At 47.6% G+C, this 143,577-nt stretch overlaps 1 protein-coding gene and 1 long non-coding RNA gene across 2 annotated transcripts; both read left to right on the forward strand.

Annotated features, from left to right (window-relative positions):
* Positions 1-14,227: 14,227 nt before the first annotated feature.
* PDGFA (platelet derived growth factor subunit A) lies at positions 14,228-106,506 on the forward strand (the record flags this gene model as incomplete). Its single annotated transcript, XM_082490755.1, has 7 exons — positions 14,228-14,290; positions 15,458-15,554; positions 22,957-23,061; positions 25,203-25,390; positions 33,042-33,168; positions 41,089-41,262; positions 106,128-106,506. The coding sequence occupies 6 exons, from the start codon at positions 14,228-14,230 to the stop codon at positions 41,220-41,222; spliced, it is 714 nt and encodes a 237-aa protein (XP_082346881.1). The 3' UTR covers positions 41,223-41,262; positions 106,128-106,506.
* Positions 93,579-97,261, forward strand: LOC309677781. Its single transcript, XR_014269712.1, has 3 exons — positions 93,579-93,666; positions 96,874-97,041; positions 97,146-97,261. It is a non-coding gene; the product is annotated as an uncharacterized lncRNA (long non-coding RNA).
* Positions 106,507-143,577: the final 37,071 nt, after the last annotated feature.

Raw genomic sequence — 143,577 nt, forward strand, 5'->3', positions numbered from 1 at the left:
AGTTTTCAGGGAAAGTCGTGAGCTTCTCCCCTGCGACAACCGAAATATTTCATTTCCCCACAGCCACCAGCTGTCCCCTGCGCCGAAGCACACCGCGAGATGCAAACGTGAAAGGTCATTTTCTTCCAAAGTGCTCATGAAAAGCTCTGCACAGTCTCCTGCAGCCCTTCTTGTGACCCTGTGCTACCCGGGACCCCCCCAAACCCCTCCGGGCAGTCTCCAGGCCGGTACAGCGCTCGCAGCGCTCCAGCTCCCGCGGGCGGCACGCAGATTTCCACAGGGCGCCACTGGGGGGGTGTTAACTGGGGGAGGGTTATCCGCAGCTGGATTCCACACAGCGACGTGCAAAATTAGGTTGTTAAAGGGAAGAAAAGCAGAAATATAAACTGATGAGAACTCTCCTTACGTTGCTGCCAAATATGATCCTTTGGCATTAGCAGATTAACCTAAAAAAAAAAAAATACATCCTGGCCTCTGGTTTTTAATCCATTTCGTGTCCCAGCCGTCGCTACGGGTGAGGCTGTCGGCAGAGCCGGACGCGTACCTGCAGCGGTAGGACTGGTGCGTGTCCTTAGCAGGGGACGTGTCCCTCACGCGGCGCCCCGAAAACACACCGCCGCCTTTCCAGAGAGCAGAGCGTGATGGGGACAGGGCGCTGCGATGGGGACGGGTGAGCCTGAGCTCTGCCTCCAGCCCAAGCAGCAGGTGGGGAAAGCGAAACGGTCGGCACGAGGCCGGAGGCTGCTGCGGTGCGGCCGTCAGCGGGGACCGAGGGCGACGCGGTGGGCTTCAGCCCCAGCGCAGCCGCCCCAGCACGTGCCGGAGCATCTCGGCAGAGCCCCGGGCGAGCCCTGTCTGTCCGCCCTCCAAACACACCCTCCCAAAAACCGCCTCGCAACTACCTCCGGGAGCCAAAATGCCTCATTTTGCCAACAGAAAAACTGTTACACACCAAACCTCCGTTCCCAGGAGGGTGTGATTAAAGGAATGTGTTTTGGCCAAAGGGGGGATATGGATTGAATCCGCGCGTTCGCAGCCAGCGGCGCGGTCTGCCGGGTGCCGCGCAGGTGAGCGGAGGGCTGTCTGCGCAACGGGGTTCGCCCGGAGCGGCTGCTAAACTCATTTTTTAATGCAGCATTTTCGATTATTTCCTATTCACTCGATACACCACCAAAATAGATCCAGTTCTCCCCTGTTTTAGCCTCTGCTAAAACCCTCAGACCACATCTTCTCCTATAACAAAAAGTATGTGGAATTGGCTAAAAAAGAAACATTCCTGTTCTCACAACACTTTGAAAAAAAAATAAAAATCCACTCCTTTCCTAAAGAAAAAAATAGCACTTATAAGACTTTATAAAACTGCTTCTGTCCAGAAGGCTCCTGCGTCAGATCGGCTTCGGCCCTTTAACCCTTGCTGTGCCAAGCCTCGCTGGAAATTATTAATCGTCCCAAAATAGCCGCTGAAAATAGAGGCGAAAGGGGAGGCTTGATAACAGCGATGCATATGACATAATTAATTTTGGTCTTGCTGCAAGCCTTTCAGAAAATCTGTAAGAACTCGGGGCAGGACGAGGGAAGGATAAAGCCGTAGGGATGCAGAAGAAAGCCGAGCGGGAGAGCTCAGGCTGCGGGGGGGGACGAGCGCGGGGGGACGAGCGCGGGACGCCTTCGCTGCGCTCGGGGAGGAACTGCGCGAGGGCGAGCGGGGGGGGGGGACGGGACGTCAGGCAACGAGCTGAACTTGCAAATGTTTTTGGCATGAAATCACGAGGGCAAATGCAAAGCTATCCGCCCACCAGCACATGTGTGGAGCTGCCACTCCACAGGGCCAACCCTATATATATATATCTATAAGGCAGCGACTGAGACCGCGAGGGGCTTTCATGGCCTCGTCGCCGCGGAGGAGAAGACCTGTGGGTCGCACCGCCCCGCGCGGGGGCTCAGCGGGAGACGCAGCGCTGAGTAACGGCAGATGCTGCAAGGGCCGTGTGGCTCTTGGGATGAAAGCTGGATAAAAGCAGGTTTTTGCAGCGGTGTGGTGACCCCGGGCAGGCACCCGGCCCCTCGCGAGCCGGGACGAGCCCCGCGGGGGGGGACAGCTTGTGGGTGCTGGGTGCCTGGCCGTGGGGGGACCCCGTCGGCACAGCGCCAGCGGGAGCCGTGCCGACCACCAGCCTCTGCGCCTCCGCTGCGGGGGAGCGTTGGGAAAACCGCACCCGAGCGGAGCTGTCGGGAGAGAGAAGGGCAGTTTGTTGTGAAGGGTTGGTTTTTTTTTTTTTTTTTCTTCTTCGTAGATTTTTTTTTTTTTTTTTTTTCAAGCTGCATTTCTTTGAGAGGCTTTGTGGACAGTGTGGGCAGAGCCAAGTGGAAGGAATTTAAAGGGAGAAGCCAGTTCAGGGTCACAGCCCGATAGGCGAATATAAACCAAACAATCGCCGATGGTACAAAGCAGATGCCCGGAGCTGCCGTGGGGCCGTCGACACGTGGTGTGGGACCAGCGATGGGGGAGCAGGCGCTGGCTTGGCCCCGTGCACCCAACGGGGCCGGGGGCAGTGGGGGGCGTGGGGAGCGTGGGCAGCCGAAAGAAGGATGAAGGCAGGAGAGGGGCAGGCGCGGGGCGGCGAGGCAGGGCAGAGACCCACACAGCGAGCCGGGCTCGGCTGTTTTGGTGTCGGCCCCGAAGCCGGGGAGGGAGTTTCTGGGCGGCGTTCCAGCGGGGGCAAGGGGAACCCGGCAGAGAGCAGCTGAGCGAACGCGGGCTGAGGAGGGGACAACACTCGAGCCAAGAAGTCTCGCAAGGAAAAACAGTCGTCTGCTCTGCTGCCTTCGCATCCAGTACGGACTTCGCCAGCGAGGGGGCTGATGCCCCGTCAGGGTATTACGGTTTAGCAAACGAAAGCTGGAAGGCCGGATTGCTTTTCTCCTGCCCCGTGTGTAATGACCTCAGTGCCGTGTCTTAGTCACCTCTTCTCTGGCACCCGCTTCTTTCTAACTGGTGCACAGCTAGGTTGGAAAATAACCACCACCAGGAAGGAAGGCGATGCCACGAGAAATTGCAGCTTAGCTTAGGATGGCTTTTGGCTCCCGTGCGCAGGGCCAGATTCTGTTCTCACACTGGTTTTATCCTCGGGACACTGCAGACACAAATTTCTTACTTGCTTCTTGCTCTTTCTACTGATGCTTTGGCGAAGCGTCCCTCCCTTCCGAGGAGTCTTCCCTTAAGTCCACGTGGCATCAAGGTCAGACCTCAAGCACTGCAGGGGTATGGCCTCCGTGAGACTTTGCCACAAAGCTATTTTAAAAGCAGCTCAAAAGGTAATTTGGGAGGGAAGGAAATGTCTTTCCCACGGAAGCCGGCCAGGTGGGCAGTGCTGCAATTGGAATCTCCCTTGCCACCGACCATGCATGAGCGCTGCTGGAGCCGCCGTGGCCACGTTCCCCTTGTGCCGCAGGTGACATTTCACTCTGGTGTGAGACCACCACACACCTCTTCAGGCCTCCCCGCCAAAGCAGGTGGTGTTTTATGGGGGGGAAGTTTTTCTGGCATGACCATACGTACACTAGAAATTGGACTGAGACCACAAAGTTGACTGTGGATCAGAGCTGCATTTTGAAGCAGTGATGTAGACGTTAAAGACTCCACCGCTGATTCCCAGTCTCTTGAGCCATCTGGCTCCCTATCACCGTTTTATCTTTCTCAAGCGCTGCGAATGCTGAGGCCCTGTTCTGGTGTAATGGCGTTTCAAATTAAATCGACAGCCAATTTGCATTACGCAACCATGAAGCAAAGAAGCACAAGACGCAACGCAGAAAGTCCCTCCCAGCAAAAGGTTTCTGATGACATTTATGGGAGTCGGTGGCTCAGGGGCTTCAGGGGAAATTCCAGATGGAGGGGAAAGTAGAAAGAGTGATACAGCAAACCCCTACGGAGGGTGGGACCAGGGGCACATGGTGAACCACCAGAGAAGATGTGGTTATGAGCTCAGACGGACGGCCCAGGGCAAGTCAGCGGAGATGTGTGCAAAGCCAGTGGGCAGCTCACAATGCGATGCTGAGATGGGGATGAGATGGGAAGGGTGTGGTGAGGCAAACTCCAAAAGGCTAAATGCTTGCTTAACGCCGGGAAAAGAAGCAGGTCCATCCTAATGACGTCAAGAGAACACTCCACGCTCTGGGTTAGTCATGCTCTTAAGTGCCGGGCTGAATCTGGGCTGTGCTTGACCCTGCCTCTCCATCCCTCGGAAAGCCAGGGCTGAGTAAGACCACACATCACACCGCACACCTCCGGGGGGAAGTGATTAAGCCATGAATAAGAGCTCCACCAGCTGTTGTGCTTTGTGTGTGTGCAGACGCCGTGGAAGTACTGCAGAACACTAAACCTTAGGCCAAGAGAGCCCGGGACCAAAGGTGAGACCTCCATGAAGGACCACGACAACAAGTACAAGACTAAAAGCACAAGCGATGGAAACGGGACGCCATGCTAGCGTGGATGCTTGGATTTGGCATCTTCGTTTTAAACAAAAGAGGATGGAAGAGTGTTTTTCAAATCCTTCTCATTACATAATGCCCCCAACCCCCATTCCAGCGGGAGCTGAACGTGCACATCCCTTCGATGCCCTTGGGAATTTCTGCCTAACTTCAGTATCAGCCCCGCAAACACAGGTGGGGTTTTTTGGTAGGAATCTATGATAGCTGGCTTCAGATTCCGCCCTTCCTTGTTTCTGAACAGCTTCTGTGCCTGGCCACAGAATATTTCTATAGTCGTTGATAATTACAATAGAAGACTAATCCCCAAAGGCTGCTGCCACTGACTTCTGTCAAAGCAGCATCTAAGGGCACACGTTTTCCCCAGAGGCTTCGGGCTTGGCCACCGGGCCACCGGTGTTGTCGGCATTCAGAGTAGAAGTGGACCAGGCACTCAAACAGCATCAGTCCCCGATCCGGCCTTTTCCGCTTCCACTAAGAGCACCCAGAGTTGAAACGGTGGTGTCCCCAACCAGCAGCGCTCCCCCGGACTCCAGACGGACAGCGGCCGGAGCAGCACCCCATCGCCCCCGGGCTGTGGGGCTGCGTTGCAGCAGCGGGGGCTGCCTGGCTGCAGCTGCCATCTTCTCCGGCACCCCCAGAAACTGAAGGGAGACAGGAAAGCTCGGGCAAAAGATGGGGAAAACAAAGAGACGGTGGCGATCTGGAAACCACAAACTGGGGAAAGAATGGGCAGGAACAAGGAAAAAATGCAGCGAGAAGAGGAAAGCGAGAAAAAGTCATCGCGGAGGAACAGGAGTAATAAGCCCTGTGGTACAAACAGAAGCAGTTTAACGTTTGTACGCGCTGCGGCTGGGCTGTTGCCCACAGTATTTAACTTCACAAACTAACCCAGCCATTATGCACCGAGCGATCGTTAATGCAGCAGATGCAGCCAGACATACGTAGGAGTGTGTTAATATAAGGGCTGATGTAGAAAACACCTGCTGGTTTGGCAGAGCGTCTCGGGAAGGATACATGCGGCTCATGTGATGGTGCAGTATTTACAAAGGTATCTGTTGCTTTCTCATCACACCATGTGTAATTCCCATTCGCCTTAACGGGCGCTTCACACAATGACGGTACAGCAGAGAGACCAGACTGAAGCGAAACGGCGCTGGTCCCATTTACACTAGCGGAGAAGCTGACGTCTTAAATCTTCTTCTTCTTCTTCTTCTTCTTCTTTTTTTTTTTTCCATCTGAAATATCTAGGACATGGAGAGGAATTCTCTCTACAATACCTAGGCTCCAAGGCCGCCTTGTTTACAGTGACTTAAGCTTTTATAAGCCTGAAGGAATCGTGCTGATGCCACGAAGCTACACAGGGAAGAGACGCTTTTTGGAAGATTATAACAATGTGGCCCACCTTGTCCTCATCCCCAGTGCCACACCACTGAGAGGGATGTGTGTCACCACTGAAGCCTTGGAAGGGCTGACACACTCTCCCCACACAAGATGCTCTTCCAGACGGCAGACTGGGCTGGTATGGGGCATTTTGGCTGCAGTATGGGGCCGGGCTGCTTCCAGGAGCATCCCAGGGGCGGAAGGATCTGGCTCCCATGTGGAGGGCGCGCAGTGGTTTGCGATGTCACCCCACAGCTGCCTGTCTGGGCTCTCTGGGGCAGGGAGCAGAGGCCACCGCACGGAGGGATGTCTGGACCTCGGCTCTCCCAGCTCGGGGCCCGGGGGATGCCCAGAGACAGCGGCCGGAGAACTGCAGCGGCTGCAGCATGGGCACCCACGCCTCTGCCATGATCCGGGGGGGGCACCTCTGGCACAGGGGCAAAGCACGACGGAGGGAACACCCCGGACTGTCCCAGCGAAGCTAATTAGAGCTCATTTGCTAGCACCCCTTGGCAAACGGGTTTCTTCTCTGCTTCCCTGTTGCTCCATGGGATTTCTTTCCCAGGGTTTGCCCGCTTTTGCCTCTCTCCTTGCTCAGCCGGAGCTCTGGCATCTCCCACCTCCCCGCAAGGTGCCTGGGGAGGAGGAAGGCTACGGCACGGGTCGCCACAGCAGTGGGGCAGGCGGGGGGCAGCCGGAGCCGTGCCCAGCCTGAGCAGTTAGCAGGGATGCAGGGAGAGCTGTTCCTCTATATCCTCTCTCTTGGCTTTCTTCTTGGCGTTTTAAGCCTTTTCTGCTCACCTTTCTCTTTCCAGATCTCCTTTTAGCCCAAAATAACCGCAGCAACCCGACCCGCTGCCTCGCGTTTCGTTCTCAGCCTCGCAGTCGCCACTTTATTTTGCCTTTTCCCAGTTTCATGAAAGAACGCAGTCGCATGAATAACAGGATTATTTATCATCCTCTCCCTCCCCTTCCAGGATGACTTGCTGTTTATGGAAAGCACTCCAGTGCAGGAGAGATCATGCTACAGTTAAACAGACAATGCTTAAAGGGCCATTGCCCGTCCTCTGCTTTACCGTTGTATTTCTGTATCCAGACTGACGGGTCCCACATCACAGATCACTGCTGACAGGTAAACAAATGCTACGTGCAATGGGATGGAGAAGATGGTCCTGCGCTTCACTTTTTGCAAGAACCAAGAAACTCACTTTTGGTGTAAAAGCAGGTACGTGTCCCCTTTGTAACCCAGCAGCATGTCATGGGCAAGAACATGCTCCTGGTGAACATGGGATGGTGGCTAGCAGGTGACAGGCCAAGCTAAGACGTCTGCGTGTGACACAGCCAAATGATGCCCCATCCCTGGAGGTGCTCAAGGCCCGGTTGGACGGGGCTGGGAGCAACCTGGGCTGGGGGGAGGTGTCCCTGCCCAGGGCAGGGGGGTGGAACTGGATGAGCTTTAAGGTCCCTTCCAACCTAAACCTTTCTGTTCTGTGATTCTACGTGACCGCTGCATGCTTCTAGGAGGTCTGTTGGACACGGAACGTAGCAGGACAATGCTCAAACGTGTCCTGAGGCAGTGGGTGGCTGAGAAAAAAAGGGCTTTGAAAATGGGTCCTCCACACTTCTTATCTGCAACTTGGCCACAGTCACATGGCAGGTTGACTACGCAGGTTCACCACGTCCTCTCTGCATTTCTGATTGCTGATGTGCCATGTGGTTATAGAGGATCTTTATCAGCTTTTAGTAAGAAATTGCATAAGCACAAAATATTGAGAATAAGCAGCTGGAAAGCACTGAATTCCCTGGGAATTTCTGCTGAGGAACAGATGCCAGAATGTGGGTTGCCTGCTCTGGTCTGGCCACCACCATTAGTGGGTCCGTGCGTAACAGCGTACCGTGAAAGGACGGAAGGGCTCAGAGAGGATTAGCTCTGGGGGACTTGGTGAGCGTGGGCTCCACAAAGACCTCAGAGATACTGCACTGCACGGGGGACTTCGTGCGTGGTCCTTTGAACTGCGTGCAACCACTGCGACCATGTGAGGAGCAGGCGGCTGTACTCCTAGATGTAAGAAAAGGAAAAGAAAAGTGTACAGAACTCTACACTGGACTTTCTGTTAAAAAAAAAGATGAAAAAAAAAAAGAAAAGCAAACCGATCCTTCTATTTGCTCTTCTCCTTCCCCTATATTAACTGGGTTTCTGTGACAAAAAGGGTCAGAAATTCAATTAGGAAACTTCACAGCCATTACAAACATCTGCAGTTCAAAATAAATTACCAATTCCACTACAGCAGCCTTCGTCTCTCCTTTGTCCTTCGGGTACTGCTGCATCCCACACTCTCTGGTGTGTGCAGAGCTGAAAACGTGCGTATCGTTCTCATGAGTTTTTATTGTAAGGGAGGGAATCTCACAGGACAAATGTGTAATGTTGTAAAAGCAACAAGGTTGCATGGATACAAGAAGACAAACGGGGCGGTTTGCACTTTGAGAGTACGAATTCTTCGGAAGAACAACTATCTCACTGCGTTTGGATGGGCCTTAATAAAACGGACTGCTCCAAGCTAGGCCTCTGCAGGCCTCCAGGCTGCAAACGAGGAAGAATAGTATCACCATTTTACGGTACTTTTAGCGTGGCGGAGTTACACCCTGGATGGCCTCCACAGAGCCACTGCGACTGGCTTTGATTTGAGCCAGAGGAGAAGAGCTTCACAGCCGTGGCGCTGAGGGGACACGGGCACGCCACGCAGGGGACCGCGGGGGCCGAGCCCCGAGCGCACCGCTGTCATTTACAGCGCCTATCGGCGTGCCTTAAGCTGGGCTGGTACTTTTACAGTTATTCAGCCGGATGAACTAAGCATGACTGACAAAACACAGCCCGTTTTTAACGGCTCGATCCACCGGGCAGAGGCTCTCCCGCGCTCGCAGCGGCTGCGCTGTCCCCCGGGGTGGGGAGCGGGGAGCAGCCTGGTACACCCACCAAAATAGCGGCCCGTGCTGGTATGCAAGTGCCCTGGGTCGATGCCTAAACATGGTATCTCGCTCGCCGGGCTGGCAGGGCTGCCAGTTCGTGCTCCAGCCCTGAAGGTGATCTGTGTGTCGCTCAGCGGTGGCTCCAGCCGCGGGGGAGGTCACGCAGCCCCCCGCTTTCGGCCGGGTGGCTGACCCCCGGGGGTAAGGGCAGCGGGGCAGGGGGGGAGAGAGGAGCACGTCAGCCAGAGCGTTACGAACCGTCCGCCTTTGCTACTAAGCCCAACCATTTCCCCAGGGAGAGTCGGGTCTAACCCCCACTGAAGCCGGAGGGGCAGTTTTGGGGGGGGGATGGGACGATGAGCTCCAGTGGGACCCTGCCCCATTCACAGGACACCTCCAGAAATATCGTGGCTTCAGTGTCACCCCGCGTAGGTGATGTGGGACATGGCTGCCCTCTGTGTTCAGGGGCAGGGACAGCATGAAACGCCTCCGAGCCCCTTCTCATCACCCCGCTGAGCTGAGACCTCGCAGCAGATTTGCATCTTATGACCAGTTAAGAAAATTATCAACCGTGCGAGCATCTGGAAAGCTGCACCAACAAAGGTTTCAAAGAAAACAAAGCTCAGCCAGAAGGACGGAGCCAGTGCAAGGATCCAAAAGGAAGAGCTGGAAAAGGAGGAAATCATGTTTGTAGGTGCACCAGCTGGAACAGTAACCGCCTTGCTTGTTCTTCTTGCAGCTTTCCTCGTTGCTCTTTGTGGGCCAGGTTTCAGGAATGGGAACGCTTTGCCTGCCATCAGCGCCTTCTGCATTTGGAACCCGTTGCCTGTGCTTCACCTGCACTGGCCTCAGCGTTCTGCCGGGCAGCGGAGGGGGAAGACGGCCTCCCCCCACCCTGAGCACGTGCCCCTCTGAAGCCACAAGCCAAAACCAGAGAGGAACCACCCAAAGCGGGTGAGCCTCCTGTCGAGCTTTCTGGATTTTATGTTCTGAACTTTTATCCTTCGCATGATACGGTGTGGCGCTGATGCTGAACGGCGCGGGTGCAAATCACTGTGAGCTGCCGTTCCAGAGCCAGGACGCTCTGGGCTCTTGGTCCTTTCTTAGCTGCGGTGGCAGGATGGATCCCGCAGAGCGGACTGAGCCGCGCTGGCCAGCCCCAAACCCCCGCCACAAGAAACGCAGGCCACCCTTCCAAAATAACCCTCTGCCCAAACTCATTCTGGTTTGTTAGGTTTAACGTGATTATCAAAGAAGCAAAATCCCCACTAAAATCAAGTCTGAGAAAGCCTCAGACAGGTCTCCCGAGACTCCTTCAGATGGAATGGGATCGCAATGGAACGATTCCTCGTGCAACTTTAAGGCTTGTCGGGAGGGCCAAGCGAGCGTGGACGTTTCAATGCCCGAAGCAGTCGCAGCGGGTTGCGGGTAGGGTTGTGACACCAGCCCAGTGCCCTGCATGGCGTCAGCCCCCTCCCGAGCACCACCGTGCCTGCCGTGCTGCCCGTCCCCACGCCGCGCGTCACCCCGCGCACTGCAGCCTTGGCATGCTCCTCGCAAACCTGAGCTGGTCCTGCTGCGCGGCTTGACCCGTGTTTCCTACAGCTGAGCCGGCACAGACTGGGACGAGCTCTGCGGCGGGCGCTGGAAGCCCCGTTTGGGGCATTCTGGCTTCTCGGGGCAACCTGACTTCACGTGCCACCGCCTGCGGGAACCACTGGTGCCACCGATGGAGTTCCGTTTTGCATCAAGGAGCTTCTGCATCCCTCCCTCAGGCCAAGTGCCGTGCAAACCCCGGGGATCCCCCCTCTCAACCCGCCATAGGATAATTCTATTACAATTCCTGACATTTGAGGGACTTCTTTAAATTAGACAAGCAAGATCTCACTCCCTGCTCTCCCATAAATAAAAAAGTGCAAACCCTAATTTCCTGGCGCTCTGCTCTTCTTACTGATTTTCTTTTAAACCTATAAATACCTCCCTGCCACTCTCACCGCACGTGTGGCTTGTGGGTCTTACATAAAAGACGATCTCGCGTGTTTGGTGCACACACGTTTAATAGACTTGGCGGCCGGAGGAAGGTGCCATGCCGAAGTAAGGATGCGCTTCGTGATGTTTTTCACACAGCGGTATCTTTGCACGCTTGTAAGGACTTACACGGCACAAATGCATTTTTAGATCAAACAATAGACAAGGAGACGGCGTGTTTCGGAAGCAGACAGACAACCCAAGTATAAAGTTGTTTGCAGGATCTGTGTGAATTTTATTTACGTTCCCTGGTCCTTGATCTCTTCTGGGATCTTACATATTTTGCGTTATTATCAAATATTTGCAATGATCCATATAAACAGTCTAATGTTAAAAGCTGCTCTGAGTGTAACTCGACCTAGAGGAAAGATGCTTATCTGAGCTCCACAGTGACAGATTTTACAAAGATGCTGATGCAGTACGTTTCTCATAAAATGAGGGAAATGTAAGAAAAATCAAAACTGCATAGATTTTTTTTTTAACCAATCGATAGAGTAGGAGTTCGCTCTATGTTGGCTTTTGCAGTGGAATACCACTTGAAAGAGCTACAAAGACCCAGCACTTCTGATCCCTCGGCCAACGAAGGAAGGAGAGGAGTAAATGCTCGGCGAGCCGGTACTGTCAGAATCTATTTCACTGTTTGGTAATTATTTTTTTTATTACTATGACAACACAGACCATCAGAATTGTTTCTTTAACCCCAGCAAATGATAAGTGCAGATGAGACTTTTTCTTTTTTTCAAACTGAGGTCATCACTTTTTACTTCTGCGGTGCCAACCCCCGGCTAAGGGAGCGATGGGCCCCGCTCGCCCCCCGCTTGCCCCTTGCTTGCCCCCTGCTTGCCCCGCCGCCCGCCAGCGCCGCCTGCCCGCATGGCTCTGCTGCACCGGGGCATAGCATCACTCGGGGGCTCTCGGGCGGCATCTGAGAATGGCTCCACACTGGCTCAGCATTTTCTGTCTTTTTTTTAAAAAAAAAAAAAAGGCAAAAACCCCAGCATTCTCTTTTTTTTTAAAGTGCTTCCAAATCTTTTACATCTCTTTTCCTTTTCTCTCTTTTCAACCCCCACCTTTCTTTTTCCCCCCTTGTGGTCCTGGAGACCACCCTGTAAGCCTCCATGACATCATGAGAGAGAATTAAACGTACTTGAAAGGCCACTTCTGTTTTGGTGGGAACTTCTATGCAATTGCAAAGTGCCCATTAAAGCACAGGTTGTTTCCTAGAAGCATGTCCAAGCCAGTAGCGTGCAAACCCCTTCAGGGCTTCTAGAAAGCATTCGCTTTTGAAATGCTGAAGGAAATTCAGAGATGAAAGGATAAGTCTCCCTGGCTGTGCATTTACAGTCTATTGTCTTCCATGAAGGATAGTATCACTCCTCACTTGTGTTATTGCAGTTAATCCACTTAAATGCTATTGGATTTTCAGATGAGCTGAATTCTTTGCATCTGCTATTAAGGCGCTTTGTTTAGACGAGAAAGGGCTGTTATTTAAATCACAATGAGTTCAGGGAGATGTCAGGGTGCAGCGGGCACCTTGTGCCGATGCGCGCCGGGGAGAAGGGGGCATTTTCCCGGGGGGGGGCGGACACAGGGACCCTCTGCCGCCCGGCTCCGGTACCGCCGCTGGGCGGGCGGGGGGGGACCAAGGGGGGACCGGGACCGGCTGCGGCGGAGCCCCGGGGCGCGGCGGCTCCGCGGCCGCGGAGGGGAGCCCCGCGCCCGCGCATGCCGCAGCCGGGTGCCGCAGGGCGCCCCGCCACCCCCAGCCGCTTCGTATTTATTTTATATATATATATATATAAAATTATTATTTTTGGGGGGTGTGTGTGCTTTTGTATTCCTTAAGGGGGGGCTTCTCTCCTTCGCAATAGCGAAGAAGCGGCGTTAAAAAGCCCTCCACCGCGCAACCCACCGCCCCTCCTCCAAGAGGCGACCCTCCCTCCCCCCCAAATAATAATAATAATAATAATAATAATAATAATAATAATAATAATAATAATAATAATAACAACAACAAGAAGCCTTAAAAAACACCCCACCCCACCCCTGCGCGGCGATGGCGATCTCCTCCGCCGGGTACAGAGGCGGGGGCACAAGGTGGATCGCGGCCGTGGCGCAGCGCTCCCCGCCCCGCTGCCGCAGAGGGCCGGGGCGCGGGGGGCTGCCCCGACCCCCTCCCCCCCCCCCGGCCCCCGGCCCCGGTGTGGGCAGAGCCCCCCCCCGGCCCCTCGGCTGGCGGCGCCCCCGCGGCGGGCGGGCGGCCGGTGGGCCCCGGTGGCGGCGCGGCGGGGGAGGGCCGGGGGAGGCGCGTGGCGGGGCGGGAGCGGTATATGCTGCTCCGCGCCGGGGCCGCGCTCAGACCGCTCCGGAGCCCGCCCGGCCGCCTCCCTCCGCCAGGAGTTGCAGTTCGTCTCCGGTCCCCTTGGGATTTAAACCTTCTTGCCTATCCATAGAGAGAGATATATCTTTTTATTATTTTTTTATTATTATTATTATTATTATTATTTTTCTCCTTCCTCCTCCTCCTTTTTCTCCCGTGCGGAGCGGCGGCGGAGCCGCGCCACGGGCAGCCCGCGAGACCCGGCAGTGCCGCTCCGATTCCGCACCCGCTCTGCTCTTATTCGTAATTAATTATTATTTTTAACCTCACCCTCAGCCGGGGGGGGAGGGGGGGGAGGGCGCGGGACCATCCTCCGCCAGAGAAACATTTCCATCCGTATCAATAAAGATTTTTATTTTTATTTTTATTTTTAATTTTTAACCCCCCCCCATCCCACTCCTCCCACCCCCACCCCCTTTTTTTTTTTTTTTTTTTTTTTTTTTTTTTTTTTGAGGCGGGGGGAGAGGGTGGCGGGGGCGGGGGGGGGCGCAGCCTGCCCAGCGCGCAGCCCCCGGTGCCGGCGCGGAGCGGGAGGCCGCGGCGGCGGCGGCGGCGGCGGGGGGAGGCGGTCCCCGGGCCCCAGCGCCGCCCGCCCGAGGGGGGCCAACCGCCCAGACAGGTGATGGGCGTTTCGGCTGCGCTCCGGATCGACTCCTTGGGTTTCACTTTGGTCTGATCTAAGCAAATATGCAGAAGTACCGGCTGGTCTAGTCCCGGCAGCCAAGAGGAGCGCGGCAGAGGAGCGGAGAGGAGCCGCGGCCGCGCTGCCGCAGCCCGGGCAACCGACGAGACAGCGGCCGCCCCCGGCCCCGCCGCCCCGAGGCCGCCCCCGACCCGACCCGCCCCGCCCGCGGAGGAGCCCCGCGCCGCCGCCGCCGTTCCCCCCGAGGGGATGGTCCTGACCCCCCGGGCGGCAGGAGCCGGCCCGCAGCTCCGCTCCCCCCGCCTCGCCCCCCCTCCGCCCGCGGAGAGCACCGGAGCGCGATGAGGACCTGGGCTTGCCTCCTGCTGATAGGTTTTGGCTACCTGTCCTTGGCCGCCTCCGAGGTAGGTGAGAGCGGCTTCCTGCCTTCCCGGTGCCCGGGGGTGGCGGGGGGGAGGGAAGGGGGCGGCGGGGGTCGCGGGGCGGGGGGGGATTTGCCCACCTGGGCTCGGCGGGCATCGCCGCGCCGGCCGCGCTCGCCCCGGGCCGGGCTAAGGGGGCAAGTTGCCATTTGGGGTGCGAAGGAGGGTGACCGTGCCTTCCGCGCCGGGGCTGCCGCCTGCCCTTAAAAATTATGTACACATATATATATACACACACATTATATATATATATTCACGCCCCGCGGGTGCAAACGGGCTGCGGCTGTTCGCCAGCGGAGCGGTGCGCGGAGCCCCGGGCAGCGGCCGCCCCCGCGGGCACCGTTAGTGCCGCGGGCAGAACTTGGTGGAATAACCCCCCTCTCCCCCCACCCCCCCCAAAAAAAAAAAACCCAAACCCGCCCCTCCCCGGTTTTTGAGGATCCCCCGGCTGAGGGCGGCGGGGGTCGGGCTGGAGCCCGCCCGCACACGGCTGCGCGGGGGCGGAGGGGGGGCGCGGAGCCGCCTCTTTGGGGTGGCTACAGGTGGCCCCGCTCGGGGCGAGCGCGGTGCTCGGCGCTGCACGGCGACTCCTAACTTTTGCCGGCACCGGCTCCGCTCGACAGCGGGAAGCCGCGACGTCGGCGCCGGTAGAGCGGCGGTGGCCCCGTGGGACGCGGTCCCGCCCGGGGGACCCCCGGGGGTGGGGTGGGGGGTGTTTCGCCCCCGCTCGGGCAAACTTCCCCCGCCGGCGGCCCCGTCCGGCGGGGCTCGGGGAGCGGAGGCGCGGCTGTAGCGGGCGGCGGCTCCGCCAGCCCCGGGGCCGCGGGGTGCTGCCCGCCCGGGCGAGCTCCGCGGGCGGTTCGGCGGGCGGCGCGCAGCCTCCGCGGGGGCAGCGCGGCGGCGGAGCGGGGCGGGGGGCGTGTGGTGTGCGTGTGAGTGCGGGTGGGTTTTTTTTGCCCTGTTTCGTCCAAACACGCCCGGCAAACCCCCTTTCCCCCCCCCCCCATTCCCCCTCGTTAACCCCAAACGCGCTGTCTCCGCGGTGGCGCGGCGGAGCGCTGCGCGGGGCTGCGCGGTGACCCGCGGTGTGTGTTGTGTGTCTGTGTGTGTGTCTGTGTGTGTGTGTGTGTGTGTTGTGTGTCTTTGAAGGAGGCCGAGATCCCGCAGGAGCTGATCGAGCGGCTGGCGCACAGCGAGATCCACAGCATCCGCGACCTGCAGCGCCTCCTGGAGATTGACTCCGTAGGTAAATTAGTCCCGTCCTCCTTCCTTCCGCGCCCACGGCCGCCGCCGCCCCGGGGGGGACGCACCGCGGGCGGCCGCGGCCCCGCGCCCCGCACGCCTCCCGCCGCTCCGGACCCCGCGGCGGCCGCTCCCCCCCCGTCCCCGACCCCCCCCCGTAGGGACCCGGCCGCCGCCGCCCCGGGCGGGGGAGCTTTTATTTCAAGGGGTCGACCCCAAATTTAAAACTCGGTGGGTTTTTTGTTTGCGGGGGGGGGGGGGTGGAGAGGGAGCCCGGTGGCCCCTCTGGATTTTTGAGCCCTCGCCGTGTCTCCGGGCGGAGAAGAATTTCTTTGAGGTTTGTTGTGGGTCTCGCATCGCTCTGTTATCTTTAAACTACTGTCCTAGAGGTATTTAAAATATTTGAAACAATATTTATGAATGAAGTAATGTCTCTTCGAGCGCTGGGCTTTATTAAAAGGAAAACAAACCCTCTGCACTGATTTTAAACAGGAACCTGCGTATGAAGCTTACCCTTAAAAATACACTTTTTTTTTTTTCCTCCCCAATAGTGCAGGGTTATTTTCTGCATCATTAAGCATGCAAATGGGTGTAGTGAGAACGTGCAGTTCAAACAGATCGTTGCAGCAGTAAATCGGATCGAGGAGCGCTCTATCGCTGGGTTTCTTATCGTTTGGTTTCACTTGATGCACTTTGTTCCTGGCAATTTCTTCCCTGAGTTGAGAGGGAATGAACCCGGCACCTTTGATGTGCCCAGGGGAAACCTGCATCTTTCTGCAGAGCAAACATGGAGAAAAATGAATGAGTTCTTGCTTGCGTTGGTACTGGGCCATCTCCTTCTAAACCATATGCTGTGTATTTTTGTTAAAGTCTGTGCCAGGTTCAGTCACCTTCATTCAGTGTTGCAGGATCCTTCTAGAGTTTTAACTCGCCGCTTTTTGCATGGTGGTGTGTTAACGAGCAGGAAGGCACTAGGAGCGTATTTTACAGACAGAGCTTTCAATTTTCCTGTGATTAGGGAGCGAACGGTTTCCCATTACACTGAAAATGGGAATATTTCTCTCTTGCACAATGCTTTACCATAGAGGCTAATTACTAATTACCAGATTTGTTGGCACCGGCTTAATATTTTTGGAGAGCAGCGCTTCATGGGGATTGCTGATGGCTGCAGTTGCAGAAGCTTTCACAACAGGGAGGGGATATGCAATACCTCTTTCCCCACCGAAGGCTCTTTGGGACCAGACAAGTGCACTGCTGCTGAAGTCTCTTTCCCGGCGCGCTCAGCGGAGGGCCGGGCTGCCGTCGCCGAAGGGCTGGATCTGAGCGCTGGCATTTTAAAATGCTGTGTGTTTCTTCGGCGTTTGAGTCAGTGTGCTGTAGCTACCAGAATACATTTTTTTTTTTTTTTCACATACTCCAGTGTAACAAGCACATGCTTCATTTTTAAATACCACTTACAAGGAGAGCAAAAGTTCACATGGCTCCATGGCAAGAGAGTCAAGCAGGCAAGTGGAGCAACGGTGGCAGCTGAATAAATTAGGAGATGTAGCAGAGGAGAGAAATTTATTTCAGAAAATAATTATTTACCTCGTGGCAAATATTAACCGGAGGATGCGTGACCAAAAATTGAAGAGGTCAGCCACAAGTTTCCCCTTTCATTTTGCTGTTTTCGTGCAATTTGTCGGTTTAGAAACCATTTAGAGAAGCAAGGCACATAAATATTTTACTATTTCAACATGAAATGGTAATGCCTTAAGACACCAACTCAATATTAAAAAATAAAAGCAAAATATCCAGCCTTTTACCCTGTTCTTGCTTGCGTGCTCCTTTTCCAAGCTACACAGACAGGATTGGGTCTTCACAGGGAGCAACCGGTTTTTACTACCCGCATTTACGTTTTCTGGGCACAGTCCTGCAGTCTTTACTGTCATGAGTAATTCTTACTAAGGGTTTATCAGAGTGACTAATCGAACATTGAAATTACCGTGTTTTCTTCAGTAAACAGGATCGGACCTGTTTACTATATTTAGTATTAGCTTGGATTAGCAAATCAAATGTTTTCTGGTTGTCAGGGGCAAGATGATAGTTCTGAAATGTATTTCCTTAGGGCTGTGATTGCGTTCAGGGAAGGGCTGGTTCGGTGGGGGCTTGTACAGTACGTATGGTCCTGTTTTATAGCATACACTGGTTTAAACTGAGGCTCGGAATAAAAACACGCCGGTGATTATTTTCTCCCTCATTTTAGCGCATGGTATTGCCAGTCCTTGTGCGTGTGAGTAGCCCTGTTTAAACTCGGTGGGTGGACGCGAGAATTGAGAGTGATCTTGTAGGTGAGGAGTTTGCAGGATCAGGCATGCGTACAGAAAATGTCTGATGTCCCTGAGTAACAAGGCAGAAATCTGTGCAGAACGAGGGAAGAACAGTCATTTTCTCTCCTGCAATGCAAAGCATATATTTTTAATTGGAAAAGTAAGTTTTGTAAGTCAGAGTGGGCAGGTTTTTCTTCTATTCTGACAGATTTGGTCTCTATATTGTAACGCAGAGATGACTGATAACCCCCTTCATAAAATTAGAAACCACACCCCCAGACCATCTGGCATATTACTTAAAGAAAAACACTACCCAACATGGAGCTTATCATTGTATTCAAAAACGAAAATCCAGGCCAGTTTGTCAGAGCCCAGTGCTGCGTGTCCGATTCGAAGAGAAACCCCTGGAAAGGCGACGGGAAGATTCCCAGAAAACGGGGTCTTGGATTAATTGGCTGTGATTGGGACCCGTAGTCAGCGGCGGAGTTTCGTTGGCGTGACGGGAGAGCAGAGTCTGACCCTATTTCAAACAGAAAGCGTGCGTGATCCCGGGAAGCCGGCAGCTGTAGCGTGCAGAGTGCAGTTTTACTACTAACAGACTAAATCACCGAAACGGGGGCATTTCCTCTGTTCCGCCTGTGAAGTTCTCTTCGGCTTAGCAGCGTGGTTTTTCTCCTCGCGCTTCACCTCTCCCATCTGTCCTGTGGGAGGTAGGGCTCATTTCATCACCTATTATGTTTGCCTCCCGCTGGGAACAGCTTTTCCCCCAGTCGTCTCCCTGCACGGGGAACCGCGGGGCTGAGGGCGCTTCTCCGCTCGGTGTGAGGGCAGCGGCCACAGGGTCACCTTAGGCCATGTGAATTTAACGGCCTGCCATTAAGAACTGGCAGAGCAGCTTTTGTTAAGTGGGGAAACGTTCTAAATTACCAGTAGGCTTGCATGGAAAAGTGTGAAGTTTGCTGCAGAGCTCAACCTATTGGAAAACCTTCTGTTGACTTTGTGGCTCTTGGCGTGGCGCGCCGGTTAAGGATGTTACGGTGCACCGCGTTGGCTTTCCCCGCACCCCTTAAACACGGCGTCGGCTGTGTGTGTCCCGCGTTTTCCCTGGGACGGACAGAGGCAGTACTCCTCCTCCTTTACAGCTGGTCGATCACATCTCGGTAAAGGGGAAAAAACCTAAACGAGACAGGGTCTTGCAGGCCGCTACTTATATTTCCTTTAATAGATCAAAGTTGGAAACTTAATGACATCTATCTCTCTCTGCAGTTGGATGTCAGAAGGGCATATTTTGCATCAGGCAGAAAGAAGATCAAACAAACAGATTGATGGTGCCTCGGGCCTTCTGGCTCTAGGACCCATTCGTAAGACAGACCATTTTGTGTTTTTGTACCTTACATTGAATTCCTGAAAAAGAGATAATGAGAATTCCCTTAGCTGCCGCTGTTGTTGGCACTGGGAGCCTTGGACCTATACGCTCTGGATGCACATCAAAGTGACATCTAGAGCGGTTTGTGTTAAGGCTGAGGGACCGTACCTCACATATAATTGTTTGGGAAGGAGATGGCAACGTGAAAGTATAAATTGATAAATATAACAGTAGTCTTAGGATGCTTTCCACATGCTTATTTAGGGAGAAGAGTAATCACATATTGGCAGAATGTCACAGGAGCTTTGTGATTTATACTTCATGACCCAGTGGAAAAGTGCCAATCTGACAAAAAAGAACAATTTCAGCTACACTAATGGATTGACCAAGGCTAATTGCAAGAGTTTTTCTACCCATCATTGATATGTTGTCAGTACATAAAGGATTACAGAGAAATTTCTTGATCGGCTGCCATGAAAACATTTTTTTATTATTAAAACGTTAAAAGAGAGCTGCATTAATCTGGCTCGGTGCAGCATCCTCCATCTTCGCTTAGTGACAAGCAGTGTTCCATTTCTAAACTAAGAACCACGCGTTCCTAAGCTTTCCGCTCTAAGCCTCGTTTTGTGAGGCACTAAGCACCCATAAACTCCCAATTCCTTTGCTGAGAGCTGAAACACCTTGTCCTGCAACTGCATGCTCCCAAGTCATAGGGGGGGGAAATTGATGCAAATTCTGACATGATTTGTTCAGGAGTCCTTTTGCCGGATGGTAGATTAGGTGTCGGGCTTCTTTAAAGTCAAACCGGAGAGTGCTGTTTGTAATTGCTGTAGCATTGTTGTGTTAGTGAAATTAAAGAAAGTCGTCTGGCCACACGTCCAGAGTCAAGTGTGGGTTTCAAAGCTGACTTTTGGATCTTTCAGTCCCGCTCGGGCAGGACTCCTGTTGACTTAAAGATTGCTTGAAGTGCAGTGATTATCCCATTGACTTCACTGGGAAACGGAATTCCTTCCAAATGCCTGCGGGGATGCGGGGGACACCAAGTGCCTTTAGCATTACAGTGTCTTCTGGCACCAGCCGTGTGCTCCATAATTCTGTTTATTAAAAAAAAAAACCCAACCCAGCATTGATGCTGTGTGGATAGAAATAATACAATTTGTGTTGCATAATGCATTGAGGTTTGACTGGAACTTGTTTTGCAGTCTGCTGTGCTAGCTGTGTAGATCTCTTATTTAACCCCCACAGCAAGACAGGAACTCAAGAAATGATATACATGCCTAAGATATGTAGCGAGACAGTGAGATACAGTATGAGCCAGAGGCCTTCCTCACCTTAGAAATCATCTTCTAAGCAACACATGCTCCTCGACATGTCATTTTGCTTTATAAACATGATGATAGAATATGGCTAATTGCAGCTGAGTTGAGCAGTTATATATAAGCACATGGCTTAACATATTGGTTAGCTGATCATACTATTCCTTTAGTCGTACCAGTTTCTTTAAACAAGACAGCACGAAGTCAGTCACGTTAGAAGGGAGCTATGCCAGCGTGCTGAATGTGGGATGAGGACCTGTGGCTCAGGCCCGCCGTACAGCTGGCACCATCCACGGTTTCTCTTTTCAGCAAGACGTCTGTGCCCACCAAGCAGTTCGGATTAGAGGCATTAGTTTTATCTTTAATCTTTTTTAAACACTTTGCGTGCGGACAGAGATGCTTCTTGCTCTGAGGCTGGCTTGGATCTTGCCCCGAGCGGAATTTGTGCTGCTTTCTTTTGAGTATCACTTTGTTGCCACAAATGGAGGGAGAGGTTGTGACGGCTGGAAGCTGCCCAAAAGGAGGTCCGTGCGAAGATGCTGGGTGGCTGGGCGTTGGGAAGCGGAAGAGGGCTGGAGGAAGGTCAGAACGGATCCTCGTTTTGCAGGACACCCTTTGGGGTCAGGTGGATGGCCGGGTGCCTTTGGAACGGGAGGCAGGAGACCTGGCTCCGCTCCCCGGCTCGGTCGCAGACTTCCTGTGGGGTCTCAGGAGAGCCGTTTTATTTACCCCACTGATGAGTTTTCTGGAGTATGGGGTACAATAAAAGCAGAAATAAAATCTGTTAGTCACTGCTGTGTTACATTACAGGATTGGGACTGCAAATAGGGCCCAGTATCACTAATTTCCAAAATTTCCCATCAAAATCAATGGGAAACAAGCACTCTACATAGGAAGCAGGAGCCAACTTATTGGGGTAAATTGAGCATCTAGTTTTCACACTGACTTACTTCAGACAAGGATCTGTTCAGCTGATTAGGAAAATAGACTGGACCAGTAGGTGATCCTGGCACTACCTCTGGGACCTCCCATGTCATCTTCTCTTAGCTACTTACGATAGCAATTTCCAAGGAGTGGCGATAGACCTTGAGGGACGGAGCCCTTTGTAAGGTGCTGAAGATACCACTGTCTTCATGTCTTACCAGGCTCTGCAGGTGATTTCACCAGCTGCGTGCTCACTAGGGCAGCATCTCTTGGAGGGAGGAGAAAAGGAGTTGGTTGGTTTGTAGAGTGGACCCTTATGATGTGCATTACTCACAAAGCTGAGAATAAAACAAGTTGCAGAGTCACAGTCAACTGTGGATGCAAAATGAACTGGAAGCAGGGAGCGAGGCAGTGCGGGAGACAGGAGTGTAGGGTGTCGGTAGCATGGAGGGAGGGTAATTGAGTACTGTGTAATGACCTTCTGCATTTTTTAGTGTACATCACAGTTTTCTTTGGAGCCGGCAGTGAAACCTTGAAACTCTCTGGTGATGCTACAGAGGGCACCTCCAAGCAGCAGAATGCTAAAAATCTTAGTTTTGGTGTACTGGAATCTGTAGGCAGCCCTCAGTTTGCTGACATCTTCCTGATCCCCTGGTTGCAGACTGTGCTTGTCGTTTTCAGAACCCCACTGCATGGGACACGACCTGGACTGCTTCACTTAACAAAACCAAATAGTTGGAGCAGTTATTTTGTTGTTTTTTATGATAAATGAAATGCCAAGTTTTCCATCTTTGCTTTTTCTCATGGCCCTTTAACCCATGTGGTAGGCTTATTTAGGGAACAAGACAAGCCTGGATGCGGTCCCAGAGTTTGCAGTAGCTTCAGATGCCCCTCCAAAGGTTAGGATACTTCACAGGGGATTTGTTCTGCAACAGAGAGGCTAAAAGGAAACCAACCCTTGCTTGTTGCTTTTTGCTTTTGATTCTGTCCTAGTACTGCCCTGAAAACCAAGCAAGAGCAAATTTACAGAGGCAGCATTGTTGCTGTTGGGTGTCTAATACCTTATTTTCTACCGTAGCCTCATGCCAGAACCTCAAAAAAACCTTGTAAGAAACATTTCACATGAAGTATTATTGTTCTTATTTCTACACCTTTGCAGTAAGAAAAGCTTTATTATGCCTTTCATATAGAAATGCAACTGTTTTGCTTTAGATATGGTTTTGTGTCACAGAGTGGGCACTGTTTCTGGGGGCTTTCAGTAAAATGGATATTGGAATTAAATTGTGCATGCTTGTACATGACATTCAACGTCTATGTCTTCCCTGCCATATGCCCTTGCAATTGCATTGATGGGAGTTACATTAGACTAATTGCAGCAGGATTTGGTCTTGTGCATATGTACAGCACAGATTTATATGTATGGAACAGCGCTGTAGCGACATTCATGGCGAATAACATAGCTGAGGTTTAATATTGTCTTTCCTGTTTTAGGATATGATGATGTTTCAGAAACAAACTTGAGATCCTATAGTGTTCATTCTGCTAAACATGTGCAAGAGAATCGTCCTGTGCCCATTCGCAGAAAAAGAAGCATTGGTAAGAAACAAGCTATTTGTACTTGGGGAGTAAAAACAGAGAGGGTGCTTTTGGTCAGCCAAGCGGGACATTTCACTGAAAAAATGTGACACGCACAAAGGAAAAAGGCCATTTCTAGTTTCTGCCTTTCTTTCTGCACAAAACTGGCCATTGCCTGAGAAGCCGTCTTCTGGAGGATGTCCATAGGAGACAGACAAGCACAAATTCTTTACATTCACTTTCCTGTTGCAGCATGTTAGAAAGCTAGACCTCGGTTAGAAAATGCTGTGATATTCAATGTATAATTCATAGTGTGGGGAACAACTACAGCAGTGTGCTTTAAAAAACATCAACAGTTGGTAGAGTTTTCAGTACAGAAGCTCCACAAAAGGAAACAGCTTGACTCTTTATTCAAAAGAAAAAAACAGTTTATCTGAAAAATTAAAAGCCATTGACGGAAACGCTGGGACACTGATTTGCATCATTGCGTAGGGCACCAGGCATGTTTACAGGGGATTTTTTTCTTATTAAACAATAATGATGGTGATCCAACAAAGCCCAAATACAAATGTAAAGAGATGTTAATCAATTTTAGAATAGAATTTGTATGCAGTGCTTGTTCATCTGGTTAGATCTGAGTGTTTTACCCTTCCATTTGGCTGTGGAAAACGTTCATGATCTTATCTATTGTAGGTAATTCAGAGTCGGGATATTTGTACTTTAAGCTGCGGTGGCACACGGTAGATAGCACAGCGTGCTGTCAGCATGGATTTGCAGTGTGAATTGGCAAGCGCGCTCGTCACATTGAATGCCTCTAGAGAACAGCGGTTCTGAAACAGTCTGCTACGCTTGGCACCTTACTCTGCAAGGTGTTGAATGCCTCCCCGTAAAAGTCAGTGGGAACTGGATATGCTCAATAACTTGTAGGCGTTGCCAGCTATCCTGCAGTATTGGAGCCGCTACTTTTCTTGAGTTCGTGGCACTGGGGATTGAGAAGAAGAATTTTCACTCTATTTAGCTGACTGGAATGCATCTCGTTCAACACTAAGCCTAGATTTTCATGTTACAGGCAGAGGCCGGCCTGAACTTCTTGTGCTTCAGAAGTAACTGAAGAAGTGCAGGCAGTATTTCGGTTCCCTGACACATTTCACCCAAAGCTATCATTGCTTTCACTGTAAGGCAAAAAAATCCAAGCTCCCTCGGGACAACTTGCCATCAAACAAGTTGTCCCTGCAATTGCTATTATGTTCTGCACTGTTTTGAATTATCAGCTTGACTTCTTAGGCAGTCCCTAGGTTGAGAACGATACACGGTTTGGATTTTCATGGCAGCATCCTGCAGCAGTACAGAGCTACTCTTTATGATCCTCACGTGGCTGAAACTGCTGTCTACGAGCTCACCGTACCTGAGCCCAGCAGGGTATTGGTTTAGCCGCAGGTTTTTCAGCCATGCCACTCTTGTGGTTTTGCCTCATTCAAGAAATAACAAATTAAATAAAACCCAGCATGTTCAAAGCTTTGATAACTTAATTCAAAAAAAATGGCAGTTGCCCTTTGGGATGGCAGATGGACCAGACTCCCTGATGCGGGGATGTTAAGGTTTTGTAAGCAGAAACCCAAGACTCAGAAGTTTCAAGCTGGCACAGGTTGTTCCCCAGCTCAGCCAATTTGGGTGTGATATAAATGCCCTCAGTGCAACTTCTGTGGTGGTATTTGCCAGGTATGGCATGTTTGTGTGATCATATGTGTCTGCAATGATGGCTCCGATATTGTAGAATAACAAACAGCTGCTGTTCCACAGTGGCAAAGAGGCTGTGTTGGAGGATCATCTAATCTGGAGAAGCCCCTGGCTTGCTGTCACTTCTGAAGAGCCAGGGTTGTCTTCTCTAACGGTGTGTGCTCTGGGCGATGTTGGGAGCCAGGCCATTGTAAACCCTAGCTGGGCTTTTGGGGGTGAGTCAGGCCTCTCTAGGCTAGCGCACACAGCTTAGTGGTGTGCAAAAAGTACTCGGCACCGACTTGGCAGTAGGCAATGGGAACTGAGAACATCTTCTCAACCTGCCAGCTAAGGGTGCCGCTCATAGATCGGTGTTGTACAGCATCTGGGTGCTCTGAGGTGAGAGCAGCTGCTCACCTGGAGGTGTGAATCTCTTGTGTTCGCAGAGGAAGCCATCCCGGCTGTCTGCAAAACACGGACGGTTATATACGAGATACCTCGGAGTCAGATTGATCCCACCTCTGCCAACTTCCTGATATGGCCACCCTGCGTGGAGGTGAAACGTTGCACGGGCTGTTGCAACACCAGCAGCGTGAAATGCCAGCCATCGCGGATACATCACAGAAGTGTCAAGGTGAGCAAGTGGTGGCTGCAGAGCCCCAAGAGCGTCCCCTAAAGTCTGAAAACTCCAGGTATTCTTGTGGCTGTTCTGTGTCACCCAGATCTTTATTATCTGTCCTCACAGCCACAGGGTTGGATGCAGTGCTCCTCTTGGTTTTGAGCGAGCAGATGGCCCTTTCAAGTTCCATGATCATTGGAAAATCTTGGGCTTGGATTTGATTTTCACAGGATTCCCTTTAGGTTTTTCTTCTTTTGTAATGAAAATAAAGTTGATTGTGTCTTTCCCATGATCTCTCATAGTACAGATCTTAAAGTTAAGAAGATAAAATGACTCAAGGGGCATTGGACTTAAAAAAATAAATAAATCACAGTATGGAATGCTGTTTTCTTAATTGAATATTATGCAGCCTAAATTGGGCTTTTATATTTGACAACATAACACTTTTGATCTGAAGAAATGTGTTTCAAATTATCTTACCCCAGGGACAGAAGACTCAACGGCTTCATGCTGTATTTACTCATTAGACAAAATCCCTGTTGCAATTTTCCAGTAAATATTACGTGAAATATTTCTTATGTTCATTCGGCTTCACTGTGTTCTAATTTTTATCAGTATTTAAACAAGTAACGTTGATTTACATCTGCATGTGGGAGATTAGACTTACACTTAGCATTTATATTGTTAAGACTGTGAGTTCTTGTTGGCCCTGAGTATTTTAAGAGCAGAATTTAAAAAAAACCCAACAGGTTCTTGAACGTAAAATTGCCCAGCGCAGCACGCTGATGGCTGTACTTGCAATGGGTTGGTTATTAGGAAAGGTACTGTTAACCCCTGTAGCGCTGTACGTTCTGAACTCAAAACATGGCCTCTAAGCCAGTTCATTGTTTTTCATATACACGGGCACGCATCTGAGCAGGATTTCTTTTTCTTTTACATTTCTGAACATTTGAAAAATGTTTTAATACCCAAATAAGATGGAGAAACATCTGAACAGACTTCCTTAGTCTTTCAAAAAAAACCCCAATTACACTGCACACTTGCTTGCTGCCCTTCCTTTGGGGGATACATTTTGCAGAAACAACTAAAACGAGGAAAAAATTTGGACCAGTAATTAATTTGCAGGCTGAGAACAAACTGGGGCAGTTGAAGCACTACAGTTCCAAGCCATTCAGAGTAGGAGCTAAACAGCAAAGGGCCTCAGGGTTATCGTATCTAGTGCTGTTGCCTTTGGGTTTGATACAGCTTCCAGTTAATTTTGTGTTGCAAGTAGTATGTACAAAGCAGCTGGAGATGCCCAGCAAACAGTTGAGCTGTGTATTGTGAACTTGCTGTTGGTACTTGTGTGTGACATTGCAACCCCACGCTTGTTTCCTACCCCTGCAGTGATGGGGAAGACTAGAGAGAGGCAGGTTTGGCTGCCGAAGTCCCCTGCCACTGGGGACACCGAGGGTTCCCTAGAAGCTGCAGACTCCGCGACTGGCAGCAGCTTTGCAGGATGTCATTGCCGAGGCTGCTTCCCCAGTGCACCGCCGCATTAGAGAAATCTTACTTTCTCATTCAGTCCGCTGATATGGTTTTAGTGCTTTTAGATTTGCATTCATTTTAATGGGGTGCAAGCTAAAAGTAGGCTTAGCTGAGCAGCTGCTTTTTGTGGCTGTGTAAATATATTGCCACCAGCAATATCAATATACGTCAGCCAGCTTTGGAGTACTTTTTTTTTTTTTTCCAAGCTCCAAGACTGCTTCAAACAGTCATTAAGTAGAAGGGAAAAGGGAAAAAAAAGGACAAGAGGTCAAGCAGGAACAGGATGTTCATTGTAAAGGTTGTAGGCTGACCCCACTGTCACACCAGAAATCTCTGAACAGAATCCATATTTATGCCCTCCAGAGTCAGATCCTCTTGTAGCTTTGATATAATTGATGGGTTTATGAGCCTTTTGCCAGTCCTACGTTCAGAGCTGAATGTCTGCTCATGCCATTAAGTAGCTGGCCCAGAGCGAGGGTCGCTGGAAAGGTAGGGGGAGCGGTTTTGGAGAGGTTTCTCCGCTGTTCCTGCAGTGCGGTTGGAAAGCTGTCTTGTGTTTTCCCCTGATGTCAGACTGCATAAAAGCCCTCTTTTGATTAAACATTGAAAAGGCTTTCCCCGCTTCCTCTTCATTGACAAGGTAGTGAGATCATAGCTGGCCTATTCACACTAGAAAAATGTTCACCCAGAAAGGTCAGCAAGTGGGTTTGCATCATCCAACAGGCGAAAGCAAAGGGTGTTTTCTTTGTCTTACTGAGGGCCACTGTAGTCAAGGTTAAGAGACGGCCGTGGCAGTGTGGGAGGAGCAGCGGAGATGCTTGTATTGGGGCATTCCTTTCTTGGGAACACGATTCAAAGGCTGTAGGGTTCGGGGATGTCCCTACTTTGCCTTCACGGTGCCTTGGTCAGTGAAGTTCCGTTAATGGGCTTGTGGAGTTGGAGCTGTAGAGAGGCTCCACGCCAGGAGTGTTGGTGGAACAGCTTCCCTGAAACAGGTCCTCTAAGGTTTCCCCTTCATGGGGTAGATTAATAAAAAGTAGGTTTCCCCTGCACCGTAACAGAGTGAGCCCATGAGAGCACAGCCTCCTGGCCCTAAAGGAGTCTCTGTTCAGCAAGCTGTACCCGTATAGCACTGTGAAAATCGGACTGAAGTAAAGCAGCTGGTTGGGAGCTGCTCTTTGCTAGGAAGGAAAGAATGGCACTTCTCTCCTGATAGAGAAATGGTGAGTTAGGGACGTTGGTGTCAGTTACAGATATATTTCCTCTCCTGTCTGCGAAAGCATTTCAGTAACATCTGCAGATGCTGTTGCTTCTGCACAGCGAGATCAAGTATTTACCAAGTACTGGTCCATAATTTATACAGGGGGTTTCTGAACTGAGTCTTCCCAAGAGGTTTCTTGTAATGCTGAGCGTGATGTTCTTTATATTTTTGGTCACGGCAGCAAAAACCAGTTAATATTATAGAGTGAATCCTGCCTATACTGCTAATTTTGAATAGCCAAGCTGAGTATTATGGTTGTTTGCAGCAATGCTCATTTCCAAACTAAGAAACGAGCTAAATCACTCCATCTATCTCAGCTTTGCCTTCTGCTTGGCCTTGAGCCGGAGCCATTCCAGCTTTTGCCATTTCTGAATACTCAATGTTGAGGTGATTTGGGGAAATTTAACCTAGTATATTCTTACAGTGAATTAGTGTGAGGGAAAGATGCAGAGAGAAGGAGCCGGGAAGGAAGGAAGGAACGCAGGAGCAGCTCCTCAGCTCTCATCTGGTTGTTCAGAGAGATTTCGAAGAGAGATGGCAAAAAATGCAGGAATTAAAAACGAGTTGTTCAGCAGAGCCACCCAGCCTCTGAAGAGGTTGAAAAGGTCTCGCAGAACAAATTGCTTGTGTAGGTAAAATGGCTGTATGTAATGTTTGCAGGTTTAAGAACATTTTTCTTCAGTGACTGTTTCTATCATTAGGATAAACAGCACTTTGATTTTAGCTGTGGCGTAGCTGGAGATTACTGCCAGCGCGTGGTGGGACCTGCAGGCAGGACCAGCTGGCAGGTATCAAGGGCCGATTTAAGAAGGAGAGAAACAAGGGACGCCCTGATGCAGGTGAGGACAAAATGGAAAACCAGAGAGAGGTGCCCTCAGAACATGAGAGAAACCCTGCCAGGGTGAATCGCCTGACAGAGGGCAAGGCTTGGCCGCTCCCTTTTGCAGAGAGAGGATGTAGAGACGCCCCCCCCATCAGCCATTCCTCCCCCGGGGGGTGGCGGGTTTGCTGCAACACTCTCCAGTTCTGCCCGCGGACCCTTCCTCCGGCCCAGCCCTCGCTCAGGCGCCGCCAAACCGCCCTCGGAGGCGGCTCCCGCGGCTGAGCCTCCCTGCGCCCCCCCCCCCGGGCGCCTTCCCGGCGTGCCCCGCGGCCGCCTCAGCTTCCCGCCCCGCGGGGTCTGCGCTTCCCAGCGTGCCCCGCGGCCGGTAGGGGGCTTCCCGCCGCCCCGGGCCCCGACCGGGCCGCAGCCTCCGGCCCGGGGCCGTGAGAGGGCTTCCCGCCGCCCCGGCTCCCGACTGGGCCGCAGCCCCCCGGCCCGGGGCTGTGAGAGAGTTTCTGCCACCGCGGGCACCGTCAGGGCCACGCCCGGAGCTGTGACAGGGCCGCCTCTCTCTGTGCGCTGACAGGAGGGTGTACCCCATGGCCTGGCTTCCCCGCAGGGAAATGTCTCCTGGTCCCCCCCTCAATAACTGTGCACCGGGCTTTTCTGAGGTAGGCGTTTGCCAGAGGGGTGCCCTGTAAATGTCTTTATTGGGTATTTTATGATGGGCAGGTGTCAGGCTTGAGGTGGCCGGCCTCCCCGCCGGTCGCCATCCCGCCTGGCAGGGGAGGCCGGCAGAGCACGGCTGGGGCGGTGTGCCCCGGAAGGCACCGCGCCATCCTGCCTGCCTGTCCCGTTTCCCATCCCGTGTTGAGCTGTCGGCCACGTGAGTCGCGCTGTTGTGAGGAGTTTTCTGTGCTGGGACTTCTCGTGCAAGTTCCTGCCTGTGATAAATTTCGGCTTTCTGCTAGAGGTGTTTTGGCCGTTTCCCCCCCCCCCCCCCCCGCCCCATTACTCCCTGATTTCCTCTCTCCTGGAGAAGCTCTAGAAAAGGTGTTCCCGTGGTGTTTCCATTAGGCCACTTACTTTTATCAAGATTTTATTTTCATTTTCACTCGGCTACCGCACCATCTGCAGGGCAGTACTTAGAGTCTACAGTGATGCAAGTATGGTGCCACCATACATTTAACATTTAACTAAGCATTTAACTAAGCTAGTCAGTTATTTCACTGTCTTTCTCTTAGAGGGTTTTTATATAGTGATATTTTGTGGGTTTGGAAGATTTGAGATTGTCATGGGTTTTGGTTTTGTTGTGTTTGAGGCAAGTGAAAGAAGGTGATGTTGGTTTGTTGAGGACTGACCATCTCAGAGTATTTGGTAATGCAGTTAGGAGTAACTGCACAAGATAAACACCAGGAAAAAAAATACAAAGAAGAAAAAAGATGCTAGCATTAAGGCCAAATCCCACACTGTTAGCATAGCTATCCCTGTTCATGCCCACTGCAAATCTGACTAGCATTAACTGCAGACCCTGTGTGGCAGCAGGTGTTACCAGATGACAGGAGCACAGCAATTCATCTGGTTTGTGCTGCTTCAGTTCAGATGTTTGCAACATCTTACAGAACAGCATTCCTTTAAATTGTATAGCATGAAGTAGGGCAGTGTGGAATGTATGCTGGATTGTATTTTTAACTACAGTACAGTAAAAACTAACTTTAAATTGCTGCATAAACTCATTACGAAACTATTCTTCAAAGTATTTTTTTGTTTAGTTTTTTTTTTTTTTTAACTTGTTTAATACCAAATAACCACAGGAACTGCATATATCTTTCGGATTGGAAAACCAAGCAAAACGGGGACAGACTTAAAAAGCTTGATTACAGTTTATTTTTGTTGCGTGTAATTTTCAATAAGACTGGTTTATTCTAACAGCTGTAATAAGCACGGCAAGTTTGAAAGCTGTTTCATGATTGCTGGGTCTCTTTCTTTGTCTCTGATGATGGAGGTGTCTTAATTACTGTTTGTTTTTGTAAATTTTAAGGATTAGTCATCCTTTGATGCCATATGACTCAGTTGTACCATACATATCCAAATCTTTGTATTCAAAGGCTTTATGGAGTTGGGTTCTGATAGGAGATTTTGAAACCTACTGCTTCGATCCACAGTTAGTCTTTCAGCAAAAGCATACCTCTATGCCACGGTCAGTTCTTAACCTGTTTATATGGAGATCTGGCAGTTTGGGAAGATACATCTTAATGTGGACACTTTAACTATTGCATCTGTCTCTCTGCAACTTTTGTTTGCTGGGTAAATGAAAATTGTCTCCAGATCCTGTTGACAGAAGAGGTGGTGACTAAAATGTGGATCTGAACTCGCTCCATGAAAGCAATGGCAGATCTCCCAGTGACTTCAATAAGGACAGGATTTTGCTCTAGCTCGCTAGCTGCTGTTACTGTCATTCAGAGATCCTTGGTAGTTTGTGTCCACAGAGCCAGAAGAGTGTTTCTGGGAACTTGGAATGTGATGTTTTTTTCCAGCCACCACTCACTCTTATTTTGTGACACTGTTTTTCCACTTTTGGGAAGGCCAGGGAATGATTTTTATAGTGTGAATATTGATTTGGAGCATGAAATCCCCACCAAACACACAAGTAAACCATTACCAGGAGAGTCTAGTGTAATTGTGGTTGCTGTATTTGGTAGTAACTGCAGCTTTTGTTGGATCAGACTTGATGGCTTTGCCATGTAGCTTTTGTAGGGACAACCAGCCTCTCTTGTTCTTCTGCTTCCTCATCGATCTTATTTATAATGCATACCTGTACTACGTAGTAGTCTTGTTCGCTGGGTCAGCCACACTGCAGCCCCCTTTTGTGAAGTGGTAGATAAATCATTAGTAGGACTGAGAAGCTGTGATTTCATTTCAGTGATTTCCATTTCAAGCAAATTGTTATCACCTGTTCATGCAATGTTTAACATAATTGTAAACTGAACATTGGAGCCCTTACACACTGTCCACCACCCTTTTTGCCCACTTTAGGCCATATTGCCTTGCACAGCTACGACCATCATGCCCGTTACACTTAGTGCAAGTCTGTGCCCAGTATCCCACAGCCCATTTCAGCACCCAAGCCTGGCAGTGTTCCTGCCCCTCTGCACCATTCCTCCCTTCCCGGCTGCCAGTACCAAGTTGATCAGGATGTTCTCCTGTTCAGTATCTGCCCAGCCCGACGTCCTTCTCTTCTGCGTTGGTTTCCTTCACATGTGAGACCTGCATGTATCCAGAGCTGCTCCAGTTTCCTCCAACCTCGTCTTGCCCTCCAGACTTTCTTTTTTCTTTTTTTTTAAGGATGCCAGTGCTTTGGCCATAGTGGAGCAGTGTAGTTGGATGGACTGGAGAGAAATAGTGTACCTGCCAGCTATCCACCATAAAGCCAAAGGCTGGATCCAGTTTGTGAGTGGTAGTTCCCTTGGACCTAAAAACAGTGCGTGGGAACTCTTGTAAACAAGTCCTGGGTCATTGCAAGAAATGAGTAGGATTGAGACTGGTGTTCTAAGCTCATAGTTGGGTCCTGGTTCTGTAGAGTTGAGAACTTTAAGTTCAGAGGGCTCTGGAGACACCAATTTGTAAATTACAAAATGTATTACAAACCAACCTAATGCCTTCACTGTTAGCCTTCAGCTTAAGAACAGTGGTCAACAAGTACAGAAGATCGTGCTAAAAGTGGCAGTCTACAAGAACAACCACTCATTTGAATCTATAGATGTTTATTGTAATACATGTGAAAACTGGGTTTCTTAAAAGTTCAAACTAAGATGAATGGGAAATTGTTTTATCTCTTGGGGGAAAAGAAAATTATTTCAAACTGCTGAACTTGAATAAACAAATAGTCTGTGCAATAAATAGTTACATGATGCACAATTAAGATAAAAGATGATTAGTATGCTAACATTTTATATGGGTTTGGCTACATTAAAAAATAGAGGTATATAGTTACCTGTCTTCAGTTCTGAACTGTAACTATGTTAATGTGTCTCATTCCTCATTGTATTTTATAGGTGGCAAAAGTGGAATACGTTAGAAAAAAGCCAAAATTAAAAGAAGTTCTGGTGAGATTAGAAGAGCATATGGAATGCACCTGTACATCATCAAATACTAATTCAGATTATAGAGAAGAAGAAACTGGTATGTTTTCCTTTTATTTCTGCATTAATGCTGATTTCATACGGACCTTATTTTTATATTAGTGAAGAATGTAAAGCAAACTTTGCTTCCAGTGAACTCAGTAGAGGAGCTCCCAGCTACTTCTCTGTGTGTTGAAGATGCAAAATGAGGGGCAGTTTGTGCTGGATAAAGAGTTTGAATTTGAAGTTTGTGTGTATCAATTCTCATTAGGTTAGCCTTTAAATACACATAAATGCCAGATAGTATTGAGGTCTTGCTTAACTAAGTTAAAGGTTGTCATGTTGCAGTTTATTGGTGAACTCCATTGCCTAATTTCTTTAGACTTTGTGGAGGTAGGGCTAAGGCTGAGATTTACGTCACCTTGGGGAAAATATTAATGAAATGAATGTAAAGCACTTAGGAATAAGTTCAATATTCAGGAGTAAGGAATTTTGAAACAACATTGCCTGTTTCTGTTGTTTTCTTACTTACGTATAGTCAAGAATTTATTGTCATTTGTCATGTTAAACCTAAGTTTGCCTTATCAAGACAACATTTAAGTTACCATGGGGAAAGATTTATGGGGAAAAATACTTACTTGCTTTCAATCTGACTTTCATAAACCCACCTAAAATTGTTCGGTCACATCCTCTTACTAGGGTGCAATCAATGCAGAACTTGACACGTATTCAGGAAAGCCGCTACAGTAGAAAGTACACCTCCCTCTCTCCTGACTTTGCTTGAAGGCAGCCTCAAAAGTTTGCTTTCACCTCTGCTGGGAATTTATGGGTGCAGTAGACCCAGCCCCAAAACTAGAGGCAGTGAAGAGCAGGTAAATACAGGGAGGAAAGCTGCTCAAATGTGATGGATTTCGTAGGTGGCTGGGTAAAGAAGGGTTATCTATATGTACTATCTCCATCCAGCATGGACACATAAATCTGGTCTAAGCAAATGTAAACTTCAGTTGCTGTGTACAGAGCAGAAGAATTAGAATTTGTGTAGAAGCAAAGTTAGGCCTCTGCTGTGATTTTATTGGATGTCAATTTATGTGAGCTGAGTGTTTTAGCCAAAACCAGGTTGAGTTATGAGTAGACAAAACCACATTTAAAGGGGTTATTTTTATGTGTGTATGGTTTGACATTTTTTCTATGTCTTCTATTTGGGACAAAAAATAATCATTAGATAAATTTCATTTTTCCAAAATGTCTTTAAATGCCAAAAAATAAGCAGTTAAGATTTTAAGATGAAAGCTTTTCTTCCTGGTATGTGTGAAAAATGGGGTAGAATTGTCATGAAAGAACATAGATTTCTATGATTTAATTACTGATAGGAACAAAACTTGCACCAGCAAGTGGATGGTGAGCTGAAAATAGCTTAACTACAGAGCTGAACGCAAATGTTGAATGCTGCATGGTAACAGTAATTATAGATGGATCTTGGAAATCACGTATGCAATGCCGACTTCGTTTATTATTTCTTTACTTTTGTATGATTACTTTGTAAACAGAATGTCAAATCAGATGTTTTAAAGTTATTACTTTAATGCAAAGGATAATGAGATTTCTTTGAAATGTAAACGGTTTGAATATTTATTAGTTCAGTGTTCAACAAAATGCGTTACCTTAGGGCTTTTTACCAGCCCTGCCCTTATGTTAACAGGAAGGCCTAGGGAATCAGGTAAAAAACGGAAACGAAAAAAGTTAAAACCAACATAAAACCTACTGGAACTATTTGATATTCAGGTAGGACCTATATGCTGAACATCCTAATAGCACAAGTACTGGAAAACTTAATCAAATATCATCACTTCAACTTAATCACTGTTCAAAATCTTGACACTTGCTACCTCAAGGCTGCAAAGAGATTAGATTTGATTGGCTTTGATAATTCTACCTGCTGGTATTTTTCCTCTAAGCTCCACATCACCATCAGCATCTTACATTCTCAAGCTACTTCCTTTTCTTGCCTTTTTTGGTTTTTTTTTTTTTTGGAGGGTGCTAATACTTCAGCTTCTGAAATCTCAAGTTCCATTGCCTCTGCTTTTGTTCATTATTATTGATTTCTGAGGTCAAAAGATCACATAATAATGCATGAATGAATTGCCAGGTTACAAATTACTGTGTTCCCAGTCATTGGCTATAAGACATTGAGTGTACATACAGCAAATACTATGATATGCATGACCATCAAATCCATGTTTTGGCATGAACTGGGATTGATTGTACATGCACCTGAGATGGTCTGATGATCTGCCTACCTGACAAGCAAGATGCTTAGAAATACCATGTTTTTGTGTTGCAGGGCCCTGTGTTACTTACACCAGAAAATTCAGCTCTTTTTTTTTTTTTTTTGGTTTGTTCAGTCTCAGTAGGATGATGACAGTCAGTCATCAAAATTCACGAGGTTTTCAGTGTAGTGAAAAACTCTAACACCCTCTCAATGCAAAAATGACTGAAATCCTTTGGCCAAGGTATTACCAATGTATAATGATGGCAATACACATTCCAAATCGAATATGGAATTTCCATTTCTTAATGACTTGAAATTATGTAAACTGCAGCACTTTCAATTGATTCTAGTATTTGGAGTGGGAATGATTTGGATTTTGCAGTGTATGTGCCTAACGCATGGATGATGGTGAATTTAATTTGAAGCACCTGTTTTTGCACATAAACTCCCAATGGCAGTTTTCGTTTATACTGATGTATCATTTCTAAAGATTGCTAAACTTGATATCCTGTTTCAGATTAACAGGTATTTATTGGGAGTAGTATGATAGAAGCAAAGATTTTCTAAAATTCAACTTTAAAAGTGAGCATGTAAACTCAATCAAAACAGCATTTAGAACTTCTTGTCCCAGGTTAGTGACTCTTCATGCAGAACAGTTTTTTTTTTTTTTTTTAAGTCATCTACTTAGAGGATCGGACCTTTGATTCTAATCATAGAGTTATTGTATCTTTTTTCTCTCCTGCAGATGTAAGGTGAAAATAAGCTAGAAAAAAAACTTCTCTCTGGGACATGGATGTACATGGTTTGTTACATTCCTGAACCTACTATGTATGGTGCTTATTGACTGTATACTTTATTTGTTCTCCTGTGTGAAAAAACTGGCTTAAAAGAACACTTAATGAGAACAAAGAGACAATGTACATTTGTTTAATGTGACATCAAAGCAAGTATTGTAGCACTCTGTGAAACAATAGGAAGCTTCCCTGTCCAAAAAAGAAAAAAAATGAAAGAAAGAAAAACAGAAAAGAAAAAAAGACAGTTGAATGAATGGAGGATACCAAAAGTACTCAAAAACATGACAAAAATCTAAGTGAATAGTGGATTTCTGTCAGAGCAGTCAACGGTGCTTTACGTCAAGAAATGTGCCTGCGTTCTTGATGAAGATGGATGGACACTGACGGACTTCAGGCACAAAAAAGCAGGAATGTATGAAATGATCAAATGCCACGCAAATACTATAGAACAATACATCCTTGCTTGGTGGTGTTTTAAAAGTCTATACAAAAAAACCTTCTGGGGAGCCTTAAGTGGATTTTTTTTTTTTTTTTTTACACCATAAAGTGATTATTAAGTTTTCTTTTTACTCTTTGCCTAGCTTTTTATTATCTCTTGGACTACATTTGCCAATAACACGTATAAAAGACTGGTATAACAATAAGCAGAACACAAAACATTATGGTATTTCTCCTAGTGAGATGCAAACTAATGAGATGTATTAAAATAAAAATGGTATACCTATGCATAATTTTCTAGACGTTTCTTGGTTTATGTTCCCCAACCTCCCCCGTAATTTAAAGCATTACATAAAAAGAGAAAAAAAGAGAGATGCGCGTAAACAAATCATAGGATATCCATGCAAAAATCTTTTTTTTTTTTTTCCTTTAAGACTTATGCCAGTTGCCTACTAGTGATATTGTGTTAGCAATTGTCATTCTTATCAGTATACGGATACTTTTATTTCACATGTTGGAGCTGTGTGAAATGTACAAATTCTTGTATCTGCATTGTACAATGTCATGGTGGCATGGGAACTACCTTGCTGCAAATATTTGAACAAAACCTAAAATTCTTTATTTTTGGTAAAATGTTATGCTTTATGTGTATTCAACAGAAATATGTGTTTTTGTAAAGGTGAAGTTTGTATTTTTATCTAAAAATTAACAGTTTTATATACCTGAGAAAGCCTGCTATGTTTTCTTGAACCAAAAAAAAAAAAAAAAAAAGAAAAAAGAAAAAAAAAGCATTTTGTGGTCATATTTTTCTAGTAGAATAGCCCAAATAACATCAAAATCTATTTTAACTATAGCAGGGCAGATAAAATACTCTGGCACCAGCTCCTGTGTTTTCAAAGTGCCAAAGGATTAAATGTTCAGTTCCCTGTGGATTACAGTGGGAGCCACACGGCTAAATCCTTCTGTACTGCTTTGGAAATGTCGGGCTGTGCCAGGTATGACATGGCTACTTGCTTGGCCAAAATCCCTGCCCCACCCCAGTAGTTTGGATTATGTACCCTTTGTTTTAGTTGGATTATCACATTGGATATGTAAAATGAACTACTGGATTCTTCTATTTGTGAAACCTCTACAAAGAGATGAAAGAGTTTTCTTAGTTTGGAACGACAAAAAAGTTTGTCTTGAAGACAGTGTTTCCACTCAAATAAAAAATATCTTCAAATGTGAATGAACTGCAGAACCTTAAAACAACAAAAGAGAGAGAGATTTTAAACCTTTCCATTTCCTTAAATATAGTTCAAACATTCCCCTCCTGTTCCAATTTCAACCAAACAGAGCAGTGTTAGCTAACAGGCATTATTGGCTTCAGATGCTAATGCAGAGATAGAGTTAGTCACCGTTCTATTTTGTGATCATCTTCCCAGTGTATTTGTTGAGCACCAAAACTGGAAATACATTTAACTAAGATTGTCTGTGCTTGTTTTCCACTAAGTGTACTGTTCACAATGTTATGCACATGAATGTATGTGTCTGCGTTTAAAAAAGTGTATAAAATGTAATTTATATATTTATGTTTCAGTGGGATGCCAATAATGTTGCTCCGTTCCTTTTTTGTCTAAAAGATATCTAATGAAAAAGAAACATATATCCATTAAAATCATGTAGATGAAAAACATTATGTGACCCACTCAGACACTGTGCAGGTATGAAAGGATGTCAAAGTCACTTAAGTGGAATAATTTGCAAAACAGCTCTCTGAGAGTCCCGTGGTTGCACTAGCATAAGAAGGTTGCGGTCAGATCTGTGGGCCAAGTTCCCTGGAGTAACTCCATTGAGTAGAATGGAGCTCTGCTGATTTACATCACGAGTGAGTCTGGCCCTATGTTAAATTCTTGGGGGGAAAAAGCATACTGAGAGGCATGCGTTTTATTGGTGCCAGCAAATAAATGTGTTATGCAAATTCAGAAAAGCAGGAGAGAATGAAGACTGAATGGAGTCCTTTCCAGTAGTTGTTTGTTTGAGACTTGTCGTCTCGAGTTAATTTTGTTACTAGGGATGAGATACACGAGTCTTTGTTCTCAAGCACAGTGTTTATATGGCATGCAGCAACAAACACAAAAATCTCAGGGCTATATTCTCAGCTAGTATAAATTGGCAAACGTTTTTGACTTCAGCTGCCCCTAAACTAATTTACATCAGATGAGGATCCAGTCCACGGTTTTTAAAAGATGAGGAGTAGTGTCATGACGTGAGCATCGCTCCCTGTAGTCCAGCTGAGATAGTACCCACCAGCCTTTAGAACGTTACAGGCTATGGTAGTAGTCCTTCTTCTTCGAGGTGGCAGATACAACCAGAAGGAACAGTACCATTAAAGGTTGTGACACAGGAGACATTAATTCAAAGTTAAGTTGGACATTTCAAGGGCCATATCCTCAGCTGGTGTAAATCACCATCACTCCGTTGCCTGCAATGGAGCTGTACCAGCTTACACCACTTGAGGGGCTGGTCCCTCATTCTTGCTCATCCCTTTCGCTACTCGGTCCTGCAGGGATCTCGGATTGTCGTGTACTGTTAATGTAATCCTGTGTTCTCTAATACTTAAGCACAATAAGTGAATATAAGAATGAGTGTCAGACTTAACTTTGAATGTCCAAGCTCTGAAATGGTTTGTTTCACCATTGTGGCTGTAAATTAAACGGTTCTCTGTGCATTTGTGAATGCCGTGTCATATCTTCTTCCGCTGTCTACTGGAGGTGGACTCCATCTGGACTTTTGAAGTGCAGCATGTGGAGTGTTAAAGGGAAGGGTGTGAGCAATTGGAGCCATGACATACCTGATGGACAGCTCTGTTATTTGTGGGGCGGGGGGCTAGGAGGGGGCTTAATGAAGGAGTTGAAGATGGTGGTTGTGAGTCATGTTTCCATACAATCCTTTAACACCTTGTCGGTTTTGTCCTTGCACATACTGGGTAGAGATTGGGGGTAAAATGTGTTTCTGTTTTACATTCTGCAGTCACTTCCTCTGTCTAGAGATTCTGAAGTTGTTCTGATTTCATCCTTTTTGAGGTCTTTTGTGGTCAGAAAGTGTATGTGTAGTAGACTGCCCAAAAATAATCTCAGTGTTAAATATGGTGCATGATCACTGCTTCTCTGGTCAATTCATTGCGTTTAATTCTGTGCTTCATCTTTCCAGAGCTGCCCTTCAGTTGCTTCTGTTGACTGAAACCAAAGATTACGTGCCAGTTTGCTTTCCTTTTCTCCTGTCTTCCGTCCTGCTTGGCCTCTGCTTTATTAGCCGGTGCACGGTGACTACAGGCAGTTGCTCCGCTCCAGCCCTGGAGGTTCCTAGGCAACTCCAGTGCTTCTGTGTCTCTGAGCTTAGGCTTTTACTCTGCTGGGAACAGCATCTCACAGGTCTCCTCCCTCCGATGGGCTTCAGCGTTCCAGCTGTGAGGTTCTCTTGGCTGTCCTCCTCGGGTCCATGTTGCCTTCCTGTGGTCTACTTTCCAGCTGTTCTCTGCCTGACTTTCCCATCTCTCCCTTTCTGTCTCTCAAAAATGGTTTTCCCTTCCTAGGATCTGTCTCATCATATATCTCTTCTCTATCCTCCTGCCTGACAGAACAGCCTTTGATCTCTTTATCTCCAAATCAATTGCTTTATCTAGGCATATGCCCCAAGATCCTGTCTCCCAGACCCACCAGCCCGTAACTGACCGCCACATGAAAGCCAAGTGCTGTTATAGAGACACGGGTTTGGGGACAGAAAAAGATTAATCTTTGCATTTGGAAAAATACTCATTACTGAAGGCTCCCTGCTAAAGCTCCGTCCAATTCCAGCAACAGCGTAACTCTGGACTAGTGGTATTGAAGCTGTTCCAGACATCTGACAGTTCAATTAAGATCAGTGGCCCCGTTTATAATTTAATTTGAAAGTGTACCCAAAAGCAAAGATGAAGTTTCAAAGCTACCTCAGATTTGCACGCTCATATTTTACTGTAATGTGCAGGAAATCGTGTTTGTAGGCCCCTTCCATAGCTTTGAAAATCTTACCCTGGATATCTATCTGACCCTCTCTGGGGCTGGAAATTGTGGTTGCTTTAAAACAGAAGCAATGTGGAGGTTTTCAGTGAAGTAATTTTCTTGGCATTTCTGATACTCAGCTTCTAGTACTAGCAGATCTCAGAAACCGAGTCAGGTAAAAATTGTTTAAACCTGTAAGCATCCCACTTAAGTTTGCTTTAATTTCAGGGAACAGGGACAAGCCTATCAATGTCGCATTCCTCAAACATCAGCCTGTGTTTTGTATTTATTGTTTATTTAATTACTGTGTGTTTTCCCACATTGTGATAGCGAGGTGTTATTCCATGTCTGAGCTTTTCTGTGCTGTTCTTGGCTGTAGCATCTCTGTGGCACAGCCTTGAACTGGTTTGTACTCCTATCTATCTCCTCTGAAATAAAGAACTATTGTTATCCTGTTTTAGGCGAGCCCGAGGCATGGAGAAATGACTGTGCAAGGTCACACAGCAAGGCTATGGCAGAACCAGGGATAGGACTCAGATCTGAGTGCTCATCCAGTGCCCTAAATCACACGACCATCTTCCCTTTTCAAGAATGAATCCTTGCTCCCTTAGAGCTAAATACTGAAAAGATTGAGGGTAAGTCATTTTGCCTAATTATTGTGCATTGGATACATGATCAAAACCCACTGCCATGTCCTCAGAGAACGTAGTGACTGCTGAAAACCCAGCTTTGTGCCGGTGCAGTTGTGCAGCCTTTTACGCTATCATGAGCTAGTCATTTCCTGCATCTCTGAGGAGTCAACCTTTCGTGACTTACAGTGAAAATTATGCACATAGAACAAATCCAGACTCAGATTTTATGGGGATTTACAAAAATTCAGTGGTCAATTTTCATTGTACTTCCCTTCAGTTCCGCGTCATTCGTTCCTTTTATGGTGTGGGTAAGATTTCCTAAGGGAACTGGTTTTATCGTGGGCCCAAACCTGAATTTTTTTCCCAGGCCCTAATGTGGAAAAGCACTTTAAGTGGTGCCTGTGTTTGCCCTTCTCCAAACCAGTGCCTGAGCACGTGTGTCACTTGGACAAACATCCCGTTGACCTCAGGCGAATGGAGCAGAGTCGATGCTTTATTACTCTCTTTGAGTAGAGTGTGCCTTCCTGACCCGGGATCCCAGTTGTGGGATGGGGGTCTTCGTGCTCTTGGAGTGTCGAAGCATGTTGTAAGCAACCCCAAAGATGAAGGAACAAGAACAGAATATACAGCTAGAAAACCAGCTGGGAGACTTGTACCTTCTTCTGCTCCCAGGGAGGTTGCCATTTTGAAATATGTATTTGTTCTTTTTTGGGAAAGTACTTTTCCTGGTGTGGGTAGTTCAGGACTGCCAATTACTAATGCCAGCGAACGCATTTAAGATTATCTTTTTGTGTACCTCAGAGAATATAATTGGAGAACTCACAGTCATATCCATAACAGACACATTTGAGATGAGAAAAAATAATGAGAGCGAATTTCGTGTGAAATATGGCGATTTTTACTTTAGGAAAATAAAGGAATTAGAAAATAAGATGAACAAGACCCAAAGGTTGGTCATTCACTTTTCAGTTGTTGAATGTTACCTGTCCCTTTAGTCATTCTAATTATTTGCTGCATCAGGCTAAATTATGTGCTGAAGTCACTCACGACAACATGTAAAAAGTTACGGCTGGTTCTCGTTGAACTGCTACCTACTATCATGGCATATGACTGTGAGGTGGGGCCTGCAATCACGGTTGTAAATCAAAGAACAAGTCATAGGTTAGGTACTGTTTTCCTTAGATACTGTCTCTAAGTTTGTATTCCGTATGCTAGTCTCTTGAGTGACGTTTGGTGAGCTTTTCAGTTAGGTGTGAAGTCAGGGATGTGTAGTTCCCAACCTGAAACTAAGGAAATGCTCGCTCTTAGTCTTGTTCGTAATCAATAGATGGAATTCTGGCAACATCCTGGTGGTAGAATTTCTGTCACTGAGGGTTTCAATGCCACATTCTTCCAGTGTTACTTCTTCCCCTAGAGGGGAATCCAATCATGATTACTTTTGACTCCTTAGCAGGCCATCAAATATGACTTGGTTTGAGTTTTTAGTATCTAAAAATTCCCTTTTGGACTGATGCTTCTGCGCGCCAAATGTCTTCCAGGATCTTAGATAAAAATACACAAAGGCCGATTTGTTTGCTTCAACAGAAAAGAAATCTGCAGATGAAGGCTGGAGTAGTCCCTCAAGCAGGGAAAGAAGGGCCAAGTCTGTAACAAGTGTTGCACACTTGTTTTCCCAAGATCAGACGTGGTGTTTTGGCCTCTGTGTACTATCTTTGATCTTGCATAATGCAGGCAACTGGTTTTACTGTCCATCTTTGAAATTGAGAGTAGCTGTTAAGATCAGGTATGCAAAAACCAGAAGCACCCAGAGATGCAGTTGAGCCCATAGCGCTCAAAATCCCCTGGGGATTTTGAAAACATCTTGATTCTTGAAAGTAATCATGAAGAAGTAGAAGAAAAGCATTTTAAACACTTCTGAAAATCCCACCCTGGTTTATTTGGCAGGTGAAAAAAGAATCCAGGAAATACACTCCATCTCATGATCATACAGTAAAAAAGTAGGTGTTTGTGGAAAATGCTCATGCTTAAATCTTTCAGCAGTTAATGATCATCTTTATAGACCGTAATACTTGAATACTTCACTTATCGATACATCAGGGCTTGGATGAACTTTGAGATGTATGAAAGTGGGACACTCCTTAGGCCAATGATAGCTCTATGTTCTAGTAACTGATCAACCAGTTACATAATTGGCCAGGTCACTAACTTCATAAATAGGTACAACTCCGGTGACTTCACTGGAGATGACAGTTACCTGAGAGTTGACCCGAAAGTCTTGCCACGAAGCAGATAATGGTTTCGTATTTTGCTGTTCGGTGATGGTGTAAAAATAGACTCATTTCCTGGAGCAGTTAAACTAAGAAGACCTGGAAAAGCAATTTCCCACAGAGACTCATCCACACTGGAATTTGCTGAGGTCCCCGGACGTGAACATGTGCTGTTAGAAAACATAAAGCAGCAACTTTGTTTAGGGAAGCCTCTGACCTGTCAAAAATGCAAAGCATTTGTTAACCAGACTTTTCCTTGGCAATTAGCGGGTAGAATTACTCATAGAAATGGTTTTGTTTGCTCATAAGGGGAGAAGCGAGACATAAATTCAAGATATCCCCTGCCTGACCACAAGAAAGAAGACTGTTCACAGAGGGCCTTGTGGGTGAAGTGCTGAGTGGTCTCAGCTCCCTTTGGGGGTGAACTCAACTTGTACACCTTGGTGAAGTATCAAGAGCCCTCCAGAATTGGTGGACATCCCTTGCTGGGATGTTTTTCAGCAGCCTAAGGGATTCGGGCATCCAATTTTAACTCATTTTTACAAGACTTTCAGTAAACCTCAGTTGGCTTCAAACCGCATCTCTCTGTGCTCTACAGAGAGGCTAATTTTGACCCAGGGATGTCGCCGTGAGTGTTGCCGTCCTTTGCTACGTTGCAGCGCTCAAGCCCCAGGTTAGCTTGCTGTTCTTCGGTGTCGGTGTTTCCCAGCGGTGACTTTTCAAGTGCCAGTTGCGTGCCCCATTCCCTGCTGGGACAGCCTGGCAGTTCAGGCGGGGAGTTGACTCTCCAGCCATGCTTCACCTTTTCCTTAGCATTTTGCTTTTACATGTCTTTTCTATACAAAGGATACAAAGGTGGTGCTGGTTTAAGCTGAAGACCAGGGAAGTTTCAAGAGGCCACATTTTCTGCTGTGGGCCCTGTTCTGGTGGAGCCTGTTGCCCAGCTGTGCCTGCTGTGTGGGGCCAGAGAAGGGGGGAGAGGTGCTGCAGCACTGCGGGGAAGCCATGAGATGCCTCCTTGTGCTGGAACGGTCCTGCCTGAAGACGCATCCTCCCTCGCTGCCACCGAGCACTGCAGTTTCTCCCTTCCCCCTTGCCTTGAGGGCTGGCATTTCCCTGATGCCTAGTGTCCTTCATGCAGGGGAGGGCCTCATGATGCATGATGTGGTTGAGGAGACCGGTGCCTACTTGGCAGCAAGATTCCCATGCGGACTGGGGCTCTCGGCTCATACGCTTGGGAGTGAGCACCCTTCTTGGTCCAAACTCGCCCGCAGTAAAATGAGCTGCTCAGATGTCTCCTTGGAGCCAGGAGGCTCTCAAATATATCGTCAGGATCTGAATTCTCCCTTGGCTGCAGTGGGCTTCCACAGCAAAAGCCGCAGAAGCAATTTGTCACAGATAAGAGTGGTTTTGTTAACAGGCCATGTATGAGTCCTGGAGGTTAATGCTCAGCTTGCGTACTCTACTGATTGCCACAAACACTGCTTTTAAATCAGATATTGTCACTATTTGTTCAGGGATACCCGTTTCTCTTCCATGTGCTTCAGAAGAGCTTGCCTACCAGCTCGTATCCATTTGCTGTGAAGAGCGTGGTGGCCGACGCAGGAGGGTTAGGCTGGGTCTGCGCCTCCCATGGGGGTTTGGGGGCCTTGCGGCTGGCGTTAGCAAGTGCAAATGTTTCCCATTAGTTCCCTGTGTTCCCCAAAGTTGTGATTCAGCAAGAGAGTCAGTGGAAAGCTGAACTTGAGGCGTGTGAGATGTTTCTTTGAAATTACTCGTGAGCTGCAGCCGAAGAGCCTGCTGTGCTAGCAGAGTGTAAGCTTAGGCTTTGACTTTGGTGCATTGCCTGGAGCCATTCTAGTTTCAGAAGCATCTGCAGCCTTTTGGTAAACTATTCGGTAGTATTGAGGGAAATCGTTAACTATTCGGTGGCTTTCTGTCAGCAAGCTCAGCCTCACTAGCAAGCCCATAGTGATGCCCGCCCTCTCTGGGCCTCTAAGGTCTCTTCCTTCCTGATTTTCTTCAGCATGTTACTTTTCTAAGGCAAGTGAAAAAAAAAAAAAAGAATCCCAAAATAGCACCTTAAAAAGGTGGGAAATGAAGCAGGTCATATAATCTCAATTCCTTTATCTCGCTTAATTAAGGAGAAGTTTGCCAATAGTGATCTGGTGTTTCCTAAAACAAGCATACATGAAGAACACTTTAAGCAAGTTCAAAAGAATTTTCAGGCTAGATCAGGAAAAGATAAAACCAGAAGTGGAAACTTCTAATACACTTTATAGCTCATTACTTACAGGAAGTACATTGTTGCATAGGATACTAATGAATTCTGCAGGATGAGGTTTCCAAAAGAAAAAAAAAAATGGCACCTTCCGTATCTTAGAGGAAAGGTCTCGGGGCTTTTTCAGTTAGGATAGTTTCAGAGTGGACGGGCACGGACATACCACCTGGAAGGTCTCTGCCGCCGGGAAGAGGCTTTTTAAAGTTTCAGGTGTGTACGCTACTGAGTTTCTGTAGCAACTTCCTGGTCTGGCTGCGAGAAGTGATAAAGGGAATGGTAAAAGTCTATCTTGTTTTCAGCTGCCCCACTCTGCACCCTGGGAGGCAGAAGCTCTGCGCTGCGTGTGTCTAGCGGCAGGGGGGACAGCAGGAGCGCGGCTGAGTGACTGAGGGGGACCGCAGTAAAGTTGGTGCCGACGTTCTCACTCAGGCAGTGAGGCCGGCAAAGCGAGAACAGCGACGGGGGTGCTCAGACGTACCACTGCCACTGGCCTGGGAAATTGATATTGGGCAGACTCTTAACTAACTCAACTGAAGAAGTAATCCTAAAATCCCGGGTTCGGACAAGGGCCGGAATCCCAGGCTACTGGATTTACTGTGAGTGAGTTGATGCTCTCAGAAGTGTTGGGAAACAGGAATAGTTCATATTTGTAAAGCACCCAGAGATCCTATGGCTGACAAGTGACAGTTTTCTGCTGTTTGAAGAGTTCCCTGGTGTGAGCGGGCCCCTCGGTGGCGACCGGAGAGCTGAGGGGCTGTGTCCAGATGTGCTGTCCCCAGGTCAGGACCAGCCGGTGTTGGCTGTGCCTCTGTGGGGTGCGGGTTGTTGCACACACGCCGGTCACCTTGCTGTCCTCCGCCACGGGGACACGTCCCCTGCCACCTCTTGTATTTCACTCTGACTGTAAGGATAGCTCTGCTCTATGTGTGAAGGTATTTTAGGCATCTCCATCAGGGCTGAAGCAGACAGGTGATGAAAGTTGAGCATTTTTTTCTTCAATACAGGCAAGATTCTTAAATATTGGGTCAGTTGTTCTTTGTAGATTTAGGCACCTCGATACTTCCGAACTTGTCGCTGGAAGGCTGTCGTACTGAAAGCTAAGAGGCATTTGCCCTCTCTGCTCGTGCTTGAAAGTGAGTTTTGGGCTCCTAAGTCACAAAGATGCTTTTGCAAATGTTGTATCTGTCTTTCTGCTTCTCTGTAAATCAACCTGCTTGGCCTGAACTGAATGTTGAAATAATAAACCGCCGAAGGACAGTCTGATCACTTCTTTCAGCGTGTTCCCCTTACGGAGTGCTTGGGGTCACATGGCATCTGCTCTGACCGTAAGGACCTGCTTTCTGGCGGCTTTTTTACGATGCTGACAAACCCCACATTTTAACTAGCTGTTAAATGAGCCAGCCAGTGGTGACTATTCAGGCCAGGGATTAGGAGAGTATTCTTACTGGGATACAAGATGGCTCTGTCCATGTGCTGGCCAGGGATGAAGGGCTGGAAAACTGTATGGTGGAAGAGACTATTAATGTGATTTTCCACAACTTTCCTTGCAGCTGCATTTTTGAGGAGGGAGAGATGGCTAGGCTTGCAGTAACATGTTGTGCCGTCATAAATGCTACAGCCACCATCTGTTTCCAGCCCACGACTTGAAAGAAAACTGAGCAGTAATCTCATAATTCACACGAGCATTTTACACTTGTGAACCTTTCCCAACCTTTGTCTAATAATGAGGGGAGTGCATGGTGCTAAGGTTTGTATTTTTCCTGCGCATATTAGTGTTTACTTGTATATCTCTTTCTGTTTTGTTCTGGGTTTTTTTTGTTTGTTTGTTTTGTTTTGTTTTTTTCACGGACCCATAAAAAAAAATTCTCTGGGATGAAAACTGGACCAGTTCCACAGTCAAAAGAAACATAATAAAGGCAAAATCCCGATTCCATTGACCTTGCTGGCAAAATTCTCCGGGAGGAGGTGCATTTAACATTCCTCGCTGTGTCTGTCTTGGTTCCTTGTCGATTAAGCGAAAGCAAGCCATTAGAAAGTGAAGAGGCAGGTTGCTGAGCTGCCCTTGCCCTGCAGAACCAGAGCTGCTACAATAGCTGGACATGCGCATTTTAAACGCGCGCCATCAGATAGGATGGCAATGGTAGGTTGGATTTTAATGAAAACAAATTCTTCTGCTAATCTTGGCTTCGGGCTGGCCCTCCGTGGGGTTGTGGGTACCGCCTGCTGTGCCCAAGACATGCTCAGGTTGGAGGCTGCTGGCGGGTGGGACCGACACAAACATCTGAGGGTGACCTGGTGAGCGACCGCGCTCTGTCCTCTTGCAGTGCCCTCAGGGAAGCCGAAGAGCGGAGATCCTTTATTTGATGGAAATACTGCTCTCCTCCAGCCTGCAAAGCACGGCTGACATCATTAAGGATTTCTTTTTGACTGTTCTGCACAACCGAGGGCTGCTGTTTCTCTGGGCCTCCTCTCGTCTTTGGACCCAATTTGCACGCCTCCTCCCAGCACAGCCGAACTGGCTGAGTGAACTCCTGCTCTTCTCTGGCCTTAGAAACAATGACTTTCATCATCTTAACCAGACTGCAGAGCAGTTTCAGGATGAAAGGGCTTCTCATTTCATATATCCCACTGCTGCTAGAACTATAAATCCTTGATGGACTGAGTTTATAGCAAACTGCTGCTGCAAGCAAGTGAAATTTATTTTGTGTTGTCATATGTATGGTCAAACTGTCCAAGAAGTTGCCAAACAAAGAACTGAGCTGCTGATGGGCAACCAATTCAATCTGTTCTCATTTTATTTAAAGATAATAAATAACTATCAATCAAAGGAACTTATTTTGATATGTGCTACCTGTTGGGTGATCCTCAGTATCTCCAAGGTGTGTCCGTAAGTGGAAGAAAGCTGCCAGCTGGTGCCAGGCTCAGCAGACATGACATGAAGTTCCACCAAGGAAAGGTTTGTGGGCTCACTAGGGTTGGGGACAGGTTGAGGGACAGTCCCTTTCGGAGCACTACTTGCTGTTCTGAAGGTGTTTGTTCAGGTGGCAAGGGTGTGCAGAGGCCACATCCAGTTGTGTTGGCCTCTGCTTGAATCCACGACAAAGCTTTGTGGACCTGTATGCGGCAGTGGTCTTTCTTCAGTCTTGCAGTTTGGTCAGAGATGGATTATTGGTGGATCTCTGCGGTCTAGAAAGCTGGCCCGGGTCTATCTTGGTGCCTTGTGACGGTGGATGAGCTAAAAAGGAGATAGTAGAAACTCTTCAAGCTGATGGGTCTGAATCACATATAATTTCTGTATCATTTTCTTAGTGAGCGAACAAGCCTAGAAAGTAACTTTATTTTTACTTTTTACCCGGGCTAATTAATTATAGCTGGGGGTTTTGGGAGCTGTCATAACACCCTTTCCCTGCTTACTCCCGTCGTCCTGCCGGATTCGATCCCTGCAGCTTCCCACCTCCTCGTCTGCCCGGCACACGTGCTGCAGGAGCCTTCTCCCGCCGGCGCACGCGCGGTAGCTTTGGTGTCCGCGGAGTTACCAGCATCTTTCCCGATGGCTGGTTGTGCGTGAGAGGGAGAGAGAAGGGGCACGGGAAGGATAGTGGCAGGGAAGGGCTCCGACACGAAATTCCCAGGAACGGGATTTCCACATTTTATGAGCGTTCAGATGGAAATGCAGGGGAGCTGAGTTATGACTCCTTAATCCTGCGTTCTCACTTTCCCCCCAGCAGCCCCCTCCCCTCGAGCGTAGGTAATACAGAAGCTTATAAACAAATCCCACCGCGTGAAGAATAGCCGGGGGGGGGAAGGACCTGGGTTGGGGCTGTGATGGATAGACAGGTGGAAGGCGGCAGCAGAAGGGAGGATGAATGGTAAAAGCCTTTGATGGAAACACTAAAGAGCTATTGAAAATCCGCGGGGTGGGGGGAGGGAGGAGAAAGAATAGCAGGAGGAGGGAAAGCAAGGGAGCCGTGCCCCCCTTCCCCCCCGCCCTCTTTCTCAGGATGTTGAAAGTATTTGTCCTTCGTTACAAAATGATTGAACTGCCGCCAGGCCAGGCCACCCTTCCAGCCATTGCACTGGGAAACTGGCACTTCTGAAAGCCTCGTCGCCTCTCAAATTTTATAGCTTTCCCTTTTTTTTTTTTTTTTTTTGTGGGAGTTTTTGTGCTGTGCTACTTGCAGGATTGTGTTCAGATTTGCCGCATATCAAAGAAACTATATTTTGTTGCTCTGACAAACACGGAATCCAGGTAATGAAAGGAAGAATTAAAAAATAAAGGCCCGTTTTTATCAGACTACCCAGCTGTCTGCCTTTCCTTAAGTCAGAATTTCATGCATTCGGTATTCGCGGAGCTGCATTCATATTCCTTTGGTTTCTCTCTAGCACTTTTTGAAAGAGGAATTTCATCGCGTAAATAAAGCTTCTACTTTATTGATGTCTCTGTGTGCACAAAAGCGGTGCCTGTTCTTCATAGTCAGAGTAGTGAGGATGATCCTGTTATATCACAATTAGAATGGTTTTTGCACCGGACGGAGGCAGACAACGGTGGGAAAAGATAATCTGTCTCCTTTGCAGAATGGTCCCTGAAGTTGTGTCGTGTCTTTGTCCTGCAAGGTCTAGAGATGGGAAGAACTATGGAAGATCTGCATGTGGGATTGTTATTGCTGCTGGGGGCTGGTTTTATAGCATGCCTTTATATGTGTATGTGTTTGTATAAGCCTTATATGTATTTATATAAGCCTTGGGGAGGGCTGAAGCTGCGTACGTTCTCAAGAATTTGATCTGGGTGTCTGTAGGTGCATCCTCCACCCAGGCCCTTGTCAACCAGAGGAGGACCTGGGGCCGTGGGGTCTGCCCGATGCCACCCGTGTGCCGTCGCTGTCGGAGCGGTGCCCGGGGCGCGTGGGGTGCTGCCTGTGCCCTGGGCGCACTGGGGGGGTGCGTGTCCTCCCTCCCCACCGGCCACGCGGCCCCAGCGCAGCCCCAAGGGAGCTCCTCCGGGTAAAGAGTGCAGACGAGCAGCTGTCCGTGCCTCCAGGATTAGATCCCGGGATTAGGTCTCCGGCAGGCTGGCCGTGCCATATAATTAAAATAGGCCCAGGAGAGCGGAGAGGCAACACGCAACCCATACACAGCTGAGTACTGGGGGGGCCGGGCTGGCTCGCACACCCGCTGCGGCTGAAAGCAAATCTCTCCACTCACATAACTTTGCAGCAGCACCTTCCACCTAAACATCTCCGGTGCCTCGTTACACTCGTTAATTTTCGCGGTGCCCCCCGAGAGGGGTGATGCTGCCTTTATCCCCATCTCGGAGGGATGAGGAAACGTAAGTGGTTTGCTCGAGGTTCGATGGGGAGTCGCCGGGGATGGAGGTTCAGCCTCCTGCCGTCGAAGGACTTGGCTGCGGGGAGCGAAGCGAGCGGCCCCCGCGGTCACCGAGCCGGACCGGGACGCGTCATTCGCACTTTGTCTCGGAGATGCTGCGCCTGGGGAGGTATCGCTGTCCCTGCGAACTAACTCACCCCCTCGTTCTGCAGCGTGGGCGAACGCTTGTCACCGCGCCAGGATGACACAAAGTCTAGAAATTATGATGGCAATTCAGGTCATGGTGTAACGGGGGGAAAAGTGCTGCCTCAGAAGTGTCCCCGTCTCGTGTCGCTGCTCGTGATGACTTAAGCTGCAGGACACGGCTGTGGCAAAGATCAGGTTGGAGCTGATACGGATCGTGCCTTGAAATAGCACTTTCCTTCTTACATTGTGAAAATTGCAGAGGTATGGGAAGTGAGGGAAAATGGGATTTCCCTGGAGGTTAAAGATTTTCCTTTAATCAGCTTTCATAATGTTAATTAAGCGTTTGGAACAATGGCTCGGTCCCGGGATCCGCCCGCTCTTGCGTAACTCTCACAATACCGTTTTCACTTTCATGTTTATTTGCCAGCACGATTCAAAGCGAGAGCTGAGCACGGCTCCCGCACCGGGGAGCTGCTTGGGTTTGGGGAAAGCTCAGCTCCCTCTCTTGCCTCTCCTCCAGAGAGAAGCCCCAAACTCTCCCCTCCTGGGAAGGAGCAGCCCAGGGGGGGTCACAGCACTTTGTCTGTCATCGCTGCCCCATCTGCAAATGGGGCTAATAAAAACTTACTGGTATTTTGAGACCGCTATGTATAAATATATACCCACCCATGTGGAGAAATGGGTGTGTTTATAGTGCGTACATGGATTATTCTGGGTAGGTATGTGTCCAGCTCTGGAGCCCCCGACGTAGGAGAGACACAGACCTGTTGGAGCGGGGCCAGAGGAGGCCCCGGAGATGCTGGGAGGGCTGGAGCCCCTCTGCTGGGAGGACAGACTGGGAGAGGTGGGGGGGGTCAGCCTGGAGAAGAGAAGGCTCCGGGGAGACCTCAGAGCCCCTTCCAGTGCCTAAAGGGGCTCCAGGAGAGCTGGGGAGGGACTCTGGATCAGGGAGGGAGCGATGGGATGAGAGGGAACGGTTTTACACTGAAAGAGGGGGGGTTTAGGTGAGATATTATGAAGAAATTCTCCCCTGTGGGGGTGCTGAGCCCCTGGCGCAGGGTGCCCCGAGGAGCTGTGGCTGCCCCATCCCTGGGGGTGTTCAAGGCCCGGTTGGACGGGGATTGGGGCAACCTGGGCTGGGGGGAGGTGGCCCTGCCCAGGGCAGGGGGTGGTACTGGGTGGGCTTCAAGGTCCCTTCCAACCCAAACCATTCCGTGATTCTATGATATATTACAGTGCCACTTGTTCCCTGAGGTTTTCGCTTTTTCTGTAGCGTAGTTGCCGCGTGCCCATGGGAGCCATCGTTCCTGGTCCTTTGAGCAATGGGCTTAATATACGCGAGGCTTCTATCGCACGCACGGGGAGCGCGGGGGAAGAGGAGATTTGGAGAAGGGTTCACAGGTGGGGGATGACAGTGATTTCCCCGGGGACCGCATCCCATGGGAGGGGAACTGCGCTGGGCGTATTTCCGCAGCCCAGGGGGTCCTCTTGGTGCCAGCCTGGGGAGTCTCTCCTGGGGGTCTGAGCGGTGTCCCGCTGTCCCAGAGCCGGTCTAGCCATGCGCTCAGAGCAGCCACCAGCCGCAGGCGTGCAGGGCTGCGCACGCACACACCGCCGCAGCCTGGCCGGGCCACCTCTGTTCTTCCAGTTAGAAAAGACTCTTCAAAAATAAGATATTAAAACTTACAAACGTCAGGCACTATCAGAAAAAAAAAAAAAAAATAAAAGGAACCTATTCTATTTTAGGTCAAAGTGTTATCTAGCCCAAGATTTTTAAATATGCGCAAAATGCAGTTTCTGCAGAAGGACCATCAATCAGCGGCTGGAAGAACGGCCTTTTTTAAGCTGCAAAGGTGAAAAACAAAGAGCGATGAGCGCAGGGGCAGCTCCGTTCTCCCGTGGTGCGGACGGCGGGTCTCGGTGCGGGAGGGCACCTACACCCGGCCGGGCTCTCGCTTCCCTGGCAACACCTTCACCTCGCGGCAAAAGCTGTTCAAATACGGCGAGCCGCTCGCCACGCAAGCGCTGCGCGGCGGTTCCCCTGTTGACACACGCTTTTGTCTGCTTAGAGGAGGTGCTCTGTAAACACAAGTGTTGGACGGGTTTTGTGTTACTTGTTTCTGATTCATTGGTTCTAAATTCGTAGCTCAGAGGCACGTACCTGCGGTACAGGCAGGGAAGGGATCGCCTCTCCTCTCCCCACCTTTGGAAACTTTGACCTGCTAAGATCACAACCCGTAGGAAATCTCGGAGGCGAAGTCCCAGTTACCACCAGCCGTAAAAGCCCGGAGTAAACAGATTAGGTGTGTTTGAAAGACGTTTTAAGGGAGCTTGGACTATCTGGCTCAGTTTCCATATACCACAGGCAAGATTAATTTCAGGACTGATTTTGATAGCGCGGAGGCTTCTTCCTTAATATAGGAATTGGCTGTGTAATTTATATATATATATTTTTTATTTTTTTTTTCTGTTTGGCAAAGTGGGACACGAGAGATCGAAACTTCCTCTCCACACCCCTTTGATTAGCACAGGAGTGGCAGGAGGAATTTTTTCTCTCTTGGTCATTCTGGGCAACCTTTGAGCCCATTTTTTCCACCCTGTTGCCATTAAGGGGCCGCGGAGGGCAGCGAGGGAGCCCCCAGCCAGCTGGGAGCCGTCAGCTGCCTTCAAAGCCTCGGCCGACCCTCCTGGGACGGACCCGTGGCGAGGTGTGTAATGCGCATGGTATCAGCCCCGTATCCCGCACAGCTCCTGCCCCAGCAGGGAGGAAATTGTTTTTTAAAAATCTGGAGTACAAGGGGGAAAACCCATTTCTTGAGATTTTAAGTCACTTCACGGAGCAGTCGAGGGTTATTGGGGTTGAGTCGTGCTCGTCTTTAACCGAGGGCTGCTGGCCGTAGGTGTGACCACCCTTTGGCGGGAGCGGGGTGGCAAAGCCCGGGCAGCCGAGCTGCCCCCTCCTGGCTCCCCCCGTGCGCACGGCAGAGGACATCGTTAACGCACACGCAGAAGAAACGCAGAATCCTGCCTGCGCGTTTTGGGCTGAGGCAGATGACAATTTTGTTGGCAGCCTGCCTTGGCTTCACCTTGCCGACTGTCTTTTGTTTTCTCTCTCCCGCCACCCATCTCTCCGTCTCACTTCTCGTTTGTTTGTTCGGTAATTGCTGGCTTCACCTGGAGGCAGGAGGCTTCCTTGTGGGAACACCGGCGGGCTGTCAGTCGGGGAAGGAGAGGTGGTACAGCTGGTACAGCCCTTCCTCCCGCTCGGGAGCGCGTGAATCAGCCCTTGAATATGCAATATCATCCAGGACAGGAGCCAGGATCCTCAACAGGCACACGAATTCCAGCATCGCTGGAAACATTATTTCCACATTTTGGGCAGGCTAAGAGACAGTAAGTAAATAAGCGAGCTGTGGCATTTGCAATCTCTGTAGTTTTATTTGAAGTGACTGCCTGTGCTCTAAATGCTTGTGCGGGTATTAAAAGTACAGTGAGAAAAGCACATATCCTTGATCTGATACTGCCCGAGGCGGCTTCACGGTATGGCCCATTTAATGCCATTGAACAGTCCATTGAACAATTAAGAACCCACCAGAAACAGTAACTGCCTGCTTTCCTCCTGAAAATTCACACCAAACGACGCGTCCCAAACCCTCTCCATCCCAATCCCTCTCCATCCCAAACCCTCTCCATCCCAAACCCTCCCCATCCCAAACCCTCCCCATCCCAATCCCTCTCCATCCCAATCCCTCTCCATCCCAAACCCTCTCCATCGATGGCCTCTGTGTTTCTCCTTCGGAGCAGTGTCCGTGCCATCTCCTGGTCCCCCGTGGAGACCTTTCGCGTGGCCCTTGCAGGGGGGCAGCGGAAGGCCCGGGGGCTCCTGCCCTCGGCTGAGTTCTCGCTCAGAAGCGTTCCCCCTCCAAGGAAAGGCCGTTTTCCCAGGGCTGCTCCGGGGCTGCGGGTGGGACGTAGCTGGGGAGTCCGGGAAGGCTCACTGCACGGTCAGGTAGTCCACGATACAGCATTTTATAACGTCAACTGGTTTCCCTCAGCTCTCGTGTGCTGCGCTCACGAATTCGGTAAAACTGCCCCTGAATGAACGTACAGTTGGATTTCACCGTTGAATGTGTGAGAAATACAATGGGAGAGAAACACTGATACGGTTGAGCAGAGAAGCACTGGCCAGGAGGGCTACGGTACTGTTTTCTCTATTCGGTTATTAATACCCGTAGCTGAGAGTTTTTCTGCTTTGTTTTCCTGCCAAGGTTACGGCTACGTGTTAACCTTCATTAGTCCTTCTGCCGATAACACTGAAAGTGAAATACCATTAAAATTATCTTCCTATATGTTTAAACCGCTCTGGCACTTTTCCAGGCAGTGTTTGTGCCCCTGTTTATGCCGCAGACCCCGATGACCCCAGAATACTTTTATTTACGACAGCATAAGCATCATTTCCATGGCAACACGCTTTTCAAGCTTCAGATTGAGGACTGCAATTTCCTAAGCGATAGAAGAAGCAATGGTGGGTTTTTTTGTTTTTTTTTTTGTTTTTTTCCCTAATCAGCTAGTAGCAACTTTCATGTGCAAAACGATCAGCCACGACAAATCATTTAAAAGCTACATTATAATCAAGGCAATTTTAAAGCTCAGCATGGTTAGCCTGAAAATAAAAGGGAGTTAGACCCAGTTGTTTAATGGAAACGAAGATCATGCGATGATATCCTCAGCGCTGCTCTGGTAAATTGGCTTCAACTTGCTCTGCGGCGCAGCCTAACGAGGAGCAGAGCAGTTCACTGGAACGGCACATTATTTACAGGAAGACTACTACATAATTATAATCCTATATGGTTTCGGCCAGTGCTTTCCCGTATCGGAGGAGACGACAAAGCCCGCTTGAAAGCGGTCCAAGCTATCAGCAAAGGAATGTTATTAACAGATGTGTTGGTTAGCGGCTCATGTGAAATCGCACTTAGTGCTTTCTGCCTTCGGAGAGCACCGGGGTGGAGCTGGTCCCCGCGACGCAACAGCCGCCTGTGCGCACGCACACACACACACACACACACACACACACGCAGATCTGAGCCTGTGGGGAACCATCGCCACGGCCTTCCTTCCCTCCCCAAAACCTGTTTTCAAAAGCGGTGGGTGTTGTCACTCCCCAAACGGGGAGGCTGAGGAGCAGGAAGGTGCGGTGAAGTGTCCGAGGTTGCCCCCGTCGGCAGCCAGAGGTGCTCCCTGGCGTCCCAGGACACCGCTCTCCCTACCAGGGCCGCGGCCCGTTTAGCAGAGGGATGTCCGAAAGCTCACGCCATCCCCTGCTCAGCCCGCGCGGCGCCCAGCGCCGCTGTGACCACTGCCGCTCGCTGGAGGACAGTGCTCCTCACCTCTTCCCACCACCTCTCACTGACGGAAAACTTGCATTAAAAGTACCGCTTTAAGGAATTCAGACAAAGGTGAGGATTTCCCTTCCTCTTGGATTGTCCTTGAGAGCAATGAAACATGGGTGAGCCCCTGGCCCGGGCTGCCCAGGGAGGCAGGGGCTGCCCCGTCCCTGGAAACAGTCCAGGCCAGGCTGGAGGGGGCTCTGAGCTCCCTGATCGAGTTGAAGATGTCCCTGCCCACGGCAGGGGGTTGGACTACATGGCCTTTAACGGTCCCTTCCCACCCAAACCCTTCTGTGATTCTGTGAAACCTTGCTCCGTATCCAGGCAGGGCTTGCTGCGTGCCCGACGGGTGGGCTGAGCAGCACTGGCTCAAACATCTCCAGATCATCAGTTGCTCCTCTCTCCGATTTCCAAGTTAGACCTTAATGGTGAGGGTGTCACTATAGAATTATCAAAGATAAATTATCTGAGTCATGTTAGCCGTTATTTCAAGGAAAATAGCATTTGTTGTTGGTTTTTTGCCTCAGAATTATTTGGGGTGATGGCTAAAGAAATATGAAACTACATTCTGTAGCGGTGGAGGCACAGACCTACCTATAAAAAACATGTTCGTACTGATTTACTTTGGGCCTCCACTATTTTCTTGGGCAAAACCTCCGCGGGTTTTGAAGGCGTTAGGGCAGCCGAGGGGGCCTCCAGGTTTCGGCGACTCCCACGTCTTACGAGGTTCGGTTGGTCATTAACTCTCCGGGGGGAAGCTGAGTAAACACTGCTTTTAAACACCAGACTTTCCATCCCGGAGAGCGGTTAATTTGGCATTCTGGGGTGTTACACGTTGGCCCGAGCCCACCGCAGAGCTCGCTGTCAAAAGCTTTCGGGACATGAGGAACTGCGAGGAACCCTTGACCGATGCTAACGCGCGAGGCCAGCCTCGGCGCCCCGGCGTCCTCCTCCCTTTGCAGGCAGTCGTCAGCCTTGATTTGGAGTCCGAGCGCCGGGGTCAGGAAGCCGGGGAACCAGCGGGTCTGTTCTGCCGCAGAGCGAGCGCTCGGCCTCGCGCTGGCTGCGGCGGAAGGGGAGGACGGTCTCTCAGCCGGCCCTTATGGTTTCAGACTTGAACTTGGAACTGTTTGTTTTCGCTGCGCCACCCCTTCCGCCCTAGTTAATGGCCAACTTTGAAACCCAGCTTTGTGTCCCCTGTGTTTGATTTACATTCCAAACGCAGGGCCAGCAGGGCAGGCTGTCCGAACCACTTGTCAGCGCAAGGGGAGGAGGTGACACGGTGGGAGGAAAAAGGGAGACGCGGCTGTGGCCCGGTATAAACGCTCGGCAGCCGGGCGGTGCTGTTACTGGGAGAGTCCCCAGCAAGCGACAACTGCTCCCCTTGCCCAAAGGCTGAGGTCCAACCCGGGCGACAGGCAGGGACCAGCCTGTCTCCTTTGATTTACGCCCCGTGCCCCCGACACCACATCCCTGCCTCCCGTTTGCCTTACGCGCTGCGGCTGTACGCGAAGGTGAGGGCTTGAAAAGACCTCGCGGGAGGAGTTTCTTCTGGAACCAAAAATAGCCCGTCATGATTTGATTTTATTATCTTTTTTTGTTTTGTTTTTTTTCTTTCGGTCAGCGTGTCACAATCTTAAATTTATCACCCGTCTGTAGCTGAATTGACATACAGGAAACCTATCGAATGGCGAGTCGGAGGGCACAGGGCAGAGCCAGTTCACCGGCCGCTCTTGCAAACCGTCTGGCTGGAAATACCGTTTGCAGCTGCTCTTTGATGAGGTAACATCAAGGAACACAGCGACTGCACGCACCGCTCCGGCCGGTGCCAAATGGTTTGCAGGACCAGTCAATGCCGCATTGAGGAAAGAGGAAACATTTGCAGAATTGGTCAAAAATGAATTAGATGCGTTTTAAAGCAATTACTTTCCAGACTGTTTACCCCGAATGGCACAAATGCCATCAGCCCATCCTTAGGGCCCTCCGCGGACTTGCCCTGATGGAGGTGGCGATGCTAACCCTGCCCTCGCCGACGCGGCCCGGCGTTTGCGCGCGTGCTCGTTCCGGCAGCTCACGAGCGCAGTCGTGCAGCTGCCGCGCGCTGCCCCGACGCATTTCTACAACGGGACGACCTCTTCCTTTCGCCTTTCCAATCAAACACCAGATCCGGGGGCTGCAGAGGGAACAGCCGCTCCTGGCCATGGCAGGCGGAGGAGCCACGAGCCCGGCACCGTCGGGGCCGGTGTGAGCACTGTGCCGCTCCACGAGCCCGCACCCGCCACAGCTTTCCTGGAAATAGCTACGTCTGCGTCTTGCGAGCACGTTAAAAACTACCTGCCAGGTCCAGCCGCCGTAAAGCCCCATAAATTCATTCACCAGCCCCGTTCCCGGAGAACTGCTGCTTAACGCTCTGTTTCTTCATAGCTGCAATTTCTCTCAGTTTATTTTAGCGGCGGTGCCTTGCTCTCGGTTTCACCACACACGTCCTCTTTATTGCTATAAAGGTACTGATGAACACGAGCGGTATTACCAGAAATCACATTCCCGTTCCTGTTCCTTGGCTCATTTCTCCCTCATTTCCCATTACCTTCCTATTTTAAGACTGCATGCATGACATACCTGTCAGCTAGATCCACTCAAATATTTATCCAGTAATTTGATCGGTGGATTTCATGGTAGGTTGCTAACTATGCTGATGATTTTTCTCCTCATTCACATAGCTTGGGTTGCGGTCTGTCCGGGGGCTGGAAGGCTGCGGGTTCGTGGGGATGTATGAACTCAGAAAAGTTTATAAACTAAAGAATTTCTGGTTTTCCTTGCAGCCCCGAGGCCTGCGGCGTGCCTCGGCTGCGTGCTGCGCTGGAGGGGAAGGGGAAAGCGCCTGAGATCGCACCGGGGCATCGATGTGACCCCGCGTCGGTCTCAGCTGTGGGCCAACCTCCGGCACACGCCGGGGAAAAGAGGGGCAGAGTCTGCTGAAACGGTGTGAGGGACCTTAGCTTTAAATTTCAGAGGGCACCGCACCCCCTTTTTTTCCCCCCTCCTTATCCCAACCTGTCTAAATCCAGTCATTTCGGAGAGGGAAACTACAGTCTTTCATAGGAGACTATTCCCCCCAAAGAAAGCTCTTTCTTAAGCCGATCCCAGCTTCCAGGCGAGAACAACTTCAGGAGGTACACCAAACCTCCAGACTAAGCCCTTGGAGCCCACCGTGATCCCAGGCCGGAGCACTCCCAGGCGGAACAGCCTCCCCAGGGGCGGGCGCCGGGGCTGAGCCCCCCGAGCATCCCCCGCTGCCCCCGGGCTCTGACGGTTCGGCCGCTCAGCCCTTTCCGCACCTCAAAACGGGGCCAGGAAAGGCAGGAGCGCAAAGTGGCACCCGCTTCGAGCGTGAGTAACAGCGCAGCGATAGGTTCCCCCGGGGCAAGGCATGCTGCACACTCTGGGATTTCGAAAGAAGCTTTAAAAAAAAAAAAAAGAAAAGAAAGAAGGAATGAGGAACTAACGCTACACACCCTGTAGGTAGGTTCTGGCTTCCCCTGGGAGAGTGGTAGTGTAAACCTCCAAACGCCGTCTGTTTAATGTGTTATAAACAGCTTTTCTTTTTCTTCTTCCCCCTCCTCAAACCTGAAACCACCGCTTCTTTGCCAGATAACGCTCTGCCTTGACAGGATGGGAGAGATGTTGTGTATGTATAGACAGAGATACTCTATCATCTGTTTCCATTAATAGGTATTAAGAATTGGGATAGAAACGATAATCTCACTCTGCTGCATCCTGCGCCCAGTCTCCAAGAATGCCGTTACTTAATGTTTGAAACATCCTTTGGAGGTAGATGAACACAGTCGCCCCCCACTCATTCCTGGCGCTGGACGCGGCACTGCGCTCAGAAACACGCTTACCGCCACCGCGGGCTTCGGCTGCGGCAACTCGACGCGACGCGTGCGCGTCCTCCGGGGCTTCGCTGGACGGGCTGAGCTGGCGTGCCTGGGGTCTCCCAGGGCAGGGTAGGAAGGCAGAGCGAGATTAAGGATTTTTATCATGTTCCCAGGAAAGTTCAGTCTGGAGTTAATTGATTTCTGTGGAAGAGGAGCCGTCCCTAAATAGTCTGCGCAGCTGGGGAAGGAGCCCAGGAGATCCCAGTGTCCCGGCCTCTGCTCTAACCTTTAGGCTACATTGCTCCTGGAAGAAAAATAGGACATGGGGGAATTTACACTCTCTTACAGGTCGCTCCAAAAAGAAGCAATGTTATCACGTAATAACTAATATAACTCTGTAATAACTATATGGCAATAGGACTAATCCTCAGCAAACTCTGCAGAAAGGCTGCAGTAGGCGTAAGTGCGCGGCTGGAACCATGCCTCGCGCAGCACCTCGGCACTCTTACCAAACCAGCGGATAAGTGGAGATTGATACAACCTTGTCAGAACTGTGGGGTTTTATTTATTTATTTATTTTCCCTCCTGTAATACCCATACTTTGCTGAAATTCCAGAACTGATTGCATTTTCCTTAGACATGTCTCCTGCAGAAGTGGCTCAAGCTGCATAGGAAATAACTTCAAACTTAGTGAAATTCAAAGCATTTTTAGTATATCAGTAACCTCAAACTGTTCTTGTTAATTCCTGAGGTAATACCGCCTTCGCTTCTCAAACAGAGTTAGCTGATTTTAGCCAAGCTAGGAATATGAAAAAAATTCTAGGCTGGAACATCTCTTCTTAAGACTTTTGTAGATGCAGTCAGACAAGGTAGTGCCCTGCTTTTCTCAAAGCTCTCTGAAAAAATTATAATAATAATCGCAGTATATTAGTTAGTCCTCAGGGATAGCTCCATTTTCCATGAATGTAACCTTTACTGCTTTGGGATGCAAGCTATTTGTTTTGGCAGCCTGAAACAGCCCATAACTTCACCATGATAACCATTTTTAGTTTGGCCTGTAGATTTTTTTTTTTTCTTTTTCAAATCCATCTGTCCTGAGAAGTCAAATTCCTGATTTTATCTTGCACCACCCACCCTCTTCAGAACAATCCCTCGTCCTCTTGCTTTGCTCTCTGCCTTTCCCTCGCCTCGTTCTCAAGGAGATTCGTGTTTTTGTTTCCCTCTCTCTGTGTCAAATACTCCTGTCCCTGAAATTTCTGGACTCTGAGGTAGGGAGGTTCCATAGTTATCCCCTTGCAATAACATCTGAATTACTTTTGTTGAATTCACGAGTTTTAAGAACAAGAAAAACAACCCCGAAATAATTTTTTTCCTGCCTGCCAGCTCTGAGTGTTACGTGTAGGATTTGGATTGTTAGTTATTGCGTCGTTACTGGGAAGAGGGATTCTGCTCTTTGGAGTTAACAAAGCTGCTGCTGCTGGGTGCGTGCATGAGAAAGGAAACCAGCTCTTCCCCCGTCCTTTTCTATTGCTTTCAGAGGAGAAAATAGCAAAAACATCTCTGCAAGAAAAATCATTCAGTCTAGCTGGCAGTGGCTTGCCATTCAGCGGGTTCATTCAGGCTATTTTCACGGGTGATTCTTTTTTCAGATGTGCAGCGTCCATATATAGCAGATGTGGGTGTTTTCTCTCTTTGAGAAGAGAAAAAGAGATGTTTTGATGCAGACGGTGGGACCGATGCAGAGCGTATGCAAAGTGCAGAGTGAGACCTGAGCACCCGGTGAGACCCCTCAGTTGGTTTTGATCTTCATGTCACCCTGGAGGCAGCAGCGGGGAGGCTGTAATTAAATTATAGCAGGCCACGGGGCTGTTCCACCTTGCGCCAGCACCAAATTCCTGCCAGAATCTGCATAAGGTAGAAGGGACATAGGTCTGCCTTTGCCCTGTTCCTTCGGAGTGTGTCCCCTGTGTGAGCTACACGGCCTTTGCACCGCGTGCTCTCAGCAGCTGTCCCAGCGCAATCAGACCTGTGATGGGTGGAAGAATTATGTTGAGGACTGGTCTTAGCAGTGCTGGGAAGGCAGCAGGGATTTGAGAGACACTGGGAAAAAAATGCCTCTGGGAAAAAAATGCCTCTGTTAAAACATGTATTTCTTCACCGGTGTTTTAGGTGTAGGACCAAAATGATGTTGAGTGTTTGTTGCTTCTCACAGAGTGAAAAGCTGTTCCTTCAGGTTCATCCCAAATCATCTGTGTGACTAATTCCCTCTTGGACTTAGCAGGGAGAGACGCGTTGACCTGTTATGCAGAGAGTTAGCAGGGATTATTTGGTTTATCACAGTCAGCCTTCCTATACTCCAGAGCCACTCTTACTCCCAGCCAGATGTTCAGCGGTGGGCCTGGCATCTGTGCAGTGCTTCACCAGACCCTCTGAGTCCTCACTGACAAATACCTGCAAAAATACTTCTTATCCTCTTGGCTTGTCATGAGGACCGCACAAAACTGCCTCACAGGCTGGATTCATAGAAACATAGAACAGTTTGGGTTGGAAGGGACCTTAAAGCCCACCCAGTGCCACCCCCTGCCCTGGGCAGGGCCACCTCCCCCCAGCCCAGGTTGCCCCAAGCCCCGTCCAACCGGGCCTTGAACACCTCCAGGGATGGGGCAGCCACAGCTCCTCGGGTCACCCTGCGCCAGGGGCTCACCGCCCCCACAGGGGAGAATTTCTTCCTAATATCTATTCTAAATCTCCCCTCTTTCAGTGTAAAACCATTCCCCCTCATCCCACGGCTCCCCTCCCTGACCCAGAGTCCCTCCCCAGCTCTCCTGGAGCCCCTTTAGGCACTGGAAGGGGCTCTGAGGTCTCCCCGGAGCCTTCTCTTCTCCAGGCTGACCCCCCCCAACACTCTCAGCCTTGGTTCAGCTACTTGGACTCCCCCTTGGCCAGCCGTGGTGGGCAGTCAGGGACTTTTCCAGGTTTTGAACCTCTGCCTCCCTGAGGGACTCATGCAGTCCCCCCGGTTTTGCTGACAATCGAGATTGCTCAACAAACGATGCTGCTTTTTGGTAACCGATGCATAGATATTCTTCAGCAACATTAATGGGTTTACTCCCATGATTAGGAAGAGATGAACTTTTAAATAATAATAATTATTAATATATTATTATGAATAGATTTTATATTTTAATATTTCAAAATACATATATTAATGAGTTAATGTTAATTTCTAGCTAATTAGCATCAGGTCTCTTTGCTTATGGACTTTGCTCAGTTGAAAAGTCTCCTGCTTCTGGGAGTTACAGTTGAAATAGACTTGCAGGATCAAAACTTTTTTTGCGGTCATTACTATTGTTTTCAACGTCTCAGCCTGAGGACGTGTCAGACCCATCTCTCCTCCCCATAGCTGGAGGCGTCCCGTGTCTTTTGAAGGAGCGTGAGTACAAACACACCACCTCACAGGCTTCGCTGTGCGTCGAGGGAATGGTTTGCACCACCCGTGTACCGGCAGAGTGGCAATTAGCCCCAGGAGAGAGGGTGACAACCCTCCATCCTCATCCAGGCCACAGGGACCGGCAGCGTCGGGGGCGGCCGGCGGCTGATTTCTGCCCAGGGGAGCCGCTCCTGGGGCTGCCCTGCCGTTTCCCCACCTTCCTACCGCCTGCTGTAGTGCCGGCCCCTCTGCTCCTCCCTCGTCTGTCCCTTTGCTCTTAGAGAAAAGTGTATTTTGCCCCTAATATTTAGAAATGACCGTGGTTTTATTTAAATCTGTCATTTCCTATCCCCATGGTTACTCCTAATTCAATAATTCTGCAAAGAATTTGCCTCCTTGATGATGTCTAGGAAATGTCTTTGTTTAAACCTGCTCTGCCAACCCACTGACATAACCTAAGCTCTCAAATATCTGTTTCCTCACACACAGGTGTCATTCCTCTGGATCTTTTCGGTTCTACCGCTAAACTGTGTCCCATTTATTCTGGTTATCTGGAAATCCTCCCTTCCCCTCCAGCCCCCAGTCCACCTTTCATCCCAGCCATCTGGAAGACTGCTGTTAGGCAATGCTATCTTGGTCTAATTTGTAAGAAATAATTGATTTATTGCTGGTACATACCTTTCCTGATTTTCCTGGGCATAACAGGCTGTTCTGGTCTTAAGGAACTTCATATAAATTGCATCCACATACGACGTATCTCGGCGATAAGGGGACCTGAGCTCAAAGGAAGCCGCGTCGTTTCTTAACTCTCTGGAGTTTCGGGGGTTTATTTTAATAATTTACCATATAAAATTTAGCATATACAATTTAGCATATACAACCCACGGTATTTGCCAAGCTTCAGACAACAGCCACAGGAGGATCCTGTCGTACGTTTTGCAACCGGTTCTCACATCAACAGAGCGCTGATCCTGCATGGAATTCATTCCACATTTTATTCATTATCTGAATGAGTTATCAAGACAGCTCTCTGCCTGGCTGGAGGTACCAACATAGTGCAGACAGATTTTTTCCCACAGAACTCTCCGAAGCGATACTGTCAGCATAGCTATATTTAATGGGCTCTACCCGTGCAGTCAATCTCTCGGTGCAGAAGAAATAGTTTACAATCTCTGAAACCCTACACTGCTCTCTGCCACGGAGCAGGAAAAAGTAACATCTACCGTCATTCCTTTTGCATGTCGCCGGATTCAGGGGGAAGGGAAAGCTAATAAGACAATGAGGACATTGAAAACAATATTTGAAGAGGCAGAACGAGGCGAAAAAAATGAAAATCAGTAGTCGACATCTGCAAGCAATCTTTAACCACAGCTAAAGGCTGCCTTCAAATTCACGTGTGTCATGCCCTACTTACCTTTGCTTCAGGCTCAGTATTCGTTTAGAAATAACCTGTGATCTTCCGTGTGCCATTGCTGTTGCTGAGTGAAGAGTTAGGACAAAGACTGCTGCATGCAAAGAGGTTTCCCCCGAGTTAAATGCTGCTGGGCAGAAAATAACTGACATTTGGGGCAGATAACGTAGGGCAGCTTTATGTGCCCTCTGAGTTTTCTGTGATGTACCCCTGCAGCGTGCCTGGAAGAGCTCTGTGCCACACGCATTAAGGTAAAGGCCATCTGTCCTGAAGTGATTTTGATGAAATAAAATTGCCTGTTTCCCAATTTTAAAAAAGGTTCAGTTCAGGAATGCGGCAGAGAAATGCCATTACACGCTGATCGGGGGACGGAGGCCGGCGGCGGGGTAATGGTGTGACCTTCCCTTCCCGTCCGAAATAAAAGCCGCTCGGGGTGAGGCGGCGGGGCCGGTGAGTGATGCCTGTGAAACCTGGGGCCGGGGCACGGGTCTGCTCCGCACTACGGGTGCCGTAAGCACCATGGTGGGGAAACAGTCATTTTAGTGTGGTTTGGCATGATTCAACATCGCAACAATGACACTGATGAAAAATAAACTGAGCAGACGACACAACGCAGCGCGGACAGCAGCGACAAGAGGGATGGAGAGCACCTCGCGTGGAAGGAGCAGTGGCACAGCCGTGTCGGGAAGATCATCGGGGTGGAAAATGCAACAGGGTGATGGCAGGGAGAAGGTCAGGAGCTTACATGAGATATTTTCCACCTCTGTAAGTCCAAAAACCTATTTCCCATGTCTTATTGTTAGAAGTGTTACTGAGTTGGGAAGTGTGGTGGTCTTGAAATACAAACGTTTAAAGACCACCTCATAGCTCAAAGCTTCAGGATCAGTGTTCGTTGCCTCTTACCACACTGTGTGTCGTATGCCTGCAAGTCCCTTTTTTTAAAGTCGTAAACCACATCAGTTTTAATCGCCCAACTCCAGATTTGCCCTTCTACAAGGCATAGATATGAAGTTGACTGTTCTTGTGACACAGTTTAATTCTTAATTCTTCAGTTTGACTGGAAAAAATCCATAGTCCTTGTGCCCACTAAGTCCTCCTCCTCCCCCCGTTATAAAAAAAAATACCAAATGTGCAGGTTATAAATAACACCAGTTATCTAACATTTCACCATATAAGGAATGAGCAGAACTGGAAATGCCGATTTTTTTTTTGCCTTTAGCATTTAAATTCAATGGACAATGTAGCAAATTGAGTATTCCCAGCAAAAAGGGCTTATGCGTCGTTCTGGTGTTCTTGTGTCTTGCTCTGAGCTTGGTCGGCCCACTTGCTGGTACTTCAACAGCCACGAACCATCAGTTTGACATTCTATTGCTAAAACATATCAGTCTCCGACCCATTTGAAAGCCAGGAGACAGGGCTCCTCCACGCTTGGGTTACATCCCGTGTAAGGGTAGGGACTGTTTGCTAAAGCTTACGCGACATGTACCTACTCGCCAAAGACTATCACGAGCTCAGTAGCACCATCTTCGTTGCTGTCTTTAGCCGGAGAACAGATGATACTCTGAGGGCAAGCACAGGCAGTTAGATCTCTTGTCATATAGATTAATCTTGGGTTAAAGATTGAGGCTAATCTAGGGCTAAAATTGGGGTCTGAAGTAATTGGTTGGTTTACATCCTTTCTTCCCTTATTAAATAACGGGTATCCTTCCAGACCCCTTTTCCCCATGAACAGGAGCTGATTCAGCTCTGGCAAACTGTGCCCTTCCCTCTGCACTTCTCCTCTGAAGCCTGAACTGGCCTCCAGTTAATTTGTACGGAATTAAAGAAGGTGGTGAAGATATGAAGCTGTTCTGAGCCTCTCTCCCCCTCTCTCTCATACATGGCGATATCAGCTACTGAAAAGCAGTTTTGTATCCCCTGGTAACACCAGGCTCAAGAAATATTTCACGAAGAAAGAATCGGGCTGCCTGGTTATTAACAGTCCAGCGCTCACTTTGGGTTATCCCCTACCCTGTTTGCTCACAACTGGGTACAAAACCAGTTCTGTGGGCAGCTGAAAATAATGGAGAAATTCACCGATTCGGGAAGCAAAGTGAGTTAGAGCATTGAACCGCAGCACATGTTCTTTATGCGTGTACAGCAGCATAAGGAAACTGTGGGAAGCTAATTTGCAAGCCTGTTTACTGAATACCTGGAACAACTCCCATTTCCCATTTAAATTAGCTACAGGAAGCCAAGTGTCTAATTTGCTTCTCCAGTACCTGCTTGTTTCACTCATTTACGTCCTTACCCGTGTGCGTTTTAGTAGACCATCTCTCCTGGCGTTTCGGATGTTTATTGCTGCATCTATAGTCTGTAGTAGCCTCTCCGGGGAAGAAGAGCCGCGGGCCGCGGGCACGCCGGGCTGGCCGCCTTCGGACCCGCTGGGCGCTACGTGGGCACAGGCCGCAATTGGGAGTTCGGGAGAACCGCAGGGCAGGTTCATAACGTCCAACAAATCCCTGGGCCAAAACCGGTACGCAGCTCTCGCAAAAGCAGAGACGATGAGGAACAGTCTCCCTTTTGCAGTTAACGCTAAACCCGTGCTGCGTCCAGAGGCCTGGACAGCCACCGGTAAAGCTCACCGTACCTCAGCAGTGTAGTAGTAGTATTTAAAGCAATCCCCCCCCTCCCCCCCAGCATCTCACAGCTTCTTTCCAACCTCCTCTGCTCAGGGCTGACCCGAGCTGTGAAGAAAGCCTCGTGCGTCGCCGATTTTGTCCTCTCCTTGGGAAAGGAGGGGACACGGCTTTGGGTGTGAGAACCTCTCGTGGAAGGTGCCCTGGTTTCAGTCCCTGTGATCCTGTGAGCCTGAAAGCTCCGCTGTGCGTCTCTGGCCAGTCACGGGCTGCGTTACCGTCGCCGCTTGCTTTCTCAATGGAAAATCGTGAGAAGTGTCAATAAATAATGGCAGTTCTGAGAGCACTGGGCCAAGGTTTCTTCTTGCCTGTGGACATAGGTGTATAATGGTTCTTCACCGCCCGTGGCCTTTCTGAACCAAAAGTCCGCTTGGCATATGCCTGTAATGTAGGAAGTGGAAGGTGAAGGCCTCTGGTTTAGCAGTTGAAAACTCTTGTTTGCCGAGGAGTTAGATTTGTAACGGCACAAAGCATGGGGAGCACTATTTGAAGTGTCTTCTCCAGCCACTGCTGGTAAGATGCTTTCAGCCGCCGGCCTGCCCCCCGAGCAGAGGCTGGCTTCTTGGTGGAATGATAGGCGCCAGCTCACCCTCATACAGCTTCTGCATTTGGTTGTTTGCAATTGACAAGAGAAGAAAATTCCTTTATTCTTTTCTCTCCTCCCCCTCCAGAGAGGTCAGGATTTACCCCTGAATGATTACGCGATCTGTTTCATGCTAATTAAATAGAAAGTGAGTAAGAACTATCGTTTATGGAGTCCTTAAGCCCAGAGGTCTTATTTTACATTTCAGTACAAGACTGAGGGAAATTGAAAACATTATTCCTTAGAGAGCTGAGATATAAAAACACTAGGAAATATTCATGTAAGCAGAGCACACAGAAATATCTTTCATTTATGTTTCCATTTGTTAAAACAAAACGGTACTTTTTTAAGCAAATGATGAAAATTAAATACTTCCTCACAGTAGGAATGTCACCGGTATCAGTCTTGTAACCAAAATGACCATCTTCCCCCCCCAGCCCTGGAAAACGTCCTTTACAATACAGCGGAGTCGGAATTTGTCCCAGTAGGTGACCTGTCTTCTTAAAGCCATCGTAATTTGCTCAGCATTCTTCTTTAAAAATAATCATTTAAAGGAGGGTTGGAAACCGAGCTGTCATTCTGTGAGTATTGACGTTTGATCCGCTGTTTTGACTCTTCTAAGTACGTATCATTATGTGTTCCTCAAATACCATAGATAGTGAATGAAACGCCTAACCAGTAGTTAAGAATGGCATATTTTTAAATCAGTGCTGAACACTAAGGAGTTCAATGGAGTCCTACTAAAAAAACCCAAACCCTACAGCTAGCAAACTGGAACCTGCAGCTGCTTCTTTTGCTTCCTCAATGATTTAGGAGTAATTTTACAGGCTTTATTACATTACATGATCTCACCCTCTCCGTTCTCCAGGTGGATGAAAACTTGTTCATTGAAAGGATCTTCCCGTGAAGCCGCAGAACTCAGTTTGGTGGAGGAAGAACGGGGTATAGGTGGCAAATGTTTCTAGGACTGAATCACCTCGCTTGTGATACCACTGCTAAATTAAATTACAGTTCCTGTGGAACCTGTCTGGAGAGAACAATTTTAAAGCAAGGCTCATAGTAAGGTGGGTAATCAGTGGAAGGAAACCTTGTGATCAATCAACGTACTGCTGGAGAAGATGAATTATGGAGAGACTTTGTCTTTAATTGGCTTTGGATACAGCTATAGGGAAAATCCCCCTCTTACCTAAGGTCTTGGTTGACGTATATGAACAAGCGATTCAGTGGAAGGTGTATGGGGAAAGCAGCCACAACCCCTGAGTGCTACACCAAATAGCCAAAGCCATTTATCTTAGCGATGGTCATTAAAGAAAGACCGGAAAGTTCCTTTCTCCCGTCGACGGTGTCAGTGAGCTTCGGGACATCAGTGCAGTCACCCATATCATCCCCGCAGAGCAAAACGAGGGTGTTTTCAACAATAACACAGAGCTGAATGAAGCCATTACTGCAAAATTTCACAGAGTTTGGAAAACTAGACTGCGTGAATGTCCTTCCTCCAAATGTGGGAAACACTAGCTCAGCCATACTATCCTCCATGGCACCTTCTTGGAGGATTGTGAATGTACCTATCAAAATCCCTTCGATTTCATGGTTTTTCACTGGCTACTGATACCAATGAAGTGCTTCAGGAATCCTTCCATGCCCAAAGCAGCTGTTTTGCACCTGGTTTTATGGGAAACTGTGAAATGAGATTTTCTCAAGATTTTTTGGGGGTTGAGGGTGGGACGAGACCTGATTAATTTAAAACAACTACATGAAGCTCTATTACTCAAGGAAAAGCATACGCTCTGGAAGAATTCATTACTGGAAGTCTAATGAACTATCGGGACCTCACATTTCATGGTTTGATCTTTTACTGATTTCCGATAAATATTTTTAATCAGGAGGGCTGACTACAGTGACTAATCTTGGAAAAATCTTTCACACCAAGAGGAAGCCACGGAAGATTTGTTTTTCTGTACGTAGACAACTCACAGGGAATAAACGTAATACTATAAACTGACTTTCAGTTCTACAAAATACTGTGCTAAGGCTGCTGGAAATTTTTCCACCAAGATGGAAACTGGATTGTTAGTTGAACATTTTTATTAGTGTCTACTTCAGTTACGTTTCCATTTTCTGTTAGAAAACTGATATTTTTCTGGCTGAAAGTTCTTCCCTCCTCCAGTTCCCAGTGCAAAAATGCCCAACCGTTTTCTACTAAACAGGATTTTGGCTTTCAGGTTTCCAAGAAACAAGGCAAATATATCCACCCTATCCCTTGTCTGAGCCGCTTGATTTTACTACAGCACTGGGCAGGTTCTCAGCTCAGTAGAACAATAGTGTGCGATGCGTGCCAGCAGATAGGCAGGAAGATCGTGTCTCTGCCCCCACAGCTTGCAGCCTGCAGAGAAGAAAGGGAGAGGAAGGAGAAAGAGGGAAGATGTGCCTAAGCAGACCTTTAGTTGTGTTGTGTGAGGCCAGCCGTTCCTGCATAAGAGCTCTGGTGAGAATGTGTGCCTTGGGGTGACGTTTGGAAGAGGATGGTGTGGCTGAGGGAGGAGGGAAGAAGGGGGGGGAAATAATGGTGGAAAGGAGAGAAGGAAATGTGTGATGGGGGAGAAAACTGACAGAGAGAGGGGCGAGATCAGAAGAGGGCAAAAAACCCCCGTGAGAGAGGAGAGTGGTGGTAGGTGGCGGGGGACCTGAGCAGATAGGGAGGAGCGGAGCAGCGGGGACCCCACAGTGGGCGTCACTGCAGGCAGGGAGAGCGAAGCCCGGCGTTTGGGAGCTGAGGAGGTGGCAGGGGACCAGAGCCGTGCCTTTCCCCATGGCGGCTACATTTCTGTGTGTGGGGTGCCCCAGTTCTGTGTCCTGGCCAGGTCTCTCTGGGGGAGGAAGGTAGGAACTAGAAGGTCGTGACTTTTCACCCTCCCCATCTGCTGCCGGGAGAGCAGTGGTGATCCCAGGGCTTTTGCCCCCGTGGGGGGCAGTTGGGAGCTCTCGGAGGGCGGCCTGCGGGCAGCAGAGTACAGTGTACGGTGTGATTAAACTGGTGGCTGCAGATAAGGTATTTACTGCAGTGGAAAAAGATACACAGACGCATGTCATTCTTCTACTATTAAATCGGTAACAGGCAGCACGGCTGAGCGAGCCAGGCGATCCTATTACATTTCAAAAGGTAGCTCTAAGGATTCATCTTCCCCACGCTCCGCGCTCCCATATGTTGTGTGAATGAGATGGCTTTACTGAAGCTACTATCTCTTATTGGCAAGGCGGGTATATTCCAGGAAAGCTATTAAGTGAAACGTCTAAGTCTGATGCCGATGGTATTTCCACCCCCCCGCCCCAAGCAAACTAACTTTCTTCTCTCTGGCCGTCTTGTGTATTAGCACACATGAAAATTTTACTTATATGAATTATATAAATCCACCGGAGAGGCTGTTCTGCAGTAGCACAGAATAGGGAGGCTCTACTGTAACACAAAAGCACATCATGGATGAATGGATGTAACAGAACAACAGAAAATCATTAACAGGCCACAGGCCAGCTAAGTGTGCCGACCGTAATCTATTCATATTTGCTTAGGTTTCTCTTCTGATTCTGACTAGACGTAAATCAGAAAACCTGTGCAGCCATATCATGGATCCCAGGGAGAAATGCACCTTAAAAATTGATGACAGATGTGCCTTCTCTTCGGCAGTCCCCGCTGGCTTCAGGAGGGTGACTGACATCTTTTGGCGAATTGCATCCAAGCGGTGTAAGACATCGCCACCTCTCTGGCAGCAGAAGGTAGCACCGTTGGTCCAGCAGTCCCCAGACCGCAGTGGGCACCTTCATCGCTGTGTTCATATTGATGCGGCTCAGACACGGTGGAGCAGTGAAGTGGGGAAGAAAAAAGGGTGAAGGGAAGACCCTCACATGGGAGGTCCTGGGGTGCTTGAAGTCTAGAGGTCAGGGCTCAGATCTCCAACACCCCCGGCAGAGCACAGGCAGGCGGAGAAGACCTTCACAAGCAGTGGTGGAGGAAAGCCCCCTCCCAGGTGGCGTTTGGGCAGGGTGCCCTGCTGCTCCCTGCATACCCAGCCTGCAGGAGGAAGCAGAAATGCCAGGAATGTTCCTCGGAGCAGCGATGACCCAAGTAACCGAAACACCTGGTTTTGAGCCATCTCCCTGAAGCAGGTTATGGGCAAAGGAGCCTCCCTGGCTCTCACCAAGACTCCCTGATAAGTCATTGCATTGCTCCCCAGCTGTCCCCAAGTCATGTTCACTCAAACACCACTTAGACACACCATTAAGGTCTGTTCCTCAATAAACACTTCCCTCTTTGGGAGGAGACAGAGCCCACCCAAGTCTGGCCAGACGGTGACAATTTCCTCTGTGCTTGGCCATCTGAGCCAGATGCAAGAAAAAAAATCATTGTGTGCATGAAAGTCCTTTTTGTCTTGTGTGGGGGGGTGAGGGGCCCCGCTGGCACCTCGACGAGCTTTTCTGTTTCCTTGCTGGAGTTCTCATTTATGTGCCATGCTCCACTGATAAGCTGGGGACACTTCTGAGAAGGCTCATATGGAGACAGTCCCATTCGTTTCCTGCAGCATGGCCAGACACAAGCAAAGGGCTGCGCTCTTGGTCTTTGCAGAAGATCTCTCGCCTGCAAGGGATTTGGGAGTTGGTTCCTAATCTGGTTTAAACAACAGACACCTTCTTGCCCCAAAGGGAGAGAGCAACCAGGGTCAGTGGGGAAAGGTGGCACTGGCTCACAGAGCTTCATAGGGGAAGGAGGTGCATTTCATATTCATGGTCTTCTCCTTGTATAGGAGGACAGCCATGACATTTGAGTCATAAAAATGTTATTAGTTCTGGGCCATGGAAATTAAATTGCAAATCTACTTTTTCTGCGTGTAGAGTGCCTTCCCAGTGGCTTTTTGTGTTCACTGGACACTTTAGTTAGTTGGGTCAGACCACGGAGAACCTGGCTTATATCTTGGGTGAACATGCTACCACAAAATCCTTTAAAGTTAACCAGTCCATGGCATCTTCAGCTTTCAGCTTAAACTCCTCCATATCTGCTGCAAGAAACAAGGGGAGCACAGCCGAGGGAAGAACTGAAGTGAAACACGAGGCGAGTTACCGAGTGGTTTCATGGTCATCTTCTCCTCCGCTGAGGTGGTCAGAGAAGGATGTTAGTGTCAGTGACACTCTCCAGCTAAACTTCTGCTCCTTTCCCTGGACCGAAGCCAAAGGCAGGAAGGGGAAACCAAGAAGCCATCAGCGCTACAGCCCTGCCAACAGGGGTGGAGCTGTGCACCGACAGGAGACCATGAGACGTGATGGACAAAGAAGAATACGCGTTGGCAACGAGCTCTCGATTCACATTTTAAACAAAACGCAGCAAGTGAGCTTCCCGATGAGTTCAGCGTTTGGTCTGGGGATACGAGTTCCTGTAAACATATTTGTAGTCATGCTAGTGACTAAGTCAACCTCCTGGTCTATCAGCAGGCGAATGACAGCAGAGGAACAGCCAACTCAAGCTGTTTTTGCAGCCGCGTTCCCGACTGGAAGGAGAGGGTCCCCCAGGTCAACAGCTGCCTCTACCACTGAGGCCAGGATGAGGCCAAGGCAAGGAAATGAGATGCCACTGAGATAAAACTTGGATGACTTGGTTGCTTTGGTGATAATTGGCGTGTAGGGTCATAATTGCTTTGGGTGACTGATGACATTATTTGGAGGGGCACAGGTAGTCAGCAGCCTGGTTCTCATTGACTTTGAAACCCGAGCCACGGCACAAAGAGTCAGGCTGTTCTCAGCTGCTGATCATCTTTTCAGCAAGGGAGCCCTGATTTCCAGGCCTCTTTGGAAAATAGGTCTTGAGATCCAAGATTAACATTTCCCAGGACATCTAAATAACTTAAGGGCCTATTTTATAGTATTAACATTTTTTTAGCAACAATAGTTGTAGCTTGGATGATAGATTATTGCTTTTTATTAAGAAATTACCTAGGTAAGTCCCCCCAAAAGCCATGCAACTATTGTTCCAAACTACTGCTGGATTTCCAAGGGGTTCTGCTACAGTGTCCTCTGTGTGGGATCTGTGGTTCTCCATCCCCAGAGAGCAAGTGACCACCCTTCTTTTCTTGATGGCTACATGGATAAAGTCCCAAATTTTTCTCTCTTGAAGTATGGGGTCATGGTACAGAAGAGGCTGAGAACCACTGGTCTATATTTATAATTTCCTATTTTGTGCCAATCCTGTTATCATTCCCCTAATACACAGCACTTTTATCTTCCCAGGGGTCTACTTCCTTTGAAATATTTTCTTGGTCTTTTTTTTCTTCTTCGCATTTCTGCACTGACATCATCTGATTGAAAATAAACTTTTTTATTTTGTTTTGTATAAAACTGGCATTCTGGAAGCAAGATATTGCTACATTTCCATTGTATTTAGGTCTGACTGTTCTTTATTTAAAATCCATGGCTAAATTCGTGTCGACCCAATAAGAGCAAGTTCTAGAAAAAAATATAATTATAGGATTATGAAAATAATGGATTACTACATAGGCTTTTTCTAAAATGGAAAGAGGTAATTAATCTATTGGTTTGGTTTTGCATGGTCTATTTGTCTATCAGGTATTGTGAACGTTTCAATACGTTTCCCGTATTCATTTCTAATTCCCTGCTGAGCCAATAATATTTCCAAAAATACTTAGGCAGGGGGTGAATTCATCGGTGTCCTACTAAACGATAGCTTGCCAATATTTTTGTGATCCAGCCACAGTAGGGAAGTTAGCATCATTAAAAAAAAAAAAGAAAGAGAAAGATGCTGAAACCTCTGTCATTGTTCCCCTGCAATAACTGGGCCAGAGAGTGCACATCAGCGGATATGGGAACCTCGTGGGAGCGGCAGGTGGAGGAGCAGGAAAGCCCATCGCAGCAACGCGCGCTGTGCCCAACCGCGGTGCCCGTAACGACAGTCCCTGCGATGACCTCTGACATCACCATCCACTCCCAAAAATGCGCTTAATAAATATCTAGGATGAAATCATTGCTGAGTCACTGTATAAACACGTCCCCTTTGGCCTCATCAGGGCAAAAAGGAGCCGACCTCTGCTATTCAGGTGTTGGCCCAGACCAGTTTGCCATTAAGCAGGTTGCTGGAAATGGATTTGCCGCAAAAGGGTTCTCAGAGATGAATTTTGGCTTCGGTGACTGCATTGGACATTACCTGTATGGCTGTAGTTGCAGTCAGCTGGTTTGCTACCCAATAACCAGAGCAGGATTACAGGTAATTAAAAAGAAAAAAATGCCCAGATGGGGAATAAGTATCAATTTCCCATTACAGAGGAATTAGTTGGGAGACTGTTACAAACCCCCTCTCTTGCCCACTTTACTTGTCATTCTGGAACGTGTTCCTTGGGTGAAGAGCTGTCATTCCCAGGCATTTCAGCGGCACGGTGGGTCCCTGCCTTTGTGCCTGGTCTCCACACGCTGCCCAAACATGGGGGGTTCACCGTGAGAGCCACCAGCAGAGCTGGAATGGTTGCAGCCTGAAATACATCCCTTGCATCAGAGACCCTGTGTTGCAAAGGGGATACCGCATTGCTCAACCTCCTTGGTGACCGCCGACTTTTAGAAAGCTGTAGCAATAAGCAGCGTTCGGAGGTCCGGGCTGGCGGCTGGACCGAGTGCTGCTTTGCCCTTCCCATGAGCGGGGGTAGGTCTGCCTGTGTCTTTTGTTCTAAATTCCCGTTTTTCTCCAGTAGTGTCAGCCACATTTGGATTACCAGGACATGGCCCTGTGACAGTGTAGCCCTAAGGACAGAGCTGCTGCCGCCCCAGGGCTGAGCATCTCTGCTTTTATTTTATTTCATCCAGCGCTGCTGCTGTAGGAAGGTGGCATTAAAACAAAGTCACATCACTGTTTCACTGAAGTCCCTGTAAGTCCTTCAAGCAGGCTTTGTTTATTCCTCATGGAGGTGCTCACATGCATGAGATCATTAAGTCTCAAGCACAACTCCAGGCTGGGCAGGGAATGGCTGGAGAGCAGCCCTGAGGAGAAGGCCCTGGGGGTGCTGATTGACGAGAAGCTCAGCACGAGCCAGCAGTGTGCGATGGCAGCCCAGAAGGCCAACCATATCCCGGGCTGCATCAGAAGAAGTGTGGCCAGCAGGTCAAGGAGGGATTCTGCCCCTCTACTCCACTCTGGTGAGACCCCACCTGGAGTACTGCCTCCAGCTCTGGAGTCCCCAACATAAGAAGGATGTGGACCTGCTGGAGCCTGTCCAGAGGAGAGCCACGAGGATGATCCGAGGGCTGGAGCACCTCTCCTCTGAGGAGAGGCTGAAAGAGTTGGGGCTGTTCAGCCTGGAGAAGAGAAGGCTCCGGGGAGACCTTATTGCGGCCTTCCAGTCCCTAAAGGGGGCCTACAGGAGAGCTGGGGAAGGACTTTTTACTGGGGCATGTAGCGATAGGACGAGGGGGAATGGCTTTAAACTGGAAGAGGGCAGGTTCAGATTGAACATTAGGAAGAAGTTGAGGGTGGTGCGGCACTGGCACAGGTTGCCCAGAGAGGCTGTGGAGGCCCCATCCCTGGAGGTGTTCAAGGCCAGGCTGGAGGTGGCCTTGGGCAACCTGGGCTGGGGGGAGGTGTCCCTGCCTATGGCAGGGGGGTTGGAACATGATGATCTTCAAGTTCCTTTCCAACTCTAAACCATTCTATGATTCTAAGATGCCGACACTGAAAGGACCTTCCCAAAGCATTGGCAGAGAGGCCATCCTTTTGCTCTCCTCCCTTCTCCCACCCCTTGCCATTCCTTGGGCCTCCAGAGAAACGGCACTGTGAAAGACTGCGTGGAAGCCAAGCGAGGAGCTGTAGAGACCGCCTTCACCTGCTGTGAAGTGCACAATAGCTGGAGGCTGAGACGACTTTCTTGGTTCTTCTAGGAGAGTCTCATGTGAGCTCTCAAAATAGGACTTTAGTGGCACGCAAGCCAGAGCTGAATTTCATCCCAGCCCCACTCTCTGCTGGAGAAGGAAAAACTTGATATTATTAACGTAAGAGGTGAGGTTAGCTCAGGAGTCTGTGCCAGAAGAGGCTGAGAGCCCTGCTGCACGTTGCGGAGAGCTGAAGGATGATGGTTACAGGCCGGGGTAGGTGCCCAATTCTGTCGGGTTTCAGCTGGAACCTAATGGCTGATGTGCCCTTGGAAATCCCAGCCTGCAATTCCGCCCTGCCGCCGTTGCAACAGCACAAAGACAATGTGGTAATGTCTGCTGCGTTACAGAATCTCTTTATCTGAAAAAAAAAAAAAAAAAAAAAAAAGAAAAAGTCCTGTCAGACTAATCAGGGAATTAGCAGTATTACAAAAGTGCTCCTCACAAATGCTGAAATGCAGACATGACTCAGATTAATTTTCAGATCAGGAAACTTATCGTTCTGCTGTGCAGCACTGGCCCGTAAGAGAGGTTTCAGGCTTTAACACGGATTTGTTTGGTGGCACTTGGCAGAGAAACAGAGGGCTTTTTTTTTTTTTTTTTTTAAATCATTATTATTTCAAAATCTACTGGAAAGGATTTAGCAGCCTCTTGGAAACGTTACATTTTCTCTATTTTGGGGAGATTTTTGACCTTTCTTAAAGACTTTAATTGTCCAGGATTGTCACATCTGAGTTCTTTAAATACTCATAAGGGAAAAAACTCACAAAGCAAATGAAAGGTTAGTGAACTTTGCTTTATTTTGCTTACAATGCGAACTTTCAAACGATTGGAAAATAATTTCCTTCTATTTTGAATGATAGAAGTTAAAGATAGGAATGACCTATTAGATCACTGTGAGCATTTCCTTGACAATGAGGTTCTGTTTCACTAATCGGAAGAAAGGAACACGAATTTCGGCGGCTGAGCCGTTCCAAGGGCCGATAGTGGCGTGTGGAGACCCTCATCCCGAGGAAGACCTGAGCCAACTCAGCACGGACCGGATGCCTTCACCACCCGGCTTCTGTTTGGTGGCCTTATGAAATGAATGAGTTGCGTCTGTCCGATGCGGAGTGACCGGGGATGAATGGCACAAAAAGCACGACTATGACTGCTCCATTTATTGGCCGTTTTGGCAGCACGGCTGAATAGCAAATGGATGTGGAAACTGCTCAGAAACTCCCAAACAGGGACCGAGCTATGTGGAGGAACCTGCACTTCCTTCGCCCTTTGACATTTTATTATTAACTACCAATTTTGAAATACATCGTCCGTTTGATGAGCACAAAGAAAGGCAGCTTTGCACAACAATCTTCTTGTTGGTTCAAACCACCCGTCTATGCTCCAGCACCCACATGACAAAATTTGTTTTCCACAGTGTTTCCTGGGCATGGCTTAACTGGAGGATAATTTTTTTAGTAGTTGTTTTTTTCTTTTTTTCCCCTAAACCAGTATTGCACTAGTAGAATGTATTTCACATGGCAGGAAAAGACTTGTTCTTGTCCGGTTTGGAAGTAATCATGGAAAAGTCTCTTACCGTATCTAAAAACTGGAACAAATTGTTGCTCTGCGGTGTGCAGTTCCTGCCCACTGCCTCTCCAGCAGCTCCTTGGGACGATCTCATTCAGTTCGAGGATTTTCCACAGCCAATCTGCCCTGCAGTTTACAGGTCCTTAAACACTATCAGAGGGTTTTGCTTTCTCTACGTCTCCAGAGGGTGACAGGCACAATTACTGCTATTCCGGTTAAAATTTATCCTGAGCCTTCATGGCACTTTATTGACCTTGGCTGGGGCGGGCTCAGCGCTGCCGTGTAGTGGGGGTGACGTATAGGCCATATATCGCAGCCTGTCAGTCCAACGCACTCCAGAAGCGGTGATGGCACCTCCTCAGTGAGCTGACTGCATGTTAGGTATTCAAATACTATTAATGTTAATCTTCATAAGGCTGAGATGTATCCCATAAACCCCCGCAGAGACCTATCTCTTCTTCTCATGGATCCAGAATAAAATCCTCCTTCTTTTAGGAGGTGGGAGAGGAGTCGGGTACCATCACAAGTGTGCCAAGGGTAGGGAGAATTTAATGGGAGCCAAACTGTCATAATGTACCGGTTAGAGCCGAATGCAAGAGTTGCAGAAGCAGCTGTTTCCTGATCAGAGACTTGAGTGTTATATGGGATACGTAATCCAGCTGTAGAGGATCACATCTGAAAAGTAGTAAGATCTAAAGAGGCTGAGGTTGTTCGGGCATCGTCGCGTCATTGGGAATGTCCTGTTGGGTCAAAACCAGCTCTGTGGGCCATGTTGAGCCTGCAAGCACCGAGGGATGAACTGGGAAAGAGGAGGAGTCTGCCGACGGTGGTGTCCAACTGCAGCGCTGGGCCCTTGCTCAAGTGTCCCGCCGGTTGGGGCACAGGCACGCTGACTCCACACATCCCTCACGCAGCCTCCACCACGGGGCTTTCTCTTCTAAAAAGCGGTCTTTCCTCGGTGGCTGTCACTTTGGTATCTGCTTGCCCAAGGGGGGCAGTTCCCCGTGCCATAGAAGACACAGCTGACGTAGAGCTTATCCCAGCGGCTTGAAAAACAAGCTGATCTCAACACATGTCCTGGGTTCTCCTTCCTGGTGGCCAAATCCAGGCCACGGTTGAAAGAGGAAACAGATCCCCATGTGCTGAACCCTGTGAGAACTGCAAGGCTACAGCAATTGAGAAACACAGGGCTGGAAGCGCAGCCTCCTGCTCCCTCGGGTATCATACCTAATAGCCCTCCACTGATTTTAGAAATTTGTTTCTCCCTGTCCCCTCTCCCTCTGTCTCTCCTGAGCGTGGCACCAGGGAAAGACAGGGAGCGACACTGTGATAAGGCAGTTAGCTGAGCTCCTCTGAAGCTGTACGTCCTGTGGAGCGCCAGACCAGGTTTATTCTGCGGCTGGGATGACACGTCCACGTGTTATCTGGTGCATCTGACAGCCCTTGGTGGTTGTCCTTGATGTTGGTGGGTAAATGCCACACAGACGAAGATTTATTTCCATGTGTATAATGCCTCCTTAAAAGACTCAGATGGAAGAAACAAACCTGATGACAGAAAAAATCCTTTTAGCCTGTGCATGCCCATTTACATGCCCGAGTAGAAGTGCCCAGTGACTTTTGAGATGCCTTTGGAAACTTTGGCCAAACCATTTCTCAAAAGGCCTTTAAAGAATCCTGTTTGATTTGGAGTTTTCCCAGCGTGGTCATAGCTGCAGAGCATTTAATTCCCCTGATTTAAGTAGAGTTCGTTTAGTCCTCCTGTGTTTGTGGAATTTTGCATGTCCTGGAGAAGCCCCTCTATTTCCTAGGTTTTGAGAATGCTGTTCTCTAATACAAATTTCTGCTATATTTATCTCATCATTTGTATTTTCTCCATGTGATTCTTTGCCCTGACACGAGTTGCTTTCGAGTGGGTCGGCCCTTTGAGCTCTCTTGCTTTCCCCCTGTTTCCCAGTGTTTCTTTTGAACCGACTCGCAGAAGCACACATTTCACCTTGGCTTTTGGCAGCCCCTTCCCCTCTTATCTTGTGTTCCTGAGCTTTTGGAAATGTCCTGCAGTAGCCTTGCCTGGCTGCTGGGTGTCTAAGTCTTTTAATAGTTCTGCTAAGTTTAATTTTACTTGATTTTGCTGCTTCGTTTTTTATATGCGTGCCAGACAGCTCATCCCCTCAAGAATGTCCTGAAGGCATCCTCTGCCATAATAAATAACAGAAGTGATAGCTAAAGTATACATATATAAATAATGTTCGCTCTAGTGTGTGAGTTTGCCTCGCAAGTATGAAAACGTGACCCAAGGCCTGCACCTCTGCATCCGCATCCTTGCTGTACAGTGAAATGAACTGGAATGTGCTACAGCCATTCTCTTCGATAATGTCTGGCTTATAATTTACTTTTGGCTGAAGCAATCAGTGAGGGAAATCCATTTGAATAGCTTGGTAAGAATGCTTTATTTTTCTGGTGCTGCGGGCTGCAAGTTTCACACTCTGCGACTAAATCCCTTTCGTACCGTCCAGGTCCTGGGGAGAGACATTTATTTAAAAGTAGCTGAAATGAAGCACAGAAACAAACTGTAAGTGATTTCTGGCATTGGAAGCGCACTGACTGTAGAGCAGTGGCTCAGCTCCATATTTTAATAGGCTTTAACGTATCAATTATAGTGCTGAGTAGTAATTAGGGCTATACTGCAAAATGCAGAGTGACCTCTAGACCGTTCCAAAGTTGTGGGAGCCGGTGGGAAGGGGGATCTGGGACCAGACCGCGTCCTGGTAATCATACCACAGGGCACGAAAGAGAAAACGTGACTATTAAAAGATGAATCTTGTTTCAGCAATGCAGGCAAGCCTTGCCTACGCGCTGAAGGTGAAGCCAAGTAAACGGGCTGAGCAGCGGACAACTCCCCTGGGACCACAGGCAACGGCGTGCTGCTCCCACCAGCCCGCACAGCCTCCGCCTGCTCCGGGAAATGAACCGCATCGAACAACCCGGCACCGCTCGACCCTGCTCAGCTGCTCGGGAAGCCTCCGGGGAGGGAGGGTGAAAGCTGAGAGCTGGGGAATGCCGCTTCTCCTTTCAGCGTGGCCTAAAGACACCCCTAAAATTCCACCGTGCAAAGAGATGCCCGGCCTCCAGATACCTTCCTGCCGGCCCGCACCCAGCTGGTGAAGCTGCACTGGTTCTGGCTCAGAAAGGGCACTCCAAAATTTCAGAGGACAGGGGCACTGCAGCCCCTTAATAATAATTATGTTAAGAGTGATGCAAACCACAACATGGCAAGTTTTCTTCCCGTGCTGGTTGTTTTCTGCTCAAATTGCCCTGGAGACCGAGTGAAATACCCGGTGGTACTGTGGATGTTCGGTTGTAGGCACGGCAACCTGTATGTGCGTGAGGCTGGCCGGTCGGTCCTGTCACCTGGAGTGAGCCAAGCCCCAAAGCTTCTCTTCTTTTCAGGGTGGAGTCAAAGCCACGAAGCACTTCTCCAGCGTTTGTAGCCAGTGATCAATTGTAAGATAAAGGAATATTTATTCTACAGCGTAAACTGAGCAGTGTGAAACTTTTGCCCAGGATATTCCTCTTGATGTTACTATTCTGATACGCCGAAGTTCATTGGTATAAATAGGGTGCAGTTGTCATCACATTTAACTAAAAAAAGCCCTCCTCAGTTGACAGCATAGGTATCATAAAGTCACGTCACCCCCTGCTAAGTAATTTTCAGTGGAGCCGTATGCAAGCCTCTGAATGACAATTCTGCTTTCCTGGCCTTGGCTGGCATATAATTTAGGAGCGAGGGAAGGCTTTCAGAAGCAAAGATTTGTAGGCTTGACACAGAGCACCGATGAATCATATACTCGAAAATGTTATCCACCATAGTTGAAAACAAAAATCCCATCCAAGCCAAAAATGCAAAGCGGGCCCCCTGGATGTGACATGGCTTGGCTCGCCGCCAGGAGGCTTCAGCAATCTTCTAGCACGGTTGGAAAGACGCCAACAAGTGTCCTTCATGAGGGTGGATGGAATGAAATGTTCACAAGAACTAATTTCTTCATGTAAGATCCCACAGAGAGAAATGGCTGCACTATCCTCATGAAGAGCGAGATGAAACTTTATCCCATTTTAGGACTCGGTCTTGTCTATCCAGCAAAGTACTTATATGGGCTCCATTACTGTCCTGCCTGAGCGTGTCGTAGTCTTTAATGTATTTATTTTTGTGGGTAGGAAGGGCTGATATTTGTGCTTCAGATGGTGAAGATAGGAATGGGAATGCGGTCTTACACCCCGCACTGAGAGAATGGATATTAGCATTGCTCTCCTCAGCAGCGGAGTAAGTCAGGAGGAGTTTTACTTGAGCGTATCCGAGCATAAAAAACTAAAGGAGAGGAGAGTCAGTCAGTACGAGGGTAGGGAGAACTGCCAAGACTCAACTGCATAAGTAACACGTAGTAAATGCTTAGAGTCACCTTGCCAGACAAATATTTGCCTTTCACTTTGAATGAAGACCAAATCATGTTCTAACTAGTAGGACCAAGAAATTCCACGCATTTTAGTAAGTTAAGTGTCCTACAGAATCTCCCATGGTAAGTGTATGAGGGCAGACTTTGGGAGTTTGCTGGACAGACAGAAGAGAAAAAAAAAAAAACAACTCAGGAAGATATTTCAATGAAGGAAAAAAACCAGAGGGAATACTGCAAGTTGGGAACAGGGTGGAAAAAAGCTTTGTAAATGAGCGTGGCCAAATACACTGCTATACTTGGGGGATAGTCTTCACATTTAGCGATGGTCAGAGGGGTGGAATCCAGGACCTGAAGAGGTCAAAGTCTCTAGGGAAGCACTCGAGAGGAACGATGTTTCCTCCCGAAATCAGATTAGCTCTGAAAAATATGTTATGGGAAGAATTAAAATCTAAAGACCACAGTCCCTGGACATTTCCAGTCATTTCTAACAACCATGTAAACTTCTTTCTCTTGTTCAGTGAACCAAATGCAGAAGACCATGGTAAACAAAGGAGAGCAGTAGAATTGTTCTTTTTGTGACAGAGGTGACCTTGGTATCGTTATTTAAGGACTACACTTAAGGGCAATGCTCATTGTTCTTGGGTCATTTGCTCTGTCTGCTGTAATAGCCTTTTATGACCAATTTTTTGGAAATAACTGATTTTATCAGTTGTTACTAGGTTGTTACTAGGTGAGTGGCTCTGGTTGCACTTCAATGCAGCTAACGCAGTTTTAATGAAAATATAAAAGATAAAGGAGGAAGGCTGAGCCAGGCCGGCTACTCGATCACCGGGCTGAGCAAGCGCAGAATTCAGACCCTGGCTGTGACCCCTCCTCACTGCAGACTTCTCTTCTACGGTTTTTGGTACTTTAAAAAAGAGCCAGAAGTGACGCCTTCGTGATTTCCCTTGGGGAACCTGGGATCCAGAGGTCTCTGCATTCAGTAGGAATCTTTCCATTGACTTTGATGGCCTTTGGACCAGTACCTATATTTCCATGGCATTTCTGGGACGTGTGTCTGAAAATCACTTGCCTTCCTTGAGCGTTCGCATGCACCATTCTGGCTAATACATTTACTGCCGTAAATATAGCGTAGCGCACAGTTATGAGGTTCTCCAGCTTTTAGTCAGTAGGAAACACTCTCTGATAGTTTGCCTAATTTGCCTCTCCAGTTTCATCCTCTTACAGCTCTCTCTATCCCCTTGGGCCCCCCTGATTTCCCTCCTTTCTAGCACCTGTGCAATCATGTCTTGTTACCTTGTGTCATGTATGTAAGCATGGAAAAACTTAACTAAAATTAACAAATATATCAATTTCTTTCACAATATAAGTACTTATGTACCCTTCAAAGGCATATCTGAACCACCTGAATAAAGCACTGTTTAACAACTATTAATGAAGTGATGTTTTTACAAAGCTTTGAACATGTAAAGTGGCGAGAGTTTCCAAGCGTATCGTGAACATTGTTATCACTGTTATACAAAAATCAGGAATGTACTGAACTTCTGTGAATCCCTCCCAATTACCGAGGACTTTGTGAGTTGAAGAGAATCAGCCACGACAAACTAACAGATATTCTTTCTTCCAACCGAGTTGTCCTTTTGTCTCCAGAAAATGGTATAAAGTGTAATTTTTTCTGGCCATCTTGTTTATTTAAGCACATTTGTCAAAGCCTACCGCAGAATGATTATTCTAGCTTGAAGAAATCCTTCCGGGTCAGAAAGCCCTTTGGATGGCTCAGATCCAACTGCTCTCCCTTCCCATTCCTCCCTTTTAAGTCCTGAAAGTCTGTCAAAGTCTGGGCTGAATTCCTGAGGCCAGTTGGAGTGTAGCCCTCCTTTTGTTCCCCGCTGCCAACTGCAGAAAGCTACGTTCACCGGGTTTTGTAGTCACCAGCTTTAAAACCCCTAAGTCCCGTTGCTTCCTTTGAATGGCCAAATGCAAAGCAGTGCTTTAAAGCTGGGAATGACTTTACAGGGCTTTTCACTTGTCGTGTTGGATGGACTGCTGGGCTGTCTCTGATTTCAAGGAAGAATGCCTTAAGCAGCCCGTCTGTTTCTTAAGACTATCAGAGGTAAGGCTAAAACTTGCAGAATAACATCTGGAAAGCCCAGGTCGTTCTCTAATATCGAAGTGCTGTTTTCTTCCTTGAGGTTTGAAGGCTATAAATATAGTTTTATCCGTGTAATTAATTCAGCTTAAAGGGATGTCTTCCGTTCTTAAGGTTTATACATTTCGTATAGAACGTGGTTTAAATGGAGAGCTGCTTCAAGTGCTGTAGGGCTACTGTGGTTTTTTTGCACTTGACGGTTCTAGATGTTTGGTTAATTTTTTGTCCTCTTACTATTCATCAGTGAATTAAATTACTGCTCTGCTTACGGATAGAAGTACAATCCAATTCATTAATCATATTGAGATTTTTAAACCTGCACTAGTCTGTTACGACTTGTTCTTCAGAAGGCTGGAAAATATTTCTTTCATCAAAATGGCTTAATGCCTATAAACATGTTCTAATTATATTTTCTTGGAATTAATCGAGTTCATTATGTTAAGTTTGGGATCTACATCTGAAGTGAATCTGAATTGTGAGCGTCTGCCACATTCCCTTCAGACATTACTGATAAAAATAATGGTGTGGGATTTTCAGAAGTACTCATTTTTGGCCTACTCCTGTTCCTCTTGAAGTCAATTGGAGCTTTACCCTTCCTTCGGTGGTGTGGATTTCAGCTAAATCTGGGCATCTCTCAAAACCTTATAGTTTTGGCAAATTTTTCAAACAACCTAAGAGAAAAAGTCTAAACAAGGTGTCATGTGATTTAGTATAAGCAGTAGTTATCCCTGTTGGGTTTTTTTTTTTGGCTTGTTTGTTTTGGTTTTGTTTTTCTTTTTCCCGAAAATAGAAGCTTAATAAGCATTGGGATGAAAGGTGATTAAACTTCAATGTAGTCTGCTATCGGAGGTTTGGCTTTTTTTAGCATGAGAAAATCCTTCAGAAACCTACAGAATCCCTTCCAGACTCAAAAAGACAATGGGTTTATATAAAGAAGCCCCACTCGTACAGAAACTAAGGCGATCTTTTTGATTAAAAGCTCTCTGAGAGGGTGATCTTTATCTCATTAGTTCAACCACGGTTGTTTCCATTTCAGTTTTGTTCACAGGGACCAAGTCTTGCAGTCCTTAACTCAGAGTTTGATCAGGTCAAAGAAAGCTTTTTCCTGAGTGATGGCCCCAGGACGTGGCCCATCCTTTGTCTTTGCATTGAAGACAAAGGAAATTGTATTTTCAGCACCGTTTAATGTTGAGGATAGTCCAAAGGGGAACGGTTGAAAAAGAAGAAAGAAACTCTTTACCCACCAACCCATCATCAATGTTATCGAATTCCATATTTTAGCAAGCCCAACCTTATGACATGGCTCAGGCCACATCCAGAAACACACTGTCTACCGATTCCAGTGCTTCTTGCCCTTGCTTTTATTTGCTTTAAGTGCTATGGAGTCAGCAGTGGAAGTGACGCAAGGGGGTGCGATTCTGGGAAGTCAGGGAGCCAAAAAAAATTCATTTCCCACAGACAATTGGGCCCGTCAACATTTACGAATCTTACTAATTGCATTCCAGTAACACTGAAGGCCCCTGGCCGAGATCAGCGCCTGCCACTGTCGGCAGGTACACGGGGTGGCTTTCCTCTCACTTCGCTGTCTCAGAACGGGCTGTCTGGCTGCAGGTAGGTGTCTAGACTCCCATTATAACCCGTGGAGAGAAATACCTGCCTCCAGAAGCCAACTCACCGCATCCGACCCGTAACTGGGGTGTGACGAATCACCCTCTGGCAGTTCTTACCTCTCCCCGTTGACGGCAGGGGAAGCCCGGGTGGGTAGACACCTCCGCGTTAGGCAGCTGAAGTGGGATGAGGTGGATCCCACCCAGGCTGCTCACACATCGCTAATTGCAGTGACAAAAGATCTTGCAGATATACGTATGTTTCAAACAGCCAGCTGGGGCACTGCAGGGTGGGCAGCGTGGTGTGGGGTGCAGGGTTGGGGAGTGGGACTGACACGAGCTGTCACACTGGGAACGTCCAACTGACCTTCTTCAAAGCCAACACGGCCACATGGCTGAGTGCTGTGTTGCTCGTCTGCCCGCTGGGGTTCACCTTCAGAGGTGCGTCCCCACATCTACAGGGGAGAGGGACAGCAAGGGGAGAGGGAAGGAACAAAAAGCCCCTCTACGTAGAGGTGACAGTGGCAGTGCCACCCAAATCCCTCTGCTGTAATCGTCAGAAGAGGCTTTGGCTTTGCCTAAGTGGCAAGACAGTTGCAACCAAACGCAAGGGCTCCCAGGACCAAAACTCTTGTCTTGATCTTTCCAACACAGAGCTTCTAAGTGGCTTGGCTGCGTACAACTTATACAGCTGATGCATAATTAAAAAGCCATTTCCATTCATTTCGCAGGCAGCCTACAGATTTCTTAAGTGCCCGTTGGTTACAGTCTATCACTGATAGACCGTCAAACTTGGCCCTGGTCTTCACTCCTGTGCCTCCCTTTTTGTTAAGCACACACGTTTCGAGAACTGTCTGTCAATAATTACAAGGAATTGGGTCTCGGCTCTTTTATTCTGGGAGCTGCCCTGCTGCTGGAAAAATTCTAACAGAAACGCGCTACTGCAAAGTGTTCAACATTGTGACATTGCTTGGCATGGGGGATAGCTCTTTCTGACAAGTTAAATGCTAATTTTTATTGAAGGTAACAGTAAAATGTGAAATTGGTCTCTGCATTTCACTTATGCAAGAAATTAGGAAGAAAGCCGCCAGCAATTGCTGTTTCAACATTATAAACTTTACAGCGTGCTGCCGAACCAGAGGAAGCCCTTTGATTATTAGAAATCCATGTGGATTGCTGAGCACTGGGGAAAATACATCATTTTTTTCCTCCACAAAGAGATAAATACGCATTTCTTTGTGGGGGACTGGAGCATTGATGACCGTAGTTATTGCGATGCGGGAGCGGAGTAAGCCTGAGCCAACGAGCCAAGTTTTTAATCAATCAACGGCAATGCCTTCTGCAGAAGGAGTAAAGTTTAAAGGCACAGCAAAACCCCAGGAGTTTGCTGGCTCAACCTGCCCCATGGCCCTTTGAAATCAGTGACGGTGGGCTGACCTGTGTGGTGGTGTGAGCATCGGCAGGGTGCAGCTCCAGCACCCGGCATCCTGCGTGGGTGCTCGGCAAAACCCAGGAACGCTTATCCAAAGTGTGCCAGTCTAGTGCCGAAACTGCTTATTCCTTTGTTTTACTTTGTCTTTTGATAGTTTACAATGAATATTCATATCTCATCCGCCAAGTTTCTGAATGCAACGAGAAGAGCCTAGAAAACGGAGGCAATAAGTACAGGCGATAAAAACATGGGACTCCTTTCATTCAGCTTCCGGGCTGTTAGAAACACCATTCAGGTTTCTCTTCATAGGCACCGGGAGTTAAAAACTTCGTTTCTTCTATTTTAAGGAAAAACTCTGATTCTCATGCAATCACTTGTCTCCAGAGAGACTATTTAAGAAAAATGACGAGGGATAATTCAAAAGAGTTAGGAGCAACTATTTGTGTTAGAAATATTGATTGGTGTTTTTGGAATTTAATTTTCCGCTCAGCACTGGAAAGGCCTTAGGTACGGAAAAGTGCTCTATTACTCATTTTATCTCTAAAGCTCTCCCCCAGCTCTCCCCCTCACCACATCCTGTAAAAGCACTCAGGGTGTTGTATGGTAATTAAAAGGTGACATTAATATTTCCTGACGTGCACTATAAAACACCGCCAATCAGCTTCCTGTAACTATCACACACGTGAAAAAAGAAAAGGAATATAGAGTAGACAGAGAAAGAAAATGATTGTGAAGGTGGGTCTGTATCAGGCTCTGCAAAGATCCCTCCGGCTTTCTGCTTGAGTGTCCTTTTTTCCCCACAAAAAGTAAATCATCTTGGTTTCCCTGTCTGCTATGTTAGACGGCTAAAATCTCCAGATGTTGGTGTTTTTCGGGCTTGTTTCCCATTTGGCGCCTCATGGGCAAATTACCTTGTCATTCAAAGAGTTTCTGTAAGAAAATAGGGGAATTTATTCCGCAGAGTTCAGATTTCTCCAGCTTTTGTGCTGTCCCAACCCAACCACAGGTATCTGAGACGCCCGATCTGAAGCACAGCAGTAATTTTTCGTGCTTCTGTTGTGACTTTTTGTAATCTGGGCTGTAGGCAAGGTGACCTGCCAGATGTTTATATCACTTGGCCTTCCTGAAACAGAGAGAAAGGTCCTAACGCTGTGCAGTCCCCCCGAAAGTGGGTTTTGCTGTGGGATTTGAATTAGAAGACCCATTTGCTCTGGGTCTCCTGCTTGTCTCTCTTGGCCCTCCGATATTTTTCTCCCTAATGCTGAGTTTGGTACCTGCTGCCCTCCTTTCCCCTAGCCCCTCCCACGGGACCTGCATGGCATCTGTCTGTCACCAGTTTGCAGGCAGAACGATGGCAAGATCAGAAAAACAACTGCGGGGAAAGACATCTCAGCTTAACAGAGCAGGTGTGGTTACAGGTACAGATGTGTGCAAAGCTGGGACGGGCATCCGCACACAGACTAACCCATAGATAGTGGTTTTTTCCCGCACTTTAGGATATAGTTAAGATCTCCCTTGTATCAGCATGAAGAGACTTTGGAGGAACAGGGGATGTAAAAGGTGGAGGTATCATTCGGGGTATTTTATAGACATGAGCGTTGTCTCACTGGGCTTCTTTACAATATCAACCCAACCTTTTCTAACGCAGTGCTGTGCTCCAGCCAACACCCGTTGACTGCAGGGGAAGACTGAGATGTAAAACTAAATTCAGTGCTGAAACGGGCGTAGGGTTTTGTACGTAGGTTGAACACAGGTTCAAAAGAATGGCCACAGGGATGGATCCACACACCAGTTCAGTGTGAACCTGACAGTGGTTGGTACCAAAAGCATCAGCGTGGTGGGATGGTTCTGAGCGTAGGCTGCCACGAGGTTGCCTGCCCTCCCTTGCCGTTTCCTCGTGGGTTGCGTCTTGATTTCTAGCTATTAGAGACTGGCTCGAGCCCTACAGAAGGATGCTGAGTAAGCACACCATAATTTCTCTTCTTGGTATTATTTTTGACACTCTCTGGATATCCTCAGAAATATTCAGCCTCATTTTGGATACTGTTAAGCCCTCTGTGACTTCCTGCCGCCGTGATGTCCGTAAATTCATTGCACCCGGATTTAAGGTCTGATCCCTTTTATTGGCTTTGGATTTGTCGTTTTCCCATTGCACTGAATGTCACCTTGTTCTGCTCTGGCAGCACCACGGAGGGCAGAGCGCCTACTCTTGACCACTGGCTGTTTCACAGACATCAGAGATACCCATGCAGGGTTGTTCCCAATCCTTCCAGGCTTTTTTACTCATCTGGGAGTTTCAGTCATCCCTTGAACGTTGTCTGCCCTCCCTTCACCCTTCCCCGAATCCCTCTTTCTTCTGAGCTTAATGCTGCGTATTTGGTTTCTGCTCTGCCGGGCTTCGTCACCGCAGGGCCGACTCCACGCTCCGCGGTTCAGCAAAGCCCGCGGTGGACCTTAAACTCAGAACACGCTGAAGCGCTCCACTTAACAGAGATCAGATTATTCACGTGCTCAAAGATAAGCATTTGCTTAAGTACTTTGCTGAATTCAGGCCTAAACACACACATTAAATTCATCAGCTAGGACCCTCGGCAAGTTTTACCACAAAGGTGCCTATCTCTCTCCATTGACTACAAAGGGAGTCTAGACGACTAGTTTAAACTAGATAGCTAATCTTGAGCAGTTAAAATTAGGTGAGAGGAATCCCACCCTCTATATCTTTCTATAGTGTCAGGCACTGATCTCCGTTGGGGGCCCTCCGTATTATTGCGAGGCAATTAATGAGAATCAAAAACAATGGCGAGCCCAAAGGTTGTGGGGAGTGAATTTCTGGCTCCCTCCCTCCAGCAGAGCGGCACCCACTTGCAGCAGGTCTGATAGTTAATGGTTTATTTAATTCTTGGACCCGAATTCTGCTCTGCAACAACACTGGGCAGTTTTTAAATGATCCCCTGGAAAAGACGAGGTTTTGCAGCCTGTGTGCTTTGAAGTGGGCTGCACGCTGCTCTTCCGAAAAATTCCCCAGAAAACTTTCAGCCTTGACCCAGTGGTTCAAAGTTACAGAGATTGAGCTGAAACGTGACTTTAATGTTATCTAAGCTTTTTGTTTCCGTTTCGATCATTAAACTCAGGATTGCCACATTAAAGTCAGGAGCGACACTGGGTTTCTGCCAGAGCCACCAGCGGCACAAACGTACGAACCACTACACACACAGTACCTCAAGAGTGTTTTGAATGCTGATGTCCCTGCAGAGTTGCCATCTCTATAGCGTAAGATACAAGTGAGAGCTGTCAGCTACATACTTACAGACCAGGATTTCATGGAAGTCCCTGTGTGAAAGAGCATGGCTTTGCGCTGGCCGAGATTTGCACCCTGACGCCCAGGCGGAGGGTCCAGAGCAGCTGATGGAAGGGCTGTGCCCAGAGCTGCGCTCTCCGGCTGTAGGGTGGTGCGCTGCGCTCGTGAAGCTGCTGAATCGCTGTGGGCTGCTCTTTTTCCTGAAGCCAGATCAAGGGGAATAAAAAAAAATAATAAATATCCCAAACCAAGACCTGTTGAACGACTCCCTGCCCGGCTTCTTCATTTTGGCTGCTATCAACTGCCTTGGGAGATTTGTTGTAGCCCGAGCCCTGGTTGCCCAGTCCTGACTTTGCCTAGCACAGTCTGCTTCACCACCAGCAGAAGCAGCTAATTCTGGTGTAAAGGAAAGGAAAATTCTGAAGAGATTCCCATTCTTCTGCTGAGTTAATCGCTTAAGAGTGACAGATCTATTTAAGCTTCCAAAGCTATGTCACCGCGTTAGGTTGGTTCCTTCACCTAGGGCTGCGCACCAGCTCACTTTTGGGTAGGACTATTAATCGGTAGTCTACAGTCAGGTGCGCACCCAAAGCCACGGCTCTGCTGCTGTGCTGCAAAGGGCCAAAATCAAACATGTCCCCGTCTTAGGTGGGGACATGCCTGCAAGGTGCGGAGGAGCCAGTCCTTGCTGCGTGGCTCTTTCTGTCCTAGGCATGCCCTGCTTGCAAAGGCCCGGTCGGTCAACTCTCCATGGAATTAGGAGTCCGAGTTCTTCTTCCCCTTGCAGCGCCTAGCCTTGCTGTGCTTGCAAGCCTCCGACCTCGCTGGGGCCAGGGGAGACAGATGACCTGTTGCTCTGTCATTGAGAGTTCACCAATTTTTTTTTTCTCTCTCTCTTCCCATGCCCTTCGCTCGTCCCCTCTCCTCTGCATGCCTCTGTTTCTTTGTATTTGCTTCCCACATCTGTCCTCCTGTTTTCCCTTCTCCCACTAAAAGCCCCCGCTATCCAAACAGGAGCCTTCCCTCTTCTGTGGGCAACGGTGGCATCGTGAATCTGGAGATGATGGTCTTCACCCTGCTCATCCTGGATAGAAGGACCTCCCTGTGTCTTCCTCAACCGGTTACCCGCACAAACCAGCGCCATCAGCTTGGATCTGAGATAGCATTTTGACCTCCAATAAAGGTTGCCCTTCTGTTGTGACGCTCAGCGTTCCCTTCCTGCTCGCCACTAATAGTAATGGCAATCCTTGGAGTGGAAAGATTCGGGGTTTCCACCATGCAGTGGTCCATTTAAAAATAAAAATGAATCAGAAACTCACACTTCTTGAAGCCAAGAACATTACGTTGGCACCAGCGCCTAAGAAGGGAATTGGGGAAGTCTCTCCAGGGCTGGAGTGCTTCCTGGCTGATCTGCAGGATTCCTGCCTATTCCCCACTGGGTCCTGCTCCAGACACAAACCGGGTAATTTGGCAGCAGAGGATCAGATCACCCAGTCTGTGCGCTAGGAAAAAAAAAGCTCGTGTCCTGACAATGTGTTTGAGCGGCGCAGACTGGGCAATACATCGAGGTATTAAGCTGTGCAAGAAATGGAATGTCGTAATTACTCAGATCGGGGGGGGAGGGGGGAAGCAGCAAAGGAAAAATTAAACCCCCTCCTCCCCCACCAAAAAGCATGTCATTTTTTAACTGTGCCTCTGAAGTGTTAGTTTGCTTTTGGCATTTTTCCCCTTTATCTAAACCTCTCAAATAAGCCATAATGACAGCATGAGCTGCATGTTACTTCATGTACTGCCTTGCAAAGCACTGGAATTCCTTAGGTGTCTTAAATTATGGGCTCCTTTACGACAAATGACTTATATTCTGCCTGATATTTACTAATATGCTGCGAACAGCACATATATTGGATAGAGTTCATATCGTTATTGCATAGACATTCATTAGTCTATGCACCGTTAAAGCCTCACATGTTTTATTGTAAACGGATTTAACAGTCTAATGAACTCTCGTGTGGGACAAACGCAATGAAAATACTTGTAGATCTGTAAGTCAGAACCAGCAAAACTAACTATAAGGAGGAATGTCTACCAAATCTTTACCCGTAATTTAAATTCAAATCTGAATTAAAGAATTTTTGGCGTTACGTTAGAGTTCTTAAAATTTCCTTTCATTTTTCTACTTGGATCCTGTTTCTTAATTTAATGGAAAAGCCTGACGAAAGATTTGTTCGGCGTATTTCCATTGAGTTGGGACCAGAATTTATTAGAAATAAGACAAAATTCAAATTTTTCGTCCTAGGGAAAACAAAAAAAAAAAAGATCTGGGGAGTTTCAGTTAAGCAACTGCCATTATGGGGCCGCGTCTCCCCTGGCCTATAATACGTTTTGTCATTTCCACTGTTGGAAACTGGAAAAGCAGGAATATTTCTCTGATGCAATAGAGGTTTATACCTACTTTGCACACGTCTAAATGAGCACAGGAGGGACAAAGTGGTGGGAGTCTGGACTGTGGATCTCGCACAGTCTGGACCACTAAGCTTTTTCGCCGATTCCCAGAGCGAGGAACGATTGCTTTGACGTTTTTTCCCTCCTTTCAGTACTGAAATTCTTATGAGAAATCCGAAGCTGCTATTTTTGGCAGTCACGAATGGTATGATTTTTGGTACCTTACTTACAAATGTAATCAATTTTTTTTTTTTTTAATTGCCACAACAGCTTTATGGTCCTTGGCACCATTAAAACGTTTCAAGCCCTAAAAAAGCAGTCTCTAAACTAACGTAGAGGGCCCTTGGCGTAACGTCCTGCTCTCCATAGAAGCACAGTCACACAGAATATTAAGCCCTAAGAGATCACGCACTTAACGCTTTCACCGATACGAAGCCAAATTCTGCTCTCCTTTGAACTACATCAAATTTAGACCAGTGTACATGAAAAATAACCCAAACCTGTAGTTTTCATGCAAATGGGAATAACTCATAACACACCAGCGATCTTTGCAAGTGTGAACCTCCGGGCACCGCTCCCGCACCCCTTCTCTTTGAGTTCAGTAACACCGAACGTGGTCTTAACCGTGTGGTGTCGCCGGCGGTGCCTCTGAGAACTCAGGTCATGAAAAGCGCTGTTGTTTTTTTTTGAGTCTCTGTATTTATTTCGTATAAAAGAAACCAACGGGACTTAAGCACATTTTTTGAATGGAAACAATTGCTTACGCGCTGTGCTGTGCTGATTTGGGGCTAAATGGGAACGTCGTTAGTGGGTATTGACATTTTCTGAGGTATTTGTAGGTGAGCTTTTATTAACAGCTCTGTCCTTCAATGGTGGTTAATAAATCACGGCTGAAGTTGCAGGCGCTCTCAGAATAGATAGGAAGCCAATTGGGCTCTGAAAGATTACTCTTCTATTTGTTCAGCCACCGGCTCTTTGCTTCTAGCCGATGGGTTTAAGAGCTGGGAGCGCTGCATTTCCCTCTATGCTTTAGTGGACTTGTTAGAGATAGTTGTTTGCGTTTGATAACGGAGAGGATGACGAGGGGCTGGCTAAATGCGACGAGTTTGGGTTTTGTTTTGTTTTGTTTTGTTTTGTTTTTAATCTGCAAAGTTTAGGGATGGGAATTCCTCAAGGAGGCGAAGCCGCTGGCTTCTGGCAATGAGTAACTGTTTTGTCTTGGACGCAACCTGAGCTCGTTAGTGCTCTCACTTCCTTTCACACATGCACACACCCCCCTCCCCGGGTCTGCTCCAGGGCCGCAGGACGGCTCGGGGGGAGCCGAACTGCTCCTGCTCTTCGCTCGCCTCAAAAGCTGCAAAGCGCACGTGTGTGTCTGTGAACCCCCAACTGCTTGAAGACACACTTGATTGCGCCGGAAAATGTGCAAAATTGCAAACGGAAATGTGCTAAGTGTGCAAAAAGTGGAAAACATGGGGAAAGCAAAGACCTGTCTGAGGGAGCCGCTTCGGTTTAGAGAAGCGTCAGAATGGACCGGGCAAGCCCAAGGGGCAGCAGTAAACAGAGAGTGGGTATCTGGGCATCAGCAGCTGCGTGCGCTTGGCTCCCGTGTCTTGACTGTCTTGTGGGGTTCATACGTGTCTACCTGACAAAGGAAATTGTGTGGACAAATTATTACAAGGCGTGCCCTCGGCTTTTCGGAAAGTCTGTAGCTACATGCACGTCACGGGAAACATTTTAGTTGAAAAACCCTATTGCAAGCGCTTATTGCAAATGCTGAGCTTCTAAGCAACGTCTCTCTGCTCTGTTCTTGCAGATTTATATTTATGGTATCTTTCAGCTGAGGTGGCCGCAGGCATTCGCGTTGGACTGGATGAGACCCAGAGGTGCCATCCAACCTCAGCTCTGGTTCTGCAGCCCCGCTCTTGGGCGTTGCCATAGCGTGACGTGGTTTGAATTGGCAAATTGTCTTCGGCTTGGCTTTTCTGGCTTGCACAGAGGTTACTTTTCATAAGTGTGTAATCTAAAAATAATTATTTGAATGTAATGGTTAGAAATGGGTCAAAGAGCCTGGGATGCGAACTGTGCCATGGGAGTGTTCGGAGCTAGCACATTAGCTGGTAGCTCCCCAAAGGCTCTTTGAATAAACAGGCAGTAACTGAAAAGATTGATAGTTTGGCAATTGAAGCGGCCAGCGGTCAAAAATTGTCCCCGTCATTATTGGTGGAAAGGAATGGTTTGAATTACGCTGGGCTGCCTTAATTGTCATCTGTCTTAACGAGGAGTAAATGCATAGTGTGAAAAATGAAATAAACCGCCTTCTTTTTCCTTAGGGTTATACAAAAGAGATTATTTCCCTGTGGAAAGCAGATGTTTAATTGCCCAAGACCAGAAGCAGAAGAACACATGGCCGGTCTATCTATGCACGTTATGGCTGCGTGTGCTGCATACTTAAGCTGCTGCCTTACGGCGGACGGCTGCAAACTGGAGCTGTTCATAAGGTAACGGCGAACATTATCATATCGTCTGAAAAATCGGACTCACCTGGTGCAGCGGGTGAACAGGGAAGGGAATGTAATTCTTGCCATTATTATTACCCCCATAGAAAGCGTGAGAATGAGTCTAGTGTGATGCCAAAGGTTTCTTCTGGTACCACGCACAACGCCATTGCCCATAGGAGTTTCTTTGAGACAAGCAACGTGGCCAGAACTCGGAAAATCCTACAACACACGTTAGCGGTTTGGTGTTGAGTTAATGTGGCAGCGGAGCCGCGATCACTACTGTCGGGGTTTGTATTGGGCAGCGGCGGATGGAGCCAGCACAGCGCTTGCCGAGGTGGGACTGTCACGCCAAATATACCCCCCCCCTTTATTTCTCCTGTGTCTCTCCGGGCAGGGAAGGGAGGAGAAGTCACTCCACTCTCGGTGCAGCTGGCGATGACATTACGAGCAGCAGAGGGACATCTGCGTGACTCCTGCAGGGACCGAGCCAGTAAAGATTAACACCTGTTTCCAACAACCGTGTTCTTAACCAGCAACTTCCTTCCGCAAAAGCTAACTTCGATTTTTTCCCCTCTCTTTGGATTTTGTTTCTAGCAGTGCACAGTTTTGTTGACGGCAGAGGCTTGTGTGTTGCAGTAAAGCACAACTGGTGTCCCATATGCCCCGGTAAAGTCTCTCAAAAGAGCAAGCAGACTTGCTTCCCCTTGGAAGCTGCTCCCAGACGAAAGGGCCAGGACACTTGGGTGTCATCATGACGCATGGTTCGTGAAATGGGATCTCTGAACTTCAAGTCCAATGTACATAGAACTCCCCCAAACCTCCAATTTAGAGAAAACTATCTGTTTGAATGTGTTTGATGAGTGAGCTGGCTATTTTTATTTGAGAAGTGTGTCCAGTTTGCTTGGGTCTGAAGCCCTGGGAAAAGCAAGGGCTTGTGGAAGTCACAAATGAGGGAAAATATGTAATATTCAATTATTTCTGGTTGCAGAGCTTATTTTTATTAATGCTATTAATGCACAGTCCCAATAGCTGGTTGCCATGATACAGGGCAGTTGCAGAGTAAGGAGGGGAATAGGAATCGGAGTGCTCCGGGGAAGCGTAGGCTTTTTATGGTTTTACAACATCTGAGCTCTTGAAGTCTTGCTCTTTGTGTTGCCTTTGATGGATGGACACGAAACTCTGCAGAAGTGAGATGCCATCAGCATTGCTTGATAACTGCCCTCCCAGCTCCCCTGGTGTCGTGGTTTGGCCATAGTGATAGTGATAGATTCATAGTGATAATTAATATTGGGGTTAATACAAGTAACACCAAACCCACCGCAGAGCAGTGGGTGTTATAAAGAGCATCTACTTCTGGAGGCACTGGGCAGGGTGGTGCTGGGAAGGAAATGGTGATGGGAAGGGAGAAATGTCTGAAGGAGCTAATGAAAGCACTGCCCTGTCATGCTTTAATGACATGCACATTGTTTCTGAAACAATAGGATGCTTTGGCTGGCATCCTACTAGACTTATCCCTATGTTTTTTAATCCTCAGGTGGCATTAATGGCAAGGGAGGCAGCTCCTTCTGGCTTGCCATTAAAGCCCGTGTAGGTGAAGATCTGGCCCTGGGCTTGGAAAATTCGTCAGAGCTACCCTGTACACTCATAATTAGCTGGGTCTGGAAATGAAGGCAGTGGCAAAGAAGGAAGTTTCAGAAATAATGGATGCTGATGCCTCACTTCCTCGTCAGGAAAATGAGAGAGCAGCAGAGGCTGTGTCCGTCTGCTCCCCCCAAGGTCGCTGCTGGCGCCAGCTCAACACCTCGACCGTACTCTTTCAGCCCTTGAGTAAGCCGGTCACCTCGGAGGTTGCTCAGACCTTCCCCACCCTCTCACGGGGCAGTTTTTCTGTGGTACAAAGCAATTCCTCACCGGACTGTGAGGAAGCCCTTCTGAGCTGCAAAGCTCTTGGGGCTTCACAGCAGTAGTGACAAAGAAAGCATTGCAGAAGTCCTGTCTCACAAGAGATGAGATTACAAGCACGGAGACAGCAGGAACCTCACAGCGGAGCTGCCCACGTCAGTGAGGGATGCTTTGTGGGTCTTGCTGTACGTTCCTGATGGGCCGGCTTGAGTGGGATGAACAGAGCTCGTGGTCAGTTTGGAGGGTCAGGCCACCCGTGGCTTTCCCGAGTCCTCTTTGTCTCCCCCATTTCTCTCTTTTCCGGGCTGAAAAGCTCAATTCCACCCAGGCACTCCTCTGTGCTCAGGATTTGTGCCCAGCACAGATTTAGAAAATGAACATTTATGGTTCTATTACGTAGTTCCTCACCTCCCGCGAGTGTTTGCGAAAGAACTCTTTAAGGCTATTTTGCATACCGGGTCTATCACCTGACAGTAGTAAGTAAAAAAAAGTGGATCCACCTCGGTTAGAGTGGCCAACCTTTAGCAAAGAAATGGGTTTTCTGTTGCTGTCTTATACTACGGCGTTGCTGCCCGTGGCCCTTTGCAGCTCTGTCCCTCTGCACGCGTCGTCGGCCGCAGCCAGCGGGGCTCGCGGGGCTCGCGGGTCCCCTCCAGTGCGACCTTGCTCTCCGGGAAATCAGGGCTCAGCAGTCCTTCTTCTGGCCGTGACCTGTCCTTTCAGCTTCTCCCTGGCCAACATACTTGCAAACGTATGGCTCAATTTCCTCCTGGCTCAGTGCGAATTTTTCAGCGTGGGGGTTTCCGCCTGGCGTTGCGTTGCGGCACGGTGCGAACCAGGAGGGGCAGCGGCTCTGCCAGGTTAAACCTTACATGTACGGTCCCGCCAAGTGGCAATCAAAATAGCTCTACGGACCGGAGAACGATTTCTTCTCCTCGTCCCCAGCGACGATAAGGTGATGCCAGGCAAGCGCCGAGAACCCCCCCGTGCCTCAGCCCCGGCTGTACCGAGAGAACAATTATTTCTCCGTGTCGGTGTTGTGTCGCTGTTATGAGTGGAGCCGCGGAAGGGTAGTGCGGGGAAATCGTGCTGACAAGCTCGACTCCTTGTGCAATTAACTGGCATTGCCCAACACCTTACATTCATTTGCATATGTTTAAATGAATGAGGCAAGTACTGACACCGAAGCTAGCACATTTGTATAAATACATCCGTATTTACAAAAGCACACCCACCTTTGCTAAAAAGGTCATTATTTTCAACACGGACTTTGCCTCCCTTTCATTTGATTACATGTGTCTCCTCGTATAGAGTGTTTTAAATTATTTATAGAATATGCCTAGATCCTTATGATATTGCTAAATGAAGCATAAAATCAAACATTGTCTCACATATTTTAAAACACACAAGCTCCATTACTGTTTTGTAATTGCTAATTAGCAGATAAATGTTTCATACTCCCACATTTTTTATCCTCCAGATACAGCAAAACAAACAGATTACCAGAGGAAACCTGAGGACTGCAATATCTCTTTTATGATAAGAGCATTTAGTAACTTAATCCCTCCTATGCTCAGCCCTCAAAGACGATGTGCTGGTGGTTACATGATACAGAATAATGAACCAACACAGAGGTACGCTTGTGTTGTTCTCCGGTTTGAGTGAGAACTGAGATTTAGACTGCTTGGGATTTATTCCTGGGCTTGCTACTGATTTAAATGACTTGTCTGAGGCCATGGAATAATTTCAACCTTTTTATGTCTTGCACTGTAAAATGGAGAAAATACATAAAACCCTCTCAGCTGTGCACCCTCGTGTATTGCTGCATGGGAGTGCCATCGTTAGTAGACTAACATAGTAATCTAATGCAACAGTCTAGTGTAAAAAATAATGATAATTAGCAGTAACGCAGGATATCAAATAATCATCTCCAGGTGACAAATACAGGAAATCTGAGAAGTACCGAGAGGGGAGTGGGACTTCTTCAGTTGCTACTTAGGACTAAATTACCTAATAAACCCAGGATGTGATTGTATGATACTGAGTCATAGATTCAACGTGAGACGCTGTGCTATATTAGAGGATGAAGTAAAAAGGTATTTTGAGTCTTTCTGGCTAGAAGTAAGTCTCTTATCTAAAAAACCACTTACATTCTGGTTTCAGATAGCTGCATTTTTCTAGCCTAATCCTTGATTATTGCAGAGGGGGTATTTGTTTAGCGTGGGTCTCTTCCCAAAGCATCACCATTTAAATTCTCCAGCTTGCAGCAACACACTTTCTATTTTGGCAAGATGAATCTCCTGGTGTCTGCATACCTCTCCTGTTCCTTCCTTCCTGTAATTAGGGCTAAATCTGCTCCAGGACCTGTTCTTTTGTAGAAGGCACCATTTTTAGAGCAATACATCATTGGCAAGTCATGACACTAACAGATCCTCGGAGAGGGCTGCCTCTCCAAAGAGATACACTATCACCTTGATCACTGCTAGACACCGGTCAGTAAAGAGCTCCATCAGTTGGCGAAGAAGCAGGAATAAACTCATCTGAGCTGTAAGGATGCAGGTGGAACCTGCTTGTCAATTAAATAACCTCAACAGGGGACCTCTGGTTTACCTTTTCCTATTTCCAGTGGGCATTCCTAGTAACACTATTTTGATTTTAGGGTTCCAGTTGAGCTGGATGGATAAATAATGTTCGGTGTCCTGTCCCCCCCCCCCCAAAAAAATATTTACTTGCATCTGAAAATGAGTCGCATCTATTTTTGCACTTCCTCTGCCTTTGCTTTCCGTAAACGTTGGTGCGATAGTTTGGCATTGACACAAGTGTTTGCAGAACGCAAACATCAGAAGGAGCTGTGCCTGCGACTCCTTTCATGGGACTGAGGAATCACTTACATTTACATGGCATGGCTCTTTTTCTCAGTCCGAGGACTTGCCCACAAAGCAGTGTGTGAAGTGGTTACTGATCCCAGCCCAGCTGAGCTGCAGGTGAGAAGCCAATGGGTTCCGAAACTGCTGCTTCACAGGTGAGTCTGGTCCCCAAAGTCTGTCTTTATTGAAGATGAAGATCAGCTGATTGAGATGCTGAGAACAAACCACAGGACAAAACTGACCCCTTCACCAGCACAGTGTAGAACATTCCCCAGCAACCAGAAGGCGTTACAAACACTCCAAACAGAACTGAAGGAACTCAAATAAACAGATGTGAAAAGAGCCCCAGGACTGCTCATCAGGTAATAACATTGTTTTGGTGATTTTCTGTTGTTGTTGTGGGGGCAATTCGGAATAGCTAAATGCATGTCTTCCAAGGCGCTTGCTTAAGGAGCTCGCTCTGAGTGACAAAATCAGATGCCCGAGGCCAGAGACTCTGAATGCTGCCAACCTGTTGGCAAACTTGGCCGTATCTTTAGTTACCCGGTACCCTCTTGAGGAAGTGGATGCTGGAAAGTGAAACTGTTCTCCACGTTATGATGATATTTCCCCTCCTTACCGGTACTCGGAAGGAAACTTGATGGATTAACACGTTGGTGGTACTGTCAGGATGACTCACAGACTTTGAATTTTCAGTGTTTCAAATGTGAGCATAGAATGAGAGCTCTTGGCTTGAAACTTTCATGTTATTCTGGCTTTTTTAAAAAAAAACAAAAAAAAGAGAAAAAAAAAAAAAAAGAGGGTAAAAAAGCAAACCAAATCAGACTTAATCCAAGATTAGCATCTGACTTTTGTGCTTCCTCAGACACCAGCAGCAGTTCCCCAGCTTGCCTGGAAGCTGAACTCCAAGACCTAAGCAGAGTCTTTCCGGGTGGGAGTGCTGCTGCGGGCTCCTCCTAGCGCGACCCGCTGGCTGAGGGAGGGCACGGGGTGGCCCGGTACGCACTCCTGCGCAACGGGAATTTTTTGCCAGGACGTATACAAGTTTTGGTAATCTGTGAAACTTACAGCCCCAGATCTGTTTGGTATTATACAAAAGAAATACACTAACTTTGCTAGCTTTGTGCGCGTGTAAAGGAAATTTAAGACACAGGCGCAAAAATGCGTGCCCCTTGTCCCCTGCCATCCCAGACAGGGTGCCAGTGAGGCTATGTCTCACATACCCTAAAAACAGATAATATAAAATTCACCATCCAGTTTGAAATTTTGAAATTTTTTTTTTTTTTTTTTTTTGCTTGGCAATATCCTTTGGATATCCTTGGCAATAAGGGAGAGGAGATGGGGCTGAGGTGCACTTCCCCAGTCCATTCCTCTGAGGAGCTGCACTGGTACCACTGGGAACTGGAACCACTGGTACCAGCTGTAGCCGTCTGAACGATGCCCTGACTTGGCCCAACAGAGGTGGCTACCTCAATTCCCTGCCTTTAGGGGATCCGTAAATTGTTGCCAGCTAAAATAAGCTAAATAAGACGATATGGTTGCATCCCCTCTGGTCCTGCCATGTGCTTTGCTGCTCCACCAGCTGTGCTGTCCATCCTTCCGTCCGTCCTTCCTTCCATCCATCCATCCATCGCAGCAGTGGAAGCTGAGTTGCCCCCAGTGGAAACACCACACGTGTGTTGTTCCCAGCTGAGCTCAGGGCACCTTCGGAAGCAACACCCGGAGACGGGATTTCCTTCATGTCAGCCCACGGAGGGGCTCTCCACCGGCTCACTGCACTGGGCTCAGAAATAGCAGGTTCAGAATAGAAACCTTCGTGCCGTTTCTGTCCTGGAGAACAATGTCTCGCACTTTTTTACTCCCCCTCAGTATGAAAAAAAAAACCCCTTTTTGCTTCCAACTTGGCAGGGTTAAGCTGGAAGGGCTCAGCTCAGTGCTCAGAGCACCTGCCTGGATGCTTTAAAAGGAGAGGGGTTAATCACTGGGACTGTTATTTACTCTGTTCTCAGCAGGGCTTTCTGGGCTTCGTCTGAGGAGACGGAAACTTAAAATGGAAAGAGATTCAAGAAAAAAACCTCTCTTCCCAGCCTGTTTTTTTTTGTTTGTTTTTTTTTTGTTTGTTTGTTTGTTTGTTTTTGGTTTTGTTTTTTTTTTTTTAAATATATTTTCATGTGGCAGTTATTAAAACAGGGACAGAACCATGAATGAATCTGCCAGGAAGGAAAAGCAATATTATTGAAGATCCCTCACGCTACTGGAGTGCCCATAGGTTTTTAGAGTGTTTGCCTATTTTCGGTTATTATTTATAGAATGCCTAAACACCTGCCAAGTCCATCTCAGGAAGAGCGAGACCCTTCTGTGTATAACTAGGTGTCGGCACTCTACGAATCCAGTAGCCAGATCTCTGTGGGTCGGCAGCTGCTGGTGGTCCCCGTCCCAACTCCGTTCCTCTTGGCTTGCGGGGAGCCCTCGGGGAACCCATCAGCTGTGGGACCCCGACCCGTCAGCCCTTCTGTTCCTCGCACCCATCGCTCACGCAGCCCCGCTGCTCCGCAAGCTGGCAGCGCTCTGATTTTGGGAAATGAGCCGCTGGATTTTATCCGCTTACCATCTGTAACGGCCTCATCCAAAGAGCATCGCTTCAGCTGAAGGCCGACCGGGGTGCTGGGTTAAGCCACGCGCTCTCTAAGTATTGGGTCGGCAGCTTGATAATTTCAGAGGTAATTTTCAGAGCTTCAGATAATTTTCAGAGCTTCATTTCTGAAGTTATTCTGAAAATCCAGGTCTTGCTATCCCACGTGGGAATGCTTTCAGTGGGCCAGGTTGTTTCGTCAACAGGGATGGTGACTACCACCCCGTGAACTCAGAAACAGAGGAAACCATGCTCTAATAAAAAGCAATCAGGAACATCGGAGAAGGGCATTTTGGTTCACTCCCCCCCCCCCCCCCCCCCCCAACAGTAAGAGAGGTGAGATTCATATGGTCGGTTTATTTTAGAGAGAAAATCCCCAATCTTCTTCTCTAAAGTGTGTTGAGCTTTTGAAAGTTTTCCCCTTCCCCCTCCTCCCTGTCCATCTCGACAGTAAGTACAATTGTTAGACAAGGCAGGTCTTTGTGCTCCAAATTTAATACGTAGCTTTTGACCCATGGGGTGATAAGCTGGAAAATAAATGGCTGGATTTTCCCCAGTGTTGAAGAACGCCTTTCAGATTGACTTGGGAACTTGCCTATTCTCGTCTGCCCACCTGGCTTCCACTTTGATATCCCTAGCATTATCATAACTTTTATTGTCTTTTCATGTCAGTCAAACCTTCTTCGCTAAATTGCTTTCATTTATACATCCTCTCCCGCTCTTCGGTCTCATCGTCATCTAAGATTTAAGGTGAAAAAGTTTCTTCTATTTGACAGGGTGGAGGTGGAAATTACTATGTGAACAGTAAACTACAGGTTACATAAATAATATGTCATTGTATATCGCCCAGTGGAGCCTTAAATCAATTCATTAGTTTGTATAAAGCTTTTGTATGCTTTTTAACTGCATCGTATCCAAGTTGATTGCACGTTTGTTCTAAGTTCATTTTTTTTTTTCTTTATGTCGTCAACTTTCAGGATCCTTATAGAGTTATGCTGAGTGTGTTTCTAAAGATTGTTTTTCTTTCTTTAGAGGCTGGGTTGGTGTTTTTTCCTCCACTTCTTGACACATCCCTAGCCCGAGGCAAAAGTGTGCATTTTCTGCACGGAAGGTAGACACAGGGATATTCTTCACCGTGCAGGGAGTGAAAGGCAAGCTGAGATACGCTGGATTAATGAAAGAGGTACTGAAAAGCAGCTGGTTGATTCATAGCGAGCCATTCGCTTGCTTTCATGCCGCTCCAGAGCAAAAAAAAAAAAAAAAATCTATAGACTGAACTGTACTATACCGATAATTTCACCTGATGCCAAGAAGCCTCCTTCCCGTTTCATGGGCTAAATCTTCTTTTACAGGCGTGCCAGGGAAGACTCCTTTTTGGTTGAAATTCAGGAGATTAAGGCAACCCAGAAGAACCTTGTTTTGGAAGAGGGTACACTTAGTGGAATAATATAATTTTTTTTTTTTTTTTTTACAGTCTTTAGCAAAAAACCTAAGAAGTTACTAGTTTGGGGAAATAAAGACAAGAAAAGCAACATTTTATTGCATGGTCAGTAACTGCCCATGCTAAACTGCTGGCCTGGCCTGACTGCAAAGTAAAAGGAGACATTGCTTTGATACAACGATTGATTTTGTTATTCCAGCTGGGATTTTTCACTTTCTTTTTTTTTTTTTTTTTTTTTTTTTAGGTCTCTCCTGCTCAGTAAATCAAAAACTGCACGAAGGTCCTTTACAATGGTGACTCGATGTACAACAATATTAGCCAAGACAGTATTCAAACGGTAACGAAACAGTCATCGACAGTACTGCTCCTTGCTTCAATCCCTGCAAGAAATCAAACCCTTTCAAACGGAGCCAGATTTTAATGAAGGGTGGCTGTTTAAAACTGACTTGCCAAAAGCCTTGGCTGTGCCTGGACTTTTATTTTAAGTATTAAATATTAATATAGGTCAAATAACTGAACCCCCTGAGCAGCTGAAATCTGCACAATGAAAACAAACACACCGTATAACACGAGCCAATGCGACCCACAATGTTACTGGATAAGTGTGCAAATATAGACCCCGATTTCCCCGAACAAGTTTTCTTATTAACGTTCTGGGAGAACCAGAAGGAAAACATAAAAATTAAATAATAGTCACAGCACTGCAACTTTTAAGAGCTGATCCGAAGCTCATTGACTGAAGGGAACTCTGCAGCGCTGCAGAGCCCAAAACACGCACAGTGAAATCACAAAGTGGTGCCACATAGACAAGGCGATGTCAGGTTTGCTGACAGTTCTGTCCTTAAGGGCTTAGCTACAAGGACTGAAAAGAAAAATGTGGAGCAGATCTGCTCATTTTTCACTGGAATCTCCTGCAGAATTTTCCTGCAGCCTGCCCAGTTTTGCAGAGGTCCTGGCTGCACCTGGGCCCGGCCGGGCAGGCTCTGCTCGCCCCTCTGGAGCCGGCAGATGTGGGGCTCCACCTTGGACAACTGGCGATGACGAGAAATACGGGAGATCCGACGAGAACGTGGGAGATGTCCTACCTCCGGGAGACCTTGGTGGGGTTTGGGCAAGATGTACTCTTTGTCCAGCTCATAGTCAACGTTTTGAGGAATATTGAAGAAGAACATGCGATAAAATTGAAAAGGAGAAGTACATAGCCAGGATGGAAACTGAGAGTTTCTTGAATTGATCAGTATGTATACAGCCTTAAACGATACTCTGGAGGGGGTAGCAGTGGGAAGCCCCTCCCCTTGATCCTTTGATCTCATTTGACCCGATCTTCAGCGCTGACAGAAGGAGGACTTTTTTGCTGCAGTTATAGATTTGTCAATTCAGGGGCAACATATGTGCTCGGAGCCTGGTTGCTCTGAGAGGCGTAAGCACTTGGAAGTGCTTTGAGTTTGAATTGGATAGGGTAAAAACTTAAAGAAGCTGTAAAAAATACCATGGAACAACTTCTGATCTTTGTTATGGCTCAGCAAATTAAGAATAACTTTATTAAAATTATGGCACTGACATTGCAAAGTTGTACATTCGGAATAATGAGTGAAGTTTCTCCCTCACTTACAAGATCACTTGAAATAATAGATGTGGGTTTTTTTTAATTTCTGGTTCTAAGACTTTAAATTATACTTAGTAATACTTTTTTTTGTTCAATTCAATGTTTTAAGGTTTTCTTAAAAAAAAAAAAAAAAAAAAAAAAAAGAGTCGGGAATCCTATCTAACCTTCAGCAGGTGAAGAGTTAAGAATAATACTGATACTGTGAAGCTCAGAAACCTTCACACAGAGAACTGTGGATTCCTATAGCCAGAACATTCTGAGAACACACATAACAGTGAATGTAGAAGTCCAATTTTAAATTTTAAAAGTGAACAGTTCAGCGACCTAAGCTGCAATTTAGCTTTTTTTTTTTTTTTTTTTTGCTTGAGGAACATGCTGTTATTCAGCTGAAAGCTAGGAAAAATTACTTAAAACCATTCCCCTTTTAACTCCAATTTGACTGCAATAAGAGACCGTGTTTTGGAACAAACAATACAGAAGGACATATATTTACTTCACAGGGGTAGAAACTACATTTTCAGATTCCTGTGATGTTCTGCAGTTGTGAAATGTTCTCATGCAGTAAAGAAGCGAAATCAAGAGCAGAGAAATATTTCCTCCAGGTAAAACAGTTCAGGTTGCTCAAAATAGTTAAAATATTAAGTAGAAATATTTCAAATATTAAGTAAAAACATTTACATAGAAAAAGCAATAATTTTTGTTTTGAAAGTAAGTTCTAAAAATTTAAAATGTTCAAGAAAAGTCCGTATGATAGAAGCTTTCCATGTAATTTAATTTTTTGCTATAGTATTTCCGTCTTGTTCAAATTTACATTTAAGGGATTTTTTTTTTCACTTCTCGTATTTTGCTTGAATCATTTCATTAGGTTTTCTAAGGATGTGCACCATTCTGGAGGCTGCTTCTTAAAATGTAACCCAAACAGTCCAAATATTGCACGTTAGCGCGCTGCTGTGGATGAGACAACGCACGCCTGGCTTGAACCCAAGCGCTCAGCCCTTCCGAAGCGCACTGATTGGAGTCATAACCATCCAGCTAAACTGAAGCCGGTAATTAAAAATATGCAAAATGGTTTGGAAATAATGCGGATCTCTCTGAATGTGGATTTTGAATATGGGTGTCTCTCACACGGGTAAAGTGGATAATTGCCTGCCTATCCTGCTTCTATTCATTGCGAATAATTGAGTTGTTGTCAAACACTTCTAGCACTGCCTATCACAATAAATACGAGAAGACAGAGGGGCTCTTTGAATCATCTCATTTTTGTGGCTGAGGAAGCTGTTTCTTTTGTGTTTGCCTGGGGAATGGCATGGCAACAGGAAATGAGAAAGACAGAAAGAAGGGAGAAAGCGCCGCAGACTTTGCTTTATTTCTTTATTTTGTAGCGCCGCGTCGCATGTAAGGCTCCGGTCCTACAGCTGTGTTTCTCCACGGCCGCCTGTTGTGCCGAAGCCCGTGGCTCGGTCATCATCGGTGGACGGGGACGGTGGGGTGGGGGCCGGGGATGCCAGCCGCAGGTGGGGAGTTTGCACAGGTCCCTGACCGAGGCACCTGTAAACCACGGGGGATTTGCCAAGGGAGCCGCGCACGTTGGGTGAGGGCTGAAGGAACGCCCGCGCAGGGCTCTCGGGCCGCAGAATGCTAGCGGTGTGACTGGAAGCCCATCCGAGCCCGAAGGAAGCCCGCTTGTGCAGCCCGGCTCCAGCGGGACACGTGTTGCCACCTCCAGACAGGCTCGGGGGCTGCCGTGGGCTTCCCCCCCTGCTGCCTGGGCCTGCAGAAGGGGGGGTCTGAGGTGACGTTTCTCACTGCAGTGGCTCCTGCGGTGGCCCGTCTCTTGCAGCCCACCACGGCTTTGCTCCTCCAGGAGCCTCTCCCAGCGCCTCCCTTTGCCGGTCCTCCCACCGCCGTGCTCCTTCAGCGGCGTTCCCAAGCCCGCTTCCCTGCGCTGTCCCGGCCCTCCGTATGCTCCTGCCGTTCCCATCTTTTCATTGTTTCCTTCCTCCGACAGGCGAATTCCTCTTTGGCTTCAGCCGCTCTTTGCAGTTGCCTTCGCAGTGCCGCTTTGGGGGGTGTATCGTGTTTTGCACGCTCGGGCTTTTGCGCAGAGGAGCTCAGACGAGGCAGGTCGGGCGGCTGGAGCATTTAGAAAGCGACAGTGATGCTCTGAGATGTTTGAAGAGGTCAGGTGTATTGTTTTGCCCCTGTCTGAGGCTCGCTGGCACACAGCGCGGGTGGAGACAACCCGATGTCTCGGAACAGCCGCAGCAGGTCGTGTCGGATGGTCCCTGTGTGCTCCCCGGGGCAGCCCTGACATCCCCCCCGGCTTTCTTATCTCACGCTGGAATTGTAGTTGTGCTCTGAGGTGTCCGTCTCCAGCCTCTCTCTCTTTCATATGATTTCTTAAACGATAACGCGGGCTGAGCCAGAGGAACGGCCCCTGAAAGGGTCACCCTCACATCTCCATCCCCGGATTTTCCTGAGGAACAGGATCCTGCCCGGAGTGTTTCTGGACGCACAGTGATGAGTTTCACGGAAATTCCCTTTGGCCATTAGGGTCCTGACATTTCTGCTCCCGCCTTTGCCCTAACGGAGAGGTTAACCCAGAGATGCTGCAGCAGAAATCCGTTGCGCGTTGCGGCAGCCAGAACAAACCTTTGATATGTGGGACCTGATTCAGCCGCCGTCTTCAAAGGGCTCTCGCCGTCAGATGAGCTTTCGCCGCGGGAATAATGCAGCAGTCTGAGGGGCCGGAGATGGTTTTGCCCGTGCAGCATCGTTTTTGGAGAGAAGAAGATGCACTTGGGAGCTATTAGAGTCCCTGGCAATTAGGCAGAGTGCAGCATCTCCAAATGCCATCGTCCGCGCAAATTAATTAACCCGATACTCCCGAGACAAGTGCCGTTCCCGGTGTGTTGACGGCTGTCGTTCGCAACAGGCAGCGCAGGCAGCAGCGCCGAGCTGGCCCAGCCCTGCGTGTTGGTAGCCCGGGGCTGCTGGAGGGAGGAAGGGGGGGGCTGAGACAACCTTTGTCATGGACAGCCCAATGCCTGGAGGCCGAGTGACTTCCAGAGGCCACACAGCAAGCGCGTGGCAGTGCCAGCCCTGGAGCTCCGCTGATGCCTGGCTGCAGGCGCAGCCTCTTTCCATACTGTAATTATTAGTGTGTTTTAATAAACTCCTCCAGGGACACGTGCCATGTAAAACGTGTGAGTCAAACAAACCGGAAAGCAGATCAGCTTTGCACTGTCATTTATATTGGGAGAGTAGGCACGGTAAAGCCTCTTTTTTCCACAGATTTTCAATAAATCAGTTTTGGAGCGATGCAGCTGGTTGTCGGGTGCTTTAACGGTGCTGCGCTTTTCAATGGCTCTCTGTGCTAAGGGACGTTCTTGAAAGTTATGCTAAAATAGACCGAGCGCTTTTGGAAAAGAGAGGCGTGTATCCAAATAGCCGGAGTGAATGAGTTCATTCTGTGTAGCAGGGAAAGGCGCAGCGGGCAAAGGGTGGCCAAAATTACAGGCCAGGTAATTTCGCGATGTTCTTGGCTTGCTGCGCGCACAGGTGTGAATCTGCCGGCGGCTTCAGAGGCCAGCGCGGCTCGGACGCCCAGCCGGAGCCTTTGGGGAGCCCTGGGTGAGACACGGGAGGAAAACCGCCCCGCCGCTCGTTAAAATAGCCGCGCTCGGGAGCTCGCTGGCCACGCCTGCCCTGCGGGAGCACCGGCGCAGGTTGTGCTCTGCCTTTCCAGAGCAGTATAATAACCCCCCCCCCCCCTCCCCTCCGAAATGACGGGATGCACAAGGTTGCCCCAGGCAGTGCGGAGCGCGCCGGTAGGGATTTGCGCCCCGGGATAAAAGCACTACGAGGAAAGCGTGAAATGGAGGTGATGAGAAAGTCGGGCAGCCCGGCGTTGTCCGAATGGCTTTCGCTGGCTCTGTTCTCGCGGATGACCCGCTGAGGCTGCTGAGCTGGAACGCGCCGTCCCTTCCCACTGCCCTCGCTCCCCTTCATTTCGCAGGGCTTATCTTTTCACACGGAGGAGCAGAGTCCCCGGATTTTAATTTGGCTATAAACGATCTGGGAACATCATCAGCCCCTCTTAATTGCCTTCGGGGCGAAATGCTCGGGTCGCCACCTGGCCCTCCAGCTTGGCTGAGAGGTGTCCGAGCAAAGGGGTGAAGGAGCCGAAGAACCCCAGCTGAACCTTGCGGGATGTTGGTGGACTTCCATTTACTTTTCTCATTTTTGAACCCTAAAGATCTGCCTTGCATTCAGTCACGTAACTACACAAATTAAAAACTCAACTTGGCAAAAGTCGCCCCAGAGTCCTTTATTGGCGTCTTTCCTGGAATGCCAGCTGCGTGGCCAGCAGAGAGGCCAGGCTCTGCCCATTTCCCTACCCTTGCAGATACCTGCTCCAGATTTGTTTTTTGAAGAAATAATTTAGCATACAGGTGGGTTTGGGGTTGAAAGCCACTGTTGTTTTTGTAGATCGCCAAGACTGATGCGACATAAGGGTTTGGATCCAACTGCTAGCATCGGGGAACTGAACTTTTCGCAAAGGATGCGGTTTGAAGTCCATCTTTGAATTCGGTTGCAGATATTTTGGGACAGGAATAAAACCAAGAAATGTTTTCCTCTGAACTGCAGTTCAAATGAAAGAAGTTCTGCATCATGGATGGCGATTAGCAGAACTGATTTTATTATGACAAAAAAAAAACCCCAAAAAAACAACCAGTGATGAAAAGTGCCCACATCAAAGTCTGTGAACATTTTCTAGGTTTGCATGTTGGAAGATATACATATTTTTAAATGTTAGACATTTAAAGGGTTTGCAGATTCCTGATGTACAGCAGAATGCAGTAAATTACGTTGGATTCATGGGGCCACACTCCCCCATAATGCCACTATACATTCATCAGCTGCATAACAGATACCTCTGCCTGAAAGTTGCATTTTTCTTTCCCTGTAGTGCACTTAGAATTACTGGTGCATGTTGATTGATTCCCATTACTGAAAGCCTCTATCACGTAACATGCATGCAAGAAAATCAGCCCTAATTGAGAGAGAGGAGGTTAATGGGGGGGAGCACGAGAGATAACGGTGATAAATTGAAAGAGGGGAGGTTCCAACTAACAAAAGAGTTTTCTTTAAAAAAAAATTAAAAAAAAGACTTCACCATGAGACCTGTCCACATTGGAGGTTTCCCAGAGAGGCTGCGTTTGGAGGGCTGGGCTGGCCAAAGCCTTGGGCAGCCTGGGCTGAATCAGCGTTGTTCCTGCTCTGAGCAGGAGGCTGGACCAGAAATCTCCCAATGTCCCTTCCAATCTGAACTGTTCTGCGCTTCGGTGGGAAATTGCCGGGAGGTGGCTTTTGCCATTTAAAAACAAACGGCCAGCTTTCCAGGTTCCTGTTACCAGGAGTTCAGCTTTTCAATACAAATAGCCATTTTTTTTGCAGGAGGTTTGGGAGCTAAAGTCTTCAACAGGTGACCCTGACTGTACTCCTACACACTTCTCTACAGCTCTGCATGAGCGCTGTATTTACTGCTCCTTCCCGGCCGTGCTCTGGCACGTCAGCAGCAGCACATCCACACTGATGTGTTGCGATTACATGTAACAACATTAAGGTTTTTTTCCTCCGTTAAGGGTTTTTTCCTCCAATGACGTGTTTACATTGCCGGGTAGGTACATCTCCAAACCAGCAGCTCAACCCTTACTACTAAACTTGTACCGAGGGGTGACTTAGCTCTGTTCTGGAGCTCAACATTTGGGGTGCGCTTAATAGATTGGCCTGGACCAGGCGCCCTGTCTGTGCAGCTATGTCCCTGGTGACAAGTGATAGGACAAGAGGAAACGGGTTCAAGTTATGTCAGGGCAGGTTTAGATTGGATATTAGGAAGCATTTTTTCACGGAAAGGGTTATTAAACATTGGAATAAGCTGCCCAGAGAGGTGGTGGATTCACCATCCCTGGAGGTGTTTAAGAAAAGGGTAGATGAGGTGCTTAGGGACATGGTTTAGAAGTGGTGGTGTTTTTATCAGGGCAGGTTAATGGTTGGACTTGATGATCTTAGAGGTCCCTTCCAACCTCACTGATTCTATGATTCTATGATTCTATGTTTATCACGAGATGGTCCAGGAGGCCTTGCAACCATCTACTGGATGTGATGGGCAGTAGGTGGACTAGGGTGAACTTCAGCAAGCTACTCGGGTGGAAAGTTCATGAGTTTCTGCAAGCAGCTTGTTCTCAACCGCCCATCTCAAACCTCCACTGCCTTGAAGCAAAGGGGGCACCAAAGCGGATGCTGCGTTGACTCCCACCGCACGCACAAGGCACCGCTTTTGCAGCAGTTGCTGCTGAGCCGTGAAGCAACCACGCAAATCCTCTCCCCGTTTTCTTCTGTTCTCTGCCCAACTTTTCACTCTAAGTAAAAGCACCCCATGGGCCACGTTTGGCAGAATAAGAGGCAAGCAACACAGGTTGCAATCTGAGTATTTGTTTCTGATCACCACTGCTGTAATTTTATTGTTGCTGTTGAACGAGGATGTGGGTAAATTCCAGCAGGGAATGTGCAGCTACCTCTGTGCTAGTAATTACTGGTTTGATTTCCAACTGTCCTACAGCTGAGTTCTGTAGTTTCACAGTGATATAAGATTTCCAGCTTTCCTTGTGAGTTAATTGTGTAACACGCGTACAAGAAATCAGCCATAAAAAACACGGAAATTCACATCTTCGTTTCCTCTCTTTGTTCAAAATTCTGTGGAAAAGGTGGGGTTGCGTGGACATGACTAGGACAGGACTTTGTGCAAGCTGAAGTCAACATATAAAGAAAAAACAGGTGAGTTATCAAGACCTCATTCTGACTGCCACAGTACAAAGCGTTGGGGGAAGGAGGATGCACGAGTTTCAGTCTCTCTCTGTCCACTGTGCTTACGAAAAAGCCCTGTGCCGCGTGGCAGCAGGACCGGTCAGGGCTTTTAGTGCCAGCGGACGAGGGTGGCCAGGCTGAAGGTACAACCATTGCCCTCATCCGCTTATTCGGAAAGACTTCGGCACAGGAGATTTTAAAAGGAGGAAAATGCCTGTTGATCCAGACCAAGGAACTGCTTTGCAGTGCTTGCTGTCTCTGCCTCACAGGTACGGATCCTTCTTTCAACGGGCAGCACCGTCAGCACGACCGAAATGGCGAGGAGGTGCCTTAAGCGTGCAGCAAAATGGTATGAATTTATTTTTCATTCCTCAGGATACTTCCTCCTACTGAACCTGCCTACCGCTTGGACAGTGACACTACCCTTTGCCATACTTTCTTGCCTTTGGGGCTGCTCTGGATAGAAAGGCAGGTAAGGATTAAAGGGGAGGAGGTCCTCGATGTTGTCAGAGATGAAGTTCCCTTGAGCAGCCTGGCACAGCCGAAGGGATGCACCGCGTCCCCCTCCTGCCTCAAGGTGAGCGGAGAAATCAGGACGGCGGCCGACAGCACAGGCACTGCGGGCAGCCCGCTGCAAGGGGAGGCTGGCTAGGACACACGGCGGTGACGCCCAGCCAAAAAGTAGCTGGTCCCTGCGGAGCCCTGGTGCTGCCCCAGATAGAAACCCAAGCCTGGTTTCTCCCCGGGGCGTCTGCTCTGCTCCGCTGCCACCCCCTACGGCTCCAGCAGAAGTGCTGCTCTCTGAGGCCAGCTTTGTGTTGTGCTTGGCACGCAACGAGGCCCTGAAAATAATCTCTTGTATTAGCTGAAACCCTCTCATGCCAACTTCGTGATCCCGCTGACATATTTGCTGCCAGCTTTTGGTGTCAGTGTGTTGGCCCGTGTCTCAAAGCAGTTACATTTTTAATGCTGCACAATGCGTACCTTCTCTCTGTGCCTCCCTCCTTTGTGGATGAGCAGGACTCCGGGAATTTGGCTGCATCGTCGCTTTCCCCAGTAAAAACTGGGGACGGATGGAGAAAATGATCTGTTATCCCCCACAGCGTGTACCAAAATGGCATGTGGTAAGGCTCATTCTGATTTCTAAAACGCTGGATAACAGCCACCGTCTCTGCTCCTCCGGCCCCATACAAACTCCTCGGGACTGTCAGTTCTCCAAGGCCTTATTTGAACAATTCAGTGAGGGACTGGAAGGGATAAGGTGATCTAAAAAACACAGCGAAATTCTCCGAAAAACCCCAGGAAGGTGCTTGTTGTCTTTTACCATATTAAGAAATGACCCCAGTCCATAGAAAAATAGTACCAAAATATCAAAGAGAATAAAATAGCCATCCTTATAAAAAATAAGCTTGTAATCGCAATCAGCTGAGCGCACCTTGAAGTAAAACCTGAGTAGGTGTAGGAAGGCAAATGGTTTAGTGTCCTCCTGTAATCTTCGGCTCCCAGGGGCCAATTTTCACTCCATCTCTAGCGGAGCCAAGAGTTTTGCCAAGGTGGGTTTTTCTGGGCACTAAGCGGGGGCCAGGCAGGAATCCTGTCCCTGGCCTGGGCCGGCAAAAAAAGGCCTCTTAGTTGTTGGGAGGTCAAAACTGCTTTCAGTCGTGTGGTGGAGAGCGCGGTTGCAAGTCAGTTATTGAAAGCGCTCCTTGCTTTGACCTGCAGAGCTTTGGTGGCCACAGGGCTGCGTGGCGCGGTGCCGTGAGGGTGCCAGGGCACCCCGAGGTGTAGCCGTGATTGCCGAAAGAATAATTACAGATTGCTCTGTCATAACAAGAGCAAACCTGACAGCAAGAACAGGGTGAAAGCATCACGGCGGGGGCAAACGGCAGGTGGCTGCAGCTGCGGCACAAAGCCGCGAGGAGCACCAGCGACCGGAGCGCGCTGGACGTGCACCTGCAGAGCCGCCCACGCCATTCATCAACTGGAAAATGAAATGGCGTCTGCATTTTAATTTAGCTCAGCCTGCTCGCCCGTATTCGAGCCCATCGCTGAATGTTTTGCTACAATGGATTAAACGTCTCAGGTGGCGTTTCACTGATACAACGAAAACGGTGACGGGTGTGCAGTGCTGGAAAAATTCTTCTGACTCAGCATCTCAGCTGTCCTTCGTAGCGTTGGTATTTTTCTACCGAATACCATTTGGTTTCCTGAATTAAGAGATCAATCTTAATTTTGTCCACAGATGGGGGAAGTTTTGCTATTTCCATTTTGTCTACACGCACAAAATAACAGCAAACTGTAATTTATTTTTTGTGGACAAAATGAGTTTGGGTTCTTTCACTTTTCTTTTGGCATTCTTTCCTGTTGACAGCATGATTTGCACAAAATTACATTCTGTTGATAAAAATGTGCTGAAATGTCTTTCGGTTTCATTGACGGAATGATTTGCAGTAAGAGGTTTGACAAAACGCATGTTGTCGACAGAATGAAATGGGGCGGGTGGAAGGAAGAATACACTTCAGACATATGGAGTGAGCAGTTACACACTCACTTGGTTTGTTAAAAACTCTACTCAGAGACTATTAGAAAGGATTTTGTGGGATTCAGAGAAGACAATAGTTACTTTGGAAAATCTCATTTGCACAGATACATCTGGCAGCGGGGGAAGGCATAAAGAAAGTTAATGGGTGCGGAATTTGGCCAGAGATCATTGCAAGTGCTGTTATACTTCTTTAGATGTCTTTCTATCCAAATAAATTTCCTCCATTAAGTTTACAGATTTCCTCATTCAGCTTTTAAGGGAATACTCGTACTGGGAATGAATGAGACAGGGAAAAGAAGTATGTTAAAATTTATGAAAACATCTGTTGCAAGTTCTGAGAAAGATGCTTTTGTTTTAATCATCTAAGCAAGATTGATGGATTTTATCAGAGCTAAGTACCGAAGAGTCCCAAATGGGCTCTTTATCCCAAAGGCAAAGCACTTAAGCACATGCCTAATTTTAAGCATGTGAATAATGGCCTCATTGACTCCAGTGGAAAACTCAAGTGCTACAAGCTGAGTACCTTGGAGTCTAAGGTACTTTGGACTAGGGTTAAAATCATGACCAGATTCTACCAAAAAAAAAAATAAATATCTTGAGCATAACCTTACAAAATGATTAGAGTTAGGACCAAGGGTTTTTGGTAAAATAAACTAGGTTGGGTATATACAGCTTGTTTCGGTATGATCAAACACATTAGGACTGAAATTTATGGAGATTTACATGATGTTCAGCCTTAGGTGTGGTAACAGAGAGGATCAATCTGGTGGATAAGCAAAAATCTGTTGTCCGTAGTGATATTGCTTCATTTTTTCCAAACTTGTTCATTACACAATATATTTACTGCTCTAAGTCAATTCTGCAAAAGAACTTTAGCACCTTTTTTTTTTTTCTTAGCTGTTTTCTCACAGCAGCATCCTTTTGTTGAGCGCCAAGCCTGGCTGCCAGTCAGAGAGGAGGAGGAAGAACAAGAGTCAGATCTGCACTCTCTCTCAAGAGCGGCTCTGTAGGTGTGGTAATGAGCTGTGGCTTCTTCTGGGAAATTCGGGTTGTGAATTAAATTGTAGATGGTGCTAAGTTTCCATTGCAACGTCCAGCTCAATTTTCTTTAAAGGTTGCTATGGGTATCAGAATATGGTGCCAAACTACCTTAAACCACTATTCCAGACCATTATCCTCATTTCAGCGTGTAGATGCCTTGATTCCACCCCCGCGCTAAACACATCCCACTGGCAGGAGCTGGATCAGGAGAATAAACAATAGCGCTTCATGTGCACGTACTCAGTTCGTTCCACCCTGCTGTCAAAAGCGATTGCATTTTTCCGTTCAAACAACAAATGTGTGGAGGAACGTCTGTGCAAAATGCTGCTGACACAGGGACACGTCCTTGTGCGGGATGTGCCGGGGCACTGCAGGAGCTGAGGAGCAAAGTGGGCTGCGGTGGACGGCCTAGAGGAGAGAGGGCGTCCAGCACGCACCCCAAATTAGAGTAGACTTTGGATTACTCTGATGTTTGTGGTCTTAAAAGAGCTGACTTAGAGGAGTCCTGGTCTGACATAGTGTTTAAGCTGGAAGCTGGGGGAATGAGCTGAGGAAGGAGCATACAGGTAAGCTAAGAGCATCTTCATGGCACCCATCATCTCTTCTGTTCTGGTGAAGAGGTCAACGTTCATAACCTCTCCAGACAGGCATGAGCTAGGTGACCAAATGCTATCGCGCTTGACTCACGCCACACTTGCACCTGATTCCTATTTTTGGAAAGCCTTAATATACGTTGCACATGCCCCTTTTGAATGGAAATGCTGTTTAATGGCATTTAACGGTGCAGGAGCCACAGCTGCAAAACAAAGTGTTTTACAGAAATTTTGGAAATGACTTTTTTTTTTTTTTTGGCCATGAAAAAGCTTTTTCTGTTTTGCTTCAATGATATCATCATTCTTTTAGCTGTAAAGCAGTAATTGTCATCCAACTAACCAAGAGTTGGAAATGTAGACTTGTCTTCAGACTTAGGATGGGATGGTGCTTTGTGTTATGATGTATGCACATCTTTCCACTGAAAATTGCGTGTTCTTAGGGCTGGCCTTACGTGTTGGGTAAATGTGGGTGCCTGTCTCAGTAAAACAAGCATCTGGGTAGGTTGCTGTCCGTGAACTCATGAGGAAGTCAGCCGGGGGGAGGATGTAATGCAGGTACTATTGTCAAATATGTTGTCTAGAAGGAAATTTGCATGGCAAAAAATGATACACGAAAACGTTGGATTTTCCTAAGCCATGGGGGAAAAAAAGGAGCAATAGAACTCAAGTGAATTGGAGAACTTAGGCCAAATCACTTCAAAGCATACAAGCTATAGGATGCCAAAAGAAGTCCATCAAAGCAAACTCTCCACTAGAACTTGGAACGCAGCCAGGCAGATTTTGCTAGAAGAGGGGTAACACTGGGGTACAGTAACCAAGCGCAGAGCCAGGGCGTACCTAACCATGGAAGAGGATAGAGTCTGTCAGAGCATTTTCTAAATCTGTTTCTATTATCTGAGAGTAGAGCAGATGACAAATCTGTTAGTTCAGAGTGTTGACACAATACACTTTTATCACTTTTTGTCAACAGAACATAATTGCGTTCAGATTACCCTGTCACAGGGGAATAGCCATAAGATCATGCTGTCCATAAAAATAAATGTCATGTTCTATTTCTGGGAAAACAAGTGGGAAATAGGAAAAGCAATGCGAGAAAAGAAAACCCTTGAACAAACTCTATTCTTTGGACAGAGTTTTAGTTATACAGTGCTCATAGAGCCGTTGTTCACCCACAGCTGACTCCCTCGGGTCCCTATGTGAGGTGCCAAGCTCCTGCGCTTTCTAATGTGCTTCCCTCCCCTCCCCATCCCTCCTGCCCCATTGCGTCCAAACACTTCAGTGCTCGCTTCTTCCAGCAATCTTCTGTAACCGATGCCAACTGCGAATCACGAGCAGTGTGTCAACAGCAGGAATTACAGAAACCCATCAAGGAGGAAGAGCGATGCTCTGCAGGGCTTGGACGTGGTCAGGGAGTGGAGCAGCGAGCCTGAGGGCAAGGCTGAGATGACAAGGAGGTCTCCAGTTTGAGTTACCTCCCTGACTGCCTTCATTGTTGGGCTTCAGGGGCCACCTTGCCAAAAACCTGAATTATGACCCCGTCTGGGAGATGGTAATTGTGGGGCTATGAGCGTCTCTCTGCCAAGCTGGATGCCTTCTGCCCCTGGGAGGGAGGGCACTAAATTGCACCTTGCTCTGTTCCCACAGAAAATCATCCCACCTCAGGCATCCATTTCCGAGACAAAATGCAAACTCAGCTACAGAAACATGTTGCATTTTTCAAGATTAGGCAAAGCAAGAACTAGTATTTTTAATAAAGCAGATGGAAATACTCAGTTGGCTTCGTTCTAACGGAAATAAAATTCTGCCCATCCGTCATCTTTTCTTGCGACGCGCTGGAGACAGCTGTAAATGGAAATCTGAGGGCTGAAGGGATTTTGTGCAGGTAGCGGTGTTTGTGCACAGCAGACAACGGGGATTAGTCAGTATGGGGTGGAACCAGCATCACTTTGTGCTCCCTCGTGGTCCAGCACAGGTGCAGTCCCTCCTGATTTCCTGTAGCAATTACAGTATGAATCACAGCAATGCATTCAGGTTTAAAAATAGAAACACACTCTTAGGGGAAGAAACAAACAGAAAAACAAAGTCCCTTGTCAAAATCCAAACCCCATCTCCCTTGGCCCAAATTTTCTTCTCTTGTAAAGTCATGTCATGTCTCACACCTTCCCATTAGTTTTTGACACGCTACTTTACCAACTGAGAGAGCCAGAGGGGGTGGGGGGTTGTAGAAGCCTTAAAAAAGAAATAATTAATCTCCACTGAGAGTAACGTGCTGCCACACATCACTCAGCGTTGCATCAATAGCCTGACGGAGTCAGGAGAGGTGACTGAGAAGGAAGCAGGAACTAGCTTGCCATGTTTAATGATGAAAACTGAGATATTTAAAATCTCCAGTGCCCATTTGCTATGCAGTCTGCTCAGATGCATTCAGTGTGATTACAGCACCCAGACAGAAGAGTTTCATCTTCTGTACTCAGAAGTGGTACCACTTTTGTGGCAATTTAGAAAACGATCACATAGAGACGGCAACGCTGATTAGTTAACACACTCAGCCTTCGTGTATTCTGTTCATGCAGAGCTTTGAACTCCTGGAAGCTGTCGTCCTGAGAAAACGTCTCTCCCAGAGGTAGCTATGACTATATTGCTGTCTTTATTATTTAGTGAGTGACACTCTATGTAAGCTCTGTGCATGACACGGAGGGTCTCCAGCTGCATCTTAAGTCAGGTGCAGAGGAGGTGCTCATTAAAGCAGGAGGCTGTTGGGAGAAAGCATCTGCCATCCTCCTCTAATTGCTGTCAGCTTTGAAAAAGAGGCGTCGATACCATATCGGAGCCCCGAGCCCAACAGGGCTGCTGGTTTGGTTTGAGTTTTCACTCCTGCAGCCCTTTAGGCTGAGGTCTGGAGTGAGGACTGACCCTGGCAGCTTCCCGCGGATTAATTGTGAGCAGGTAACCAAAAAACTGTCCTCTCTACGTTACCCAGCCTAACTCTCCTCCCTGCCCCTGCTTGTGTCTCTTTTACAGGAGCATCACACAGAGGGGGAGCCTGGTCTTCTCTGCCGGTTTTCAGCTCGCCCAGAGCACTGAAGCTGCTTGGCAAGGGAACTGTTTTTGCTTGCACAACTGGAACAAGGTAGGAAGAGTACAAAAAAAACACCCCAAAGCCCCCAAACCTGAATAATGAGCAAATCCTAGAAGTAAGGAACAGTATGCGTCCTAAATGGTTTGCAGGAGGCAGGCAGCCGTAGCAGGGAGGGCAGCAGGCTGCAACCCACTGCTTCCAGTACGCTGCTCTAACTGGGAGTCCCCTACTCTGGGTATCTCAGCACACTCCCATTCAGTGGGACACCCAACCTTGGAGCTTCATTCTGTGATTTGCAGCCAGGTTTTTTAAGGGGTTGTGGTTTTTTGGTTTGGGTGGTGGTTGTTGTTGTTTTTTAATTTCTCCACAGGTTCCATCAGCTACAAAGCAAATGGTCTAATTACCCCTCGATTTGGGTGCTGAGCTACCTATATGAAAGGATGGGAAAATGGCCATACACACAGCTCGGTACCCAGAGGAATGCCGCTAGCGGTGAGGATTCATTGAGCGAGTAAGTGGGAATTAAACTGATGTTCCAAAGAGAGAAGGGGATAAGGTGTCGTCCGGGCACAGCCCTTCAGCCGCTCAGATGGGGCGCAGAGGGTGTCTCGGGTGGAGCAGGCACGAGGGAGGCACTGAAACGCGTTTGCATCTTCGCTTCTGGAGCGTCTAAATGAGATCACAGCGGAGCAGCAGCCACAGATGTTCGCTCCAACTGCTGTGTCAACATCCAAAAAAATCACTATGACAGGTAGGTATCACCCCCCGAAGTATCGTATTTGACAAAGTGGCCCTGGAGCAGGTGGGTCGCTTCAGACAACTGTTTTTGCTCCATGCCGGGCGAGAAGTGCCCCAGCTCTCGGGAGACGCGTTTGGGGCTGGCTGCCATCTGATCCTGATGAATTATGGCTGAGTCTTAGCCGTAGCCCTCGAATTGACATGGGACTGAGATGTTGTTAGGCAGATCACGGCAGCTCAACGGAGAGACATAAAAAGCCTATGAAGTTTTGAGGCTACAGCAGCATAACGGGTATATTTGGAGAAAAAAGCAACATTCCCCATCTCTTGCTTTACTACTTAAGAGGGGAAACTTTCCCTTAAGTTCGTGAAACAAACACCCCTGAGTTTCCATGAGGTTTAGCTTACTGGAAATTTTTAAAGAAAACTTTAGCTCAAAGTAGCCTAACGCAATGCTTCATTTTTGCACAATCACTGGTGCCAAGGGCTAAAATACAGCACTTTTTGAAAAATTAGGGGCCTTAAAAATAAGAAATCAACGTTTCTCTCCAATTTCACAGTCCCCATTGTCCTTCTTGCCTAATTTCTCTCCTTATTAAAAATGACTGATTGGTTGTGTCTACTTGGTACGAAACGCAACTTCTCTTTTTGAAGACTCCAGTACAAAAAAGAAAAGTAAATGGGGAGAGAGAAGAAATTAATAAATGATTCTGCTTGACACCTTGGCTAGTAATACCAACATCAACACAGCCACAGTTCAGTGAGACACTTACGTATGTGCTTCTATTTAAGCCTGTGTTTAGGTCTGTTCGGATTCAGCTGCCTGCCAAGGACATACTTCACTTGTGGGACATGCGTGACTTAAGAATATGTTAAGTGTTTTAGTGATTTGGTACCAGCCCAATAAATACCCTTCCCAAGTAGCTGACTAAGTATGTGCAGTTATTTCTCAGATAAAGGGTGATCACCACTGCACCGTTTGGTTGCTGTGCCATCAGCCCTGCTGATCTTCAACTATCGCATCGACTGCAGGGCGCGGAGGGGTAGAAGGAGCCTCTGATCACCTGTCTCTGCGTTTATCGACCCGGACTTTGCTTGGTGAGCCCTGGCTGGCTTGCTTCCGTGGCTAAGAAGGAAACCAGCCAATGCTGATTTGTGAGTTATGGGTGGGAATGAAGTGTTCTGACAGGATGGGCTCCGGTATCGGCCGAGCATGCTGTGGCAGGGCGGAGGGAAACACGAACTAGACGTGTCAAACAGATGTGTGAACATCTTCAGATGTGTCTGGCGTTTTAGTAATGATCTTTCCAATGAAGATGTCAAGGATCACCTTGGGTTTTCCAGGGGTTACCTGCACGGTTATGACTATGGCGCTCTGGAAGGAAACATAAGACCAGCTTTTGATGCAGCAAAGAGAACCGATGTTCTGGAGCCGTTCCTGAGAACTCAAGGAAAACTTGGGAAAATTATGGAACTGAGTGGAATCTTACAGTTTTGCGAATGACATTGCTTTGTTTGTGGAAGTCACCCCAAGCCGTGCTTTTTACTCTTCTTTTTTCCTCTCCGGTGACTGCACACGCGGCCTCAGCGTTAAGCGTGCAGAGGGCCTGGCTGGGCAGCTGGAGGTGGTCCTGCTGCTCGTTGAACGTGACAGTTGAGTGTGTGGATGCACAGTAAATGAGCGCAGATCATCATAGCCTTTAGGAAGCTAATTGGCTACTAAGCTTTTGAAGGGTCAGATGCATTAGTACGAGCCCCTCTCCGCTCTTTGAACAGCAAGCGGTTAGGAGCAGCTCCGATTAGCGTGCCTCTTCACTGGCTTCCACTTCTGGTATGTACTTATGGGTGACCTCTTGCTGCCGTGCGTATGTGAAATGGGTAAAGACGCAGTGCCTATAAATAGCTTGCAGACAGAGTTAAAGGTTGTACTTAAAACAAAGTGCATAATTTTTTTAAAGTAAACAATTAGAGCTAGCTTCCTGTGCCTGCGTTTTAGTCAGAGTTTGAGGCAGCAGAAAAGCATCAGGTTTGATTTTCAACCCTTCTTTCAGCTCAAGTATGAGCCATGGACAAACCTCAATTTACATGCATTTGTATGCAGGCTTGTTCAGCCTGTCGATGGCTCAAAATCCATCGGGATTATTTCTGCGGGGTTTATTTTTCACAGTTACAGACTTTTTTGGTGAATGATGTGTTACTGCTCTGTCCCGTAGTTTCAGAAATGTGCGTGTTGGGGTACTCCCCTGTCTTAACAGGACAGACCGCTGTAACAACACTAGGTTAAATTATTTACTTGTGTTCTTCTGAAAAGATGGAAGAAGATCTGAACTGGCTGCAGGAACGCTAGTTATTCTCGTTGTCTCAATTTTGAGAACGATTTCTTGTGGCCTGGCTGCAACTGGATGAACTGCTGTCTTGAACCTTCCCCAGAACTCAGATAGAGAGTTATTTATTATTTAAATATAAGCTAAGAGCGGGAAACTCTTAAAATTCCCCAAAGGTCTCCTCTAAAAATAAAGATCCATTAGTTTATCCTTGATAAATAATTCTTGATTGTTCCCCCAAGTGAAATCGGACTCCTAATTTCTATCTCCCTGAGTTTCCTTCTCGGCTTTCTTTGACCACGGGTGCAGCATTTTTCTCTTGTTCTGCCAGTGGCATTCAAGTGTTAAAGCCACACTTTGTGAAGCCACGCGGAGGGCAACGTCGGTTCCTGATGTAATTCGCATAGTAGCCTGGAATGACCCCCATCCACTCATGGCCACTTGTGTTTGTTTTGGCCAGTGCCTAGAGCTCCGTTTTCCCCCCTCTATCTGGAAGATATCTCGCATATCCTCCCTGTTTATAATCATACTCGCCTCTGATGTTTCCTCTTTAGCATTGTTATCCATCTTCTGGATTAGACATAAACCCAAGGTCCTGAATGCTCTTAGTCATGGAAGATCTGATGGCTCTTTTCACAAAAGGAGATGACTAACCTCCACGTCCTGGCCACAGGCCAACTTGGCTGATTACGTTCTGCCTACCAGAAATTCCTCCTGCTGTTTCAACGGTCACGTTGTTTTTCACTTTCTGTCCCAAACAGCTATTGAATAGATACTGTTTTTCACTCCATGTTCCAGTTCCGTAGTGGATGACACTTTAAACTGGTAGCATTTTCTGCTTGTAAAATGTTGGGGGTCTTGGGGGCATGCTAAGGTGCTACATTTTTCTTTTCTGGAGAGGTGCCCGTGGAGTGACGGTCCCCAGTTGCTCCACACCTTGCCGTGGAAGGATCCTGTGCCAGTCCCCTGTTCCTCCTTACTAGCTATTATCTCTAGCTGTTCTTCTCTCTCTAACATTTTATCGAATGATTCCAGTAGTTATTCGTTTTCCCATCTCGCTTTTCGTGATGCCTTTGGAAGGAAGCGCCGGGGAAGGTGCTCAGCTACTACGAAACAGCCCATGGATCGAGAGGGGCTGTGTGCGTTCCCAGCTGCTGAGAAACCCGGCCAAGGACTTTTTCCATATACGGGAGAACTTCTAATTTAAATGAGTACTGTTAACTCTGGTTGTCTTCTGGTTGGTTTTTTAGTTTAAAATTAACAAAACATATGACTGCATTTTTCTCAGAGTGGGTTCCAAAAGGATCCAGGGGACAGGAGACTGTGGTGAGACTTGGCAGGTAGGAGGGCTGCCCCTGTGAAGCCTGCGCGCTCCAGCTACAGAGTGCTCTCTCATACTCTCCCTATTACCGTCTTAAGGATATTCTCAGATCTCAACTTTCACTCGATCAAAAAAGATGTGGCGCAAAACAAAGGATACCAGGTCACGCCAAGACGTATGTGGGGAGGGTAGAGAGGATGTGTGAAGCACCAAGGATTATATGCCCAGGGATAATCAGATTTGTACCATCTTTTCTATTCTTTTCTATTCCGTTTGGTCACGGTTTGCCAAAATCAACAACACTGATTTTAATACAGGTGCCTTTGTTCCCAGACATGGTCTGAATGAAACCTGGGATTATGAATTCTTTCCCACAGTCATACTGAACCTTGGGAAGCTTTCCGTGCAGTGGGCAATCCTTTTATTATTTATTTTTTCTCGTTCTGTTTGCTGTTATTAGCTTCCCCTATCCAGCTTTGATACCTCTGTTGTGGTATTTTGCTCTCCTACACCGTGGTGTGACAGAGGGGCGATGCCCATTACAGATGGATCTCGTAAACGTGCCTTTGATTGCTAATGCGCCCTGGAAGGTCCAATCCAAATAGTATCTGAGATGTTTGTGTTACGAATGCCGTATGGAGGGGCTGCCAGCCTTAGTAGAGTCAAAATTTGGGATCAAGGCTGAAACAGAAAAAGGCCTTGGAAATCTGCAAGTTGCCTTCCACGCAAACCCTTCAGGCGCATTCAAACGTAGAATATGAGAACTAAGTATGAAAATTGAAGTCGTGAAAAAAAAATTGCCCCAGGTTCAATTTTCCTTTAAAACTTGAATCTCAGCCCAAGATCGCAAATAGGTCCTCTCAGGTTTATAGACCCATAAAGAGACCCTGGGCACTGTTTTGAGTAAACCTGGACTAATTGGTGGCTTAGTATTAAAAAAATATGTGAAATCTGTGGTTCTGCACAGATCCCATGTGAAAGCCAATGAAACTTGTTAAGAGGGAAAGGTGGTTGGTAGTTAATCTCATACCTGAGAAGAAAGTGATGAGAGTCACTCCTAGGAGTTGTTTTGGGGGACAAGTCATGTCACATCTCCGTGTATCAGTTTTTCCATCAGTAATGACAGGATGGGAGGACTTATCTGCCCGACCTGCCTGCCTGATTTCAAAATAGTTTGAAAATCCCTGGGGATGGTGTAATAAGTGTTAAAATTTGTTCAAAGCCATTTAAAGTTTCTGTCTTTGGAGGGGTAGGAAATCTTACCTTTTCTACAGTGAAGAGGCAACAGCTGACCGAGTAGTCTGCGTCCTATATATAGTGATCCATCAACACCGGGATCAATTTCCTGAAGGTCACTGGCTCTTCTAAATCCTGCCATCCCCTCTGAACTGATAGCGTGGATTTGGCTTCTCTCTTCCTCACCTGCATTTTCCCTTCTTTCCCTTCTGATAAACACGAGCATTGCAGCTTTAAGATTTTAAGACCTTTCCCAGATGGAAAAGGTCATTTGTCTTTCGCTACTCAACACTTCCTTCATGAGTTCATTTAAACATTGCCAGACATCAGAAGAACAGAACTCAGCTGTAGGGTTATCTATGTCTTATTCCCCTTTTGTGTAGGTGGCAAAACTGATCTAGAACACAACTGTTTGGTTCCCATAGCAATTTACAACATGTAGCCACCATAATACTGTACTCTTCCCACTCCTTATCTACACCTGTTATTTCTTCCTTTGCCACCCAGCTAAGCGCTATAATGCCGGCGTTATTTTAATGGCATTAAGCAGGCTGTTCCCTAAGTTTCACGCAGTTTCTCACTGTTTTCGGTAAGGACGGGATGTACTTTTAATCTAAGTAGTAAAAAGCAAACACTTTATTAATCAGCCACTTCCAGTTGGAGTCTCAATGAAAAGTTAATTACAGGAGTGAAATGAAGGGATATTACAGTGCATCTACTAATCTCGGTACATTATTTATATGAAATCAGTCATCAAAATTAGTCATGTGCACTATCTTGCTGTGTGTGGTCTGGTCTGAAATGGTGCGTTTGTTTCCATTCAGCTCCACTGGATACAGTTAAGATACACGTTTGATGTGTTACGCAGTTAGATCATATTTTTGAAGGTTTATTATGCTCTCTATCTCTCTGTATCTGCAGGCTCAGCATCAAGGGACCATTAAAAGCTTGCAGCTGAACTTCGCAGCGTGCCCGAGATGAGACAAGTGACAGAAGTCATCCTTTCCCATAAGTTAGCGGGCACAGCTGCCCAAGTGTCCGCCGGCGCGGTGCCGGCTGCCGCCGCGCCACCTCCCAGCCGTTTGCCGTTTCTCGGCGTGCCGGGTGCTGGCGGTGCGTCCGGCAGCGGGATGCTGGGCCAGTGCTCGCGAGCAGAGCGGTGGCCCCCACAGCCCTGGGACAGCAGCGGCTGCGGTGAGAACAAGGGCCCCTTGTCCTCCTCCCTGGCCACGGCGGCGGAGGAGCATCGCTTGCACCCGGAGCCGCGCTGGCCTCAGAGCGCTCCGCCAGGGAGCGAGGTCCCTCTGGCTCTGCTGGTAGGTACTGGTAAACTGGCACCTACCGCAGGTACCATCTCTCTTCCTTCTCTGAACTCTTTGCCTAGGACGCCCACCAGGAAGAATCAAGGCTAACAAAGTCATTTCGGGTTCTTCCTTCCTTCTGGGTGGTCAACGAACTGCTCCTTCCCTCCCCTCCTTGTCTCGTCCTCTCCCGCAGAGGAAGCAGATAGAGTTACGAATTTCAGGCGAGGAGAATAGTTTCATGATCCCTCTTTAAGGTCACTGTCAATGCTGTTGCATAAATTCACCTACTAGGGGCTGCTGTGAGAGCAGTGCCGTTAGCCGGAGACGGAGGGGTGTAGCATTACAAAGCGGCGCATGGAAGTTGCCCACTTAAATCACTGAAGCATTTTAATTGACATTCAGTAACTCTCTCCTTTTCCGAGGGCCGCCTTTAATAGGGTGAGCAGCGCTAATGCCGGTCATGGGGTCGCTCTGTGCTCCGGCTCCTGGCTCGAGCTGCAGCCACGGCACAGTCCCTGAGAAATCCACCTGAAAATTTCCTCTGCTCGCTGCGAAGGGGCACATGTGAAAACACCGCCGCTCGCTCGAGCATGGCACGTAGCCACGAGCAAGGTCGGCTCCAACGGGAAGAGCCAGGCTGAGAAACGAGTGGCTGCGTTGGCTGTGGACTGCCCAGCGCAGCGGAGAGTTGGGGCTCCCCGTGAGTTTTTCCCAGAAGCTGCGGGAGAACGCGCCTGCTCGTTTTGGGGAGCAGGGAAAGCAACGCCGGGTGGTGGGGCAGTGTTCCACCTGACCCCCTTCCCTTTGGTCCTCCCTCACCTTTCCTCATTGATTGCCTTCAAATCTAGTGCACTTTTAAACTGTTGAAGGGCTTCTCAAATTTCACATTGGCACCTACTTATTTGAGGACAATATGTTTTCACGTACATTTTCGTAACGTGGCAATGATATTTCATTATCTCCAGCTTTACTCTGCAACAGCAAGTAGGCAAATACTCTTTCACCATCACACTGCTTCGCTTACTTGTAGGCAACATAAGAGCTGACATAAGGACGTGACAGGGAATTCATCGTGCGGTCCCAGACCAGATCTATTGATCCTACAGAATGAGGACCTGTGCTCTGTGCTCTTGAGCATCTTCTATCAGGTACATATCTTCTCTACTTACTATAAGAATGGGGAACTTGTCTTTAAGCTGCAAAAGGGCAGAACGGAAGAGAGCAAACACCAAGAAAGGCCATGGTAAAGGTCTAAAATGTATTTTAGATGAAGATACGCTTCTGCTTTCTGTATATATTTTGAGAATTTGTTATCTTGAAATGAATTAACATCTATAGTTGAGATGCACTATGCTCACGAGGGATTATGAAGTGGCTTAAGAAACCAAACCAACGCGGCCAGCCAGATACAGCCACTCTTTCTCCTCTGCGGTAGTGCCTCGCTCTGTGAATGGCCTCATTTTTTTCCAGAGTTTACCTCCCTAATCTGTTTCTCCCAGTTGGCGAAAACTGTGATCCTTTTTGCTATCCTGCCTATAGACGGGGCAGCTGGGGCTGAACCTCTCAGCCACGGGGGGATGCCGGACATGAAAAATCCACTGGGAATGTCAGTACAGCTTCTAGCAAAGCTAGGAAGCAAGCCACAGTCTAGATTATTTGCCATATTTTATAATCTTTTCTCATTAGCTTTCTGGTTACAATGACTAAGGACGGGGTCGATATCTTCGGTTTCTCACCGAGGCAGGATTTGCCCTATATTCCAGAATGAGCTATAGCAGTAAGTATAAAATGGATATCTCTTGATCAAGGATACATCCCCTCTGACTTTTCTCATAAGATATTAATGAGGGGCATTATCACATTCCATTTAACAGGTGTGTGGAAGGAGGGGAAATCTCATAATCATTTAATACCTTCTACAGTAACGTCCTTCATCAGCCTTTCCTAATTACGAAGCTGAAGCCATTTCCTATTTTGCTTTCCATTTAAAGCTGAAAATGAACTTCAGGAGACACAAACAGCAATTTATTTTCTAGGCTTTGCTTTCTTCATGCAAAGGAATGCCAAGGTAACCTCACAGGATTTCATTTAAAAGCAAGAGTTCAGAGGAAAAATACCATGGCTTTAGACCACTGTCTCTGTTAGTTTATTAAAATATTAGTCTTGTAGGTGTGTTAGATTGATTTGCCTTCCGTAGTGTTTAAAAATAGTTGTGAGAATAATGGGTTTCATCAAAAATCATTAACTGGGACGTTACTTTCATTTTTTAACCACAGGACAAAGTGTCACAGCCAGATTAAACAAGTCAGAAAGCATTTGGAGTGCACACAAACAGCTAGCAATTTTTATATATACCTTAACCATGGAAAATCCCGAAAGATATTAGCCGTCTTCTGCTGCAGATTGGTCAGAATCCCCAAGAAAGGTCAGATTGTTCGAAGTGGCTGGTATTTGTACCAGCTGACATGAAAAGGCTCAGTTATTTATAGTGGTTCGCCTGCGTCCCCACAATGCCAGGGGACTGAATGAGATTGCAGAGATGAAAGGAGGTTTCAGCCTAACAACTGCAAATAGCTGCAGCTCAGCAAACGTCTCAGTTATGGCATTACCGAGCAGGAGAGTTGCCCAGCTTAAGCACAGGTTTTAATCCTTATGGGGGTAACGAGATCGCACAGGGACCTATTTTGTCGGAGGGGGTGCGTTTTATTTTGATAATGCTCAACTCCCCCTGTAGTGCGATCCAAACTTTAGGGCTTCCCTTCCAAGTTTTCCTTACGAGCTGCGGCGTCTTTATCTGGTTGTGTCAGCTAACCACTGCGATGGGGGTGTTTTTTTTAGCTATAGGACTTGGACGGGGAAAGCAGAAACCGGGGTCATATGAGGAGAGTGGTGGGACTGGGAAGAAATGTGGATCCGAGTTCATCAGGCTGAACGCTCACCCTTTTGCTGAATATTTGGTAGGTGAGTGACCCACCAGAGATCAAGAGGGAGAAAAAGAAGACATTTCTGATGAAAAGGAAAACATTGATAACGCTTACGGGAAAAGATACGAGCAGTGACCATGGCCAATAGGAACAAAAGCTCCTGTAAACTGGCATGAGACTGCAGGAGGTCTGTCCCGAAGAACGCCAACCACAGCCTCCAGTCTTACTGGACTAAGCAGGTCAATGGAGACAAGGTGATTTCTGCTCACGGGCAGGTCCCAAATCAGGAAGGAAATGAAAGACAAGGAAGGGAATGAAAGACAAGGAAGGTCAGCCCAAGCAGCGAAATGGAAGAGGGCCTTTTAGTCGGTTCAACCTCATGGGAAAATTCCCATTTTGCACCAGAAGCAGTGAAGCCCACAACAGCCGAGCCGTTGTTTCTTTAAACCGGCGCTGCGGTTTGGTGTGGGATGCCCTTTGGAGCACGGCTGATCAGGCCAAATGTGAGCGGGGTGTTATCTTCGAACAGCTCATGAGCCTTCCTGAACAGATAGCCTGGAAACAGCCCCGATGACTGGCCCTAATCCTAAAGCCTTGCCTTGCTCAGATAAACTCCCTAGAGCTAGAGGAGCGGAGGAAATTACAGATATTCACTCATCTATTTATATTTAGACAAAAGATTAAACGACTTGGAACTGTAATGATATGTCCGTGGCGCAGCTCCTGCAAACATGTAAGCACTTGCAAAACTTCTCTGCATAGGCTTAACTGGAAATGGACTTGAGGTTGTGGACATTTTCCAGCAGAATATATTTATCTAATGAAGGAAAGTTATGACCAAGCTGATTTTGTTTTTCAGGGGGAAGATACTGAAAACCACCATTTTGATGAAAACAAAAGATTGTATTTTCGCCCCAAAACTCCTGTTGAATTTGTGTTTTTATAAAACTCTAAACAATTCTGCGGAAGTGAAGTATCGTGACTTTGTTAAGATTGTGGGCGTGTTGACACAAATCTTTGCAATACAATGTCCTGATGCTATCAGAGCAAAATCACTCAGGATTTCCATGTCACAGGAAATTTCAACTTTTCATGTTCTTTTTCTGGTAAGGTATGAAAAAAGTATCAGAAAGTTTCAATATCCCTGGCTTCCAAGGGAAACCCCAGGTTTGAACCAGCTTTACTAAACACCCCTCAACTGCTGACTGGCACTGGGCCAGTGCCGAAGCAGGCACCTGAGAAATGTTATGGAATTACCATGTTATTTCATGTTCCCTTCTCCCACCTTCTTTCTTTGAGTAGACCCTTCCTTGAGAATAACACCCATTTTGTTGAGTGATGAGAAAAACGCATGAGAAGCAGCACCTCTTCTCTTGCCGTGCCCTTCCCCATCACATGCCATGGCACAAGCCGCCCCCGACCGGTCACTTGGAAATGCTTTGCTTTTCACCCTCATGCTATTTTTGTCAAGCTAGCTAGACAGAGCGGTAACTTGTGGTTTGATTGTGTTTACGTGGTTTTGAGGGACAGCTCCAAGAAGCAATTTCTGACCATTGCTGACTGCTCTAAGAAGAGTTTTTAAAGAATTTTGGTGTTAGAGAAGCCATTAGAGTTTGGTTTTCAGATAGCGTTTCATGCTACATGCAGGAGACAGACAGACAGGACTGTCTTCCTTGCATTACCTTGTGTTGGTAAGGCCGTTGGTAAGGTCTTAGTGTAGTTCCCAGCCTCACTTTTCCTTCGCCTTCCCCCCAGGTCCAAACCCTGGACCAGCAGCCTGTGCCTGGTACACTCAGTGTATGAAATGAGGAGTGGCAAGTCCCACACCGTGGAACACCTTCTCTACCAGACCTGTCGTGGCAGGACGATGGAGAGCTTTCTTCAGGAGGGTTTGAAAGGATGGGATGGTCTCATCACAGCTGTCCTTAGTTTCTTCTCCAATTGCCTGGACTTTTAAAATATAAATACACAGCAAAATCCCACCGAAGCAGCGATTCAGAAATCCGGTCTAATGATTCAAGTTTGCCCTTGGCCTCGCAAAGCACAAGGCCACGGCAGAGCTTTCTTCCCCAAGAAGAGATGAAGGAAGAGACCGGTGACGGATGTTAATTAAGCTGTAAAAATCAGCCCTGGAAAGAGCTCAGACATGATGGGGAGCCTCCCAGTATATGTTTCTTGGAGCTTACTCGTGAGTCCTACAATTAGCGTGGAGCCTGTCCATGAAGCGTGCGCTGTCAGAGAGGTGGCATTAAGGAGTGCCTCTTTTCTTAGACTAGTTATTTTGCTCCTCGTTTTCTGCAGTATGTACTTTATGTTAATTGTAGCAATACATCTGTCCTCAGAGTTTATCAGATTCGACGAGATAAGCTATTGCCATCAAAGCCTATTTTGAGCTATGAGCTCCTGAGTAAATCAATGTTACATGAATTAAGATTGCCTTGAGATTGTCTCTGTAGCGTTTCAGCTGCCCATATCTGGAAAGAGTTTCTGATCAAAGCTCTTTGTAAAAGACGGCTTTAGGAATTTTCTCATGCAGCTTACAAACTCTGTGGCCATTCCATCTCAAACGAGCTTTAATTACCAGGGCTTTAATGGCAGCGATTTTACGATGTTTCAGAAGTGGAATGGCTTATACTCTGGTGATAAGGACTGCATAGGAGCCCATAAAAAATAAAGCAGAATTCCACAGCAGGGGGTGGATATTTTTACAGATTTTTATGGGTAATTCTTAGCCTTTTCCACCCACAGTGAAGAAAGAAAATGTGTTAATGGGCAATTACATCTTATTTATTTTCGCTAGTTTTACCTGTTGCTCCTACCTTGCACTTTGCCATTTTCATGCACAAATTCAACAACAATTCTGTCCGTTTGAATATGAAAAGTGCCAGACATACTTCCACCTACCACAAAATCTACCTTTTTTTCAGAAGCCACCTGTAGAGAACCTTTTCCTTGACTGCAGAGGACCGCTGTGGCCACAACACAAGCCCTACCACAAGCTCCCCGCAGCTCGGAGTGGTTGGCATTCCCCACTCATGCGATGGCCACAACAGAGGACAAATATGGAAGGGAGGTCTTGCATGTCAGAGCTGAAGTAAACATGTGGTAGCGTTGGGGTAGGCGAAGACTGCGGTACGTACAGCAATAACTTCAATTATCCAGTGCTGCTCAGCTCTGGACCTCTAGAAGAATAAATATTTACTATCCTAAATGAAATACATATGTCATATGAGTGTTTATTACAGTCTATCTGGGATAGGTTATGGAAGACTAAAAATTGTGTAATTGTCAAGTGGTTCCTGAACTAGAAGCTTTCCTCCATGTAGAAAGGTGCTATTTTGAAGTTCTGCCGCCCGCAGAAATCTTCCTCAGTCAGACTCGTTCTCACCGGAGCAGCTCAGGTCTGTCTAACTGGGAACACCGCTCTCCCCGCAGGCACTGCGCTTCAGGGCAGAGCCTAAGAACTGACTCCTCCGGAGCCCCAAGTCCTGTCCTTGTCTATGCCACCAGTCTGGGGTGTGAAAATGGGCAAATTGGTTTTCCGGTGTGGTAGCACCAATATTACATCTGAAGTGCGGGCCAAGCCTCTGCTCAAGACTGAACTTGCCCAAGAAATTTGGGCGCAAGAGCAGATGAGCCCAAAGCACAGGAAAGAAGAGAAGTTTGACTCTTCTGGACGGTGACTTCCTCCGCTCGCACGGTGAAACCACTCTAGGAGCTACTACAAAGCAAATAATAAAAACTTTTTGCAGTTCAGTTTTAGTTTGCTTGAAGCAGCGGATCTGACCCAGGCTCAGCCTGGACAAGCCCCTCTCAGGTGAAGGCTGCTTTGATTTACGCCCGCACTTGACAGGATCCAGGTGGCCCGAGGAGAGCGTTAAGCCGTCGTTGCTCCCTGCTCCAGAGGAGTGCCGGGTGTTTCTCGGTTGTGTCCAGGTCACTCAAACAGCAATATAATGCTGGTCATTCCACAACATTGTAAATCAGGCCGCAAAACCCCACATTTGGAACAGTTAATGTCATTGCCTAGGGCGATACCGCAGACAGGACTTTATTTGCTTTGAACAAAATTAAAACGAGAAATAAAAATGCTGCTTTTGACAGCAGTTTAATTTTAAATAGATGGCATATTAAATATTGTTTATTGGGGCAGCGGGTTAATTATGCAACCTCTTTCCATTGCATCTTGTTTATGGGAACGGACTGAATCACCCCAGCTCGTTGTGCCTCACATCTGTTGGGGCTGGCTTTCATTTTGGCGGAGCAGTTGCCCCTCTGCAATATTGTGATACACATCACAATGTTTTGGTCTGTAAAGCCATAATCTCAGACTAACGTTCTCAGGCAACCTTGGGGCTGAGTGGGTTTCTGAAGCTTGGCAACACAGGTATCTTTCTATTTACCATCTTCCTAAAAATAAAAGTTGTTGTAGTGAGAGTAATTGATTGTACTCAAGAAATATGCCGTTTTACTTCTACCACAACTTCCTTAACCCTTTGCTGGTTTGGGCACTTCTGTAATCCACAAATTGTCCTGCTTCCATCAAGTGAGTATGCTTTTACCATCCAGTAACGGTCCTGTGGGGAAGCTCTTAGTGCCAGGCAAGCTACATGCTGATTTTCTTGGCAAATGTGGTCTTGCTCATTGGTATCAAAATTTATTCAATATATCTGGTCATATATTATGGATTATAAAATTCTTTCTCACAATTAAGAAAGAAAAAAAAGAAGTAGCTGTTTTAAAAATAACATTAAATAAGTGGAAGCCAATAAAAACACCTAAAAATCATATGGCTATGGGCCATCACATTGAACATATATATTTCCAAAACGATCTAGAAAGCTTTTCTGGAGTGCCGGGAGCAGTAACAGAGCGGCTGTGTTCATACACTTATGTGAGTGCACGCGCACATACACACGCTAACGTTTTTCACCCTTTTTACTGGGCGCCTCTCTGTTTTAGGAGCGCAAAGTACATTGAAAAGACCTCATTTTCACTGGCTGGAGCTCAGTATGTTTGCACAAACCAGCTTGTATCAGAATTTGGCCCTGAATAGCTTTTTTCCCCCCAATGATACATAATAAATCTTCCATCTGAAAGATTTTCAGACACGCTCCTACTTGACTCAGGAGTAGTATTCATTGGAAAAAAACGCTGATGGAGAAGGGTTTTTTTCCCATCAGTAAAATGCAGTAGCGCTAAAATAATAATAATAAAAAAGCAGTTTGTGAGCTCATGTTGCTTTTGGGGAAATTTTATTTCAAAAAAAGTGATGAAAAAGTTCCAATAATGTTGAAACGTCCTAAATTAGCTCCATACTTGAAAAAAACCACAGATATATTATTTTCTTTTGAAATTGTGTCATTTGTTTTTAAAAATCAATACTACGTTATATATTACTCCAAATTAGAAAACCGCCATGAGTGGAACACAACTTTTAATTTCTATCAAAGCAAAAGTTTTCCATGTGAAAGAAAATAGATTTTTCTCTGAAAGGGAACGATATAATTGCTCGAATCCTCAAATCTCTATGCAATGAAATTTCAATTCCCTGCTTCATTTTGTTCAGGAGCAAAATTATCAGTGGTGAAAAAGATGCCCAAAAAGAAAACAATGTGTCGATTCATCAAGCAACCCACTTAGTTCTCTGAGTCCTGCAGCCTTTTGGGTTCTAACTTCCCTTGCTTTGTTTTATTTCAAATGCCGCAGTTCATATTTTCTGGAAAGCTTTCCTCGTCCAGATTCAAGATCTGGTGGCTGAAGTTCCAGAGGACACACCGGTCCATTTCCTTCTCCTGACTTCAACGTGTTTGTTTTCTCTTCAGGTTTGCTGTATGAAAGTTGTACATACAATCTATCAGCAAGGCATCGCCCAGTTGATAGAGACATCCACAAGAGTTTCTAAATTTTACAAAACTCAGAACGCACATTGAAGATGTGACATTTCCTCCCGGGGCCACGACCCGTGAATCCTAACCACAATTAAGAATGCTTTTGTTCACATTTCTTTGCAAGAATTTGCTCTATGCTGTATAAGAAGTAAGCAATGGTGGGTCACAAGCAAAATGTCCCCAACTGAACCCTGTCAGAAGCAGCATCCTAATGGAGAGTCACAGCAGGGGAAAGTCCCGAGGACAGCAGACCAGGTGTCACCTGGTTGATGACCGTCTTCATGAAACTACTGGCTACAGTTTCCTGAAGAGACTGTTATGCTAATTTTGGGTGGATATGGGGAATAAATAACTGATGATTCCTCTGAGATCTTGCTCCAAGCCAGTAGTCTTCTTCCGTGTACCGGAAACCGGTGCAACCACACTAGCGTGGAGCTCCAAGGGTTGCTCCGCTCGGAAGAAGCAATAAACATTGGCCCATACATGAGGTAAAGGCTTATTTTTTTCTTTCTTGGGGAATGATCTCTTAGAGGGAGCAAAGGTGGGAGATGTTCATCCAAGGATGGAAAAAGACTTTTCGGAGACAGCTACAGTGCTTGATTTCCAAACTACATTGTAGCAGGAAGGGATTACAAATAGGAGATGTAAATTAGCTTCCAAGGTGATGTGACTGAAGACTTTCATCCTGTTATCATAAAAAAAAAACAAACCAACCAAACAAGAGAGGGCCAAATAAACAGCCTTATTAACTGAGGACATTTTTATCTCTAAAGGTGCTTTTCTTCAGGCTCTGGACAGGTTCTTTGGGCTCTACGTCTTTCGACTGTGATGCCTCTCTGTTTCAGAGTGTTGTGCTTACTGGATGATATCAGTCTTCCTAAAATGTAGAAAAATAGGTAGCCTCCTTCTGGAGGAAAAAAGGGGGGAACTTGGCTTGAAAGTATCTCAACCTCCAATTCTCCCCTGTAGGTAGGTGTGGAACAGTCTTCTCCACACCTTCAGCTTTTCCTTCATCTCTTGTAGAGAAAAGAACACCACCACAGAGAAAGACAGTGCATAAATGAGGGCTCTGTGATGAAAGAGAAGTCCAGATATGGCAGCTTGCATCAAATGAAGTTTCTGCTAGTACCACCTAACTTAAAGTTAGTATGCCTTTCTCAGTCCTTGGAGCTGGATATCAGCACTTTACAACGGCTTCCTTCAATGTATGCCCCCTTCTCCTACCTCCAGTGCTCTCCGAAATAATTCGGACTGGAGAGATTCCGAAGCTTGTCACCTGAGAGTGAGCCAATTTGCTTTGCCCATGTATCGAGATGTATGGGGACAGAAGAAAAAAACCCCACATTTAACGCATTTAATCTAGCAAAAAATGCGGCGGCCAGGGAAGCGTGAGTGCTATGGGACAGAGAGCCAAGAGCAAAGACGCTGCAGCTGGGACTGCCAACGCGCACCGCAGCCCTCCCCGCTCCGCTGGGCTGTGGTGGCTGGAGGTAACGCTCGTAGCATGGCCGGTTTTCCTGCTGCGTCTTCCTTTGGCTGTGCCAACAAACCCAGGCTCTGAGGGGTGACGTGTTTTTCTGTTTACTGTTTGTTCCCAGTCCTCCCAGTCTTCCCAAAACTACTTCACAGGGAGAATTTCAAGGGCAGAGCATTTGATTTTTCCAAGTACCGGAGTTTTCTGTGATCCTGCTCCAGTCTGAAGTGGTGTCAGTGGATGCATTAAAACATTCCCTTTTTTGTGTGCTTTCCCATTCTGCTTTGGCAACAGACCGGCTTAAAAATCCAGAAACGATCCTTCCAGTTGTTGTTTTTGGGCACACAATGCAAGCATTGTGCATTGCTTAAATGGAGCAGATTCCAGTTGTTTACACTTCTTCATGTGGCATTGTTAGGCTTAAGCAATTTGTCTGCTGATAGCCCCATATTAGGAGTTCTCATTTGCAGTATAACTGGAAGATATGATCAGAAACAGATCCGTGGTAGTCCGCACATCGTTGCCAACTATGTGGAGTGATAGACAGCCCCATAAAACGGCTACAGGGCGAGCCCAGCCAGAGGCGTTTGGCTGCTCTGAGTGACACTGTTGTGTATGAATGTCTCCTGTTTGCCGTGAAAGCAAGCATGAAAATTTGTGAGATGGCATCTGAAGAGAAGGTAGATAAGGAGAACGACATGACACTACTGCCAGCTGGATTTTCTTATTTGGACTTCAGAATCTCTGAGCTGAAATATGTTTGACTGCTGTAAGACATAGCAATAATAATAACAATAATAGCAATAATAATAATCCCTTAAGTCATTTCAGGTGTGCTGTTGTTTGTCATCTGCTGTGAGCTCTTAATTTTGCTTCTTTCTCTAGAGAAGGGCATGCTGTGAACAAGGGCAACTGGAGATGGCTTTCACTTTGGCAAAGCTTTCTTGGAGTTTTCCAGTTTCGGGGAGCTGTCTATGAAGCTACGCATACGGTCAGATTAAAAGCTTATGTGGCTGAGACAGGTAAATAAGGGGAGGTTTTATCTGAAAAGAACACTTGCTGGATTTTGGTGAGGCTTTTACCTGAAAGACATTTTGATTTGCCATATCCCACAAATGTCTGCACCTTTCTGCTGGCCTGCAGACAGACTGAGCCCGTTCCCGTTCCCGGCCCTCTCTGCCGCTGGATCTGTCTCGCTGCACTCCTATTTACGTTTTACAAATTAATTCTGCTTCGCACCAACGTGCCTTGCTTGTAATCAGTCCCTGCTCTGCAGCCCATGATGAAGACAGCTCACCTTGAGCTTTCAGGCTCTGGTTTGTTGACCTTGACCTGCAGGACGCCAGCCTGCTTGAGCACAGCGATCCTTCCTGGGGAAAAAAACGCCTCCATGACCTCGTCGTACAGGTTTCCTTGTTTAGTTCCATCTTTACAGCTCATTACAAGTGTAAAACCACTTATCTAAAACACAACTGCGGCCTGTTGTATTACCATTTACTAAGAAAAATTTCTGTTTTCTGAGCCCTAGCAGAAGTAACACGCGTCACCGCTCAACAATGCCGGCTCCTGGTGTCATTCCACATGGAGCTGACACCAGCAGCTATGGCTAGAGCAGCCTGTCTCTTCCTGTTAGTGTTCGGCAATATTACGAGGAGTTGGTAACGAGGCCTTGTAACGGTCTCTACTGGAATTTTCCATGCTGGGTGTATTCCTCTGCCTGAATATTTTGGGGAATGTTCTAGCAAGAATACTTCCATTATTTTGAAGGGATGAGACATCAGGCAAAAATAATTTGAACAACTTTGAAACACTTTTTGCAGATATTTCATCCAGAAGTTTGCAGTGCTGTTTTGCTGTAGCAGCCTGGAAATGAGCTGGGGAGCTCACCCGGGGACCAGGGTATGGCTTTTTAAAGGAGAACTTCTGAAATCGGTGGGCATTGCCGCCTGCACGTTCAAGCTGTGAGACTCTTGAGGACACCATACCGATCTTCAAGACAGTGGCTTCAGCAATCAGACCGTGCGTTTGCAAGAGCTCTTTGAGGCTGATGAAGACCATTCAATATGGGTAAGGAACGAGGAGTCTTTCTCTCTCTCAACTTATCCTACAGCACTGGAGACCAAATGAAGATGCTGGTGGGTACCCGAGGGAAGCAAGAGGCAGGCTGGGGTGCAGCACCAGCAGAGGGTAAAGACTGGATGGGCCAATAGGCCTTTGGGATGCTGTCATGTCCCTGTCCAAAGGGGGAACCCAGTTTTTCCACTTCTGTCTGCCACCTTGCAGGCTGCCTGACAACTCATTTGCCTCATCCCCCACCAGGGCATGCCGCGGAGGAAAATGCTGCATATATATACCAGAGGTTCCTCTCTTAGCTCGAAAGGTAGAGGTATACCTTGTTTCTCTCAAAGTCCAACCTTGCTGGTTGGGTAGGGGAAACTCAGCAGGTTTCCACCAGTGGGAAGCCCTATTTTTTTCTTTTTTCTGAAAAAAAGTAATCCAAGGGTATTTTGTTAGCAAACGTTAGAAGAACTGAGTTGTAGCATCTGGCATTTTGGCCTCCAGCACTATTTGAGAATGATATTGAGGAAATGAATCACAGTTTGTGCTGAAGGAGGCTGTTGGTAGCCGGGCCATTGCTTCACATGCCCCAGGAGCTGCAATGCAGACAGTAAATGGTGCAGGGACCCTGCTGAAGAACACAGATGATGGTGAGGTTGAGGGACCTGAATGCCCGACCAGAATGTTTTCTCCTGGAGTCTGCCAGGGAGCTCGGATGTGATGCTAGATAAATAACTCAGGGGAAACTTTCCATATGACCTCACTCATGGTGAATTCTTCCTTTCCTAAATTCCCCCAATATGCAGAAGCATCCAGCCTGTCAAAAAAAAAAAAAAAACAAAACCAAACCAAAAACCCAAGAGGATCTCACCTACACCCGGAACAGTGGGGTTTGTATTTGTACATTTCTACTTTTGTCCTGTCACAGTGCAGGGTATTTAGCTAGTCAGCCCCTACCTGACTCACATTAGAAAATGCGACAAGTCTGGGATTAATCCTTTTGGGTCTTATTTACAGGGATGTTGTAAAGATTAACTGATGCTCGTGGAGTATTCTTGAACTATAATAACAATATAATTGGAAACTCAAAGAATATATGAATGCACCTTGGTTCAGTACAATGCTTGGATATAGAGAACAGTAGATAAGACCTGAAACTACCGTTGAAATTACAAGGATACAAGAGAATGCAAACCACACACGGATTCAGTGAGCCCCAGCCACCCTTTGTGCCAAAGAAAGTGAGAAAAATAGCATGTGTTGAGATAATTCAGAGAAGTGTTATAATGGGCACGCAAAAGGGCAGATGACAATTGCACATGAGACTTCAATGGGCATTTCCTACTGCGCAAGTGTGAGATCTGCCAGCCTTAGCTTTCGGTAGCACAAAACTGCGTGTGGGTGTTATTACAGAAAATGTTTGGATTTTGCTCCAAGCAGTGTGGAATACCTCCAGGTGACCTGAATCTCTTGGCACACAGAAACCTCTCCCATGCGGTGTCATTCCACGACACCAGGATCTACAGCCCTCGGGCACTGCAGACCCATGCCTGTGCTTTGACCCGGCCCGGGAGGAGCCCCTCAGACTGTGGTCTTGTGAGCCATTGACACCCGAGACATTTTCAGGGAAAGTTTTCTCCCTTCATGGAGGCACCATGCCTCCGGAGCTGAATGACTCTCCCGTAGCTGGCCAGAGCAGCGCAGAACAACTTTGGGAGGGAGCAAGGAAGGGCTATTAGAAGATGGCACTTCGGTATGATCTGAAGAGGGTTTAGGAAGTCCTTTTCAGAAAATAACTGGAATGTATTTTCCCTTGCTAGACTTCCTTGTCCTACACTTTTCATTCACCATGAGCCAAAATAGACCAGAATACTAACCCTCAAATTATTGGCAATTTGTTCAGCTCTCTAGAAAAATGCCTCCAATAAACACAAACCCAGCGAGTCAGTGTAGCATTAAATCAAACCTTAAAAGATGAAAAATGCTTCTTTCACTGTTTTATCTGAAGCCAAAAAGGATATTGCTTTACATTTTTTCGAAATAGAAGTGCATAGCTTTACTGCTGCCTTCCAGCATCGAGAGATGTTCCCCCCGGTAAGAGCTCATTAATTTGAGAGTAGGCTTGATTAGACTAGAACTGAACAAGACCAAAACATTTCATTTCATTCTTTCACGCTAATCTCTTGGCAGAACAAACCCCCTTTTGCCCGTCGCCCCCACTCAAAACACAAACAAAAATAAGAGCTCCCCCCCTTCAAAATCCGTATGGACCACAAAATAGCCTGAAGGGCTCTTTTGTTATTACCATAAAATGCATTACACAAGTGAATAAAATCGCTGATGGTAGCTCAGGTCTATGGGATACTAGTAATCCTATATAATTGCCGACTTGTGGGGCGATTGGTGAAAGAGACCTTAAAGCCTTTTTATTTTATCTTAGTAATGATGAGGGAGTTACCCAAAACATATGAATGCACCTCTCCTCCTTTAGACCATCAAAGGTTCAACAATGAATTCCTTTCTTTGAGAAAGCTGGGCTTTAGTCTGCCATGAAACTCAATCCACGGCCCTCTAATTAATTTTGCTAAATAGATTAGCCAATTGGAGTTGCTGCTTCAGAGGGAAGCAACCTCCAAAACAAGTTTTTCCCCATTCTCAAGGTGAGATGTTTTGCTCACAGGACATCCTTTCAA

This window comes from Vanellus vanellus (genome assembly GCF_965231255.1).
Source record: "Vanellus vanellus genome assembly, chromosome: 14".
Classification (NCBI taxonomy): Eukaryota; Metazoa; Chordata; class Aves; order Charadriiformes; family Charadriidae; genus Vanellus; species Vanellus vanellus.